At 38.6% G+C, this 144,179-nt stretch overlaps 1 protein-coding gene across 1 annotated transcript; it reads right to left on the bottom strand.

The window, feature by feature from the left end:
- Positions 1–66,924: 66,924 nt before the first annotated feature.
- On the bottom strand, positions 66,925–143,888 carry KLHL13 (kelch like family member 13). The gene is made up of 9 exons (XM_082770801.1): positions 143,816–143,888; positions 134,482–134,546; positions 126,791–126,849; positions 90,264–90,405; positions 87,348–87,480; positions 86,920–87,116; positions 81,287–82,082; positions 74,033–74,146; positions 66,925–72,734 (listed from the first exon to the last, which is right to left on the bottom strand). Exons 3-9 carry the CDS (start codon positions 126,808–126,810, stop codon positions 72,247–72,249), a joined length of 1,890 nt encoding a protein of 629 aa, XP_082626927.1. The 5' UTR covers positions 126,811–126,849; positions 134,482–134,546; positions 143,816–143,888; the 3' UTR covers positions 66,925–72,246.
- Positions 143,889–144,179: the final 291 nt, after the last annotated feature.

The raw sequence follows: 144,179 nt of genomic DNA, 5'->3' as shown, positions 1-144,179 counted from the left end.
ACTTTCATACAAAATACAACATATTTAGCCTACCACGTCCATCACAAATGGACCAAAACCTCTTCTAGCCTTTTTATTTATTTATTTATTTATTTATTTAAATCATGCAGCTATAAACACATCACCTGGTGTTGTACACATAGAACCTGCTTAAAGATCTTTCCACCACCAGTATTGCATCTTGCAGAAAGTGGAATATTGACAAAATATGTGACCTTTGAGGCAGGGTGTGGTGAATGGCTGGTCTGAATCTTCCTGCAGATTTTTGATTTATCTCTCTTATTCAGTGATGTGGTCCCTTTGCACGATTACCATCTTTCCACACTCACTAGCCTGAAAAAGCCCTACCAAGCTCAGATGAACAACCAAATAACATGTATTCACTGAATTAATCCACCAGGCATCACCACCTTGATAACAACTGAAGTTGTCCCCTGAAAACAGGGAATCAACAAAATCATTAACGGGATTTCATGTACTTCATTGTCATTTCTGAAGATGAAGCTGAGCTCCCTGTTTAGATGGGTAACCTTATGGGGTCACACATAACAGTTGTGTTATGTGTGACCTGTCTACAGTCACTGTCCCTTGATAACGTGACGATGTCATATTCATGATGTCAAAGATTATTTTGCTTTTTGTGATATCTTAAACTATTCCTAGCACAGAAAGGGAAGGGGAAAAAAAGAAAAAAGAAAAAAGCCTGTTTTGCACATCACTAGCTATTAGGCTATGTCTGGTTACATCACATCAGCTGACATAACATAAACCAACGCAAGCAGATCAGATGTGACACAAATGTCATGTTGCATCAGATTTTAAAAAAAATGTCAGCTTTTACACCATAGATAAAAAATGCCAAGAGAAGTTCAACAATTGTACCTGTTCAAGATAAAGCAATGCTATTTACCAACTGTAATTCATATTTTCATATTCCAATGGCACATTTCCAGTTTATGAAATTACCACTTTTACTCTCAGTTATGCTCTTATTCCTCACCAAAAGACACAGAAGTGGTGACCATTAACCTTGACAAAGCACCCATCTGCAGGGAATTCATCAACTGAAAAATGGATAAAACATTGTGCCTATCTCAAAAAAAAAAACCAAAAAAAAACAAAAAAAAAAAAAAACAACAAAACAAAACAAAAAAAAAAACAGCACTGAAATCGATAGCAACCTTTCTATTGATTCAAACAGGAAATGGATCAAGGTTTCCATGCCTCAGTAAATACTTCTACTGTACAACTAATTTCCAATTAGGAGGAAAAGCATGTTTTTAGTAGGCTAGTAAGGAAAAAAATAATAATAAGAAGAAGAAGAAGAAGAAGAAATTATGTAACAGAACAGACAGATTACAAAGGAAAGGTATCACTTACATAACGTATCAAGTGTTAATGCCATGGTTGTTTTTTCAATGTTTTCTTAATTTTCCAGTCACACAGAAGAGAGAGTGAGTAAGAGAGCAAGCCCAATATTTGCTCCAGTAGTAGGGACCTGGCGCATGTACATGCCCCTTCTAGGGGTCAGCGAAAACATTGCACCTGAATCAGAGGCCACTGGCCACCTGCTCACCCTGATTCTGGAGCAGAAAAAAGCTTTGGAACATTTGCAGCTCCCCTATCTGTGGTTTACTAAAGTAGTCATTTCAATGCCATATCATGTGTGAGCTGCAGAGGAGTCTGACGCTCCTTTGCAAGAATTCCCCTTGCCCACAGTCACAGCTTATATCAATTACTTTCAGCAACCTGAGGGTCTTTATTTTGGGTTGGGTTGGTAGCAGTCTGCCTTTATGATAGATTATTGCATGAGGCTGGAAACTCTTCGGTGACACTGATAACACAATTGGTTAATAACTTCTGTTACAAGCTCAAGCAAAGCCCAAACTGCAAAATTAAACAGTAAATGGCCAGAAGCATCACCTGCGTTACTTGGAGAGCACCTGCATATGAACCTACTGCCTGCACACAGCAGCAAGCAGCTGCAGCAGCAATAGGGGGATTGGGTGGGGGAGGCATGAGCTGACTGAGTGAATCTACTCTATGGTTTTCCCCTTCTCACATAATATGTATACAACAGGAAAAATTTCCCTTCCCTTGTTTGCATGTCTCAATATGAAAGAAAAGAGACAGACATTCCTGCAGGAGCAGGGATGCTGAGCAGTGAGATGAAAGTGCTTGTCAAGGATGACAGGAACTAAAAGGACACTCTCCAGGTTATGTGGTTCTCTGTAAACTTTCAGTAACCTCCTCCTTGACATTGTGTCTATCACATAATACTGCTTCAGGAGAGAAGTACTGTTTAACACCTGCGGCATACTAGATCTTGGTCCTCTGACATGCCACTTATTTTGCTATGAATCTTCCCTTTTGATTTGGCAAGTGCAAAGGCCCATTTCTGGCCTTTTTTTTTTTTTTTTTGGTGGTGGTGGTGGTTTGCTTTATTTATTTATTTATTTCCTAAAGGCTCTAATAGCTCCACTCCTCAACTCCTCAGCCCAGTTTTGGGGAAAGAGAGCACATGCAGGGAAGGGGTGGAGAAACAGTTGCAGTTTCAATAATGGTTGAAGCAACATTCAAGAAATATTTTCAGTATATTAAAAGAGGAACCAGTGCTTTTCCCCAGGCTCCCCACTGTAGCTGATGTGAAGAGAACATTCTGCAGAATACAGACTGCATTGCTGAGTGCAGTTTTGCCCTGTGAAAGTTTGTTTTCTATATGGAAATTTCTTTAAATGACAGGTTAACAAGTCAGACGTTTTCTCTGATGTGGAAATATTTCCTGCTTATCTTCTTCATCATTCAGATTGTTATTCATCATGTATGCTGGAGCAGCACCTGTGGATGGACCCAAGCAAAGGTATTAATTCAATGATGAATCAGGCAGTTTACTCGTAGACTAAGACTCAAATTGTAAAGCGATTCATCTTAGAACCTGTTTATAAGTGAAAAACAGACACCTTGAGGCTGCTAACCTTTTAGAAACACCACAGTGACAGATTCTGCCTGACAGGTTTGATATGAATTCTGCCTGCTGTATAAATATTGATGGTTTTAAAGCTTAGCATTGCAAACTTAATCTTAGCAGGTGTATTTGCAGATCTAGAGCCGTGCTGAGTGCAAGCCCCCTGTTCTGGCAGGGAAAAGATGCAGTGCAGTGCTCAAGGTGTTATTTAGAGTCATTAGTTCTTGAAAGGAAAAAGTTAATTGACAAGTGTTCACAAATGTTGTGTACTTGAACATCTCAGAGGAATAGCCCAATTACTATACTCTCAAACAAGCAGATCCAGGATCATTAAGAACCACTGACGTGTTGAAAAAGGCACTGGGAAGGCATGCAAGCAGAACAGGATTTTTGTGGTCATGTTGCTCTTGTTGTGAAGGGGAAAACAAGCCATCCAGGAACCCTCGCTGTACCTTCATATTACCTACAGATACCCTGGAGATCTCTTTGAGCAAGGCAAGAAGAAAGCAAAGAACTTCAGGATTTGAACTTGAGTGTTTATTTTTAGGTCTTCTGAACAGTTGTCTCATGAAGGTCTGCATCCATGGAGCCTCAGAGCCCATCTCCATCAGCCAGAAGCATAATTTATAGCTCATTTTCTTCAGCATCAAAGCTAACTGCATGAAAGACATACAATATTGAGAAAGATCCAATTTTGCTAACACTTTGAAGAGTTAAGGAAGCAAGACAGGAAAAGAATATTAAAAAAAAAAATGTACACCAGTTTTCTTTGTTTTCTGGCTTCTGGACAGTTCCCCTTTATTTACTCCACCCATATAGTTCACCTTTAGGTAACTTAGCTAATGAACATTTATTCATACTTTTAAAATACAGCATTTTTAAAACTAATTCTTTAAGTTAATGAGCTGCCTTGCAAATTTTCTGTTTTTACCAGAGCTACTTTGGGTCATGCCTGCCAAACCAAATTCTTTGACCCAGTTTCTAAGAATAAATTCCCTCCTGAAAGCTGAACACATCTGCACCAATCTATATAGTCCAGCTTGCTGCAACTGGGTTTTTATCACGGAAATGCACAGAGACTTCAGCATTGGTGAATTAAGCTACTGTATTTTTTCCAAGGCTATTCTAAAATTCTGAGGTCAGTACTTATATGGCTTAGTGACAAGGGAATTAACTGTACAAAGATCAGGAGATATTAAAATAAGAAAAAAAAATAGCTCACTGCGAAAAAATAGGAGCATGCAATAATGTATGAGGCACAGATTGCCATTACTTAAAGTAAAAGAGCTGTAATGCTTTTTTTTTTACTTTACAGTAGCAAATGGGTGCAAGGAAAAAAAAAAAAAAACACAAAAAAAACAACAATTAATGAACATTCTTTAAAAAAATATGATCAGGACACTATGATCAAACTTTTAAAAGATTTATTATACATAATGAGATAAGTAGGTATCATATATTAGCTACCAGATACCTGCAACCATGCAGATCAGCTCCCTTCCTTCTACTTTTTGTTTAGGCTGCAAATCCACATGTCACAGAGTGTATCTCACTGCAACCTCTTGCCCACACCATGAATCAATGGTAGTTTTGCTGCTGAGCTGCTGTACTTAAATCAAGCCCTATGCATATAAATAAACATAAAATCACATAGCAGCCCCATGCTGTAATCCTGATGGGACTCTGAGGCTGTCATAAGAAGAGTTGTAGCTTGGTCATAATTGCACACCAGCGTCTCCCATTTGCACTTCTGCCCAGCACAGTCTAGAGAAGGATGTTTGCTTCAGCTGATGTAGATTAGGCCTCTTTAATCTCTCCTGGAAATATTTTTACATGCTGTTTTTCAGTGGAGATCTTGACACAGGTGGAATATATGATCAGCCTTTCTACAAGGGCTTGATCTTGCAAACTCCTCATTCAGTGAGAGCCCAGGGTACCCACCATACTAAACCAAGGCCTGGCTCCACTAAAACACAGATAAAAGAAGCCCCTCAAGGAGGAGCTGGTTGTTACCATGCCCCTAAATCTCTGAGCTGGGGGGATACTACAGCAGTGCAGGCCTGGGCTGTCAGAGGAGCAGAAATCACCAGTTGCCCAGCTCAGAACTTGCTTTAAATGCAGTAACAAATATAATGCCCAGGTCTGGAAGGGTGCTGGAATGAGGAATATTTACAGGCTGAACTGGACCCCTGGGAGAAGACTAGCAGCAGCACCTTAAAGGAGCCCAGCACAGGCTCCCAAAAATTCCAGAAAAAAAAAAAATTAAATTATTATTAATAATTAAAACAATTAATTAAATTATTATTGTGCTCATCCTCGATTTTCAGAAGTGTTTGTTTTGTGTTTTCTAGGTGAAAGGATAGAAATCTGTTTAGTAAAACTGATCATAAGACTAGAAAGTTTGTAACTGCATCCTTGCTATTTGCTTCAGAGAGAGAACATATCTCTGAATTAGTGCAAAGAAATGACTTTTCTTCCATTTGATTCAGAAAATGGTATTTGTACATTTCAAAGAGAATATTTAGCTTTATTCAGATGGGCTAAAAATGATGCTGGAAGATCTTATTTGATATATCATTTAAAACAAATATAGCTACAAAAATCTTCCTTAATAAAAACAACAAAATAAGATGATTTTGAAAGAAAAACAGATGGAACTGTGATTATATAGAGCAGTGAAGATACATGTGCAATTTGAAAGAAAGAGAAAAACAAACTCATATATAGTTTTTCTTTTAAGTGAGAAAGAGGTTTTTGTCTCTAGCTGTAGAGCAGAGAGCTATTTCCAGTCCATCAAAGAGAGAAACTCAGCATAGACCTGGTCAGACATGCAATCAATTTCCATTATTATTATTATTATTATTATTATTATTATTATTATTATTATTATTATTATTATTATTATTATTATTTCTGAAAGCAACAAGCTTCTGTGAAGCTATGTTTATTCTTTTTTTTTTTTCCTTATTTTGTTTTATTTTTTTTCCTTTGGTAAATGTTTTTTTGCATTATTATGAGATTACCAGTAAAAATTATGCACATACTAACTTCTCAGTTTTCTATGTGTAACTGCAGAACTTCTTTGCCTTCCAAGACAAGATGCCAGTTGTGAAAACGATGCTGAATGCATGATGGCCACCTGCTCTGGTGAGCAGAAGACAGAGCTGAGAGAAAAGATGTGATAGAGGATCCTAAATAGCTGTACAAGCCAGTAGACAATCCTAAGGTCTTGCTCAGCTTGGATGAAGATTGCTGTCATTATGGCTTTACATAGCAAGACTTGGTTAGGGAGCTGGTAAACTTTCTTCCCTGTGTTGTCCGTGATCTTATCCAAATTTAGCTGATAACAACATTAGTGTTTCAGCAGCAGTCCTGAGGATTTACATTTCCTTCAACCAGAGCTGCTCATCATTTAGCCAATGAAGAGCTCTGCTGGCATATGGGACTGGCATGAAGATACAGCTGAAGGACTGCAGGCTTAGCAGAAGGTCCTGTCAAATTATATTTTACTTTGACCCAGAATCTATGGACATATTCTGACTACTGATATCTCCATGGCTGCTCCTGGCTCTTTTGGAAACAGCAGCATTTTTTTGCCACCCTGAGGCATCTCCCCTTGGGAAACAGCAAGGTGTTTCTGCATAACTGGGTCCATTAGCCAAACCACAGCTGCAGAGCACAGCTCAGTCAATCCATTGAATTTTTGTACCCTCCCTCAAAAATCTCTGGGAAGCCTCAGGGAGCTTAAACAATGTGAGAGCATCAAACACTGAACCTACTACCCTTTTGTTTCAAGTTCAACCACTTTGCTTTTAGTCTCAACACATGGGGGTGTGAAGCAGAGTGATGTAGTTTTGGTGAGGTTTGTGTTGCGAAATGGTGACTGAGGGAAAGGCACAGGAAAGAGTGCTGATGCTCCTCAGCAAAATCCATTTTCTTCTTCCTTCTTCTCAGGGGCCCAGAGCCATCCCAGGTCTGGGAGACTGTGTAAGAACAATTTGTTTGTACAGGGAATGGCAAGATGCAAGAGCACTGCTGGGGTAAACTGAAAGAGAGTGCCAAGAGAGGAGTATATTTCAGGCACCAACGTGATCTGGGTTGTGGTTTTGCTTCTCTACCTTGCTACCTAACTGTAACTGCATGTATCAGTGGAGAAGAAAACCATGGCAACAGAAACTTAGTTCATACTTTAATTTATTGCCATCGAGATATTTGCCAAGTGCCATCTCCCTGGGAAAAAATGTATTTTTCATCAGCACTACACAGAAATTAGCATCAGAAGAATTAATGCACTTAATAACTGTCATGAAACACTTAGAAAAGTGCCTGAGACATGAAGACAACTGTATTTATGAGTCCCTTCAACCTCTAGCAAACATCAGCTAACTGGATAAATGTCAATGCAAGTTTGAATCATGATTTAGTGTCATTTTAAATCTAAGTGAAGCAAGGGTTTTCTTTATTTAGCTAACACTGGAAGTGACATAATGAAAAAAGGACAAAAGCTCCTGTTTGTGCTGCAGATCTCTCAGCCTTAAACCTAGAAGGTGAGGGCATTTCCCAAATGGGTCAAGGCATAAAGGAATGTGACTATTTTGCATCCAGAAGAGAATGAGTGCCTAAAATAAAGAATAGAGATGGAACCATTTGTATCCCTTAGCCTTGGGACTCACCTCACCAACTTTCCTCCTCCATGGGATGTCTGTTGGCATTGCTGTGTGAGCACCTTCCATCCAGGAGAGCTCTGGAGGAGTGCATGCAGTGAGCCTCCTGCTATGTCTCAGGTGGCAAAGCAGCAAAATGGAAAATTTGTGGGTGTCTCTAGGAGATGCAGGACTGAGTGTTCCAAGCCCAATCTGACATTCTGTTCCTTGGCCCAACCACAAGGTTATCCTCCTGCCATCCCACAATCCCAACAGCACAACTTCTCCACATCAGTTTGGTACTTCCTCTCCCTCCATATCACAGTTTTCTAATTTGCCATGACAGAAAACAAGCAACAAGCTGCCCAGAGCATCTCCAGGCTTTACATTCTTATCTCAAGAGAGTCTGTGTTTGGTTTTGGCCCAGGGACAGAAAGAAGTAACATTTTTCCCAACACTAATGCTGAATCATAGGTAAATGTATATTTAATGCATTAAATACACAACAAACAAACTTCAAATACAATTAAGATCACTACGGGTAGCACTGTATTTTTAAAGGACAATCTCTGTTGTTTTTGTTGTTGTTATTTCATATACATATTTCAATAAAATATTTTATTATTTATATATAAATATACACATATGGTTATATATTTATATATATTATATATATTCTTATATATATATATTATACTGTGTTGTGAACAGAGAGCAACACCTACTGTAAGACTTGCAACGCAGAACTGAGTCCTGGGTTTACTTTCAGAGCCTACAGAGACTTTAAGAAATTTGGGATGTTATGAGCCTGTTTTCCCATCTCAAGCAACAGCTTGTTCAAAGATTTCTAGAGGATGGTGTTTTTAGATACCTCCTGATTTGGAACCAGACTTCCTCCTCCACATTATTAAACACCATTTCCTTACCATGAAGGCTGCATTGATGAAATTCATTCTGTATATTATTTTGCAAGCTTGTAACAAACTGACCACTTCATTCAACCTCATGGTTTTAGTAGGGAACACTACTTAGTACCACATTGAAAATGGCATATTTATTATGAGAAAAATAGCAACTGATTCATTGTTCAGCTGATGGGAGGAATTGTTTCTATCACTGCATGATTCATCTTGATTCATCCCACGCCTGGAATGATGGAGGAATAATTTAAAGTGGCCTGTACATATTGGTAAGCCCTAAACTAACAGTAGCCAAAGGGCAATATCACCACGGGCAGCTGAGGAAAGTCTCTGCTTTATATACATTGATGATGGACAAAAGCAAAATGTGGGGATACGTCAGCTTCATAGTAACAATACTGAAAAGATGAAAACACAGTTATTGAAACAGAGGATGTTCCCTCATTCAGAGTTTGTTGTGGAAAGCCAGCTCTCAAGGGAGAAGGTAGAAAAGAAGCAAGCTAGAGAAAAGGAATCAAATTTTTTATTGTAGCCAAAGCAAGATCTGTGCAGGGAAAGAGTGAAAAAAATAACCTGCTACATGTGCTGATGAGACGAATAGGACAGGGAGTCCTATTTGGACATTTGGATCTTATTTGGATCTGTCCTATTTAGGACAGATCATCCTAAAATAGTGAAAAGCCTGGTGCGTGCCTGCTTGCACATAAGGCAAGCAGAGAATAGGTAATAAAATGAGAAACAGGCAAGCCTAAAGTAAATACAGGGAAAAGGGAGAGATAGAAGAACTGTAACACAAAGCAGATACTCCAGGACCCAGTAACTCTGGAAACCATAAGATAGGGATGATGAGAACAGCAGCCAGGTAAACAATCCAAAAACCAGAAGGGCTCAGGTGCCCTGATAGTGTGGGGTAGCAGGGGTGACCTTATAGAAATCACAGATTATTTGCCACAGAGCACCATTTCTTTTGGGATCCTGTGATAACCCAAAGTGCTTCATGAGACACTAAGACATGGTCTATTGTTCCTATGGCACAGCTTTATTGTGTCCAGGAACAAGGAGCTCGATACCAGTGTTCCAGTGTGCTATGGTACCAAGCAGGACACATGCAGAGCTGCCCTGTGGAATGGACCAGATTATAGATTCACTAAGTGAATACTCTGAAACACTGTAATTGCTATATGGGATGCATTATTGCAATATGAGGGTTTTAATGGAGAGTTAAGAGCAGTGCTGACCTTTAAATACCCTACACATTCTAAGGCTGCACTAGATGATTTTACACCAAGTTTTTATTAGCATTATAAGTAAATGAGTTATTATCATTCATGAATTCTGTAACAGTCAATTTGTTTCTCTGCCCAGAGCCTTGAAGTGCCTATTTCACAATTTCTTAGAGATGTAACCATAGGAACTAAGTGGTTGCCAACATAAACCTTCATAATTAATGATGATAAGCTTTCACCCTATTGAGTGATACTGAAATGTATACAGAGCCGATGAAATGCACCTCAAGGGCCATGGGGCCCTAAAGGCAGCAGTACATTGACTTACTGTATGTAAAACTTGCACACTGCCTGAGTGACTGCATTGGCTCAGCTGTGCATTTTTGAAACTCCCACAAAGATGCATGCTGTGAAATGGAAGACCATGAAGGCAGATTTTCTGCCCTGGAAAGCAGAGATCCCTCTGAGCTGTAATGGAGAGCAAAGCAGTGCCCCTGCCCTGCAAGAGTGTTTTTTTTTGTTGTTAGTGATTTTTTTTTTTCCTCAATTTTTATTTTTCCTAATCAGCTAGTGCTGGAGGATAGACAGCTCCGCTGCAGATGATCATTCTCAAAGAGGTGTGTGGTTCCTAAACAATATCTTGTATTTTCCTAAGACCCTATATGGGGACACAGACATTCCATCCCTTCAAGATTCCCCGTACACTTTCTGGACAATTGCAGCTGCACACAGAGAGCAAGGGGCTCTCTGTTCCAGTGGGATCAGCCCCACAAAAGAAAGGAATACGGAGCTTGACATTTAAATGTTTTCTGAAGGCAAACAATTGACAGTGGACACAGTGACAGCTTCCTTTCATCTTTGAGGAGTGCTATTATAGAAAGATGTAGTGCATCAGGGGAGAGATGATATAGGCCATGTACACTCCTGTGAATAGATGAAAAGACACACCAATTTCTATCTAAGATGTCTTTATACAGCACCTGGTGTTAAGAAGGCCACATTTTGTTTCTGTGGTGCAATAATCCTAACAGTAAAGAAGCATGTTTGAATATTTAACTTCATTAAGTAAACTACACTGATCCTTTAAACAGGTTGTTGGTTATCTTGCACATCAAAAACACTCTGAATCCTCTATGCTTAAATGTATCCATCTTCAATTTGGTACAGATACACAGGCACTGCCAGATAACATTGTCACAGAAGATAATAGGCTCCTGCTGCTAAATAAACACTCAGAGGAAGATTCACATTTGAATTTTTATTCTGTTGGCTTTAATGAGATGCCATCAGCAGAAGTTTACCCCCATATTTAGATGTCATTAGGTGAAGCTCTTTACAATCATAACAACGGTAAAAATGTTCCCAAGAATTTTTAGAATAATTTTTACTGGAAATAAGCTTTTCTTGCAAACATGCATTTCTTTGCAGGCTTCATGCAATATTGCATTGGTAGATAAGGAATCACACACAGCAAGGATGGGACAGAGGAATCTCATGGAGTGACCTGGGACACTGTCAACTTGTGGGGCCAGGTGTCCCCCAGCAAGCAGGGGTGCAGCCTGTGCACACATGGTAGCAATGTCCTCTGTCCAAAGTGCTGTAGTCAGCGTATGGCTTAAAGCTATTGCAGTTACATTTGGCATGGGCATAGTGTACAGCTCTGGTCACCTAGCCACACAGACAGGAGATGTTCAGACCTGTTGAGAGTACCCATTTACAGTGCTTTGATCTTCTTCATGCCCAGGTACACAGACTCCCTCTTGAATCATTTGCAAAGTAGGAATTGTACATGTTCTTGCAACCTACCACTGTTCCTGGGGGTCCTTCTCCATAGCCTATCCTCCTTTCCTCATCATGTGGTATGGAGATTTTAATTAAACAGTAAGTGACCATCATAACCCAATGTTACATAAAACAATACTGCAAGACTCTGCTCTGAGCTGTCATAAACTATTTGTTCCTTGTCAATCAGCCCCCAAACTACACAGCATCAGCTAGCAAGAGATGAGCTGTGAGCCTGGCCACTGACACAGAAAGCAGCCCTTGCATCCTCTATTTCTCCCCAACAACATCTGCTCCCAAATGCAATGAAAGGCTAAAACCAACCAGGTTTACTGTTTCTCCTTTCTTTGTCTCCATGTGCTGCTGAATTCAAGTGTGTCCAACTCCACATCCCTGGGGCCTTGGTAACGCCTGGGGATTTTAGGATCTCCAAAACTAATTTTCTCCTTCATATTCCAGCAGGGATAACTTGGAGGAATAATGATTTGGCCATATATATATTTATATCCTATCACATTATACTCAAAACAACTGCCTCTGGGTACAAAAGAACACATTAAAATGTATGCAAACTAAGTTAGCAAATGTCAGCTAGAGGTCCTAAAAACAAACTGCGCTTCTCAGCCCCTAGGCTAGAAATCTAAATAAACAGATGTTCTTTGCACTGTACCCTGAAGGTTAAACTTAGCCTTTGTTAGACAAACAAGGGACACTGGTATTCTTTTCTATATACATGTATGATGTGCTTATGGCATATATAACTGTGGCTTAGACCATTTGACATATTTCAGCTTAAGGATCTTAACAGAGAAAGGGAAATTATAATACCTCTAGTAGAGGAGGAACAGACAGGCTGGGCACAATTAATCAATAAATCAACAAATCAGAAGCATCCACTGAGAGCTATCGTCTCCCTGTTTCTATAACTGCTTTCTATGCAGCTCAGGGTCCAAAACAGTTGGAGGAATGATCTTGAAGCCCATTTGGAGCAATGTTTTCCCTCTCTCACCCTGATCTTGGCAGGTTTTCAGATTCCTACAGATAAAAAACAATCTTTTCTAATGTTTGGTAGTTTTATACAATTCCTACCCAAGTAACAAATTTACTTACAAATAACTACATAGACTGAAGGTAGGAATTAAATAACATTTCCAAAGACTATTTTCCTTATTAGCTCAATATAAAGTTTACCTGGAAATATATCAAGCCAGGACTATAGTAGCTTGATGCAGCACCTGTATCTCTCCTGAGAAGAGGATCTTGGCTTGTGCCATGAGAATGGGGTTCCCAGAACTTCACATCAGCTCTGTGAACTGCAAACAGCAAGATGGTGACTCTGCAGGCTCTGAAACCTTCACACCTTTGAGGAAGGCAAAAAATCTGAACCACGCACTGAATTCCATCCAGAAAACATAATTTGAATATAGTTGTGTGCAGCCAATAGTCACATTTAAATAGTGGGTGTTCAGTTTCTGTTGTTGTGTTACATGTGCTTCTCCACACAAAATGGACCTGTTAAAGTAACAGATACAGAAAAAATGAAGAGGTCTAAGGGCCTGGTGGGGCCTGGTGATTCCCCCAGCTGATGGAGGAAAGTTTTACAGTCTAATGCTTACAAAGGAACTTAAAGAAAATTTCTGAAATGACCTGTAGAGAAAAATGCAACTCACCCATAAAAAAAAAACTTGAAGAGAAAGTTGGGGAGAATCCTAGCCACTGTGTTGTTTTTCTCTGGAAATTAGTAAAACTAAATATACCAAAAGACAATTTGCTACTCACAGGTTGGTCAGCAGGGTTTCTACTTTCTCTTGAGCTCTTTTTGGGCTTTGAAATATGAACTCAAGGCACATGTTCATCTTTTTTTTTTTTCCTTCCCCTCCTTCCTCCCCCTCCCCCCCCCCCCAGGTATTTGCATTTCTTCATATTTCTCTAAGCAGAGCTGCTTAACTCTTTTTATGTCCATGCTTCTGTTCTGTTCTAACTTATTCTGCATGTCTTTGAATTTTTTATCAAATGCAAACTTCTAACCCAAGTACACATATATTTTTCCAGTTCAGCAATAAATAACGTGAATATAAGCAGTCCATGTTCCAGCTGTAAAGTGCTGCTTGTGGTAGTGGCTGCCTCCCACATTTGATTGCTTTAATTTACCCATTTCATTTCTCTTCACATAACTAAGTGAATTCTTTTTCTCCCAGGGCCATGCTTGCTGACCTTGGAGATTATTTGATCATGTGGTTCTTTACAGAATGCTTCAAGTTCTGCTAAATTAGTTCCTAATTTTCTCAAGGTCTACTAAAAGACATTTTTTTACTAAGTATTTTGCAAATTGAGAAGTGGTGCTTTAACCTGTGTACCTGAATGCTCTTATGGTAAGATGTGAGAAGTCCCTGGAAGATAGAGGGATGGCTGAAAGGGGTGATCCAGCTTCTTCAGACGATTCATTCTGCTCCATGTCCAGGGACAACAGATCCATTTTACAAGGAAGAACAGAGGGATGTCATAGTTCCTTCCTTCAAGTGTCTTTTCTCCCATTCCTTTCAACCCCAAGGAAGTCAGGATTGAGGTGAAGGTAGCCTGTCCCTACCCCTAGGTCTCTCTGGGTGCTTTGGCACATTCTCCTATGAGCAAGGGGAAAAGGTAGACTTGAAGACTATATGGGCTTAGTTTTCAAAGAGAACCAGAATAAAATGTATACTCCACAACCACCCATCATGATGGACCCTATGGCCAGAGGCTGGCCAACACTACAAGGGGAAGGATTGAAGAGCAGGGAGAGCCATAAGGACAGTTATGTTCAATGCAGCTTTGCTAAGATGAGTTACACATCACTAACTAATCCAGAATGACTCTCAAGGTCCACTGTTATTCAGCAGAGGTCAATCAATAGGACTTTTTAATGTTTTGCTATGTTGTTTCAAGAATAATGGATTCAGGTACAGAGACAAGGCCTTGTAAACTGTCTGCAATGAGATACTTTGTATTTGGAAAGTAGAGAACTATGACTGTTGATCATCTAATTAAATTTCAGGCTAAGTTTGCTGTAATTTGATTTACTGATGTGTTCTGAGTGAATCACAAACATTTTGAAATAAGAGGCTAGTATGACAACTGTGCACAATGATACAGAAAATAAAGGACTTCTCTATGCCAATTGGAAATAAATCCACAGTTATTTAAATAAAGGCATGAATTATTTATGGAACTTCTGTAGCACAAAGATGCTGATGCAAACACTATCATAACAGAGAATATAAAAGCAAAACTAAATATGTGACTTAACTGCCAATAATTCTGTAATGTGTCTAAAGGAATAGTACTTTGTTTACTACATAGAGCTGTTTCCCCCACACGTACAGTGGACAAGGGTTTTCCTGTATTACATTCATGCAATCCACTAGACTACATTAATATCCTTGTACTAAATAATTTCTTCCTGGAGCTGAATCAATATTAGTGTTATTATACAGGGAATATATCTGTTGAAAACTTCCAGACAGCCTTGCCCTTTTCTACCATAAGATCCATTTGTAACAGTTTTAATGTCTTCCACCAACAGTACACATTTTGTAGGATTAAAAAAAAAAAAAAAAAAAAAAAAGTTGAAAACAATTCAAAAACACAACTTTCAAAGCCTTTCAAAGCCATTTTCTATAGGAACAAATTCATCTGTAGTGAGGGTAATTGCTCCTTTTAAAGCACTTTTTCCACTGTTCTGTTGGGAATTATGCTTAAGTAGGGACTGAACTCATCATTTCCTCATTTAAACGTCTGTAAACAGTGTAAGTGCAGGACATTAGGTCTTGATCAGAAATCTCTTCAAAAATGTTCATTGATATTTTGTGCAAATTAAACCAAGTTCCATTTTGTGTAAAACAGCATTTGAACTCTTTGCTCCTCACAAATGACCTGGAACGGTAGACATTTCTGCTAAATGGTGGTGTTTTGGCTGCCTTGAGCTAGAGTTTAGGGATCATGGTTCATGCAAGGTGTAGTTAAATAATGGTTAAAATCAGTAAATAGGCCTTGGTAGATTCAAAACAGAATCCATGGAAAGGGGCATGAACCACACTATGCTGTCTCAGAGTCCCACTACTAGGATTGTATTATATCAATTATAAGCTGCCCTGCAGCTATCATTAAAAGAAATAAAATGATAGCCTAGAGGTGTTGCACTTGATGCATTTGTAGCATTAAGTGATGGTCTCAGCCCATTTGTAACAGGGCATAATTTAAACAATATCCTTATAAAACACAACTTGATTCTGCTTTTAAGAGAAAGAACCAGTCCCTCCAGTCCTCACACAAAGGCAAAGCTTCACAGGAGCACATCAGATAAACATAATTTCCAGAGGAGCTCTTAATTGACTGCACTTGTGAAAGATGCATCAAAATGTCCCCAAATGACACATTGTTGCTTTTTCAATTTGCTGACAGTTTGCCTGCAGGTAAACCTCTAGCTTACTAATAGTTTTTCTTGGCCAACATAACCAATATAGATTTAGTATCTTTCTTTGCTAAATAAGAGGAACATTAACGATAGCTGCTGGCTAGAAAATTAACCAAGTGAACTCTTCAATTTCTCTGTCCTGTCTGTCTCTCTCATTAATTTTTTATGGAAATCAAAGACTAATTCTGTCTCTCTGCTTGTAATCACATTCAAAACATGCTCATGACTCAGTAATCTGCTTATGAGCATTGCCGTTCTCTGCAGTAACTCTGCAGACGTTCACATTTGGGGCGGTCTGAATGCTCACACAGCTTGCAGTTGCCAACATGATTTTTTTTTCCTTGCTGTTTTTGTCATTTTAGACTCTCCCTCCATTATGAAAGCTAACAGCATGAACAGGAAACCCATCAAGCCAAAGTTAGAAGTCATAAGAAGCTATTCACCATGCTGCAAAACTCTGGTAAGCAATTTCTGATGGCTTTATTCAAAAAGTGAAATTGCTGCTGGTGCCTTAACAAAACGGAGCCCAGTCTGAAAGGCCAGATGTGAAATCCCACACTCATTATCTCAATGCAAGGGAAGTCTGATCCAAATTTGATATTTTGGCTTGAGAAAATGCAAATAGCAGAGTTGCTCTGCATACAAAACATACCGTGAATGAGGTTTTATTTTAAAATTAAACCTGATGCCAACATGTTAACTTTCTGAGCTGTGTTCAGCATCATAATTACCTGCTTCGACCAGTAATAGGTTGCCATCATACAACAGAACTATCCAGTTTGTGGTAGCTCTGCCTGTTTTTATTATTCCTCATTCTGTCCAAACAAAGAGCCTCTGGGGAGAAACTGTGAGCAGATATCCATATGATCTTTTCACCAGCTACTAGAATAAAAAGTGAGCAAGGTGAATTCACATTTAACAGCAATAGAATGACTTGTGTGCTCCTCAGTAAGAAGAGAAAAAAGGCAATGAAAAACAAAGGACAAGGAACTGCTCTACGGGATCACAAGGCACACAGATGGGCTTACCATGCTTATCCTTTCAGATACATTTTCATGGCTCAACAACCCAGCTAATTTTACCTAAGAGAGAAATGGTGAAGCAAAGAGATAATAATTCTCTATAAAGCAAATACACTTTTAGTTATAGCCAGATTTTATATCACAAAAATATAAGAGAACAGCACAGAACTTCTTTTCTATTTTTGCATATAATCCATATAAATAATTTTCCACATTCAAATTATGCACCAAAATCAACTCTTGCAGACGAAATGCATTTATTTATTTATTTATCGTGAATCTGTAGAGAGCACAAAGACATTGCTAGCAGAGTTTGCAGTAAAAACAATTGGAATGTTTCTACTTAAACCTTTACTCTGTACACAATAAACATGCACATATGTATTGCACAGAGCTCTGGTAATGTATTCTAATATTTTCTCATGTTTCCTGCAATCACAGTTCCCAAAGCATAATATTTTGGAAGAAGCTAATTTGTTATATCATCTAAAGAAAACAAGGACAGCCTTCCTGCTCTGCTCACACAACACATAAAAGCAGAAAGGATTTCTCTATCCTAAAGAATGGTCTTGGAGTTGCTTAAAAATAAGCTTTGAGAAGCATGTGGAAATAAACACCACAAATATGAATGAGAGGGAATTCGAAATGAGACACTTATTAGATCCAGAAAGGAAAAAAAAAAAAAAAAGCAACATGTGCCTTCTCTTCAAAACTAGTTCTGTTTGATTTGACATGTTCATTTTTGTGTGTTTAGAGCTAGGCAGGGATTTGTTGGAAAGAGGTGGTCATGGGGACATGCAAGTGGGTCAGAATGACATGTTTCTGCAAGCTGAATCAAATAATTTTTTTAATAATTGCCTCATGGAGAATGTATAAGGACAAAAACACTCTGCTGCCAGCTAAGCAAAACTTCTCCTGAAAGTTCTTGTGCAGAATGTACTGTACTTTTGCTTATTTACCCCGTTTATTTGTTTTATTTTGCCAACTACAGTATTTCCATTTTAATCTAGAGCATCCTCATTTTAGGCTTTAAAACTGGGTCAACACACCCAGAAAATTCGCATCAAATTACAGTTCCTGAACATAGATAGGCAGAGTTGTCAAAATATTCTCATCACTGAGTAAATTTGTGCTTAGAGCAAAACCAACAGCCTGGAAAATACAAGTGCCCTGCAAGCTATCAATTAGCCCTTACATCAGGATAAACTTGTGTCAAAAGAAAATTACTTCCATTTTACATGAAGAAATTCAACTCTGCTCTGATTTACAGAAATGGACAGGAAAAACTATTTGCATGAAGAAAGGCTTTGCCATTTGGTGAGCTCCTACAGGGAAGCTCCTATACCCTCAGTGGGTACAATTTTGGGCTGAAGATCTGAGATTTCAAAGATTTTCCATTTCTCATCAAGATCAAACAAAAGTACTTTCAGATGTTTTCACAAAAAAACAAAGTCTCCACAGAGCAGCAATTTGGATGTTTGACCTTCCACTCAAACTCTTGGTGTAAGTCAAATCATAGAATCATAGAATCATAGAATCATAGAATATCCTGAGTTGGAAGGGACCCTTAAGGATCATCAAGTCCAACTCTTGACACCGCACAGGTCTACCCAAAAGTTCAGACCATGTGACTAAGTGCACAGTCCAATCTCTTCTTAAATTCAGACAGGCTCGGTGCAGTGACCACTTCCCTGGGGAGCCTGTTCCAGTGTGCAACCACCCTCTCTGTGAAGAACCCCCTCCTGATGTCAAGCCTAAATTTCCCCTGCCTCAGCTTAACCCCGTTCCCGTGGGTCCTGTCACTAGTGTTAATGGAGAAAAGGTCTCCTGCTTCTCGACACCCCCTTACGAGGAATGCAGCAGGGTGATAAAGCAGTTCTCCCAGACCATGTGCAATTGCCTGACCAAGGCTATTTGCAATTCAGGGGAAAAATACTGTCTTTTATAAAATGTGTATTTTACAAAGAAAGTGTGCCTCTGCAAATCCCCCAACATAATACTGCATAAGGTGCTAGCAACATCTTTAGATGAACCAAGAACAGTACCTCTTCCCAGTGTGTCTTTGAGGCAGCTGGGTGCAATGTCATGGTTGCAGGTTCAGGCTTTCTGAAAGTATAGAGGGGTTTCTGCTCATACTGCCTGTGCTGCACAGAAGCTTGCAGTTCCGGCAGGAAAATTTCATTTGCCATGTACTGTTAATCTTAGTAACCCTGCTTAAGCAACACGACCAGAGAGTCATTTTTTTGTAACTGTGAATGACATATAGGAGACCAAAGAGCAGCCCTAAGAGAAGCTTCAGTATTGGATGTAGTGTGAAATCTGGCCCTTTTGGGGTTGTTCAGCTGAGACCACCCAGAAAAAAATGTTCAAGACCTCCAGGTCCCAGTTGTACATTTGCTCTTCACCCCAAAGCCCACTGATTTCAGCATGGGCCACCTCTCCAGAGACCCTGCACTCTTTACCAGGGAGAAATTACAAACCAGAAAGGGCTCTGCAATACTAGTGCAAACTATAGATTAACTTCCTTCTCAGAAACCAATTCTCCTGAATGTCAGAGAAACCCACGTTTCCACAAGTACTCTGGACAGATCTTGTTTTCTCTGGTGGGTCTCTCCTTGTTTACAACATTCCAGATCTATGAGCCCTTTGATTCAGAATAACAAGATGAATAAAAAAATAGTGTGGTATAACATAATTGAAGTTGCATGAAGAATACAAAATTTTTTTCACTTGCAATGGCTCAAACTGGACTTTTGGTCTTTTTTGAGCTTCTCTTACTGCCTGTAATTAAAGAATTCATTTTATTTAGCTAACACATGTAGAGACATATGACTTAAAACTGTACCTGCAACACAGTTTTTCATTAACTTTAACAAAATTGACATCTGGTTTTGTTTTGTTTTGTTGTTGTTGTTCTCATAGGCACTGAAAATTTGGAACAGATCTAAGATAACAAAATATTTGAAGCACTTTTATCCCAATTTATGCTTACCAATCATGCTTCCCAACTCTGTATCAAACAGAACCAGATGGTAGTAAACAACTGAGTTTTTCCCCTCAGTAGGTTTTCTTACAGGTCTATATAGGTGGTACTGTTACAGCCCATGAATGCAATATTCAGTTGGTTGTTCAGATGCAAAGATCAAACCTTTGAAGTGAAGGGATAGGCAGAAAAGAATTAAAGATTATTTCATTACCTCCACTTATGAGAGGAGTGGTACTAGTTTCTGCAAGTTATGCTTAGGTGAAAAAAGCATCTCGATTATGATTCAGAACATGACACCACAAGCTAAAAGAATAAATTTCCAGGCAGAAATGTTAACTCCACAGAAGTCCAAAGAAAAATTCACAGAAACCTGGGTGAAACCAAAGCTTCCTCCCAAACCACATCTCTGCCTTCCTGCACTGACATTTTCCTGCTCTAGTCTCACTGTTCACTCCTCTTTTACATGACTTCCTCCTAACATAACCCTTCCTCCATTTACAGTGACAACATCTTATTCCAATATGGCTCTATCTGCTTCTCTTCATTTTCTTTTGTTTTTTCATCTCTGCCTTTGGGGCCTCCGGGGAAATAAATAAACAAATAAAATGGTAACCTTTACTGTGCAGAGTTTTCCCAGCCAAATGAGGCAAAAGAAATCAAAAAATACCACCCTTTTCCCAGCCAAGGACCTTTCAAGGGTTTCAGTCCTTTGAGGAGACTGAACTCACAGACCTGAAATTTGCTCAGATGTATTTTCCTACTCTGGCCCTAATTTAATGTTATTGACTCTTCATGGCTCCCAGGCCCCATTCCCGCTGTCCAGTCTCCAAATAACACTGCAACACATTTCTGGTGGAATGTCTTACAAGCTCTCCATCTTAGACTCCAGTGGGATTTAATGAACAGGAAAATAGGCATTTGAAGCATGGAATGGATCTCAGGCTACTGAATGTGATAAATGTAAATTGAATGCTCAAGACTAATTGGTTTTTTTTTTAAAAGTGTAATGGATAAACTAATTTTTACCAAGATACATTTTCAAATAAGACATATATTCCCCCTGCAGTTTCAGTACTGTCAATACAGTGCCACATCTATTGGTATGGCACACAGGATGTGTGGGTCAGAAGAGTTCAGTCTTAAATTTGTAGGAAAAATGAGGCTGTATGTATTTTCCAGTTCTCATCTGTGTTAAACTCTCCACCTTGAGGTATGCAACATTTACCAGCTTACACGTTTGACATTTCCCGCAGTCCTTGCTTTGACTGAATGCCCATTCTCCTTCTGCTTTGGACTATTTCAGAGCCTGTTAACAAGGAAAAATAGAACTGGCCAGGAAAATAAATTACTTTTTGAAAAAGATCACTGTAGTTCAGACATGTTTCTGAGTAACTGGGCTGAGGAAGGGGATAGGAATTGCAAACCACAGGCTCAGAAGTACCTAGACATAGTGACCATGCATTAGAAATTAGGCTTTATGTTTCTTCAAAGGCATCAATTTGTCTTGTGTTAATGGTTAATTCAAGTCACCTATTTAATGTTTAAAGGACCAGTATAACTTGTTTGCAAGAATACAACACTGATAAGCTATGGCAACATCACTGTACTCTCAGAAAAGCATATGCACCAAAGCTAGAAAACTGCTCACTAGGAATTCATTGGGAAGATTCAAAAACCTTCCTAACCCAGAGGCTGTACCCTGCCTTCAATTGCTACGCAACCCTTTCCATCAACATCAGTGAGAATTTCAGCTTTAAAATGCTCCTGAATCAGTCACTGCTAGAAATAATGAACCTTCTGCTGCTGATGCTGTGAAGACCAAGAGCAAGCCACAAAACTGAGCTCTGTGGTCACTGTGAAGAAGTAAATGCACTGGGGCTGAGGGCTGCCAAATACCCTCTGTTGATAGGTAAGGTGTTCAATACGGAGGTCTGTTTTTTAGAGAAATGTTGGCTGGGTAAGAGCAAACCTGACACTGGCATTATATCATAGTCTCCTTGTGGCTTTGTCAGAGCTTTGCAAAAGATAGGACCAGGACATGCTTACAAAATATCCCCTATTAAGAAGGGGCTTGCCCCATTCAAATGGATTGGGGCTTCTCAGCTCCACTGAAGAAAGCTTATGTGCTGCCTTCAAGTGTTTGAGGTTGTAGCTGCACATAGGCTTAATTAAAAAACAAAACTAATTTCTTAATTTTACACCGTTACCCCACAAAACAAGAATGCACTGTTCAAGAGAGTACTAATCTGATTTTAAGGAAACTTTCAGCAATTGCTCAAGTCACCCACCTGTCTCTTGTACTTGGCTCAGCAACAATAACAACAAAAATAGAGAGAAACTGCCTCTTGTTGAAGAAAAATTTGCAAGAAGGAAGAGATTAATGTGGAACAGCTGTGCTATGGAGTTTATGAATAATTTGCTGAAAATAAACCTTAATGGCAAATTAAGAACAGAGATTAGCTCTGCAGATCTGTGCTCTCAGTGGGTAACTAGGTTGCACAAAAGTGCACCACAGAACTCAGCATCAGGAGCAGCTCTGCTGGCAGCGTCTCCTCAGGAGCCAGGCAGCAGTGGCCAGTTAGCAGGCAGTGGGGGAGGTGGGGAGCTGCTTTGCAACTATCTGCTTGGCTCCAGTCAGGCTTTTGCTTTTGGAAAACCTGACTGTGATGAGTCCATTCAGGAAGGAATAAAAAGGAGAAAACAGCCAAATGCAACAGCTCAGATATTTCTCCTCTGCATTGTTTCCAACAGGTAATAAAATTTTGGGGCAGATGTTGAATGCTATCATGTCAGGAAAGCTGTGGACTCTGCCCAGTTCAGCTCTCTAAGATGGATATAGTTTCCCCCCTTGTATTCAGGATGGCATTAACCTGTTCAGAGCCCCAGACGAACCAATGGCAGGACTCTGAGGTCTCTTCAGTGACTTAGAGACCCACCCCAGGTGCCCCAGAGAGCTAACAGCTGGCTGGTAACATGCATCCCATGGGTCTATTTGAATGAATCTTCAGAGTTCACCAAGAACCCGAGATTGCAATTCCTAAATATTCAGCAGCACAAAGCCCCTGCTTTGCTTCCTTCTTCCTGCTCCTATCCCATGTGAGGCTGTTCACATGCCATGCTCTGCCCTGCACGTGGCATCTCTGCTACCTCCAGTGATCTCCATGCTTAGGACTGCACCTGGCTCTATTTGCAGAGCAAACCTCTTCCTGCTGGTGCCCACCACTTTGGGTTCAGCTCCATGGATGTAGAGCATGTCAGCTCCCCTCCTGCTAACAGGGCCAGAGCCCACAAGGGGTGCAACCCCAAAGAGCTCAGGGGTGCTCAGGTCCCCGGCCTAGGGGTTTCTCTGCTGTGTGCCTGATCAAGCAGGATCTGTGAATTAAAACCTTTGGCTCCATGATCAGTTTCTCCCATAATGGCTGGGTACCAACAGGGAGAGGGATGAAAATACCAAGCTATTCCCTCTCTGAAAGGATAAAGGCCAATAAAGAATGGATGTTGGCAGTCTGACATGAATTACCACATGGGCTGGCATTCCGAAATGTCCCAGATTTGCCAACATGCCTGACTGCTTTGTGGACATTGAATAACATGACCCTAAACACAACAGGAACCACTTGTGCCTGCAGAAATGATTGCAATTCATTTTGTGGTTCATTCAGCCAGCTCTGATCACTGCTTTTGCTTCAGTTGAGAAAAGACATTAATCTGCCTAATTTTTCTCTCTGTAATTCAAATCAGACAATCTCCATTTGCTAAATGTGATTGATAAATTAATTGCACAACATTAATTCCTGACACTAGTTCAGAACATGTAAAGTAGAAATAAGTCACTAAGAACCTCTATATCTGGAAAATAAATTATGGATGATTCAGGAAATGTTCAAGCTCAGTATCAGGATATTTTCAGTACCAGTGGAGGACTGAAAGTTCATTTAACCTAGTACAGTTCAATTCTTTCTCTTCTAACACCCTCAGCAATCGTAAGAGATCACTGGAGTTGGTTGCATGGCCAAACATGAAGGCCTATTTGGATGGACATACTGCATCTGGCAGAAGAAATTTCCCATTTGCTTCTTGTTTTTCTGAATTGCAATGTCACTCCAAAAAAGAACAAAAGTATCTCTTCAGTATCAAATATTCATAGCTTTTTATGTTTGCTTGCTTGTTAGAAGAGAGAATTTGAAAAATTACACAGTATATAACAGAAGAAATCATCACTGGCAAAAGGCAATGGTGAAAGGCTGCTAGCCTGGCTGCCAGCAAACCCAGGCTCACAAGGAAATGGCATTTGCTCCTTTACTAAACCACACAGACACATGGGACAGGTTGCACTGAGATGCACCCTTATTAACGGAAAATTGTTCCTCAAAGCCAATGAATCACTCATTATGAAACATGAAGCACATCCAGTTCTTTCCAAACCAGAGGACATTTACTAGCTGCTCAATAAGCTTTATTACGGTATCTCCTACGAGTTTTATGCATGCAATCAAAGCATCTACATTGAGTTCTGCAAATTTTAAGCACCTCCATAAAGCAATGAAATGACCTTCACACACACACACACACAAAAAGTTAATAAAGGCCAATAATAATCAAGTTTTACATCAGAGAGGCACAAATATTAACCATATGTAAATTGCACTGATAAATCTGAAAGGAGCAAGAAGCAGCCAATGCTTTGTATAATTACTGGATATACTGGGACCAGAAACAGCATCAAGAATTTGCTAGTCCTGCAAGATAAACCATGGGGTAGACACATACGAATGAGGAAATTAAAAGCAAATGTGTTCATAGGCCTCTGTAAAAATGAAAGGAGCAAAGCTGTAATTCAAATGCCACTTAATTTTTATGACTTTAACAGCCAAACAAATGCCCTTTCCCATGATTGGTTAAAACTCCTCTAATGGCATACAATTAGGAAAGGTATTTAATAAATTAATGCCACCCCCTGCTTGCCTCAGGCTGACTGGCACCTCTGTGCAGGTCCTTGCAAGCCATCCTGCTGGGACATGGAGCTCTGGTCGGTCAGGGTATGCAGAAAGAATTGTCAGGGCAAGGAGAGCAGAGCAGCCACAGAAGCTTTCTGCAGCACTGCCTCTGCCTTACTGCACATTCCTGGTGAACAGCTGCTCTTGCCCAGAGCCCACACTATTGATCACTGGTAAGAAGGCCCAGTAATGTGCCCCCCCTCCTTTTTTTTTTTTTTTTTTTTTTTTCCCCCCTCCAAGCAATCATATCAAGATGTACAGCTAATCCCACCGTTCTTCTACCAAAACAGGGTTTGACTGCATTCACTAGCTGTCTGCCACTACCTAGCAAAGGGCCTTTACTCTCTTGTTCTCATGCATTAAATACAGAGTGCATCAAACAACATTTCAGCTGGTTTTCTTTGCACTGCACTACAAGCTTTACAAACAGAATAAGTAGACTTACTTCTTTTGTAAATACTGATAAACTGGAAAAAAAATAATACTGTGATTGCATTATTATGCCTTTCTTTGCCTGTCTCCTTCCCCCTCCCCCCCCAGCAGATCTGTCAGCAGATCTATACAGTCCAATGTTGACAGCTTGCATGCAGGTTAGGGGGCTGTAGCAGCAACCCAGCAGCATCAAGCCTATAATTTAGATAACCCATTTCCCAGCCTGTCTCTGATTCTAGTCCTTGCTCCACTTCAGAGTCACAGACTGAAAATCAGTGCTTCCAGAGGCCACAACGCCTGCAAATGCAGTACACCCATGATTGATTTTCCTTAGGGGTATTCCATGCTGCTATTCTGGGCCTGTAATTACATCTCAAAAAAAAAGTTGTCTGTCAAGATGAAGTCTACTTTCCTGATGATGCTGATTTTCTCTTCCTTTCATATTGCAAAATAATACAAATAGGACGAGAGAGACTTTTTTCAGCTCTCTCTCTTTCTTTTTATTTTTCTTTTTTCTTTTTTTTTTTTTTTCTTTTTCCATCTAGGATGCATAATTTTAACCTCCAAACTAGGTCAGCTCAGAGAAGGAGCATTTAATTTAATCTGTTACACTGATTAACAAAGCTGTTGTATTGTTAAAGATTAAATGTGAAGTGTTTACAGAAATATTAGTCCTTTGGTATAAATAGTTGTTAGATGATGCTAAGAAAAAGCAGCCAGGATAGAGGAAGAATAAAGAAAAGAACCTGACAGAAGCCTGTCAGTCAGGAAGCTCTGACATTCTGGTCATTTCAGATCCTTGGGTCTGAGGATCTGAAATGATGTTATCCCATTCATTGGGAAATTCAGCACACTCACAGCACACATAATCCTGATGCACAACAAAGATAATAAGTCAAGGATAAGGAAAGCCTTATAGACTCCTAGATTAAATACATTAGGTCTTATATCTTCTGTTGATAACTTACAACTTTATAAAATTAATCATTAAACATATCATCAAGCCCTTTAATATAAATAAAATCGGAAACAAAACCCTCTTTTCCCTCCCTCTCTTCCTGATTGTCACAGCTGAAGATACAGACCTGAGTGTGAGTGGTTTAGGGGTGTTTCTGATCAAATCTTTATGTTGGCTGTGAAGCTGTAAGCCTCAAGTAAAAGACCACTGGCTGCAGACGTTTAAGCAGACCCACTCACTGCTGCAGCCTGCTGTAATTTTGCTTTGACATCACTTCCTCTTGGTTTGGCAGTCCTTGCTCTATGGGTTTTTGTCCTTTTTAATTAACCCTTTTGTTATCTTTGTTAAGAGTCTCAGGAGCAGAATCGGGCATTCCTCTGAAAAGCCTCATTTCTGTGCCAAAAGCTTGTAGCATCAGACTTCAGTATGTATACATCCATGCTACGTTCTCTGTGAGTGAGTTGCATACTTGCTGCCTTTTCTCACTTGCTCTTCTGGCTTTCCTCATTGCCTCAACATTTCCAAAATGCTGGAACAACTGTGCTGAGAAAAACCTGGAGCTCAGTCCACCTACCTGCAAAACACAAGCCTCCATCTATTTCAACAAGAGAAGGAGCTGACCTTTAAATTTTGTATTGCATTGGGCTTGGAATAACTCAGAACCCTTTTCATACAAACTTTAAATTATATATATCATATACAACAGTTCATAGAGTCTTTGTGTTAGTTCACTGCCTTCTTATTTCCCCCAGCTTCTCATAAATAATCTTCAACACATCTGTTCCTGTCTGGGGTACGGATGCACTTTCAGGCCTAGTGCTTATTTTTTAGCCATGTTTTACACCATGCAATCAAGGATTTTGCTGCCTTTGTAGATTTGTTCTGAAAAATCCTTGGCTCCTTTTAGGACTAAAATTAAGCCTCCTTCATTGTGCATTTAATTAACTTTTATTTGCTTGACATTTCATTTTTATTATTTTTAAGCAATCTGAGGTTCTTGGCATTAAAAGCACATGTAAACTAATCCAACTGAAAGAATATCTTCATAAAGACTTTTTTTTTTTTTTTTATCATGCCACTAGGAATATTTTTCTGGGAAAAGAAGACGGCTGCAACAATTCACCTTGATTACCTCAGTACCTCAGTAGAACAGACACCATGCAAGGCAATAACAGGATGAGAGAAAGTATCTGCTGAGAACTTGCAGATGCTAAATCAGGTAACTTGTGCTTCTGGTTTAGCTCCTACAGGTACCAGTAAGAGAGTGGAGCAACTGCAGAATACTTATTTCACTGGAAATAATACATTTATTTCTTAAGTGTTTCAAAAGTTGATTTTGGCCTGGCTCCCTAAAGGATTGAAGAGAAAGCAGTGTGTGAACTCCTCAGCCTGGTTACTTCTATGTTTCTCCTCCCTTCCTTCCCATTTTGGCACATATGAGGAATGATCTGGTGCTCCTGAGATGTGGCCTGAGTGGAAATCAGTGGCCACACAGGAGCATGAGCCCATCCCCACTGTTAGCACTGTAGAAAGGGAGCAGCTGTGTTTCCCCAAAAATCCTCCATGCCACCCAGAGCTCACTGGATAGGGAATCTCTTGCTACAACAACTCCTCCCCATGCTCCCACCAGCTCCTAGCCAGAGCACAACTGACCCAGCAGAAATACATGTAAAAAAAAAACAAACAAACAAAAAGAGTAATTAATCAACATATACAGCAATTCTTAGGTGAGCACAAAATGCCCTGCTTCCCACAGATAACTTGTTTTGATTATAACCAGCATATATATATATATATATATACACTTAATGCATCTGAGAAGTAGTGGGATAGTTTAGAAGAAATGTTGTGTATCACATAAAAATCAAATCAATTAATATTCCGTACATTAATCAAAACAACAGCTCAATGAAGTGCCCTATGAGAATCAAGAAACGTGACAGATCTTTTGCTTTACAGGTAATCTCAACCCACAGTGTTCCCCCTATCCATTTTAAAGAACTCATAATTCAGCAAAAAGGGGAAACCTGACACTTATTGAATGAGATATTTTTGTAATGGCATGGTTAGTGTATTGATTACATTACTCTTTTTAAATATTGTAACACAGTCTTTGGCTAATGGACTATTTAATTAAAGAAAAATAAACATTAGTTTTCAATTTATGGTAAGGAATGCCCTTATCAGGATGGGTTGCAGGATGTGATCCTCACTGTCTTTGCAGATTTATCACTTGTACCAGACACATAGGATATAAATAACATCAGCCTTAGACTGGTGGCACCCACTCAGTCTTCAGCACTTCATAAAGTTCTGCTGAAAAATCAGTGTTCTCTGAAAGCCTAGTCCTGAATAGCAGGCATCATTTTCTCAGCTGAAATTAAAAATGGTTGGGAGATGAGCAATGAGGTGCAGTTGTCATTATTTAGCCATATAGGCTACATAGTCTATTTGGATGATACTAAAACTGGCATGCTGTTTCCTGATAATAGAAAATAATGTTTAATAAACATTGGGTTTGCAAGCATCCATTTTATTCCTGACTTTTAAATTCATTTTTGCTTCCATTTCCTATAATCTGGTGGATTCAAAGTGACAAATTTAATTTGTAAATTCCACACCCTTACTGAAAATTGATATTCTAATCTGCATGGATGCAAGAAGGAATACAATAAAATTCATTGCTGTGGACACACTTGCCAAATAGGCTCTTTGAAGCCTCTGCTTCCCACACTCCCACTGAAACCAATCTAATAGGTTTGCCCAATCAATTTTTTGCCCAAAAAAATTGCCCAAAAAAATTGCCCAGCAATTTTTTTCTACACTAGCTTTAGACCTCACCAAATGCATAGCAGAGACCTCAGAGATCAGGGATGTCTCCTCCCCAACCCAGGGCATGTGGTGAAAAACAGAGCTGAGCTTTTCAGAGAAAAGAGAGGCTTCAAAGAGCATGTCTGGGTAAGAGAGAAAATTGAGGATAATAGGCCATAAAGGAACCATCCTGGTGACTAACAGGTACTTGAATGTAAGCAAGTATTTACAGATAGTTTACACCATGTGACAAGGCTGACACAGGGAAGGGATCTCAGGGGCCTAACGTAGCTCACGTATCCCCATGTGGACTGTAGGAAGGGGCGTGAGCCATTGCAGAGCTTCAGCCCTGCTTTTGCCATTGAGCCATTCCCATAAGTCAGCACCTCTGTGCCAGGGCTGGGCTGATCAATCTGGAAGATGGAGAAAGTGGAGAACTACATAAGGTCAAGCAAGGAGTCTTCACCTAACAGGCATAGGTGAGGTGGGGAGGAAAAATACAGCAGGAGCCTACATAGGTTTTGCTAAGACTTTTTGACCTTTGACTGTGCATCTGGAAACACAGGGAAATGCCTCACTGCCCAACCTGCTACACTCAAGGGACAAATAACCATAGCCTTAAACACCCTCTGCAGCGCTCCCTGGGAGGTGGTTTTCCCAAAGCAGTTTTGTGTATGGGTACCATGTGGGGACCAAGTGTCACCTGGGAAGCGAGAGAAGAGGAACGGGTCCCCGCAAAAGTGTTTTCTTTGTGTCCTTCAAGGAGCACAATTTTGCTCTGCTCTGGTCCCCAAAACCAGCAGGTTGTACAGATTGTTCGCTCCGAGGTTTTTTGCCAAACAGTGGGAGCAGAAACCTCCCCTGAGGCACCCCCAAGCTTCAGGCATGATATTTGATGGTGTCATGGTAACATTTTGAGGACTGCCACCTGCCCCTTGACTCACACTATGACATTTCTACTTCTGCACTTTGCGCAGTGGTTTTCTTCCAGCTGCTGGTAGCATGGCTCAGGTGTCTGCAAATAATCTGGGGCTCTGTGTCTGCAATTCAAATTATTCCTCTCCTTGTGCAGCACCTTGCAATTGTCAACATTGATTTTCAAAGCTTGCAGCACAGCGTTAACCAGGAACTGCTCTTTCTAAGGGATTTCTGCTGGCTGTTTTTCTTCTCCATCTATTTTTCTCCCCTCTAACAGAACCACTGGGAGAGAGTGCCTCAGCACAGAAACACTTTGTTTGGGTGCCAAATCCTCATTGCAGTGGGGTGTAGCCAGGAGGCTCACATCCCTCTGCCAGGAAAACTCTTTGCTTTTCAGTAGCTCTCAACCCCCAGTATCCCTCTGGCAGCTGAAGGCAGGAAGGAGCGACCTGATTCCTGTCCCAAAGCTTTCCCCTCACTCCTCTGCAGGCTGCAAATCCACAAGACTCTTACCAGCTCAGAGATTTTACTGTGATCCAGGTCTCTCCCCACAGAATCTGCATACAACTTGCCTCCAACTTGCCACCTTGGCTCTGAGTATAGTATTTAAAATCAAAAAGAAAGCCAGCGCATGGAGGGAGAATGAACAACCCAGGCAGTGCAGCCAGCCTGCCTATTCCTCAGCACCATACCACAGAGGATGAGGGTCCCTCCATCCTGCTAGCTTGCTGCACTCCTTCAGAGCAGATTATGTATCCAGAAACAGAAGAGACTTTTTATTTGCTACTTCTCTGGAGAGCTCTTGAGTTGCTCTCTGAGCAGCACTCATTAAAAAGCCATCCGTGGCAGCCATTCTATTTCATTTTAAGCAATCAGTAGTTGAGGCAATTTTAGAAAAGGGATGTAATTCTTGTAAGAGCAATTTCTGCCTGGACAAATGCTGCTGATGGGAGAGGCACAAAGAAAATTGGGAAAATAAACTGCCTGTGGGGAGGGGTGGGAAAAGCAGAGGCTGCACCTCTGCTGTGCCCCATGCCTTGCACTGTGCCCAAAATGGCAGCCATGCCTGAGGGGCCAGTGAGCAGCCCTGAGACATGAAGGAGACTTCTCATCCAGCAGATCCCAAAGAATGTCCCATGGGTCAGTCCCCTCTCAGGAAGACATGTCTTCATTTACCTTTATTTCCTCCCTTTCTTTCATCGTCACTTTTTTCCTGCTTTTCTTTCCCCAGCAAGGGAGAAAGGCCATCACAGAAGCATGGCAGCATTGCAGCAGAATGAAGGGTTTTATCCCTTGCACAAGTGTTGATATTCAGTCATGCTGATTGCATGAACATCCTGAGAAATGGCTGGCCTGCAGAGTCCCCAGGTTCCCTCCAAAACACTCCTCTCAGAAACAAGAATTGCACAGGGTAATACAGCAGCATTTCTGCTCCCTAGTAGCACTTTCCTAATTTGAGTTAAACCTGCCATTCCCTGTTTCCCGACTCTCTCATTCATTTACAATGTGCAGTTGGCTTAGAGTCCAGCAGAACAGCTTGCTTGTGGAGAAGGTCTGGATGTAGGAAATCAACAGGATTTTAGATGATAAAATTATTGGGGTGCTGGAAGGGAATATACATGTATATAGTTATAGTAATCCAGCTTACTCATTCTTTTATATCATTTTAAAAGAACACCCACAGAATGTTGAAAGATCAGGAGAAGTAGGGAAAAAATGAAAACTGCAGGAAGAGATGCATACAGGATTCATGAAACAAGACAGAACCATACCACAGGGCACTGAGGAGAGACGAAGAGAAACAGAGTAGCACAAAGCCCTGCAAGCTCTTCCACTAGCCTCCCACAACCCCATGAACGAGCAGCCACAACAGCCACCACCTGCAGAGCTGGAGTCAGTACTGCAGCTTCTGGAGAGATGTTAATCAAACTGCTGCAGTTATTTTCTAGCAGAAACAATGCAAAGACATCTTTAATCAGCACATCTACCTGGGAAGGAACAGGGCAGGAAAGAAAAATTGCCCCTGCTTAATAGACATTGACGCCAAACCTGGGCCTAACCCAAGTGAAGCCACAGGCTGAAGCAGCCCAAGGGACTGGGCAGAGCCCAAGTGCTGCTCTTTCCAGCTGAGCCCAGCACAGCTGCCCTGGCTCTGGGGGTTGCTGCATCTTTCATCTTGCTCTGCCCATGCACACTGCCTGGCTTCAGCTCAGCGCAGGCTGATAGCTGCTCCCCTTCACCTCTTGGGGTCAGCAGAAGTCCTGGGGAAGCCCTGAGGGCATGGCCCTGGGGTCTGGCCAGACCCTTCTTACACTTTCTGGAGTTTCACTGCACAAGTAACCTGACGCTATTTTTCTTTGTTTGGTGGTTTGCGAAGCTAATGGAGGCACCAGCCTCATGCAGACTGCAGTGACCACTAGGTTCTGGCCCCTGCTTTGGTGTATTGGCTGGTTGTGGAGATCTTACGCCTGTGACACCTGTGACACCTGTGTTTAGCAGATATACTCCTAAAACCACATTGGAGTTTGGACAGTGTTTCCTTTTCCAGGTGTCTGTGGAAGTGCTTCCACAGGAAGTCTGAGGGGCTTTGCCTCTACTTAATGCTCTCATTACTTTTATCGGTCAGTCCAGGAAAGATCTGGTGTTTGCTTCAGTCCTTCCCTTAACACTCTGTGGTCCAGGAGAATTGGCTTCTTACGCCAGGTTTGAACTAGGCTCTGCCAAGCTCTACTAGTGATGGAATTTTTTAAAAACATACCTCTTTCTGCCACATGTCTCTGCTGGCAAAATACATGGCAGAGATGTGTAGTGCCAGCATAAATTGCATTTGCCAGTTGGGCTTATTTTGCTCACAGAAACAGCTTTGAAGCTGCATTTGTGTTTTGCTAGAGCAGCCAAATTTCTCAGCACAGACAAAGCTGACTTTCCAGCTCATAGTTCTGCTCTGGCAGAGGAGCTGATCTGACTCTGCAGACCCTGGGGCAGCCTGGGAGGCTGTCCAGGTCCTGCCTCCAGCACAGCTCCTCTGCTCCCCAGCTTCCCTACTCCTGCCAAAGATAGGAACTGACTTCCAGTGGGTCCAGTTGAGAAATGTTTTTTTCACACTGTGTATTTCATCCTGCTGTTTGAATCAGCTAAAATCTGCCCTTTCATTCTTTCTCTTTTAAGAACAAAAATATTACACAGCAAATACAAACATGACTCTGTGTTAAGACGATCTAAAACACATTATCTTTTAACAGAAGGCTTCAAAGTAAAAAAGGATTTTAGTTATACCAGCAAGGAGATTTTTCATCAATGTTGAACAGTTCAGCTTCTCCTCTAGCCCTTGATTAATGAATATGAAATACCATTTACCTTATAACTACTCCAAAATATGTTAAGCATATAACCACACCTAAATACGCTGAACAGCTTTTTGATTCTCTCTTTCTTTTTGAGGATGCGTGAAGATTCAGCTGAATATAATTTGTGCCATCAGCAACTGGAGTTATTCCATAGTTGTCACTGTTAACATTACATTTCTCTTAACGATAATGAGGTGACACTGAATTATGGAAGTCTTTATACTGTTTTAATGCTGTGATCATTCAGGTGTTATGAGTCCGTAGGAATGTTAAGGTAGTTTAGCTATATATATATATATAACCCAGATTAAAAGGCAATATTATTTCCAAGGATTTTTTGACCAGGCAAATTTAATCAACAATTTAAGACACAAATAGCTCTCCTGCACCTCCCCTGCAAGTAGTCAGGGCTGTCTTCTGAGGCACTTGCTAAAACTTCTCAAATCAATCGCAGCTATCAGTGAGGGCATGAAGGACATCTGGAAGGGACGGGGACACAGGTGTAGTGAAGTCATTCTTTCAGAGAGTGGCTGATGTCACCTCTCTGACAAATTTAACCACTCTTTTAAGTGGTTTGTGGGGACAGGACAAGGGGCAATGGCCACAAAATGGAGCACAGGAAGTTCCCCACCAATATGAGAAAGAACTTCTTCGCAGTGAGGGTGATGAAGCACTGGAACGGGCTGCCCAGGGAGGTTGTGGAGTCTCCTTCTCTGGAGATATTCAAGGCCCATCTGGATGCCTACCTGGGCAACCTGCTCTAGGGAACCTGCTTTGGCAGGGGGGTTGGACCTGATGATCTTTCGAGGTCCCTTCCAACCCCTACAATTCTGTGAATCTATGAATTCTGTGAATCTGTGACAGATGTTCTCTGACAGCTGAGAGATGTAGACCTGTTCCAGGATTGAGTTAGACTGAACTAGTGGACAGGCAAGAGCATATGCGTCAACCTCCAGCAACAAGCACATCAAACACATTTGCACATGAATGGGGCCACTTTTAAACTTGATGCCAAGAAGGAATCTGAGCTGTCTTCTTATGTAGAGGGGGATGTAAATATTCATGATGAAGCATGACTGAAAAAAAGCTACTAAATATTTTAATCAACTCAGCCATCATGTGAAACAGAAGTAATTTTCCCCTCTTAGGGCCACATGGATGGGTGCACATGTGCTGCCTGATGTAGCAGAGATCATCTATTTAGGCTGCTTTAACTTAATAGCTAAAATTCAGCTCTTTGACTGCCTATGTTTAGGAAATAATTTGATATACATTTTTAAGGTCTTGAAATAGAAAGAAGCTAGTAATAGCTGTAAAGAGGGGGAAAAAATGCAGAGAAAAGCACAGCCTAGAATAATACAAAATTAGTTTAAGAGCATTCCCCCTTATCCTACCCATTTCTTTATCTCATTTTAAATCTCTCTTTGAAAATCCCAACAGTCCTTCCTAAGTCTTTATGTCATGTACAGGATGGTTTTGTTATTCCTTATCCAGATCATTAAAACAGGTGTTGAGCAGTGTAGTACCTAGGGCAGGAACTCAAGCTCCTGGCTGTCAACCTTTGCCATGAAGAAAACCAGCTATTTCACCTCAACTTTTGTTTGCAATTTCCTTCTGATTTCTTTCTGTGCCTCCTTCACCCTGTGGGCTCTTCATTTCTCCAAGCACTCCCTTGCAAGCAGAGCTAAACACCAACCTCTGCCATAGTCCTTGTCCAACAGCAAAGTGTGCACAAATTTTCATCATCTTGTTTTGCTAAGAATAGGAAAAAATAAAATGTGATGGGATATATTTGAGTTACATACAACCAGAGATCATGTATGTCTTACCATTATTAATAATTTAGATTTTCAGAATTATAATTTAAATTATAAGAGTCAATTTGACTGGTAAGTACTTCTGGGGTACTCTAGTCCAACCCCTCCTTAGGGCCAAACTCAGTGCTGGACTAGGTTTCTCTGAGTCGCACGCTCCTACAGAACATTTCAACTGAAAATCCTATTTTGGGCAGTATTTAGGCAACCATTTACAAATTTCAGATCTAGTAGATGTACTTCCAGTCCAAGCAGTTTTCCCACTTCACTACACTGTTCTTAGCTAGTTTTCATACAGACTGAATAACAGAGCAGGGAGAAATACATAACTTTAATCAACTGAGACAATTTTTGAAGAGAAAAGGGATATGAGAACTATGAGAATTACTTGAAATGTATCTTGCCAGAATTCCTTTGGAAAGAAGTCCAAAAGAAACTTAGGTACCATTGGGGGCCAGACTTAATACCCATCTCCATAAAGATAAGTGAACCTGAAGGTACAGGTAATTAATTTCCAGGCAAATGAGACATAACAGTAACAAATTTTGGCTCAATTTGTCTTCTGAAATCTGTCGGCACCTTGCCATTGGCTTCATTGGCAGCAGAACCTGGTTCACCATTCAACACAAAGCTCATTTTTGTTCCCCAAAATGGGCTGTGCCATGAGCTGGTGGCCTGGAACAGCCTCATGCACCTGGGCTCCAAAGCAGCACACCAGGCAGTCTCCCATAGGGACAGCGGATGGTTCCACATGTAAATGAACATCATAGATCACTGGCCCTTTGCCAGAGAAGCTCAGCATCATATGCAGTTCAGCCCCCTCCTTTCATGTGGTCTCCTTAGGGACTTAGAGAGCCTCATATGGGGGCCACAGGGCCCCTGCAATCCCCTGGCTGGGAGTACAATAGTTTTGGCACCTGCATTTCAAATACCAAAATGTGCTAGTACACAAACCAAAGCAAAACAGTGTCTGATTTCAGAAGTGAATTTAGACCTTTAGTCTTATTGCAGGTCTCTGGCCAAAATCCTGCCATCCTTCAGACTGAAAATGAGGTATGTCAAAATAAATAAATAAATAAATAAATAAATCACAAAATCACTTTTCCTGTATTTGTTTCCCATTTATTTTGTACTCTTCTTCTTTGCCAGTGTCTTGCCAATGTCTTTCCCTCTCAGGTTTTTTGGCAATCCCAGTTCCCTCTAACAGCAGCCAGACTGGCAGCCCACGAGGGAGGTGGAACTGAGCAAACTTTTCAGATAAATGTGGATCATTTTACTGAGATTTTGGGTTTGTTAGGATACAGAATTAATAAAGTTAATTAAATTAATTACATCACATTTCGGGCTGTTCCTAAAACTGGATGTTTCCCTGGCAACACACAGAACTTAGTCAATCTGATGAACAGCAGTGCGCAGATTTCCTCACTGTAGTATCAGCCCATGGAGCTGCAGGAAAATGGCTGGGAACAGCAAGTCCTCCAGCTGCTGTGAGCCACCAAGCACCTCCAGCCCAGCATGGAGCACAGCTCACTGCTGTGAACTAAGCATCTTTTGGGGACACAGACAAAGCTTCCTACATTGCCTGTGTCCGGCACAAATGACAATGCAAAATACCTGTAATGCCCAGCAATGCCATAAAATAAAGAAACTGCAGCAGCAAAGTGCAGCTTTAATTCTTTTCCATTTAGGGGAGAAAAAAAAAAAAAAAAAAGAAAAAAAAAAAAGAAAAAAAAAAAAGAGAGTAGTTTTACTCAGAGGACTTTGAAGTCACCAAGCTCCTTGGCTTTTAACAGAGCAATGCCTGTGAGAAACATAGACCTCAAAGCATTAAACTGTGCAAGTAGAAAACTCAAACATATCCTCTAGGTAATTTGCCTCAGTTCCCATAGTGCAGCTGAAAGGGGAACCAGTCTTCTGACCCAAGAAAACTTGCACAGATGACTTGACCTTGGTTAATGAGCCAAGGCTTCCCAAACCATACTGTCAGAAGCAGTGACAGTAAGTATTCAGAATCCGTGTTTGCAGGGAAGAACGCATGCAGTGCAACCAAATTAATTAGAAAACATAAAAACTGACATGATGTATAAGAAATGAACAAAAAGAAATCCAAAATCATCTCCTTTGCTTCTTCTTACTGAAAATGTTTTAGTGTATTGTTCTTCAATACAATTCATGTTATCAGCTGGTAGAACAATTATCTAAGTAAAAGATTTAACCATAATTGAAGACTAAACAATATTCTGAGAAAACACATAGTCTTGCTTGAACTGAATTTCAATTCCCCACATATTTGGTGCTTTATCTACAGATTTTCCAAATAACCAGTCTAGGAGGGTGCTAGGCAGCATTTCATAACCTCTCACACACAACTTACAATCCATCAAGTCAATACCAGAAGGACCAGCACATTCATTGCATGAGTTTCTTTGGCCTGTCCCAGTCCATGCAATTAGCTCATACCATATTTTGGATTCTCAGCTGAATGAAGTTTATTTCTCTTCCAGCATAAAATCCAGGGAAGCCTAAAACCATGTCTGTATGTGCACAACACATCAACTGCAACAAAGCACAGACCTATATGGCTATTTCTCTTAGAGGTACTGCAAAATTCCCACCAACACCTTTGCAACAGGTGTCTTTGTCTTTTTAAAAATAAGTTAATATCACAGAAAATAGGGAGGTAGAAGAGGGTGGATGGGGGGAAGGTGCTTTTAGTTTGCTTTTAGTTTCTCACTGCTCTAGTCTGCTAGTGATGGGCAATTAATTATATTAATCTCCCTACATTAAGTCTGTTTTGCCCATGACAGTAATTGGTGAGTGATCTTCCTGTCCTTAACTCAACCCTTGAGCACTTTTTCAACATATTTTCTCCCCCTCTTTCCTATGAGGTGGTGGAATGAGAGAGTGGTTGTGATGCAGTTTAGCTGCCCATCAGGGTGAAACCATCACAATAATAAACAGCATTCTAATGACTGATAGCACAAGAAGATAAGAGACAGTGTTCTCCTTGCCACACGCCAGCCTCTCCCAGTTAGGCAGCTGCAGCTGACCTTTCAGTGAACAACAGGCGACTGAACCCATCAACTTGTCCACAACAAATGATGAGTGCATTAAATTAAGAGTTTTACAGCAGTGAAATGTCAATATGCCAATGGTTCCTGATGGCTTTCTATATGACTAAGCAACACATTCATATCCAGAAAATGTCAGCATCTTGTGGCAAGAGCTGACAGATGTTCAAAGCATGTTTGGCTTAGTGACCTATGCAGCCACACATCACCATTGTCAGCATTGCTTGCTGCCATGCGTGGTTCAGCCTAGAAAGACCCCAATAAAGGACAGGGATAATACACAGAAATGCAACCTGGAGTTACTGCAGTATTGAGCTAACTTCAAAGCACTTTAGAAAATGCTCAGGTGTACATACCAATCCAAGGTTGTGCCATGGTGTATCAGCTGAGAACAGAGGAGATTAAACTGACAGTCTATATTTTGATTTATCACATAAAAATGACAGGGTTTTTATTCATTTGGCTTGATAAACAGCTCTTCTACTTGACTTTTTAATTAAATTGTGAAGACTATTTATTATATAACCATAAATTGTTTGTGTAACTAGTTGTGTTATTGAGGGATCTGAGAGCAAAGGCCAAATAAAATAAAAACTAATAAAAATGTATGTTTTTCTCCAAAAAAAAAATCAATAGTAATTTAAGCATGCTACAATTCTATTTGAGAAAGATTGATTATCTCACAGGAAGAATTTTTAAACATTTGGCTGGTTCCTTCCATTTTCCTAGAATTGCTTTCTTTTAGAAAACTGACAGCAAAATGTTAAGACATGTTGACTTTAAAATACTGGGCTTTGAAAATCACCTATGTTTGTGCATATCAGGTGAGTGATGGGGAATATATATTTTAATAAAACTGCCTGTAATCTTGATAAAAAAGTGAAACACAGCCTGACATAACGCTTATTCACATGCAGCAAAAAAAGTAATCTGCAATAACTATTTCCCCACATATTAATTCAATGCCACATAATAACAATCAATACACAATAGAAGAGAAACTATAGGTACAATTACAGATCTGATATTTTTACCACTTATACAAAAAGTCTGTTAACATACAGTGATGTTGACGAGCTTTATGCTAGTTGGATGACAGAAAACTGCAAGGAAAACTACAGCTGAAGGAAACTAATTATGGAAAATCCTGCAGAACATAACACTAAATACAGAACTGAGTATAATAATTTCCACACTTTTTTCTTCTACATTACAGATGTACAGATTTGTTTAGGTAGATTTCTATACCTATACTTGCATTATATCGTATCTTTCTCCTTCCTACAAGCATAATAGTACTAATTAAGCTTAAAAAGCTGTGCAAGCTGGGTTGGTGAGGCTTAAAAATGCTTTGGTTGACTGGACTTGGAAAGATGCCTTGCATTTAACATATTTTCCTGGTCTATGTCCACAGAGGTGAAGGTGACTTCCACTTCACAGGATTTCCAATGGATCTCCGGATAAGTGGCCTGAACTCCTCAAGAAGATCACATTCAGAGCATAGCTTCCTTTCATCCAAGTAACAGTTTTACCTTCCTTACATATGCTAAGTCATTTTTGGCCATGAACAAATCCCCACTGAGGGATTTTTCATCACATGATTTGCAGAATTTGCCCTTTACCACCTGCTACAGACATTTAAAAGGACATGTGTCAAGCCAGGAAGCAAGGAAGGCTTGTGTGCCTTGGTGAAAGTTCTGTGAAACATTTCATTTTCAGTGAATTAACATTTCTGGAGGAAGAAGTGCTGCATCAGAATATTGCCCTTTAGCTCCAACATGAAGGTACATAACAGTAGTTTGATTTGCAACAAATCCTTCAATAGAAAGAGCTGAGCTAGAATGGGCTGCTTGCCTGGAAGGTTGTATGAAAAATTTGTACAACCACCATCAAAGATGAAACGAAGCGTTAACTTCTGGATTATAACCAATCCCTCTGGAAATAATCACTTATTCAATCAACAAAATAAAACCAGTCACATTAACCTTGAAAGATCTACTAATAGCAACTCTTCAAGCTTCACATACACAAATGATGAGGTTTAGCACCAACAGTTCCTTGAATCTGTTTCCTCACTCTAGTTTTCACCATAAAACAGTAAAAAATATCCTCAGGCCTTTTTACTCTTTCGCTTACATAAAATGTAATAATTCAGGAACTAATTTTCTTCTCACATGACCATGTTTATTTCAGACCTTACTTCAGCAAAGTTGCACTAATGCATGTAAACACAGAGCGAAAGCACACAGGGAGGTGCTTTCTCCATACAGCACTATGGAATTTTTTAACACCTAATTCAAAGTGCCTGTGGGAGTTGGGTCCTGACCTAAGACCATTCCAAACTCAGGACATCTCCAGTCGGACAACTGGCACAAGTTTTGAACTCTCTCTAAAAACCACCATGAGCTGGAATTACCTGGGATATGGTCACTGAAATTCAGGTTCATGGAAGGGTTTCTGTGCTGTACTCCATTTCAAGCATGGTACCAGGGGACTTCAGAATTCCCCAGGGTGGTTTCCACAACTGCCACAAGGTTACATAAGGAAGCTGCCAGCAAAGATGTGGAAGAAAAGGAGGTGTCTCCTCTTGGCCAGAACTTGTTCAGTTGCAACTGTAAATACTGAAAAATATTGTGTCTGCTGTCTGGCAGTGCCCCTGGAGATGGGCAGCAACTGAGCAGAGAGCTGAACTTCAGCACTGAAGTCCTACAAAACCCAAAAGCTCAGTTCTTGGGTGCTCAATCCAGCTCTGACTGCAGAAAGCTTATTCTAATGAACTAAGGAGCAAACTTTACTGGAACTTATATTTATAAAAAATATAGCTAATATTTCTGCAATATTCATTCTGGGAGCTCTTGGAGGACAGCAACTTCAGAAGAAAACAAACTTGAAAAGAGAAAAGAGTTTGAGTCAATAACAAAGTGTCTTTATCATTCATACATTTAACAACTGCATCTTTCTGTGCAGTTTTTAAAAGAAATCACCTTCATTTGCTAGCTGTGCATTTGTGAAACACCTTTAGCCTTCAATTCTCTGGAAAAAATAATTAAATTTAATAGAATCCACCCACGTTCTAAAGCTGAGATGGAAAGTACTTATATTTAATAGAAACTACAGCTTCTAAATGATTATAGCATTTAATTTGCATTCTCTTTGCTATTTTAACTGGAGCTTTATTAGAACTGCATTGCTGGTTGCTGTGTTTATCTTTTACTGCCATTGTCATGATAAAAAAAAATATACATGGAAAGCAGATAAAAAACAGAGAAAATATAAAAAGACAGCGCACAAGCAGAGTATGCTGAATATTTGTGTTTTGGGAAAAAACATCTCAGATTTCTAAAAAGCTCAAATCCCCATTTGCTCTCCTTGTGAGCTTCCAGGAAGAGAAAAGAAAATATAAGATGTTGCTGGCTCATTTCCATACCAATTAAACAGAGAGAGGCAGACTGTCAATGGGTGAATGTGCAGCACTCCAGAAAACTGTGCCCATTGACACTGGTGGAAGAGCCTTCTCACAGCCTGCTTTTTTCTCTCTGTTCTCTCCCTCTGAGGTCCAGCCAGGCATTGTGAGTTGGACCAGAAGCTCAAGTTTTGCCAGTTCAAATCCCCAGCTGAAGATTACGCATTTGCACTCAGATGTGAATCTCTGTTAATAAAATGATCACAAACATCAAGAAACAAGGTTGTAACACTGGGCCTAGTGTGCCCAGAACATTTGGCAGAGATGAATAAGGGTTGGGTGGGAACAGAGGTATCCAATGGAGTCGGTGAGCTGGGACCAGGTGGGTACCCAGAGCCCCACAGCCCTCCTGAGCCCACAGCCCTCCTGCTCCAGCCCCAACAGTCCCAGCCATGGAGGAGGGACAAGGTAAAGAGTCAGAAGGTAAATGGCAGAGGGGGGAAAGTAAACACAAAAGCCAATTTGGTGGATAATCATACAGGATGATAATGATGCTATACAGTCTGATCTGTAGTCACAGTATCCATGTTGTCCTCTGCTACTGGCTCAATAACATTGCCCCAATATTTTACAGAGAAGTCATAATGCCCATGTAGCATGTTTCCATGGGGTCACAGTCTTGCCACACCACCCTGAGTTTCTGGTGGTGACTGACTGGTGGAGAAGGGACCAGGCTGAAGGATGCCTTGAGTTACCCATGTCCAAGAGGCAGCTGAGTAGATCTGCCAGCTCCCCTGCATGCTGCTCCTCCCTGTCTTGAGTGCAGGAGCACATCCATAGAACCAGACCTGTGCAATGCCTGAAGAGATGTTATGTGCTCAAGTGCATTGTCATGACTCTGTCTTGGCAGGAATTTCAAGACAAAAAGGTTACTGGATCATTTATGCAGAGACACATGAGCTTGCAACTATTAAACACAAACCTTGCAAAGTCCTTATTAGATGGGAAAATAGAGGTTCAAAGAGGAATTAGCCTATATTACCAATGATTTCTTCAGTGGTTTCTCTGTGCCCAAGCTAGAAGGTCTTCGGCCTTTCTTGAACCATATTCCATGTTATCTTGGGAGAAACATTGTAAAGGAAAAAGCCCATCAGTGCTTGCACTCTTTCTTGTGAAAGGCTGCTACCTCCTCCACCTCCCTTAGATCTGCAACACAGAGTGGATCTGCTGAGGAGTTTTGCAGAGGAAAAACTTCTTAAGATAATGATGCCAGACCATGGAGCACAGCAGGCGCACCCCCAGATTTCACTTCCTAACAAGAGAAAGAAAACTGCCTTCAGCATTTGAAATCTTCTTTTAAGCAGGTCAGATCACCTGATTAGAAGTAGTCTGGCTACTTGGAAGAAGATTTTGTAGGAATTCATAATGGCAGAAAAATAAAATTTATATACCCCATTACAATTTAATGAATTGGTTTGTTATTATCCAGCCTAATTCATCAACAGTTGTGCCAGGATGAAACAGTATATACATCAGCACACCAGATTGGCACATGTGGCCTTAGGGTTGCCCACACTGGTCCCAGTCAGCACCAGGAGCTGAGCTGGAACCCAAACCAGTCAGAACACAAATGCTGGGGAAAAGCAAAGGGGTTCAAATCCTCATCCGGGCTTCTTCCCAACATGAAAAGTTTGAACATCACAAGATGTTCCCAAGGGGTATGAATAGGTCATGTCAGGTCCTCCAGCCCATCTCTGACCTCTGGAAATGAACCAAATTGCTCTGCAGGCCACTAGCACAGATGGACAAGGCAAGCCATAGGTCACTATATGTGAAGATGATGTCTGGAAATGGTGTTACAATGCAAAAAAAAAAAAACAAACATGTCCTGTTGCACACTATTGCTTTAGAACCTCGCCAAGTCCTCAGATTGTGGCTGAATCTACCAGGCTCCAGCTGCACTTTGCTCCTTTCTAGCAGTGCTCAATAGTTTGTGTTCACTTCAAGGTGAGCTCTTCCTTCAATTTTAATTCAACTGTGTCGGCATGTTTTTGTGCTCACATTCAAGTGAAGCTAATTTTACATGGCAATATGCCAGTTCAGGAAACCAATACGCAAATTCATAATTATTCATGCATAATTCAGGAATTATTTGCATACAGTAAACAGGCCATCATCCTGATGAAGTGTCAAATGATATAAAGTGCTAATGAAAGAAAGGAGAATAGACAAGAAGATATCATGAGACCAAGGGAGAGAGAAAGTGGAAGTGTATACGTATCCTCTAATGAACTTTTGAAAGTCTCTCCAGGCTCTTGTGCCTGAAAAATGCACTCCCAAGACACCTTTAAGCCCAGCTCCAGGAGCCATCCCCTCTCCCACATTTGTGTTCAGGACAGCACAAATAGTCCCAGGGAGCAAAGATACAATTTCAGTCTGGCCTAGGGGTTATGTGGGTATAAATCATATCTTTCCAATCAAACCAGAAATTAGTTCTTCCAAGACCTAGTAATTCAAAAGACCCATCGTTGTCAGAGGTGAAGTGTTTCATTATTAAAGGGCTCTTTGGCTGTCTCAGGAGGGTGCCTACACTTTCCTGGAACCCTGTTATGTATTATGTATGGTGAAATTATTTTAATCATTTCACTGCAAGAGCAAACATTTCCCAGACTCATTCAAGTCTCTCTTTTGTTCTTATCCTGGGGTTTGTGAGACAGAGTCCCCAGATCTGGCAACTGTGAAAATACTCTATATTGCTAAGAGTGCTCGTTAACAACATGGTATTCACTGAGGAAGAAAGGCAGAAGTGGATTTACACTGAGATTCTGGCATTGAATTAATTCACATTGTTTTACAGTGAGAGTTATATTCAGTGGAGCGACCTGACTCTTACAGAAAACATGCTATTCACAAGGAAAAAACAATCAAGTTTGCAGCCAACAGTAAATTCTTCCTTTTTAAAATTTGCAGATTTAAAGTTTCAAAGTTTAATATTTCAGAAAATGTCTTTTAGCTTTCAGAATTCAGAATAAACCTCTTATTTTTAATGTGATTTTATGTAGATATGTAGATAAATATTTCTACCAAACTGTAGACCCAAGTTATTTCAATATTAATCTTAATAAAAGCCTCAGAGTAAAATGTTGATTTTTTTTTTTTGTGAGAAAAATGCTTTTCAAAGTCATTTTAAAATGTTTTATTTTGAAAACTTCTTCTTTTTAATCATAGTTATTAATGAACAATTTGTCAGAGCAAGGAACAGTGGAAAAACAAATTAGAAAGCACAGTTTCTGTGCTGACTTATAATGTATGACCCTGTTGCTTTATGTATATTATACTTTGCATAAAATTAAATAGACGTGGTAATGGATTACACCTGGTACTAACTCCTGCTAGACTGGATGAAGCCCAACAAAGCTATTTTAGGTGTGCAGGGCTCACAGGGCCTATTGGAGCTTATAGTTCTTTTTTGTGTGCATGCATTATTGGTTGGTTTATCACTGATTAAGGTTCATAAAAGACCTGACTTTGATGGCTGCTTCTATTGAAGTGGAAATCGGTGATATCTACCCAGCCTTGCGATAGATTTATTATACCTGCACTGCAGTGAAAACATACCTATTATTAACGTAGGGGCAGTTGACATCATCACTAAATACAGGTACCAAAACATTCATTATCTCTAAGCATTTTGATTATATTACAGTTTGCTCGCTTATACTCTCATATCAAGAGCAGCAAGGCTGCATTCAGAGGACAAAAGGAGAAACAGACTTTCATTGTGAGCTTTTTTGTTTGTTTGCTCACTTTCTAAGAACATAGGTTTTGTGGAAAGGCAATATTATTTACAATCAGCACTTCAATTTTGCTTGCTGTTGGTTTGCTGTTTTGTTTCCCCCCCCCCCCCCCCCTTTTTTTTTTTTTCTATGAATTGACTGCCAGGGGAAGCTGAGATTGGGAGATAAATACATGGGCTGCAGTAACTCTTGAGAAGAGCTGGTGATCTCTGTATCCTTCTGTTTCATGCTGTTGTATGCATGATAAAAATTATATTTTATGGGGAAGATGGGTTAGGAGAAAGCGTTCTAAGCACCATGCATGGCACAGAGAGAAAGAAGGAAACAAAGTCTGGAAAAGGCAGGAGCGCTTTGTGCCGTAAGAAAATATTTCAGCTTGTCAGAATGAAAGACAGGCATTTTCAAAGTGCATAATTTCCACGGAATTACATGGATGTGGGTGGCTTCAAGGTTACAGCTTCTGCTCTGCCACAGATAGGTTTCAAGGCCAGAACATAATTTTATCCTGTGATATAACTGTCTGTATTATTAAGTTGCTGTGGCATGTCTGAATGCCTGTTGCCCAAAGCCATTAGCACCTCTGTTTCCTTGTTTCTCTGAAGCTGTGGACAGCGGGAGAACAGGGCAATTTGGTATCACTCTGTGACTTTTCTCACCTTGGCCTTGTGAAGTGTGTGGGTGACATAGTCACAGTCACAAACATTGCTTTGAGCAGCAGTACAGAAATCAGCAGTGGCTTTTAAGACATGGTGAAGGAGAAAGAAGGAAAGCAGAAACTCCTGCAGCAGACATGAGCTAGGGAAGATGATGTTTTTTTTGGTCATCCCAAAGAAAATTCAGCTTTAACCACTTCAGGGAAGGAAGCAGAAGTTCAAGAAAGGACAGTATTTTGTACTTGTGAATTCACAAAGGTTGACTTCACCTACTCTCAAATGAGTTTGGAATCACCCTTGGAGAGGCATTGGTTTGAAATTTGATTTCAAGCAAATTCCCCCAAAATAAAGCAAAGAAAACACAAATTACGTGCCAACAAGACAGACCTCGAGCAGGTTGACAAGGATGAATGCTTTTTGATGTCTTTTCCTGATACATGCTTGTAGGGTTTGGAGAGGACTGCATGGTTGTGACTTCCAGGAATTGCTCCGTCAGGGCTCCCAGGATGATCTCTCTGTCTAGGGCAGGCAAATGTCTTCACATCCATGGTTCCTGCCTTAGGGCAAGAACTAGGCAAAATGACCTCCTGCAGTCCTTGTCAGTCCTGCTAATAAAAGATGTCTTATTATCTATGAACTCCCCCTAATTTCTCTGTTGGCATCTGTGATGAATTCCAAAGAGACATAAGGAACCCTTGTGAAAGAAATTTTGGGAATATTTTATGGTGTTCAGCAGGCTTTGCCTGATCCTCTGTAGTGTCTCATGAGATACATCATGCTATAGTTAACATGGTTTCTAACAATGCATTAATAAATACTACCAATTCCTTGAGAGATGCTGATCCTTCCAGCCCTCAGAATTAAAAACAAAACCAACAACAAACAAAAACAAACAAAACAAAACAAAACAAACAAACAAACAAAATTAAAACCAGCTTGATTCTGGGAGACTTTCTGGGCACCAGTGGAGAATCAACAAGGTGTTTGTCTTCGCACAGATTATGAATAGACCAACTGAAAATAATTAATATTCACTCACATCAAAATATCTGCTATTAGCTAGGAGAGCTGTGTGGAGCAATCAGAAAAGGAAAAGAAAAGAAAATGAAAAAAAGTACTCCTCCGTTTGTTACTTTACTCATAAATAACAGACAGAGAAATGTGCCAAAATGTTAATAAATATGTTTTTTCAACACAAAACCAAACCTACTTATCACAAGAGCCATGCAGGGCTGTGCAGCAAATGCTGACGGGTTGAATACACAGTTGCTGCCTGGGGCCACTGCAGAAAATTTCAGGTTTTGCTGTCACTGCTGTGTTCCAAGGACAGCTCAAAACAAGGTTAAATAGCAAGGTAAATACTGGGAAGGGGGGGAGGGGGATCCTGGTGAAACACATGGCAGGATTTTCGTACCTTGCAAGCCCTTTCTCTCCTGTTTGCTAGCTTACCCATAGTACTATTAAAACACCTTTCTAATGACAAGCTCAGAGTCGTATTTTCCCTGCCTACATAAGATCGCTGCCAATTCCACCACCAAAAATATTGACCACTGCTTGGATGGGGTCATGCCTAGAGCAGCCAGGAAACAGAGAGCTGCACATTGTAAAATACAAATTAAGTCTCCACTGACAGTGGTGAGTGCTAGCACCAAGACAACTTCTCCTCCCAGCATAAGGCTTTGTAAGAGGTCACAAGACTGAAAAGAAAAACACATGGGGAACATGACCTTTGGGCAAAGGAAGAGCCTAGGATTAAGCAGTTGCATCTGTTATGGCCTGAGGAGGTGCAGGAGGGTGCTGTGGCAGTGGCAATGCTGCTGAGGGCCACCTCTCACTTGTGCAGCATGGACAAGACAGATTAACTCATTTTTTTGCCCTAACTGAGCTGACACCAACCATCAGCCCTCTCAGGTTAGATACCCAGGGCCAGCACAAGCACTAAAACAGGTGGCAACCATAAACCATAAATTCCCTTCTGAAACTCTGCATTAAAGCAAAGATTACACCATCTTCACAACACAGCCTGTATTTATTTTGTCTTGTACCTTACCTTGTATTTAGCTTCATTAAAATCAGCTTATTCTACACCAGTGCAGAGCTGCGTATAAATTATGCTGCTGGTGATTATAAATTCATGTTGTTATTTTCAAAGTAGGAAACCTTCTCAAGGTGGGAGAATCTCTCCTATAATCCTTTTACTTTAATCAACCAAGCTTGTAAACTTATAAAGTAAACAATCAGAAAACTGGTATCAAATTTGTCTGACAAGGTTATCTTGCCCTCCTTTAATATTTTACTGGTTATGAAGTAGGATTTAAAATAAATGCCTTCAAGGTACCTTCAACCCTGGCAGATGGCATAAGTAGCAAAGCAAGAGCTGTAATTGAAAAATCAATAGCAAACTCATAATTTACTGCCTCCCACATCAGTGTTGTAAAGAAGGAGAGGGGTGTCTGTCTATGGATGCTGAGAGTGTCCTTTTTCTGGGCTGATAAAGCTGATGAACTCCAAATCCTGCCTGAGAGTTCTCTGGCTAAGATGGCCACATCCCCCTGCGGTGGTTTTAGAAATCTCCAGACTGCTCAGTTGTTTCCAGGACTGAAGCCAGGGGAAGATACACCACTTTGCCTGCTAACAAATCCCCAGTCAATTTTCTTTAATGACTGTGGAGCAGATTCATGGGAATTGGCAGGGGAAGAGCAATTAGGCTGGGACTGTGCCTTTCACATCCCCATGACAAGTGACCAGGCACAACCCTGAATTTCACCGACACCTGGCAAGAACATGCAGAAAACCTGTGCTCCAAGAAAAGCTCCATGTAGGTACGGATTAGGGCAGCTTTACTTACATGTTTGCATGGTATTTTTCCTGATTCCCAGTTTCACAGAGGACTGGCAGAAGGGCTGACTCATAATCCATGCATTTAGAAGGAGCTGTATTCATAAACCATAAAGATGAACCCTGCATTCTCCAGGCCTGCTTCCCAAAATATCAACATGGACAGCTAGGGAATGAGTAGTACATTGCCAAGGCTTTCAGCAAGGGCTGAGAATGACTGGCATGGCCTGAAAAAAAAATAAAATAAAATAAAAAATACCTGAAATATTGGCTGTGCTTTGGCTGCAATGCATTCAAATGTTCATGCATCTCTGCTTCTGTAACCAAGTCTTATATACTGGCAGGCCTCCAGCACATCACACAGCAGGCTGGAGTGGTAGGGAAGCAATCCCAGAAAAGAGATGCAGGCAAGTTACAGAGTGTCATGTGGTAAGTAACTGGGCAAGTGGTGCAAGGGAACAGGCAGCATTCAGGTGCGAGTAATTCTGGAAACATCCGCAGAGCAGGTAAATTCCAGGAAAGATCATTTTCCTTTACTGGCCCCTTCATTCTGCTCTTTATTGCACATTTCAGATGCAGTAAAAGAAAAAAAATAAAACTGGGGCAATAAAACAGCCACAAAGAAACAGCCAGGCATCTTCTGAAATACTCTGCAGGGCAGGACCCATACAGTTTTGGGAAGGAGCAGGATATTATTAATGAAGGAACAGAATTGATGAGCCAGTGCTGGACCAGCCCGAAGACATTCATCTGAATGAAAATCACACACTGTTTACCCTTTATCACTTTCCCTTTTTCAGGACACTTGCCCACAGGCCCCCACAGTGGGGATCACAGTGATGCCTGGGGAAGTGGAGCTGGATGACAGATCCTTTGAGTGCCAGCTGTACGACAGCCCCGGAACACTCCCGTGTGATTCAGGTGCCAGATGTGATGACAGGAGATGGTCCAGGACAGGGTCTGTGGCACCATGATGTTGCATAAGGAACCAAACCAAGAAAATTCCACCCCCATATCCCAGTCATGTCAGAGTAGCCCTAATTGTACTGCACCTCACTAGAGAAAATTTGGCCTCACATATTAAATACCCAGGAAAACTTTATTTTTTTCTCTTTCTTTTTAGAAACTATTAAAATATCAACAACTCAAATTGTGCAGGAATGCTACAGAGCCCAGCTAGGGAGTTAAGATGCTTGCCCCAAGCAGTACCTGAAGCAGAGCTGCAGGATGGGGGCATGTTGTAGCTTAGTGGGACAAAAAGTCTCAAAAAGGTTTCAGATGAGACTCTCACTTTCAGAAAGAGCTTCACTGTGCACTCAGTAACTACTTGCAGCAACCTAATTTATGTGAAAAAAATGATAATTTCTCTGCCTATGCACATGGGACTTTGCTGCATGTAAGGCATACCTGTGAGCAGATACACCTTCTGCACAGATCATACACACTGCAGAGCTACAAAAAGCTTTTGATTTTGGAAAATTAAAGTTCGGCTCCACTGTGCTAATGAGCTGTCATTACTTGAAGATGCCAGCATCAAAGTCATGTGAGAGAGATTCTGAAGCAGAGTAAAAGGATGAAGAGGTATTAGAAAGAAGCACAATCACCTTTCCTGCAGAAAGGCTCTCACCCAAAGATGCTGTGTTGTGTCCTGGAATGCATCTAAAATGAAAGAAGGTATCAGACAAGATAAAAACAAAGTGGCTGAGCTGGAGATGGAGCTGGTTTGGAGGCTCAGCTCTGCCTTAAGCACAGAAGATGCTCGCCAGCTCCAGGATGGCGTAGTGGCTGCAGACAGCTTGACTGAGCATTGGGATTTGATCAGGATGACCCTGCTGTCTGGAAAGTTTGATCCTCTTCTTCCTTTTAGCTGTACTTTCCCCTCATCTAGTCCACATAGGCTCCTGCTGCCAGATTTTCCGTTTCCAGCAGCACTTTCAACAGGCAAATATCTGTTGCCCAGACTTCCTTTTCCCTCCTATCATATATGCCAGGGGCTAGGGAAATAATGAGAAAATCCACCCACAACTAGCCAAAATGGAGCTAAAATCCCTGTTTAGAAGCATGGGCTCTGTACCATGTGCTCGGGTGGGATAGCTTCTGGCTCTTGCAGAGCAAAGCAGGCAAGGAAGGGAAGGCAGGAGAAGAGCCCTGGGGGCAGCAGGAGGGGTGGCAGAGTACGGAAGGGGCTGCACAGGGGTTGGGTACCTGCACTGGCAGTGGCCATGCAGAGGGCAGGTCACTCACTGGGGTTCTCTGGGAGAGCTCATCCACCTGGGTTATTCAATTCTACCTATTTTTGCAGCTAAAAGAGCTTAATAAATCCAATACAGGAGCAAGCAACATAATTAGTAAGCAAATTACACATCACAACATGATGAGGAGTGAATAGAGGAGAGGTAACTCATTGAAATGATCTATCTGCAAGTCTCCTGTTGGAGCAGGCTACATAAACAATTTCTGAGAAACTTATTACATCTGCATGAGTCAGAACTATTTTGAAAGCAGCAAAAAAGTAAAAGTTCAAAAAATTATAATTGGTAACAAATATTTGATCAACCCAGAACTAGTATCTTAACATAGTGACATAAACAATGCTGACTTCCTATTAATTGTGTAGAAAGACATTAAATAACATCTACTGCCATTTCTAATTTAGTCAGATAGTGTAAAATAATGCCAGGAAAAAAGAAAAAAAAAAATCTCAAAATACTGATTTCCAATAACCAAGTGTCGGTAACTAAGGACATGAAAGAATTTAATAATAATATTTAGTGCAGGCACATATTTTGCTACTGTTTGTCCAGCCAGCAACACCTAATCGAACTAAAATTATTCACTCTGTATATGCAATTAGAAGGCACAATCTCAGGGCCATGATATCGTCAGTCACTTAATGTCAAGCTTTTATATGAGACACAGTTGATGACACTCACTTGTGCATGACACGGAGGAAATGCCAAGTGCTGGAATTGCAGTTTTCATTTCCAGCAGATATTACTGTTTATGATAGCCCTGATCTTTTGTCATAAATTTACAGATCCTACTGCTGTGCACAGATATCACACACTAAATCCATCAGAAAACATTATCCAGTATAGCTCTTGGCAACACCGATTCCACTACATCAACCAGCCAAAACAGGGCTCTAAATGAGGAGAACAACTTGGATCATATGTTTTACTAATTATGCACAAGAAGAAGATGTAAACAAGCTCCATTAAGATTATTACGCATGAGTTCATGTTTCCACACAATTCACAAATTACCTATAACTGTGTTTCTCAGATAAATAATGTTTGAACAATAAAGCTGACATTTTATCCCAAAGAATATGACTTCATTGTGGCTTTCAGGAAAATTACCCTTAGATTTACAGTCTTATTAACCTATGACCCTGAAAAATGTCTGATGAGACTTGTTTATTATCCTAGTCTGGTGGCTGAAAACAGTCTTTATCCTTAATCCAGATGACTCAGTGCAGAAGCACAATGGATCTGGACTGAATCCATGACAAGGTGGTCTGAAAAAAGCAGCTTCAACCCCTGTGGATGCCCTTGTTTTGCCTAGGAGAAAAGCTGTGTCAGGAGGAGGAACAAATAGGATATATTTCTTTTTCTGATTGAAGTAAATCCTATACAAAAACATTTAGGTGTGTTCAAAAAGACAAACTTTTTAGAAAGCATTTATCCAGCAGTGTCCCCGGATCACACCAAGCCTGTGATCATCCTGCAGAGTGATGGATACTTGTGGAGTTGGGACAAAGACACAGGGCTCCTGCCACTAGCATCTCTATGTCTTAGACAAAAAGCTCCAAATGCATTAAACTATGGCCTCTTCTTCAGGCTCAGATCGCTCTGAGCATCTTGCTTTGCAATATTATCCCCTTTTTAGAGTCCTCCAACTCCAGCATTTCTGGCCTCACTCCTAACTTTTGTTTGTGTGAGGCTTTCTGTTGAAAATGTTGTGAAGTGGCTGCACTCATTTTATTTTAACAGTGCACAATCACATCAGGGCAGACTTGTGACTTTTTATTAATCATATTATAATTTTGATACTATTCTCTTCTGGTCTGTTAGGTAACAGGAACAACTATCTAACCACTGTACTCTGCAAATTGCTCTAATTTGTTCCTACCAAGCGCTGACCCACTGTCTAACACTGGGAAGGATAAATTTGACTTCAAGAGATTGCCTGTTTTCCTGTAGTATCTCCTGCCAGAGCTAGAAGAGAGAACCAACTTTCCTGGAATGAGAACAACAACACAGGACAGGTACGTGTTCTCAGGCACCACTGCAAACTGAACTACGCTTGCTTTGTGGGAGGACAGCAGCGCTCACTAGGCTTCTTCCCTCAGCTGGACTTGTACACGTGGAACAAGCATTAACTAACATTTCTTAGATTTGTAAGTCCCTAAATGACCTTCTGGTATCTCTTTGTAATAGTTTTGAAGCATTGCAAAGTTCACCAACCTTGTGTCATTTCTAAAATGATACTGAGAACCTTTTCTTAAATTGGTAGTGGAGTAAAGAGTGGCTTGAGTAGAGTGGCTTGTCCCAGCTGCTCTCTTCACACCTGAAGGGCTTTAAAAAGATGACCTGAGGATTTCTGGAGAAACCTCATCCATCTTCCTAAGCTGGTTATCATAAGACATACAGCTGCTGTAATACTGAGTGCCCAGTGGACAGGAGGGCAGATGGACAAGTCCATCAGGCAAGTGTTCAGGCATTTATCTTTCAAATTTAGGCTGCTCAGGGGCTCCTGCTCTACGTAAAACTGTGCCCAGACCCTGAACATAACATTTGCAAGTGGCATCCATGTTCTCCTTGACCATGACATAGCCTTTAACTACAGGTATTTTAGAATTATATTAATGTCTCTATACTATGTAAGGTGGATTAGAGTTCTGTTCCATTTAGTCTTGCTCATCTATCATTTATTTAACTTTGCACATTGTCATTCAAAGCAAGTATGTTAAAATCAAGGCTCCATTAAACCTATTCAATTATCTGTTGTTATGGGTAACTGTTATCACTGGCTGCAATAACTTTTAATAACTGAAATAGAACACTATGAAAATAAAAATACAATTGTTAACCTTGGAGTATCCCTAGGCCCCCATTTTAAAGCAGCTCAGGCATTAATTCTGCAGCTTATAAATAAATGATTATTAAAAAAAGACTAGGAAAAGTTGAAGAAACAGACAACTAAGCAATGTCTTCAATCATTGATTTTGCTTTCTTAAGCAGGTAGGTCTTTTTTTCCATGCAGCACACAGAATGGCTTTGATGTTTTATGTAATGCTGTCACTCACTGAAAGGCAACTTGGAGTTCAGCATAAAATTCAGACTGCAGTCTAACCTCACAGCTTCTGCATTCCTATTTATGAAATATTTTACACTTGAGTATTAATATTGCTTGAAAACTGTGTTCAGAAGAGACACAATTGTGGTGACTCACTCTTAATCACTTTGTAATTAGATGTGGTTTTAGTAACTTCAAAGTGAGGGGAAATATTCGTCTATTTCCTTATTATTCTTACTCGAAGTCATGCTTGTAAAAACTTCAAAGTGTTTTAAAAACAGTCTGATTTAATACACAATTAGCTGTGGAACTGGTACTTCCAAACAGAAGCCTAAAACAATAGCAACCTACTTGCAACCATGTGTCAAGAAACAAAATGAGGCAGAGATGACAGCGAGAATTAGTTGATACCAGCGATCACCTCCCAGTTTCCTGACTGGGAATGCTTGGGATCAGACAAACTGCATGGCCATGCTTCTTTAGGCTTATCATTTGTGCCAGGAGGTTAGAGAAGAAATCTTATGGATTTAAGCACAGGAAAAGGTCACAAGATAAGTGGCTAGACACAAGAACATTTTAAACAGGGAGGTGCAGAAGAGAAACAAGCTCTATAGGAAAATGCACTTAGCCCAACTCCCAGGGGGTCAAGGGGACCTGGTACAGCATCATACAAAGTAGCTAATTACAAAACAAACTTGCAAGACTGGCTCTGCAATTTCATGGTGCTTAGACACAATAGTTAGTTTTGCGTGGGGAGCCATGCTAAAGTAGGACTCCTAGTTAGCTTTCTTTTTCCTCATCCTGGTCCATGCTACCTCACCCAAATAGCCCAGACTGCTCTTCCACAGCTGGCAGTGGTTTCACAGCATAGCCAACACCATCTCAGCAGTTCTCTGGTGTAAGAATCAATGCAAACTTCTGTTAAAGCATATTCTTCTGCTGTTTCTCCTTCACAATGCAGAGAAAAAACAAACAAACAAACAAACAAAAACTTTAAGAGATGTACATACGAGATTAGATAAATTACAGGCAATATGAGCAAGGGATGCTTTTAGGTATTGACTAACCTTCTTGCTCAAAGTAATTATTGCAGGCTGCAGCAAAGAAGCTGCAGTCCCCTAAATACCTTCAATCATATCTCATTGGCCTCCAGCCAGATCAGCCTGTAAGAATCTTTTCAATCACACAATCCTATAAAAAACAATTTGGTTTCACAATGGTGATGAATCTGTCCTCTGACTAACCTTATTATTTGCTTGGTCAACATGAGAATACCTGATTAGACAGCTTCAGATTTATCCATATGTTTTCAGTATTTGTTAATCACTGTATTGCTTTATTGATGTACCCATATTGGACAATTATCTTCATCCAAAGAACACTTTTTAATTGTCAATACCTGGGAGGCTGGGCATTTGTGATAAATCTAATTAGGGGTACAGCATCTCTGTTGACCTATCTGAACATAATAAGCATCTGCTATACAACAGGTTAAAACAAGTGGAAAATGGAATAAAATGTTTTTTCATCTGTAAGAAAACTACCTTGTTGGACCCAGGAAATACACTTGTCCTCATCTGTCCAGAGTGCAGCAGTCAGTGAAATCTCCCTGTGGGATTCAGTACTCTGAGGTGAAGCAGTTGGGAATTAACAGCAGGAACTACCTCTGTGGGGCTTGCTAGCTGGCTGTGCTGGCAGGGGACTTCTCAGAGCACAGACATTACAACTGGGGACAATCCAGTTCATGTTGTCTGTTAAGGGTCCACCAGTCCAAGAAGCAGTTGTGATGTTCAAGAAACACGTCAGACTCACATTCAAGGTAGTAGTTGTCTTACAGAGCAAGACGTAAGATTAAACCTGTGTAGAACTGCACTGTACAATTAGGACTTGCTTTTTTATTTTTAAATGTCAAAATGGTCAGCCTGAAAGCCAGGGAAAAGGTGGTGATATCAGAGGGACTAATAGCACTAAAGAGCAGAGCATACTGCAAGGAGACATGGCTCACCTCTGCCCTGCATTAGGCTGGTAATTACTGTTCCATACGCCTGGGAAGGGAAGCAATAAAAAAAAATTCATCTCCTAAAGAATGGAGATCTGAAAAAATTGTAATCAACGATGCAATTTGCTTCTAATTCAGAAACTTTTGAGGTCTGCTGCTGTGAAATAGTTTATAATGAAGCAATTTCTACCACCATGCTGAAGAGGATAGACATTTGGGCCAGGAACAAATCAAAAGCCACTCCACCAATATCATCCCTCTTGAAGAGCCATCAGGATTGCTTCTGAAGTGCCTTCAAAGCACGTGACTTAGCATTTATTATCCACACTGATGCCATGCTAACCTGCCCAGCGCAGTTGGTGTATCACTGGCTTATCTCTGCTGCCTGTGCTGTGCTGAGCCTGGGGGCTCACATGGTATTTGAACTCCTCTGTGCAAGTAGATGTGCAGGACACGGAGCATGAGCTGCTCCCATTTGCCTCTGAGGAAAACTTCATGTCTAAATAATAAAGCAGTGGAGGAAAAATGTCATTTTATAACTCCAGCTGCTGCAGCTTGTGTCTGCAAGGGCTCTACTCCATAGCAAGTACCAGTAAAGACTCAGCTGGTGCAGAGCCAGCTGCAATGGTTGCAGGATTTTCTCAGCTCAGCCAGGACTAGTGAGGTGCAGGGGAGCATGAGTGGCAGGAGGGCTGGGTGCCAAGACAGGCACCCCAGGGCTTAGTCTGCCAGCCCTGGGAACCAGCACTGGGAAGTCTTGGCCAGGGCAGCTTCCAGACCATGGCACTGCAGTGAGGCAAGCTGAGCACTTACCCTAACGAGATACCAATTACATCAACAAACTGCATTAATTTTAATGTTCTCCCATTTATGCCAGAGTCATTATGCCTTCACACTCCATTTACCTGATGGTGTCTGCTGAGACAAACAGCAGCTTATTAAGAGCTGGGACATCTCTGCTCCCCAGTAAGCTGTGGGTCAAGGACCAAATCTCAGGTGCAAACATGCTGGGGCAACTGGTACCACCAGCTCCTCCACGAGCAGGCAGAGCCACCCAGCCCCTCTCACTGATGCACGCATCTGATAGAGGGGGCCTGCTAATCAGAAACTGCAGTTTACACAGAAAACAAAAAAAGAAACAAGAAAAACAAACAAAAACAAACAAACAAAAAAACACAGGTGACATTTTCCACTCTCACACTGAACTTTTAAACTGAAGACAGCATGATCTTCAAAGAAGGCCAAAAGAAAAAAATATTAGAAGGCAGCACATAAACAGAAATTAATAGAAGTATTTCCAAAGGATTCTTAAGCACAAAGAAGGTTTTATAAATATCTATGGAAAAAATTACTGTTATTTTGGACCAGCTGTAGAGTCAGCATTGAGCAACAGACTTTGCTGAGCATCCAGTCTTCTAGAAACACTTCCCAGTATTGAAAGCAAAACTCCCTGATTTCTCAGGGCACAGAATTTGTTAACTTTGTCTGAGGAAATCTACCTGCCCAGCTAATTACTTTGAACTTCAGAGCAGTCCCAAGGGAGAGGCTTGGGGCAGCAGCAGGGACACAGGTCTGCCCCCAAAGCAGGGAACAGCACTGAGCTAGGGATGTCTTGAAAGAAAACCCAGCAGAGAACACAGGGAACAGAACCCTGGGAGAAGCTGGAACAAGTTGTATGGCTGTGGCTGCTGACTAACAAACAGCAATTTACTATTCAACTTAGCATCAATGCTAAGTTGATGCTAAGTTGATGCACGAGGACCTGGCCACTCCACAAGCCAGCAGCAGCAGCTTCTCCCTTCAGAGCCTACAGCACCCAGATTCATGCAAATGGGGCTTTCTTTCTGGTAATTACCAGCAAAAACAGCAACCTCTCTGCATGCAGATATAATAATAATAATTTTAAATGGTGGAACTGTGATTGTGATTGGAACTGTGATTTCAACTAATGTGATTTGACCACACATTTAGGTTTTTCCCTTCCCCTGGATAAAGCCCTTATATTATAATTTATTTACTTGCATAAGTCCTTATTGTAATCAGGATTAACCTTGTGCCTTGCACAGCTGGGAACTGCACACACAGGGGATAGATGTGCAGCACAGGAGACCCATGACCAAAGGTCCCTATGGTTTTGTACAAGCAGGGAGGACTGGAAGAGTTACCAAAATGGCACTGGTGGTTGCTGGGAAGAAAGCAGCATCAGCGATGTCTGTTGCTGACACCAGAGAGGTGCCGGCAGCTGCGTCTTTGCCCAGGTTGTTGCAGCATCCTCTGGCTGAAGACAAGCGATGTTCCCCCAGGCAGGGCACGATGCACATCCATCATACAGAGCCGTCCTCCAGCATCTCCTCTGGGCTTGTCACCACCCATGCATTCTCCCATGTTTTCTGCCTGTACCATGATGACTAAGAACAACTGCACTGCTGAGGTGCATCACTGTGTCATCCAAATGCAAGTGTGAGTACAGGGATAAATGTGACTTTCAAAACCACTGCAGGTTTTGGGTGTAAAAACATTTTTTGATGATAGAGTAAATCATTATACAGAGAAAAATCTCCATACCTACTGATAAAGTTTTTTCATGACAATCTGCAGTATAACAGAGCAACAATCAATCTTAGTAATTCCAGTTAAATCAATGGAAATACCCAGGAAATAATTTAGTCCTAAGTGTTTGTTTTTTGAAAGTTAAGGTGAATGACAGCATGACTCTTCACTACTTTTGTTGGTTTTTAACAAGTCTACTGTCTGGACATGAATAATAATCCACCACATAGACTATTACCAGAGTATCAAAGCAATTTTGGTTCAACTCCAAATCTTCCTGAGACAAAAGGACTGCTTTCATTGACTCTGAAAGGTGTCAGGGCTCACCTCCTACTTCCTGAAGGCTGCATTGCCCCAGGCACAAGATACAGAGAATGAATATTGGAGGTCATCTACAGGCCTGACTGGACCAAAGCCGGCATCTGTTGGACTGATCTATCATTGCTCTGTAGAGTTGGGGCTGCATTAAGTAAATAAATACATAAATATTATAGAAGCTTTTTATTTTTATTTTTTAAAAGGAAGGTCCCTTCACGGATCTCTCCTGGCCACACAGGTGGAATCCTGCTTCCATTGACCAGAAGAAAAGGCTGTGAGATCAATGAGGTTGGATGGCATCTGAGTTTTACATGTGCCAAAATTAACTCAGTAAGCTGTCAATGCCACAGCAGAGCTTTTCAAGGCAGGCTATTTGTAAAGTTATTAAAAAAAAATGAATTGGGAAAGCGAGTAGATATTACGAACTCCAAATGAAAACTTTAAAGACAGTTCACTAACTAAAGAACACAAGGAAAACAAAACAAACAAACAAAAAGAATAAAGCTCGGAGGCCTTTAATACTGTATTTATCAGATAATCTAAATATAATAACTATATCCATCTGACTAAAATATTGTCTTTAACAGACTTAAGTTTCAACAATTCATTTACTATTTTTAGTGACTACATGAAATCAGTCAGCACCTTGATTTTTTTAAAAACTAAGACAAATATTAAATTATTATCTGTTTAAAGAATCCCAAATCACAGTGGGTGAACATAGAGAAGGAAAACAATAGTAGAGAAAGATGTAAAACCTAATTAAAGACCTTTGGCTGCTGCAGCATAGAAAACCAATTAAAGATCTCCTTTTGCCTAGAAAATCCCAGAAGAAAATCCTAAATCTTAATTTGCTTCTGTCCTTATCTCCTTTGTGACAAGTCTCTGAAGTCTCCCTGCCAAGGCAGGAAGATAAGAGGAGTGAGTAGAGGCGCACAGGGCTGCCTTCCCCCTCTGCAGGCGGAGACGGCTGGACTGCGATCTTTAATTATGGAGCATGATCGGATGCTCCATTAGAGAAAGGCCTTTTAAAACTAGAGCTCTGTTTAAAATTTGATAGGCAAGCCTCAATACCTTGCTGCTAAGTTCCAACCTAGAAAATCTGTGATTCTGTGATTCTGTGTAAGTATAGCCTTTGTGGCTGAAGAAGGATGACATTCAGCCCAGGCCATGCCTGGAACCCACCTCCTTGTGCCAGCAGTTTCAGCTGTTCCTGGCTTGAGGCACACTGGGTAAAACAACTGCAGCACAAGCAAGAAGTCAAACTGAAATTTTCAACTTAATACAGAAAACAGAAACATTATAAAAATCAGCACAATTCTATTCTGCTGTGAGGGGATACTGCCTTAGCACTTTGCCAGACACCTGATAGCATTTTGTTTTATTACTGCAGAGAATTGTCAAGAAGAAAGGGTAAGGACATTCAGAAGGAGCCTTGTTACTGGATCGTATTTAATTTAAGAATCTAGTCTAATTCCTTAGTAGTTTTTGTTGTTGTTGTTGTTAAATTAACATTTAATTCTTTGCTTGCTATTTGAATGAATTCATATCTGTGGCCAGCCAGAGAAGACAAAATTGGAAATTACAGTTCTGGGGGTGCTATGCTGCATGTAAGTAATGACTAATCTTTATTTCTTACATGGATTTTGACATTTATTAATTTTATTTAATATCACTTTTTGTTCTGTATGACAATCTCATTATGACATGGATTTTGACAGTCACAACCACAGCAAATGCAAAGACCCAAAGGAACCAGGGAGCTCCACTCCCAGATGTATACTGGGACCACAGCCTGTCCTCTGTACCCCTGTGACCGAGTACAGCTGCCACCCTCAAAGCACTGCTGACATGACTATCAGCTATCCCACATCATCAGCACCCTCTGAAACATGACCTGGGAGCTGGTGCTGTGCCAGACAGGGAGCATCCTGGGACAGAGGCAGTGCTCACCCGCAAACATGATGCTTAATTGGAGCAATACAAAAGTCCCTTCTCTCCCTGCACAACTTCACTTTCACTTTTTGCTCAGGGACCAGCTGTGACCCTGAGGTCTCACTCTTAGGTGTGGTTCTGGTGGTCATTTTGCTTCAGACGGGTGTGCTTGTCATTGCTTAGCATTTGTAAGCAGGCTGCAGGGATCATTTTCATGAACCAGGGTGATGAGACACCTGATCAGCATGCTTTCCCACACAAGTGAGTCTTGCTACTTCACTTGTTACAGGAAAAAGACAGCTTTTATTTGGGGACAGCAGTTTTAATCCTGCTAGAGGAGAAAAGCCATCAGGGCTTCATTTAGTGCAGTTTAGGGGAAGCTCTGAAGATCAGCTCTCAAGAGGTCAGGCAACTGAGAGGCAACTCCAATTGGGAATTAACCCATTTTGCAGTTAGTGCTAAACCTTGGGGTTTAATTATTTTAAATGAAGCATTTTAATTCCCATCAGTACTCTTTCTGAGACCTCGCAGCCTCAGAGCAGGTCCATTTCCACAAAGCAGCTTCACAACTTTCTCAAAAGTAGGTCAGATGCAGAGCTCAAGGGGCCCCATGCCATCAGACCTATCCAGCCACTCCAAGACCATCAGCCTCAAGGGCTCTTTTACACACAAAAAATAGGCTTCCATCCACCCCCACCCCCCTGTTGGTACAGCTAGAAGTAATTTTCTTTTATGCTAAGCCTTTATTCCTGCACAACAGACTGTCCTGAGAGAAGGATGGAGAGGGTCTTGTCTAGAGGTTTGTGTATTGTAAGGTCACAGCAGGCTTTTCCTTACATAAGTCACTAATAGCATGGCTAGACATACTAAATAACATAAAAGTCTAGAGTGGACAATTAAATACAATTTCAGTGATACTTATTCTACTTAGAAAGAGCACTGGTTTTACAATGTCTAACCTTTGCAAAATGTCTGTAAATTAATAGCAATATTTAATGTGACCGTGTCTTCTGTTGGTGGTCTTGTTAGTTTATCCTCTTGCTAAAAATACTCTTGGTTTGTCTTCAGGAATACAGTAATTCTCATTAGCAAATCATTGTTAGTCTTATCTAAGCACAGACTGATATATGGGGAAAATACATAAAAGAAACTAAATGATGGCTTTATGCCTTTCTGAGTGGTAAAAATTGTCAAAGTGATATGTTATTTTCTTTTGAAAATCCCCAACCCACTACATGAAAAAGCAATAATCTCATGCATGTATAAATTACACCATATACCTCATTGTGCTCAAAGCATATGTCGTACCCACAGCTGCATCCTTTCATTACTTGTGGCACCTCTTGGAGGTCCTTGACACAAGCCATACTGACCTGGCAGGGATACATGCCGGCTGGAAACAACACAAAGTGATCCAGTTCCACACCAGGCTCATTTTGGCTTAAGTTGCAGCTTTCTAATGTTTCTCCATTACAAGAACTTGGCCTCTGATCTACAGGCAGTTATTGGTTGGATTTCCCCAAAGCGAGTCTTTCACATCATCCCTGCAGAAATACTGCAGTCTGTGGGAAGCAGCATAAGCACTGCAAAGTCCTTTCACTTTAGTCCTAATTTGCAAAAGGATACATTTTACAGAAATTTTAAAGCATCAAGTGGAAATTCCTAAGACTATACTGAGTACCTCCTATGAAGTATGCTGGTCAGGGCACCCCACTGTTACGTAATGGCTGGGGCTTGACTGTTGCATAAATCAATACCCGCCTTTCCCCTGTCTCTCAAGGTCTGTCCACTCATATTTACCAGCAACAAAACCTATTTGTTTGTTCAGACGATGTATGGGCAAGCAAGAAAACAGCTAGTTACCATGAAAAATAACATCAGGAAGACAAAACCAATCACAGCCACAGGTTTATTTTTATTGTCATAACAGACTAGCCATCAGTGAAGAGATGTAATGATGCTTCTTGAAATGCATGGCGATGCTTTGGGGGTAAAAAACAAAAAAACCAACAACAACAAAACAAAACAACAACAGCAACAGAAAACAAAACAAAACAAACACACACACACACACACAAAAAAACAACAACAACAACAACAAAAAAACACATAACAACAACAAGAACAACAAGAAGGCCAGACTTTCAGATTTTATCTGGCACTATGCCTCTCTGGGGATCTGGTTAGACAGCAAAAAACACTTTGCATGCAAGAGCTTGTTTGCCTTCTCTGCTTCATTTAGTTTCTGCATTGAGGAAATGAAGTGACCACAGTAATTTTCACAGTTCCCAAAGGGCAGCCAGTTTGGAGACCACCCATTCAAATAGCACAGCTGAGCAAGAAGCAGCAAGCAACAACTGAAGCAGGCCAATGCTGCCAGGTGGATCAATGCTGAATCCGGCCCCTCTAACAGACATGGAGGCTGTGAGAGACGATGCTAAGCACACCAGCAGCAAGCCATACTGCAAATAGGATGCTCCCTTTGCTGGAGAAGAGATGAGCTACAGGAGTTGAAGCTATAGGGTACCAAGGCAACCTTGCAACATGGCAAGTACTGAGTGCTTCCACAGGTTTCACCCCTTTCTTTAAGCAGTAAAATTCTAGGAATCCATCAAATGGTATGAAGGATAAGCACTACTTTTACTGAAGTTGCTTTAAAATCATGGTAGTTTTCATAAAAACTCTCATTTTACCAGTAATTTTATCATATTGTTTTGGTTTAGAAAAAGAAAAGTTCCTTCACTGCTTAGCCACAAACAAAACTCATACTACCCTATGCCTGTAGTAGTGCAAGGAATATGCTCCAGATTTTTTTTTCTGAGCCTTATGTTACTTGAAACAGCTTTTCAAGAGATGTAGATCTTATTTATTATCCCCATAAAAAAACATCTCAAATTGTACCATACCATTCACTAGGGATGGAAGGAAAATGACCCTTGAATGAACATACAACATTGCATCTGTATTATTGTATTAACACCTTTTTCAACTGAGGGAAAGGAGTTTCCTTGTTACATCCTTTATGTTTATCAAATTACTGAGATACGAGCACTTGATTACAGGTGACATATTCTAACAAGCAACCAAAGTTACTTTTATTGAGCACGTAAACTGTAAAGCTTCTCCATGTGGTTAAAGAACATATTTGGCCTTACATTGTATGTGATTGCATTACTAGAGTCCTCCTATTATGCAGACCTGGTAAATGAAGCACAAAGGTGTCAGGCAGTTTGAAAGGTCTGAACAGCACAAACACTGCTGGTGAAATGGCTCATGTGCATGTACATTTTCTAAGAACAAGTTGTCGCGTTAAACTACTCTGCATTGTCTTGATGATGGAAAGCAAAGACGGGAGATTGCTTGGAAGTGGTAAAGCATTTCCTACAGGCAATGAGGAGGACCAGGACTGACATTGCCATACGTTTGCCTGGTGTGGTGAATATTTTTACAACCACATGCTGAAGTAAAAGCTATCATCTATGATGGAACAAGCACTAAAAGCAGAATTAAAAAAAAAAAACACACACATTTAGTTGCTATTTAGTCACTCAATTTTTCTATTTAGCCATTCAAGGTGGTTTGATTTTTTGTCATACCCCCTCCCTTTTTTTTAAACAATTATCCTACTCCACCTTGACAGCTTGTTTACAATTTGTTTCTACCCACAGACAGCTGACAGATGTGATGTGATTAGCAAGACAAGCCAGCCTGAATACAGAGCAGACAGCACAGCAGAAGACACACAACAGGACAGCAAGCTACTTTGCACGCTTCAACATACTTACGAGTGTCAAAGTATTCTTCTGAAACTAGAGATGTACATTAACTCCTACAACTCCACACAAGGTGAGGTTTCAGAATCACCTTGATTTAGGAGGAAACCCAGTTGCTTATGAATAATAGAGAAGTAGACAGCTTTTTGAAGCTCGACTCTTTCAGTCAGAAACACTTTCAGTTCAATTCCACTATTGCTAGCAGAGTTACTAAAATAATTACTGCAGTTCAGCTTGTGTACTGATGACCTTCTCCTTGATGCCACATCTGCAATGCCATGGTAACAGGAACACACTGAGTGATTTTGTCTATAAACCCTCTAACGGTGATCTCCGCATGCAATCACTGCACCTAAAGTTCACCCTACATTTTGGGGAACTGAGATTCAAATAATTTATATGAACTATCAAAGATTAATAAATAAAATCTTTCTTTATTCCTGTTGGATGAAGAGGTTTGCAGGGCTTCCCCCTCTTCATAGGGGGCATAGTATGAGCCATGCTCATCGCTGCTAAGAAAGCGCCACAGGCACAGCTGGCACTGTGGCATCCTACACTCCCAGTCCCTCCAGTGACCTCCAGTTTTTCAGGGCTGAGGCTGGAGTCTCACCTGAGGAAGAGGTGGCTGCACAATGGTCACTGACATTATGCAGCTGTTCCCACTGAGGAGAGCAGATCTGTCTTCAAGGCAGGTGCACAGGGCTGGGATTTAAGCCTTGCTGCCTCATTGCAGACAAGTGTGCATTGTTATTCCACCGCATATGACAAAAGCCACTGCTCTGGGAATAATGCAAAAATGTTTGATTTTTTACTTTCCCAGCTCTGTGTCACTGCAGGCCAAATGGAAACCTTGTGGGTTATTAAACAAGATAAATTTGACAGGATCGTAAATCATAAAATTGTCTCAAATTGCAGAGCTGCTGACAGCATATACTATAATCCAGTTGGCATCTGATGTTTCCTTCATTTCTGCTTGCCATAGGATGAAATATCCCTTCCTTAAAACTATCCACAGCAAAACCAAAAAGCAGCAATGCCACCCCCCCCGCCCCAAAAAAAAAAAAGATGAACCAAGACCTGAACCAAGATCTGATCTTTCATCTTTCATGAACCTTTGAATGTTCAACTAAATACAATGTTAGAGTAGTAATAGAAATGGTCTTTAAAAATTGGTTACAAAAAATGTATATACCCTTATTTTCTATATAACTTTAAAACATTATTCAAAATTGACTATAAAGAAAACTGGCTCACAGGGACTAGAGCTTCATCCATGTGATCACTGCAGAAAAGTGAGGCATTTGTTATACTTGAGCACTTGAGACATCACAAATATAGTTAAGTGTTAATAGTGTAGGACATCAACAGAAACAATGTCTCTTACAGGGACAGACAGGGATTTACTTGTCTTTAGCTACAGCAGCAATCTTTTCATTGCTAATATCCTGAATATGTCTAAAGGAGAGCAACTCTCCCTTTTCTTTCTAGAAAGATGGACTTTCAAATTCAGATGTTGACTTTTCTTTCTTAACTGCAATTAAGAAGCTGCTTTGATTTTCCTTCCAAGTTCAGTTTTCCTGTCCCTAATGCAGGTTCTTGTTTCTTTGAAGCTGGGAGGGTATCACTCTCAACAAGTCTTTGTGTGCAGAAAGGGAGCCTTACAGGCAGAGACTGAGTAAACCTCACAAGCTATTGCTCTACCCACTCATTAACAATTTATATACAGTATTTTTTTTAAAAAAAGAGCTACGTAGGCATTATTTGCAGACTTATCTGAAAGGCTAAAATGCTCAAAACTGAAAAGAAGTTAGAAAGCACAAGCTACAATAATATGCATTTAAATGTCTGATCCAGGGTAGATCTGTTCCCCACAGCAACTTTTTTTCAGATGTATTCTGTTGCTAAGAAACAGGAGAACTCATCTTTACCATATGTAATGATACAGCATGGGAACCTGCACCCATTAGCAGGAGTTGCATGACTTTGTAATGATATGGAAAGCTGTCAAAAGCTGGTGGTGAAAAATTGCAATGGTTATGAGAAATCTGGAATTGTAGACTGACAAGCACTACATAAGAAACATGGGAAGTGGAGTCAAGTGATCAGTGGTGTTTATTTTTGTGGATAAAATACCTAAGGAAAATTATTTCCACACTTCTAAGAGGTTACAAGCAATGAAATGAAAATAGAAAGCTTTTTACTTTTTTTTTTTTTTTAAGAGATGTTTAACAAGGGAAGAAAGACAAAGCTATTAATGTAACAAAGGCCAAGTATTTTGGAACAATAACTGAGAACACATTAACGTGGACTGGTTTTAAGTTTTTCCTTAACTCATTGACACTGTTCTGAGAGTTAGCATTTAAAGTCTGAAGTGTTCCTACAGTTTTTTGTTATCGTGTTGTGCAGACAGCTGAGTGTAAATAAGCTTGCTCTCCACTGAGGTCTGGAAAGAATGATGAAGTTCTGAACCTCCTGCCTAAAATTTTTATATGGGCATCAAAGAGAGAAAGGGCAGAAGCAATGGCCAAGAAAGTTCTTTGTTTTTGCCTGTAATCAACCAACAGTATGGAAGATGGGATAGGTTCTTTTACACTTACCGAGAAATCACAGATCCCAGCTAGTGCAGAATGCTGCAGTTAAGGGAGAACACCCACTGCCCACATAACGATATAGCCCAGTCAAGAGTGCAAGCAGGTATGAACAAGTGAGGTCTGGTTCATCTAAGCCAACTTAAAATTATTTAAAATAATTCCAGACAGCCTGAGAGAGTTCATTGTCCAAAATAAACTCCTGAACTATGCCAACTCAAAAAAAAAAAAAAAGCTTTTCTCTGCCTACAATTAGAGTTTTACTCCTCAAACTAGCTTTGTGTGTTTCTAGTCCCCAACATTTTAATCCGAGATTTTTTCACATTGCAAACTGAATACTTCAAAATGGAGAAGAAACAGAGCCCTGAATAGAAAACTTTTTAACGAGTATGTGGATAGTCTGATGGCATGTAGCTTGTAAGGAATGGAACCTCTCACTCCTGCTCCAAGTTCACAGAACTGTTACTCATTTAATGAATAAAGTGAAAAACAAACAGCAGCAATAAATACTCCCAAAAGATGAAGAAAAAACATTTAGGATCATAAATAATATACACAGGAAGAGGAAATCCCCATTTCATATTATCCCTTCTGGAATGTCAACCATGTAGGGGTCCTGCTTAGCACTACTCTCAGGTTATCTGGGCTTTCATCTACAAACTGCTTGGTCACTAAGCAACTCTGGAAAACTCCTGCCTATCCTACCATTATTGGAATTCCTGACAAAAACTTGCCATGTTGTTTTAATGGGTAAGACATATTGTGGAACAAATCCCATTGTGTTTCACCCTGAATAGGCAAATAGCGAGCCCACCAGAGTTGGACAGCAAATGATAGAGCCTACAGGCTGAGAAAAGTTCGGAGTTTAACACCAGAACCTATGAACCAACGCCAGTCAGTGAAGTCATCCCAGTCCCCTCGTTTGTTTTCAGGACTGTGATCACCAGCTGTCAAAGATCCTGCAACAGTAATGGGACCAAAGAACTTCATTATTAAGCAAAGTATACATAACTCTGCTTTTTAAGACTTCTCTGACCTTATCTGCGTGCAAAGGAATAAACATTCACATTTTGGCTTACCTAAAATGCACACATAAAAATCTGAAAACTTACATATACCATGCAAGTAACACCTACATAGAGCATGGAAATCACAAAGTGCTATGTAAGAAAGCCTTACTCTTCAGATCTCTGGGTATCTATTACTACACACAGGCTAAAATGCCACAAGGTGCACTCAATTAGAAAATGGGAGAGGTATTCTCCTTCAACAAGTATGCACCTTTTTACTAGGTTAAACCTGCTTATATAACTGATTCCCAAGTACATACAAGCTAAATTATGATTACATTTATTGAAAAATACTACATGCCAGCAGACTATTTCTTGTGATGTGGTCCTTACACCAAGGGAGAAAAGCTTCAGCTTTATCAATTCTGGTTAGGAGCAAGAGATGCCAGCTACAAAACAAAAATTAAAGAAAAATGGCAGTCAGCAGTCAGACACCAATGCAAAGATGCAGTAATTATCAGCTGAAAATTAAGTAGTAGTAACAGTTAGAATAGAGTGAACTTTGCAAAGAAACTGCTCTGTAAGATTTCCTTGGGTTTTCCATTTTCTCTTGCTGTCACTTGTCTTATTTCAATACATTACACGTGGGAAATGTTGTCTTGAATGTCTTGAGTTGTTCAAAGTACTGTGTTTCATTGCAAGAATATCAACCAGATCTTTTGATGAGCTGTGGATGGAAGAGAGCACTTCTGGCATTTGCTGCTAATTGGGAACCAAAAAAAAGTCCAAATGAATTCCAAGATTGTAATGAGATTGTAATGTGGATCTGACATAATGAAGACAGGGTAGACAGCTCCAGTGGTTCTCCCCGCCAGCACATTGAGGCAGTTTTATTCACATTCACATCAAATAGCTACTAATTGCTTTTTACCCAGATGCTTTTTTAATTTAGATACTGTAACTACAAAATAGGAGTATTCAAGATCCATGAGAAAAGAAGGGGCTGTTTATTATCTGGGCACTGCTGGCACTAGATGCTACAGTGGGCTTACTCTTCATAAAAACAGCTTTACTGAATTTGGAGACAACATATGCTACAGCTATATGCACACCTGCAGTTCCAGACTCAGAAACAAAGGGTTTGTTATGGTATGGTTAAGAAAGATGTAATAGGCAAAGTAATTTCATACTGCATTACAGAAGAAAACAGTTTGCAGTCTCTGGCAAATCTTTGATGTTTGCTTTTCACACCTGGTGAGTATGTTAACTAATGTCATTTTGAACCCTTTAATCCAGAGGGAGATATAAAAATATTCAAAGATTAAAGATTTTATTGAAGCACTACATTTAATCTATGCTGTGTCCAACACTGATGACAAAATGATGTGCAAAACAAAAATCCTCTGCTTTAAGTAGAATAGATAATGCATCACTAAAAAAAATAAAAATAAACCTCTACTTTGCGGCAATGTACCAGCTCCTGGGTTATTCTCAAGGTTCAGACAAAACTTTGATGTCCTGACCTCTAGCCACCTCTTAATGGAGAGAAACCACCCAAAGCCTCTCCATAATGGAGAATATCAGTGAAGATACACAATTCTAAGGAGTGCATCTCCTCATCCCCAGCATACAGACAGCATGCTGTACGTTATCCAAGAGGAATCGCAACTACTTCAATTACTTTACTGTTTAATAAAATAGAATAAGTTGGAATAAGTATTTTAGAGGATTTAAAGTCAAGCAGTCTCTAAAATCCTGTATCTGACTTGGAAAAAATTCATTAGCATGTAACACATACTTATATGACTTGCATACCTAAGTGACAGAGCAACATTTTCCTATCTAGCACTTTGCACATCTGAAGTATTCTTAAGGTGACAAGTCTGTTCATCTTGACTGGCTATTCTCCAGGAACATCCGTCCACTGATGTAACACTTCCACCTGCAACGGTCTTGCACAGCTACACAGAATTAAGATTTTTTTTTTCTGAAGAGAAGGAATTGCTTTCAATTTTAACCAAAGTAATTATTAAACCTAGCGCTTATGCATACATTTTGGTAGTGGTCATAACTGGTAAACTAGATAAAGAATAAATATCAGGATTTCCAAAACTGACACCATAACAATACTGCTGCTTGATTCATCAAGCAGGGACAAAATACAAACAGCATGCTCCCAATAAGTCTATTAAGCTTTATGTGGTTATTGGTAATAGGTAGCACAACAAAATAAGCTGATTTAAACAATTTTCCTCATATGATTCCGCTATAACCATGTTTGTTAGGAAAAACACTTGTAACATGATGGGAAGTTTAGGACAGTCACGATGGTATTAGCCTTACATAAGCACACAGAGCTACAGTTTGTCAGCAGTGCACTATATTTTGTAGCAGATAAAAGATTTCTGTAAAATTTGCACTGCTGCATACATAGGCAGTAGCTCTCCATGAAAAGAATTAAGACAGTTTTTTGTGTTTTGTTTTTCTCTAGTCCTTAACAATAAAATGGACACATCAGACCAAAATAGTTTCTTAAAAGTAGGTCAACATACCCATTCACGATCATTTCTGCAGTGGTTTCCTAGCAAATTAATCTACCCACACAGATATACGTAATGCGTATCCTGGATACAGTGAGGCAGAGAAAGAAAACCAAATACATTAATGAGGTAGCTTAGACTGAATAACTGCAGTTAAAAGTTTTATTGAACAAAAGAACGTAAAATGTGGTAGTCCAAGTTCACTGAGCAAAAGCAGCTCTCCTGCTGAAGCTGCACTTTGTGCTAAATAACCTTATTAACTGAGACTATACAGAGGACACATTATGCAAGTTATCTCAACAGCAAAGGAGAAAAAGATTAAATTTAAACTGATGGAAAATTTCGGTCAAATTCAGTGGCTTAAGTTAATGTTTCTAGCCCTTATCTAACTATATTCAGTACAGGTGTACAACAGAATATACAACTGCACTGAATTCCCATTTGATATAGTGTGTGCTCCCATGTTGGTGGAAGCCAATTCCTGAAAAGACATGAATTAAAAATACCCAAATATTTTAAATTTTGTGTTTGAAGCATCACTCAACTGACTCAGGAAAAACACTCATGTTATAAAAAACTCTCAGCCTCTACAAGGTCCAATTCCTGTATAGTACTAATATTTTAAAATTAATTATTTCTCCCCTCTGCCTAAGAAACTTCGTATGCTCTGAACAAACCCACGTCAGGTTGGTAAACAGATATGTCAAAAATACTCTGTGAAAAGAGGGAGGTAGCTCAGGCCCCTTGGCAACCTTCTGTTATAACTAACATTGATGTAGTCTACCTCCCTTTGTAATCTGCAGTTAAAAAATGAAAGAAAATGGATTTTAATTATGAAATTTAGTGAAAGAATGAGTTCAATACAAAGTCTTCAAATGTGACTCACTGGGCTTCCAAATTAAGTTGTAAGGTACCTCACACCCAATACACAACATTAATAACGTACCTAATTCATACATTTTACAGACAATATCTTCCCATTTGTTAAACATTTGGCTCGTGTGAGTACATGTTTTTTGTTAACCACTTGACAAACATTCTAGGCCAGACAAACAGCACAAATAATGTCAAAGTCTTTTTTTCCAGTAATTGTACCAAATGCTGTAGGCTAAGCCTAACAGAAACTACTGAAGAAAAATAATAGACTCCGTGATGCAGTGCAAAGGTGTTACTACAACATCGTAAGTCAAGGGATGTTTCTAAGGTGCTGAAAGAGGAGATTCTCTAGACGGTGACCCTGTATTGTCCTCTGGTGGGAAAACAGTAAGAGTGCAGGCTCGAATGCCACCAAGTGATTCTGGAAGGTCAAATACTTTATGCCACTCATCTTTTTCTGGATCATATTTCTGAACTATTTCCACCATACACCGGTTATTCCAAGAATATCCTCCAACAACATAGATTTTATTTTCAAAGACAGCAACCCCAACATCACTTTGCCCACGTAACATGGCAGCAATTGGTGTCCACTGGTCTAGAGTTGGTGAATAATATTCACAGCTTAGAACATCATCATAATCACTTGTTCCTCTAAAGTGATTTCCACCAATAACATAAAGCTTGTCTCCTACAGTACACATGCAATGCAGACCTCTGACGGTTGTCATCGGAGCTTTCTGAGTCCATTTGTCTGTGTCAGGGTCAAAACACATAAGTTCCTTTTGGAAAGTGTCATGTGTAATTCCACCTAAAGAAATAAGACACATTAGAATAGTCCTTACACTAGTAGCCAATAAACAGCAAAAGCATACACTCCAGTGAATGAATTGTCTTCCCTAGAAGTTCTTCACATTGCCTTAGATTAGTATCTGATACTTACTCCATTTCGAATTACATTTTTAATATACCTTGTTCTTTTAAATATGAAAAGAGAAAGGAGACGTGCTTCATTATACAACATATGTAACAGTGCTTAATTATATAAAATGCTACTGGCAGATTAAAAGAACAAAAAATTGTTACCCATGCTTCATTTTGCAAAACGTTGTCATTTGTTTTTTTTTTTTTTTTAAAAAAAAAAAAAACACACATTTGTTTGGTTTGCTGGTTATTTCATCATGAAAACAGGAATCCATTTCTTTCAATTTTTGATTCAATGTTACTACATTTTAAGTGGTCCTTACCACAGAGCTTTCTGAAGAAAAACTTAATGATAAAGAAACTAATGACAAAGAAACAACAAAGGATTGATCTTTACATTTACTTTCCTTAAAACTGCAGTAGAACATACACAGGGTTATATTCTCCTTTCACCTTCTCCACAATCACTGAAAGGACAACACCTGTGGATGACAGCAGATGCTAACCTAAAAGTAAGTATTTAGAACAATGAGCTGAAATCATAGGTGTGGGGTCTCATCTTTTCCATCACTGATAGAAAAATAAAGTTTGAATAGAGCTAGTAGAGATCACTGAGAGACTGAATCTTTAGAAAATGAGCAGATACCAGTCTTTCAGAAAACCTACTTCCCCAGCTTAGGTAAAAAACAGAATGAAGCTATAACCTGAGTGATGCTTAAGACTATGAATACTATAGTGAAAGGCTAATGAAAATAGTCATCATTTGTAAACTGTGGTTAACATTACAACTCATCCCTTTGTCTTATCTGCCTTCGCAAAGGCAGATGCCTTTCTTCAAAGGATTAAAATATCCAGTGCTTTCAAAAATGCATCAACAAGGATGTGTTTAATGGCTACTGCCACATTAGTGTATGTGCTGTTGCTATCAAAAATGTATTCTGACAGCTAAAGTGAATAACCGCTTTGCAATTAAAAGCTGTTATTCATTATATAATGCATAACCTAATAAATATATATTTTTCAGACTCCTCAGTATATATGGTATTTGACTGGCTCCATGTGAAGTTGTGTCACTACTTAAATCACAGCAAACATATCGTGACCAGAGACTAATTCTTATCGTCTCCCATGAAATAGAAAAAGTTAGGCAATTATTTGATAGAAATGGCATGATTAATTATTTACCTGAAATATACATTAAACCTCCATACACGGTTCCAGCATGACCATAGTGGGGTTCATTCATTTTTGCAACATAGCTCCATTCGTTCATTCTGGGATTATAGCATTCCACAGTGGCTGTTTAAAACAAATGAGAATATAGAAAAGTTGAATCTAGCACAAGAATTTGGCTTTCAGTATAGTAGTAGTGGCATTAATATATTCGTAAACAGAGGAAGTATCAATGGGAAACATTGTTTAGCTGAGAAAGTGTCAAAGGAATTACTGAATATTATGTATAGAAGCAGTACAGAAAAAGCCTCAAGCTTTGTCCCAGAGGAACAAAAAGGAATAAAAAAAATCTTGCTTTCTTGCCTTCCACTCATCTAATTCCCATTCTTACTTGACACGTAATCTGGCCAACTCCTGAACCCTACCAGAGGTACAGCCATGGGACACCAGAGAAAATGGTGATTAAGATGGATGCATTCAGCTTTTCTACCCCTTCTTTTTGTACAACTGACTCTGATGCCTGCTGTAGAGAGACACAGGGTAAACTTGAAACCTGTCTCAAAGAGACTCAATAGATCTGGCAGACAGAACTTTCCAGACCCATTTATTCAGTAACGTTCCACTCACACAGAAAATCAGGATTGATGTTCTTAACATTTCCACGTTGAAATGGTATTATGCCCTCAAAAGAGGGAAGCAACTGTTGACTAAAAATCTGTTGTCTTAGCAATGTTTTGTTAAGTATGTGTACAGCAACATACAGCACAACATATGCAGACCACTAATTCAAAGTTTACAACAGCCAGGCTTTAAAAAATACAAGATGAAACACCCGAAACACAACTGAAGCTGTGACAGGGGACAGTCAGGCTGGATATTTTCCTGGTCAGGAAAAGGTTCTTCACCAAGAGGGTGGTTGGATACTGAAATAGGCACCCCAGGGCAGTGGTCAGGGCACCAAGCCTGCCGGAGTTCAGGATGCATTTGGAAAATGCTCTGCTCTCAGACATGGGGTTTGTTTCTTGGGTGATCCTATTTGGAGCCAGGAGTTGTATTCCACGATGCTTGTGGGTCCTCACAGACTTGGGATTATTTTATGATTCTATGACTTCAGAAAGAAGAGGCACCTGTGTTGACACACAACTCTATTTGTGCAATATTCTTTGTGAATTGGAACATTAGAATGATCAAGAGATTTATCAAATCAGAAATTGTGAAGGGTAAAAATAATTGTGAAGTTAAAAAGAAACCCAGAATCCAGGCATCCTTGCAGAAGACATAGTTTCAAAGGAGGAATCTTCTCCTGGAAGTGGGATGGAAAAGATGCAAAGTTCCAGCAAAATGTCTACACAATAAGCACAGAAAAATACTGAATAATGGATCTGAGCAAGCTATAGAGACTGACGGCTTGAATAGTACTTTATGACCAGAGGGATAAGAGGTCCTGAAAAAATATAGTGACCTTATGATGCACAAAGCAACTACCAATAATTGCGTTATCTTAGACATATTAAATCTCATTTTAAATAATTAAGAATCAGATTCTAATGCATGTTATATAATGCTTAATCTCTGAAGAGAGATATTTATGGACTATGCATGCAAATGTAATCTGTCTGAAACTGGCATTTTACTTGCTCTAGAACAAGCTTTTATTCAATCAAGTGTAGAAAATTTGAGCCAGCTTTAAGGAATGGTGACTTACAGCCTAGGATTTCACATCAACAGATAAAAAAAAAACAGAATCTTGACATTTTAAAGGCAGAAATGAGTTACAATGGGTTCAGCATAATATAAGGTTTAAAAAAAGATGTTGCACAAGAAAACTGCTAAATTGTTACAGCACACTAGATTTTTTCACCTTGCCCCCCCCCCAAAAAACAGGAGCCGAAATATAAATTTATACGATGGGGAAAAAAAAAAAAAAAAAAAGATTTAAAGCAACTGGAGTAAAATGTCTCTATACACTACTGCTGACATGATAAAATTGATTTAAAAGACCTCCCCAGAATGGGGAAGTTCCCATGTTTCCTCTAAGAGATCACTGAGCACTTTTCCTAAAATCTAGCCCTTTTATTATTGCAATGTCCTAACTCAGACATTTGAAATGAGTCTCAGGCTGCATTTTGCATTACACATACAGATAAAAGTCTGCACAAGGAAAGGTAAGAAAAAGCATTCAAGCTTTCTTCTACAAACAGAAGTTAAAACATAAAAATCAAGCCTGACTTTAAAATCCCAAATCTCTCCTAAAATGCTTGGAATTTTTCCCATTTGACATCCTTCAGAATTTTTATATCCATCCCCGATATACATGTATACTGTCATAATGCCAGTGAATGCAGAAGACAGAACCTTGACCAATTAAGATACGTATACACTGAAATATGATTCCGCAAATTACACATGCATTTCGATCTGAGTTGTGTTTCTGAGATCTGGGATCCTGGCACCACATGCAGTATTTGTGCAATCCTCAAATGTATCTATGTTCTTTCTTGTGTAAATGTATTCACCCATTCCAGTATTATTTCCTAAAATTGAGAGGTCCTTTTTACTCTGCTCTATTTAGCAATCAGAAAAACAAAGATGTGCAGAAATTTCAAGAACAGAGAAAAACAGATCTGACGTGCAAGTAATTATAGCTGTCCCAGTTCTACCCTGACAGCAGACCCTTCCAACCTGCTGTTAGCTGCCATGGCACACCAAAATCGTTCGGTTTGCTTTCACAAAAACAAAAGCACCCTCTTTCCCACGCTACTTACATTCTGTACTGAGGTGAGGAACTTCGATTTCAAATACAGTATAAAGACAGGAAGAGCAGAGTATGTACAAAAATAACAAAGCCATCAATAACCACAAAACTGCAATGTAACATGACATTCAACACTAGACGACTGCTGATCTTGCTCTGCACTATGGACTCCGTTTGAGAGAATCCTTAGCCAAAATATCACTTTAGCAAGAGAAGGTAATACATGAAGAATTTGGTATATACTACTTTACTGACATCACTGTATCATCATGTTGTAAAGACATCAGTTGTTTGAGAAAAAATGCAACTGTGTCCCAAGATCCCTCATTTCTGCTGACGCTTCAAAAATTCTCTTGAACATCACCAATACAGATAAAGAACTGCTTGACACTATTTCAGATAAACCATCCAAACTCAAATCTTGTGTCTAGTGTGCTCTAAAATAAAGCTAATTACTTCTGAGCTGAAAAAACCCTACTGTTCTTTTTGGGTTATGTACATAGTTGTTTCCCTGCTAGGTCATTCCATTTCTCTCCTTTAACAAGATCTCCCAGTACACTGGAAGAAGAAAATATTTAAAATTCCAGTTATTACTTAAAGGTGCCCATTATTTTAACAGACATCAGAACGTTTTGTATATCATGCTTAGACTGAGTACAGTTGACAAAGCACTCAAAAGAACTATTTTATCGAACCCAACTGTATATTTTATATAGGATGAGAGATTAATCCATTTCTCAAAAGCATGAATTATTCCAATCAGTTTTTACCTATGTTTTAACAGGGGAACTTCTGTTTGTTACCAATAATAAAGGAAAGACAGGCCACATTTTAATAGAATTAAGCAATCTCAAAAGGACACAAAGCTTTGGCAGTCCCAAGGGATGCTCAGCCTGCACTCACTTTATAGTGCCATCTGTGGTGTTATTTGAGGAATATATAGATATTTCCCATTTCTCTGTCAGTAGCTTGTATTGTGTCTTGAGGTTTATTACAGCAGTACTTAGCAACTGTGTGTGATGTCCAGAAACTTAGGATCTTCATTTTATTATATTTTCTACAACACAACATGCTTCTAAAGAACTCAAAGCTTACTTGGTTAAATTAAGCAAAGCCCCAAGTAATTTTGCCCCTAGCATAGTGAGGAGTCACTTCAGCTTATATAAAGGGGTCCTTTAGCTCACACTTCGATATTTACAGTACTACACAGGCAATAGAGAGCCCAACAGGGTAGTAATGTAAATTTTTCTTCTTACCCAACATCTAAAATATGAATGAGTAGTTGCTTTTTTTTTTTTCTTTTAAACATAATCAAAGAATTGCTTGATTTGAGAGTTAAACATCATCAGCATAGAGGCCTTGGGCCGTGATCTACTGGGTGGCATCCCCGCCCATAGCAGGGGATTTGGAACCAGAAGATCTTTAAAGTTTTCTAACTCAAGCCATTTTTATGATTCTATGACAGAGGCCACCTGATAACTAAATGCCTCTCCAGTTGTTGGACCAGGAGTCAAGAGAGCACATAGCTGTTCTTCCCTAAGCTATGAGTCATCTGCTTTTACTGCAGCCGTGAAGGTGGTACCAATGACAGCCCAACATACTCTAAAGTGCTTAGGAAAATCCCACATAGAAAATCTCAAGTAAGGAGTAAAATGAAGTATAACAAGTAAAACAACAGCAGAGCCTGAAACATCAGTACCTAACTGCGTAAGTTTCCTAATAAATAATGAAAGGCATGGCTTCTGCCAGCATCAGGCACCATAACTAAGCTCCTTGAGAAATAATAAAAATTTACTTTTTTAAGATGGGAAAACAGTATCTTGTGCTCTGCGCAACTAGAAATTGTCTATGACACTGCTTCTTGAATATCTCTGTGAACCACATGTGTTTTTGCCTTTGTCTCCTTTTCCAATAAGTCTTTTTATGCACACCTGGTTTCTCCAAGCTAGTCTTGGAGTGATGTTCTCTCTGCCTTCTAGTAATACCTTTGGCAGGTGCCTGCTGTGACGTTTAAAAAAAAAAGAACAAACCAGAATTACGCTAAAACATCCTAGGACTGGTACATACTTTGAAGTCTGAATTATAATTCCAGAATTCAGTATATTTCAGATACATTTCCCATACTTTGTTGCAGGTACCACATACTGTCAGTTTACTCGTCCTTACCAATGAACTGAATTTTTCTTGAAGTGTCATGCATTGTTAAACAGTAGCAGTTTATTACTGTGAAAGCACATACTGAGTTTACAAAGCGATATTTATAGTTCTCAGAAGATTAAACATTTTAAAACTGTTTTGGAAATACTTGATAAAGAACCTCAAAAAATATTTTTTATTCCAGTACTTCTTCCAGGAGGAAAAAAATAAAAATCATTTTATTAACTTTAATCCTTTGACCCTTTTCCGTAAGAGCTGATCTTATGTGAAGCTGAATTCAGGTTTTTGTAATTTTTCCCTCTCTTACAACAGATTGAAATTAGTTTGAACTCAAGGGCAAGTTCTTTAATACCTGTCCAACACACCTGACCTTCTCTGGTATGAAAAGCTTGGAGTTTTCCTCATCTAAATAAAGTGGGAAGTTAAAGCTGGATTTCATCTTTCAGCTGTCAAGGTTTATGAAAGAAACATGAAAATGAAAAGTGACTTGCCTCACAATTAAGAAGAAAAGAAACAAGACCCAAATCAAAGCATGAGACAGCTATAACAGTTAACATTCATCGAGTGCTCTTCCCATAGAGTGATCCAATGAGGTTTTCCAGGCCTGTGTGGAAATCGCTGCAGCATTTTAATGATATCTTTACAGAAGAATCTTAGGTGATAAATTTTGTATTTTAATTAAAGTTGCAGAATGATATTGCTTGATCTAATAAAAACACTGCACTTAAAGCCTGTTTTATATGCAGGTTGCACTGGCTTGGTAACAACTTACCAACTTTTTCACTGGCATTCTTACAACCCTATTCTACTTAATTGGTACAATATTGGTACAATACAGAAGGTTAATCTGATTATCTGCTATTAATTCACATCAGTAGAAAATAGCTCAACAAAGGTCAGGTTTTCTGACACTCAAGATAACAATACATACATATTAGTTTCAACTTTTTAGAATTATTTTCAGGTATACAAAGTGACGTGCAAGAAAACCTATGAAAATCTCTGTATTTACATCAGAAATTGGCTAAAGAAAACGAATTTTTGCAAAACTGTTTCCAATGTTTTCTGAAACCAGAAACACTTTTGAGGTCTAATTTCATCAGAGAGATCAGATTTTAAACTGTGAACAAAACTAGCCCAGCTCTGTCTAGTACTAGCAGAATACAGCATATTTCTTAAGAAATTTTGCAATACGATCATTAAAGTGTTTATCTGAAAAGCAGATATGCATTAATTAAAAAATTAAGCTGTTGCCGCACAAATTAGGTTTATTATTGTTTCAAGTAAACGTTTCTCAGTATTCTGTATCACTGTATTTGTAAAAAGCAAATCTTTGCAACAAGAGAAACCACCACAAAGAAGTGATGAGACACAGCTGAGTATTGGGATGAAAGCAGCAAAGAAAATAATGAAATGTTACATCTGTACTAGATATTTTAGCATGCTAAAATGCTACACACAATCACATTTCAATTTCAAAGCACTTAGGCAAATTTACAGTTGATTTGGGTGCAAACACTATCAACTTTGGAAAACATGGACCAACATGGACCATCCTCTTTCTTAAATTAAAAGATACCATGTCTCTCTTCTTTGTTTCCAACCACCTTTATTTCTCTGATTGTGTGGGGGTAGCAGTGGAGGCAGAGGTGAATAAAATGAATAATCATTTGGCAAGGAGAGGAGGGGGGGAAAAAAAAAGAGGCATCAAGTCATTTATATTAATGGTACATTACCTTGTAAGATCATAGGCAAAATAGAGTATTTTTAGTAGTTAAAAATTACAGAATGTCAGAACATCTAAATCTCATTAGCTCACCTTTAAAAAAAAAAAAAGTAACTAAAATTTAAAACTGAATGTTCCAGAAAGTTTGGATCTTACAAAATGCAAACTTCCTGTAATAGTCTTTCATTTAAAAGGCTCTCTCCTACGAGAGGAAAGAGCAGTTTTGGTTTCCCAGCTTAATTATATATTTGTTACATCATGACTATATATATATATATATATATATATATATACACACACACACATACATGTACACAGTTACACATGCAGACACACTGATGACAAAGTTGAAGAGACTGGATATTTTGCATTGGTATGTATTTTGCATAAGATATGTATTATTTGCATAAGATATGTATTTTATTTATTTTTTTTTTTTGTGGAAGCCCTTCTAAAATGAGTTGCTAATGGTATCCAGACAAATTTCTCTAAGCATTTTTGGGATTTCCAGAAAGAAGCTGAATGGCAACAAATTCAATTTGTTTTCTCTCCACCCATTCAAAGGGCAGCACAGCATTTCAAGGCCTAAAAAGAAAGGCAAGAAGTCATACTTAAGACAAATGCTTACCTAGCTCGCCCGCTGCGTTTCGACCACCAACTGCATACAAATGTCCTTTGAGGGCACTTAGGTGGAAGAAGGTACGCTTCTCATTTAAAGATGCGACTTGCATCCACTTGTTATAGCGAGGATCAAATCTGAAGACCGTGTCAACTGCTGTCTTTCCTTTTGTGTCGTAATTGCTCTGTCCACCAACTACATAAAGAAAGTTTCCAATCACAGCAATGCCATGCTGGTACCTTGGTGCATCCATGGGAGCTAGTGATTTCCATTCGTGGGCCTTTTCATCATACATCCGTAATTCTTTGCTCACAACCAGTTGCTGCCTCAGCACTCCCCCCAACGTTACCAAGTGAGTACTGTCTGATCGAATGGCAGTTCTTTCTGACTGCATAACTGGTTGCATGTATGGCATCATTTGGTAATTGCTGGCTTCCAAAAGCAAGTTTACACAGGTGTTGTCAGTTCTCATGAAGTCCACTGTTTGAACATAGTTAATAAGATCCTGGGGTGTCATCAAGGGAAATCTGATGTTCTTCATTAGCTTTGCAGCATACTCCATCCGAGGCTCCTCATACCGCAGCCAGCGACAAGCCGCCTTGAAGAGTTCAAGTTCAGTGCAGTGCTTAAGGCTATTACTTGAAAGCACAAAGGCAAGACGTTCAAAGGGGAGTTTCACAAATTCACCAGTACTTAATAATGCAGGAAAGTTCTTCAGGATGAAATTATTAACATATTTATCCACTTCTGTGAGATTGTATGTGTTGGCAATTCGCCCAACCTCAACACAGTTCTCCAATGAAACCTGTTAAGTAAATGGAAAGAGGGATCAAAACACTTTCTTAATTTGGTTTCTAAATGATAATGTAGAATTTAATGAATACTATAGAATCAGCAACATTTTCAACACTTGAAATGCTCAAGGTGGTTTATATATGAGCAAATAAATATTCAATGTGATGTATATATTCATGACCACAAGGGGAGAGCCAAGGTATTCCTTATTTTGAACAAAGAAATGAGACAAGTAACAAGCAGATGGCATATATTATGTCAGATACATTATACAATGATGATACATAGCAAATATAAAGCACTCTGACTTTGAAATATTCTGCAAATGTCTTCGTAAGAAACATTGAAAATACAGTTAAAGGAATGGCGATTAGCTCAAAGTTACGTAGAATGATGAAAAAGTAGGGCTTTCCATTAGACATTTCCAACATTATTAAAGCTTTTATTATTATAACCTGTTTTCCAAAGGAAGGTAGGACCTGGTTATCTTTGTAGGTCCCTTCTAACCTGGGCTGTTCTATGATTCTATAATGCTGTCAAAGAGAATGACACAGCTACCTCTCCAATTCTACCTATTTTGGACAACTTATTCCTTAGAAATGAATAAAATTGCATTTATGCATCTTTGGTAAATTAAGATGGTACTCTTACAGAATATGTTCAAAATTACATACATAGCATAGTCAAAAATAACAAAGCTAGCAATTTAAGATAATGAACATATTAGGATTTCCCTTAAAAATACACAGCACGAGATAATCTTTATTAACGTGGATCATACCAATTCAATACTTGAATGACCGTATGTTGGTAACCATACCTTTTACGGTGCTGCTGCATCTACCCTTATAACATTTTAGACTCCTTACATTTCTAGGGCCACTCAGCATTCAAGGCCAGGGGAGAAAAACAGACGGGAGGGACGGGACATAACTTAAGTGGGACTTCAGTGAACCCAGTCACTTCACTTCTGCAGGCTCTATGGTACATATGCACAGCAAGTCAATTTTCAGACTCATGTTGAGAATTGCAGCTTTTTTGCATTCAATATTCTGGCCCAAGCTTCACTTGCACATGCTTTAAAGTCTCCTTACAGATTGAGCCAACAGCATGTCAGTCCTACTCAATGCTGGCAATTTCCACAACTTTTTTTTGTGATTCTACTATTTTTAATGCCAAAAAAAAAAATTTAAGCTGCCACATCTTTGAATTACTTTCATGTGTGCATGTATATGTATATATAAATACACACATGTAAGAGTGAGAACTATGACCTGACTGCAGCCTAAGAATACAGAAACATTCAGTTTTCTGGCCATGACAGAGTACTGTATAACTTCAGTCTGATCACATTGCCCTTTAATAATGGGCAATTCCAAAAGTTAGTAAGTATAGGAATAGCAGATTTTTTTTATTCACTAGAAACTGATCTCATTTTTCTAGAATTAAGATCTGCAGTCAACAAAACCTTCATTCACAAGTCTTGAATCACCTTCTTAAAAATCAAAGGATCTGGATCTGATTCTTTATCTTGTCTATAAGAAACGCAGACTGACAGGATCTTTATTATAAAATATCTACACCACACATACACAGAAATTATTTTTATATTAGAAAACAGACCACATTGTTTACACTAAAATATACTCATATCATCTAGCAATGCTTATAAAACATTCTCTGATGCTCAAGAAACATTTTGATCCCTCTTCCACCTGTTTTTAAGAGACGGTATCACACTTATTTCTGTGTATTTCCTTTTAGGCTTTGTAACTTATATTAAGTGAATATTAGAAGTAACAGTACTGTAAATTAAGGAAGTGAAACTGTACATTCTTCTGAAATTTCTATCAAGCTGAATAATAAAGGAATGAAAAGATAAAGGAATGAAAAATCACCTGTTAGCAAACAGATGACATATTATAATGCAACTTTTAACAGGGGCAAAAGAAGTTATGGCATTTAAAAACTTACTTTTGAATACATCTACTGGTATCCAATTATAGAGATGCAGCATTTTCTCCATGTCAAGATAAGTAGAAATGTATTATTGCATATAGAAAAGGCATGCTTGAAATCAAAAGATCAAGCAAAAAAGGTACAGATTACATACCATCGGTACTTGGATTCTGGTTGCAATGAACTATTTACATATATTGTGGAATGCATGCCAATTATCAGGTGCCCAGCACAAAAGGCTATTCTAAGCTTCTCCCAGTGCTTGCATCCAGTTGATGTATTAGCATAATTAAGTTATACTGTACAACTATCCAATCGAATATATTCCTAGAATGTCTGCACTTGAGTAATGTGTCAAATTTCTCATCGTTAGTGACAGATGACCATCACATTGACAGTTTCCAGTGCCCTCCAACTTCTCATAGAATTTCCCTATAACGCTTTAATTAACCTAATGGAATTGCATTGTACTCTGATTATTTTATTATTATTACTATCATTACAATCACATGTACTACCCATTAGGCTCACAAAATCATGCCCTTTTTGGCTTACTAACAAGTCTACCACTCGCCTCAAAACAGGATACCATATTAAATATTTTCTTAAAGTTTACTTCCCTCACCAGAAGTGCTATTATCAATATCACTGTGGTCTAAGACAATGCATCATGCTAAATTATGTTGCCAAAAAAAGTTGTCAAAAATATACACTAGAGATTCTGAAGTCCTGAACCAAAAAAAAACAACCCTTCAACAGAAGGGAATGCTATAGTCCCTTCCACTTAAACATTCAAAATTAGACAGGGTTAAGTTACTAGAATGGTATTTAAACTATTTTTGTTACAGCAAATTAACAAATTATTCTCCAATACATTTGAGTTACGTTATGGTACTTATGAGAGGTGTGGAAACTGTTCTGTAAGGAAGTCAGTCAATCAGGAGTTCATCAACAAACAGAAGGAACTGCTACTTCTGGAAATCCTACTGAAGTGAATGGGAGGAATGGAAATATCAGACAAATATATAACTTTATACAAGAAATCCAGTAGCTAGTGAAGATATTCATGCAAAACAGCTAAAAGCCATCGGGACAAACACCTAAGCAACATCCTAAGAAGTTACAAATTTTAGATAAGACTTATTTAACTTGAGCGTTGACTACTGTGCAGAGCAGCTGCTCATTCACATTACTCATTGCGATTACTTATTACAAAGCAGAAGTAAAAATTCCAGAAAATAAGAAGCTTTTCAAAATGCTGAACACAACTATATTACTACAGCCAGAAAAAAAAAAATGCAAGAGTACTTCCCCCTTAAAAAGCAGTTGAACTAATTCTTTGAAATTGTGAAACAATCACTTCAAGCTCTGTTAAAAACTTAGTTGACTATAGAACACTACAAAACTGGATACAGAGCAAAATCACAGTGAATACAAACACCCTGGAGAATAACTCATGTGATATTGCACAGAACATCAATATTCAGGCATCTAACTTTTTGTTTCAATGACTGTCAGACTATGGAGCATTTAGCATGGCATTTCAAAGAGTTTAAGATTAAACAAACTTACATTCCCCTGAAATAACTATTTGTTTTGTGAGCTTCCATATACCGAAGTCCAGAAATAAGAGTAGGCATTTGACCAGTTCAGAAAACTGAGTTGATCAAACTCCTACTTTAGAAAATGTGGATTTCTATAGCAGCTGGGAGCACCAGCCCCAGAGTTAGATCCCACTCTACCACAAAACTGAAACCATTTTGCTCCGATTCTCAATTAACCAAGACAGACTTCCAAATACTGAGACCTCAATATTTGAGGATTCTCTAGTTTAATACTCTATTAATACTCTATTTTAATACAGAGAAAACTGCAGAAGTGTTCTAACATTCAACTTGAATGAAGCTTCTCTAAAGCACAGACTCACAACAAAAGAAGACATGAGTACTCAAAGAGAAAGGGAAGGAAGAGGAAAAAAAAAGGTTATCAAAGCATTTCCCACAGACAGGGCTCACGACCTGAGATTTTAATCTCAATAATAAAAATTAGCAGTGCAACACTAAACTGTAAATAGACTGCTTTGCAAGTACAGTATACTAGTTTGCAGGGCGAACTTTTTATTTGTTCTAACTGCGTACAATCATACGTGCTACAAGCTCCATAAATATTCTTCTTTTAAACAAAGAGTAATAGTGACTGAGGAATGCTACTCTGGGGGCTGTTCTCCACATATAAAAGTGCTTCATTTAGTCACTGTGAAAAGACATTTCCCAGTAAGCATTCAAAGCCATACTTTGTTCTAGCAAAATATGGAAATCAACATTCTCATAGCTACCGTTCTAATATAACAATGTTTCTGTATCATCTTTTTTTTTTAAGTATACTATGTCCTCTAAAGAAATTACTAAAAGGGCTGACACCAAGTTCAGTGGTTTACAACGATGATGATGTGAAGATCTCTGTGATAGTCACAATTATGAGCACTCTACAAAACACAGTGGTTGACTGTTAATACATTTCTTGGAAACAGCAGACAGATCTACCATTTTTTTCCACTTAAACTCTGTAAGTCCCATTCTTATGGCAGGATATAGAATGTGAGGGCATGAGCTAAGATACTGAGTAATGAATCAGATCTATAATCACTATGCCATTACTGCAACACACTTGAGGATTAGAAGAATTTTAATGTGGTATAATATTGATATCAAACTTATACTAAACATAATGGTCAGAAGAAAAAATTTCAAAATTAAAATTCTGTGAATCCAAAATACAAACAATGTCAAGACAGACTTAATTTTGACTTCTGTATAGTTTATGTTTTTGTGATTAGAACAATGACAAGTCTTTATTATTGTAAATGTGGAACAAGAATTAAGTCTTACCCCAGAGATAAGAAACACTTTACAGAAGTCCAAAACAGGTAAAATCTGCAAAAAGCTAGCAGCTTCCAGAGTGTCTTGAAGATTGTCCATGTTAAGGGAAAGTTTTGCGGTATAAATGAAATCAATGATCTTCTTTAGGCCTATTTTGTTCACACCATGAAGCTTAATGCACATTAAGTCCTGTTCTTTCATTCCTCCTGAGAAAGACGCATAGGTAAGTTTATATAATCATTTTGATTGGATTGAAATAATTTCATAAATTTGTACAAAACTAAAAAACAATTTTAAAGTTTAATTCACATTTAACAGTAGGTAGACTCTTATAGCTCACAATCTTGGACTTATTCTCCCACATCTCTGAACATGTGTTTGCGTGGCCACATGACAATTTAGAGATAGCTATATGCATTACTAACAAAAAACACCACCTGTGAACATAGCCTTGAAGTAATCACTTGCAGAAGCCATCATTGCTCTGTGAACAGGAAACACTTCATCACCATCTCCTGGAACAAGCGTCACATCACAAAGCAAACCTTCCACTCGCAGTTGGTCAAAACCCTGCAGGGAAAGCATAATGCAAAGCATCCATTTGATTTGAGAGCAGTGTAGAAATCTGTTTCACCTTCCTCATCTATATACTTATTTACTTACATAAGTACTGTAGCTCGAAGAAGTCAAAAGGCATTAGTTGTCTCTTACAATCATAACTAATATATTCAATGATAGTTATCCATTGGAAAACTTAAGCAGAACAATTATTTTCTATAAATGAAAAAGGAATACGAAGTACCCTGTGCCTTAGAAAGTAGCTTTACTCAACAAATAAATGTATTATCAGGAAGGAGTTTGTTTTGAAAGCCTGAACTCCAGCAACTGTTTAAAGATAGGCACTGCTGTTTTTTTTTTTTTTGTCTTACCCGTTCTGGACACAAATGCATTCTAGATACATTTCTGTTCCATGCTAGTCAATGATACCCAAATTAAGAATTTGCAAAATACTGGGGCATGAAAGGAAAAATGCCACCTGGTTCAATGGCTATCAAATTTATTACCAAAGCCTATGCGGCAATATTATAAAATAAGCTGATCTTCTCTGAATTATTCATGATGTCTAACTTAAATTTAAAAAAAAAGAAGCAATCTGAAGCCACAACTCAAATAAGATTTACCTCAAAATGTATTGACTGGGTACACTGGAAAATGCGTGGAATACTTGCTTTCTTTGTGCACTACAGAACAGAAGCTCAAACAAAATTTCCTTTGACCATGCATGTCATCTGACATTTTTTCAGTACTAACAGAAACAAATATTGCCTTTATAGATTTAACATGTGCAAAAGTCATGGCATCAGCTCCCGTAATTTTAAATTTAACATATATAGCCTTTAAGATGTTTTAAAATTACAAAGGTATGTAAAAACATTAATATTTGTATGACAAAAAAGAACAGTGCAAATGAGGAAATGAGTGATTAGCTCCAATAGATACCAGAAGCTAAACACAGCATGTGATATTTATCGCCAACCTTTCATACCAGTGAAAGAACATAACTCATGACAGAATTCCGCTGAACTGCCACAGATCTTAAGTAAATAGGCTGTAATTATTATACCAAACTTGCATGACAAAGAACTTCTACAAAACCTAAAGGGACATGGAGAACATTTACAATTTAACTTGTTCCAAAATTTACAGACATGGGGGACGTATGCACAGATGTCCAAGCTTCAGAAACTAAACCAAAACAATCACTAGCTTCTCTGAATAAAACAAAACCAAAACAAAAACTCACAACTCATTACTGTCCCAAAAGTTAGGCAATCTGTTTAAATTGGCAGCAAATTGAAAATTAAAAGAGTGTTCTCCAAGGAATTATGCCATACAGAAAAATCTGCACTCCTGAGAAGACTGCACTGGAAAGTAGCAAGAATTATGTAAGCTGTAGGCTCAACTCTGTATGCTGTGTAAAAGTACCAGCAAAAATGAATAGATAAAGAGACTTTACATTTAAACTCTTAAAGCTTCCAAGTGGGCAACGTTTTTATTCATTAGAAAGATATTCTACCATTGAGATGGTCTCCTCTGTTCCTAGACAGATTGTGACTACACAGACTCAAAAGTAGACTATGTCTAGGGAACCACGTTTTTTAAAATTGCAGCTTAAGATAATCATACATACACACACAATCTTCCAACCAGAATGTTCCTTCATATAGAAGTTAGCCTGGTTTCAATAACATACACACATTTCAGACAACCAGAACCATAAATCAACAGAATATCCAATGTTAGGAAAAAAGTTTCATAGAATTTGGTTAATACCATTTTGTATATATGAATATATTTTTGTTCGATTTCAGAGCAAAACCAATTACATGAAGCTGGTTTTCTTCCCTTTTGTAAGATCAATAGCACCTTCACCACGTTTGATTTTTAACTTTTTTTTTTTTTGTTAATATAGAACTTCTGAAGATTTTCTGAAGATTTAACTTGATTGAATAGACCAGTAAAACTGTTAGATTTATTGGCAGAAAGTATTTTGTCCCTTGAGAGAAAGAGATATTCATTTGTGACTAATACAAATTAATAAATTCACAGGCTATCTGCCACATAACACCAAATCTCCAATATATACGAACTGCAAGAACATGAAATGCATTCATTTAATAGCAGTTAATATCTCGTTTGCCTAGCTCAATGTCAGTCTGCTTAACAAGCCTGTTTGTGGCATATACCTATAAAGACTAAGAAAACAGAGTAGAATGCAATTCAGCAGAGAAAAGAAGTTTCCCAGCAGTAACTTGTGTGCAGGCTCCTTTTCTGCTATGCAGAAGTTGCAGGTGCCAGCCTTCCCAAGTGCATTCCCAGGACACTGTTAGACACAGCACAAGGCATCACACCAAACCTGGCAGGGCTTTGTCATCTTAAGGTCATGAAAAAGGAAGAACTCTCCTCGTTGCATCTTTAAGGCTGCTTTCACACAGAAGATAGCACAAGTGTTTGTCTTACCATTATATGATTATATTCATATACTGATTATATTCAGCTGAGTTTCTTTGATACCACTGTTACCTGATAGTTTAAGCCGTATTACCTCTTAGAAGCAAAAGGACTCCCCTTCTTACCCCCCAAAAGCTATTGCTAAAATGTGAATCTTTAACTGTTAGGAAAAGAAGTTACAGGCCATGTTTGCTTGTGGGCATTGCCAGCACAGCACACAAACATTTTTGAGACTCAGGAATGACAAGTATGGTAATTTTTTTCTTTTTAAGTACAGGCATTCTTTACTGTATCCAAAATTCTCAGTACATATCAATATTGACACAAAAGTATTCAATTACCTGTAATACTACAGAACTGTGAGTATTGCTGGTGAAAAATCTTGTGGTCCCTGTCTTCGAAGACTGTAGATGGGCAGACACGCCCATATCGCTGCTACCAAGAGACACTTTCATATGAGGATCCTCCTCTTCCACCAGAGATCTAAGAAGATGAGAACAAAGAAACTTTACGACCAAGCCCATTTCCATTAAGTGCTCTTGTATAATAAAACCACAGTCTTCTGGGGATGAAGAGTGACAGCATAGAGGCTATAGGTCAAGAAAACTAGTAGGCAACAGAATCAACCCTTCTTGGTCCCATTCAACTAATCTAAGAAGGTAAAGTGTTACACTGTCTAAACCGTGCAAATTCACAAACTTAATTTGCAGCTAATAAATCCAGGCCCCTCCCCCCAGATTAAGATACTTTCACATTATTTTATCGCTAAGTATGCTTCTAGTATTTCAGGATACTTGGAGGGGTCTCATCAAGTTCTCAAAATCAACTATTGCATTAGATCACCAAGGAACGCTAGAAGATTGAAACATTAAATGCAATTTTAAAGTTCAGTGATTTCATTGTTATGGCTTGCATTATCTTGCTCACACAGGATATAATAGCAAATATAACTAGTAGAGTCTCAAACAGTAACTTTAAGCTACTTTTAGAAATAAAATTAGAATAATTCTTTTAGGACATGATATCCAAAATTGTTGCTACTGCCAGCAACCACTTCATAATTTTAAGATTTGTTAGTGTGAAGTCAGTACATGTGTTTTTGATTCCAAGCAATTACTGTCTAAATCCAGGTAGAAAGGGCTAATTTTAGGAATAACTGTTAAAGAATTATAGCACTATTATTATCCTACCACTTTAATCTTGAGATGTAAATTAGATTTACATGAAGAGATATGCATATGAGATTCTAACTACCTTAGCCTGCAATTATTATAAAATGTAAATAAATTTCATCTCCAGAAATATTACTAGTTCCTGTAATTTCTGTGATCTAATGTACTACCTATTAGCATGAATACCGGTATAATGCATATATCCACAAAATTAATTAGCAAACATAAGCCACTAATCCATAGATAATGATATTAGTTATTAATCTCAAAATATAACCATGGCAATTTGAAATAAATGCTGCAAATATCAGATACAGACTTTTCCAAATTTTAAACATGCAGGTAAAAACATCAGCCTCCAAGCCAGTTTCAGAAATTAATTTAAGTAACAAGAACACAACTTATTTTTTCTTTTTCACTATTTTGACTGAGATCACTATAAGGATAACATGGGAACGCACAGTTGAAAAATAGTTTTTTCTTCAAAAACTGCTTGATTTCTTTTTCAGAAAAGATTTTTTTCCCCCTCCTTTTAGTACATTACCTATATAGAGCAGTTTCTGAAACTTCTGAATTATTCTGATTGCACTGATGTGCTTTGTTCAAACCCACGGTTACATAAGGTCAGCTATGAAAACATTCAAAACAAATTCACCATTCAACAGTGCACATTGGTTTCAAACAGTGAGATTTTATGCACACAGACATAACAAATTGTAGGAACAAGGGTACATCTAAATAGCTTTGACTTCTAATGTAGCAATCCAACACTCAGACATCTGAGAAAATTAATCAATGTGGATATACTGCAGCGTGCAAGAATTTAGTCATTTTTGAAACTGAACTCTCTCATAAAACAAATCATGATTTTTATACTACAAGGTAGATTTCAACCCTGTGTGCTTTTCAAATTCTTTGCTGTACAATAAACGCATACAACAATGTAATGTCGCAGCAAAGCAGTTGCTATCTGATGACCTACAATATTTTTGTTCACTTTGTTCTATGCTTTTTTTCCTTTCTTTTTTTTAGTTTGAATACAATCACATCAAGGAAAGAGTCTAACAATTTCCAAGGACATCTTGTCTTTAAATTTTACATATCTTTCAAAGAGAAGAAATATACGATAATGTTGGGAGACTTATGAGTGTGGGTGGAAAGGAACTGCAGATTCAACTTCCAGAAAGACCTTCCAGAAGTGTCAGATTAGATAGCTACTACATGAAGGGGCTTTTTAAAGATTTCTTCTAAACTCAGAAGAAAACAGAAGATGTACACATCAGTTAAGATCATTAGGGAAAAAACACATGTAAAATACTTGCTTGCCTGTTTCGAACAGGCTTTTTCTTCTGACACAGGCTTCTTCCAACAACTAAGAATACTTGATAAGGTTTGCAAACAAGGCAAAGACCTTGGCCATGATTCATTTATCCAACAAGGCAGTAACAATGGAAGCATTTTGCTGGATAGGCCACTACAGAGCATCAACATTTCTGTTGATGTTACATGGCTCCCTTCCAGCAGGTTCAACAACCTAGAAGTAACACAGCACCGCTATCTGTGCATGTACCTCCTCACCCAGAATGTGCCAACACTAGGCTGCTAATACAAGTTGCGGCGAAGTACTGGGAAAAAAAAAGAAAAAATCAGCATGCACCTGAAGTTCTAGGAGGAAGACGCTAATAAATCCTAGAAAGAGCATGCAGTGTGCAACTTCTACACACTGCCGAATAAAATGTGGCCTATTTGACAGTTCTGTAGTAGTGGATCTGGCACTAACATCTTGAAGCGTTTGCTAATTTTTAGTACAAGATTTATTTTACATGTGTCGGTGAAGGTAAATTACATTGAATTTTCGCACCTTTAACCTAAGAGGAAATCCGTAGCATGTGAAGCCTTGTTCCTAGTACACACCCAATAGAAAGGATACAATATATTTTAAAATAATTGCAATACTTAAAACTATATATTCCACATGACAGAGGTGTGGCTGTAAGCAGTTATTTCCCCTGCTTGATTTTCAGAACTTAACGGGTCTAATATCTATATCCTTCAATAAGCGCAGCAGCTCACAACTCAATGCTATTCTGCATAAGAGATTTTCACAATTTCCCTTCTATAATTGCTATTCTATAGGTACAAGAATTTGCGCACGCTAATTGGACATTAAAAAACCGAACTCCTACACTATAAAAATCAAACAATATAAACATTACAGTTCTATTCTCAAATATTAGTGTGGCTGCAATCGACTCTATGTGAATACATATAATACATATAAAGACAACCAGATTGTATTATTCTTACAATGGCTTTTGCTCTATGCTAAATAATGATAAGGCCTACATCATGTTTGATCACCTACTCCTTGCATCACCTGACAAAGTGTCCAACTGAATAGAAGAACATGCTGTCATAAAGATTTACTGTTTTATAAAGATTTACTGTTTTACTGAAATTAACTATCTACTCTAGCTGTATGCTGCTCAACATTTTTTTGATTTTGGCTTTTTTCCTCTGTGCAAGGTTACTAAAACTACAGAATAAATCTATTAATAATTTTTTTTTTTTAAAAACTTTCTCTCAATCCTATCCAAATAAAAACAAGGGGTGTTGTTGTTTTGTTTTTGCTGTGTTGTTTTTTTTGTGTTTGTTGTAGTTGTTGTTTGGTTGTTCTCTCCCCCCCCCCATTTTTTTTTTTTTTTTTTTTTTTTAATGTTTACGTACACACCATTTTTATCTACAGTTTCTCTAACAGTTTAGGAATGCCCAGAGCTCCCCAGAAAGTGACATTTGGAAGCTTGCTTTGGTAAAAGTTACAATTTAAATCAGCAATTATTCTGGCAACAATGCACTTATCCCCTGAATCCTAGTCTTGTGACATTCACTGAGAGAAAGAGCACTCCTAGAGTGACCAGAAATTATGTGTTTGTTATTGGCATTGTACCAGTTTTAACATTTATCTTGACATAAGAACAGAAATCCATTTTTGTAAGACCAAGTAAAAATGCAACAGCTCTTGAATACAATTTTGATACCAATGCACAAAGAAACAAAGACAAGTACCATATCATATCAGATTTATTTAAAGTTGCCTTGCAACAAAATTTCAAATTATTCAGAACACAACTTCTATTTTGTGGCCTGTAAAGTGGACCTTCACAAATAACTCCACCATTCATACCCAGAACAAATGGATAACATGTTTTATATCTAACTGAATTCCCAAAAAAGCCTGGTAAGTACATCTGCCACATTTGGATGCTGTTACCAAAGGTATTCTTTATATTCGTTAACATAGGTTTCCTATGCGCTATAATTAATTAGATAATAATGAATGTAAATGTATTGATTGGTACTTTATTGTAAGTACAGTATATCATGATAAAGCATACTACCAAATGATAAAGCTAATTCACTTTCTAATTAATTCTATTGTTCTGATCAATAGAAGTCATTAAAGAAGTGCAGCAGTAGTGTTTTTAATCAGGGTTAAAAAAAAAAAAAGTTGGAGGACACAGCTATGACTGCAATATATATTGATAATTCACAAGTGGCTCTAAATGTGGATATTAACACCACTTTCAAAGTATACAATTGCTCTGGATGGGCTTTTCCATTTTAAGTAATAAGACCAAGGCAACACTGCAATTTAAAATAGAATGAATATTAACATTGCAGTAGCAAAGCAGAGGAGCTTCCTGACTTTCTGCAACCTCTCAAAAGTACTCTGCAGTTCAGGGAAAGCCACAGGAGGTTAATTAGTTGCTATCACAGAATAAGCTGTCATTCAGAAGTTTCCTTCTAACCTCATGCTTATTCTTTGAGGTACAGAATATTTTTTTCCTAGCTAGTGTAACCAAGTGTGCTTTCTCATGACTCAAAGTTAATCCCCCAAGTAATTCCAATGATACTTTTGTAGCAATGAAACTTTTGTAGCAATGAAATATGCATAATAGTGTGCATTATATGGATATTGATTATATATCCTAATTTCATAGCTCCTGTCAGTACGAAGGAAGATAGCTTTGCTTTTTATCATATAAAAAAAAGTAACAAGTTTTGTTTGTCTAGATAATTGTCCACTAGATTATGTTTCATTTATTCTCTCTGAAGGTGTTATTTTTAAGTTTGTTCATCTACTAAAACACATCTCAACACCCTCCTTGACAGTTTGTGCAATTAGCAATTATTTTAGAACTAGAAAGAGGACTAAGACAAATGCTGGGCTATGAGAAGAGTACAGCAACAGTTCAAGAGTCTTACCAAACAAGAATCTGCACTGCCTTTTTTATAGTGCAGAGAAAAAGCATACTGCAGTATCACAGCTAATCACCATATCAGTGGGGAAAGTTCAAAATGGAAAAACCCAGTAGTGCTCTTTCATGTTTATCTCATTTGAAAGATACACATTCGGTGGCTTTTAAATACTAGTGAGACGGGTATATAATTCATAAAATCTTGTTACAGCATATGACAAAACAGCGGGGCAACAACAAAAAGTTAACTTATATTAACAAAAATAAGCCTGTAAGGTGAAAATCGTATTAATGGCTCTTTATGAGTTTTTGTTTGTTTGTTTCACTGATAGCACCTGCACATTGAGAAGTGGCCTGAATACGGTGCATAGACCGAATAGGTTAGTATTTCAGGAGAATACTAAATACGCAATTCAAAAATAGACTAATCAAAATATTTACATAGATCTGTTACAGCTCCCAATTCTCTATATAATCTCTCATAATTGTTTGCAGTGAATCACTGCAAACTGTGTGAACTGACCTCTAAAGAAGAAACAGAAGTATGTATACAGCAGAAGAGCCAGCAACCTAGTGACCAGGACAGGACATGAGAGCCTGCAGCCAGACCCAGAATTTGAACTTCACTCACTCACCCCTTAACTGAAGGCTTGCTGACAGACGCAGCTTTCTGCATCTCTAGCGTAATCACAATTTGTACCTTCCTTCAAAATATGCTTCAAGTACTGGAAATTTCCAGCAAATACTGACAAATATTTCTGAACAGGCTTGAGTTACAGGATGATTCAGAGGCTACAGGCAAATTGCTTTCTAAAGCACTTCACAAATATTAACCTGTTAAAACAGTTCATAATCATCCAAGTGACTTACAAGAAGCAGAAATCTGTGGAAGTTATGACAAGTTTTACTTTTGACTTCAATATTCCCATAGAGTTGCCACTTGTTATAGTGCTTAGAAACAGGAATAAAATAAAACTATTGTTTTGTGAAATTTTCTTAAGAAGAAATCAAACTCATTCTGATGTGACAGAAACAAGGCGGGCAACTATGAACATTATTGGGATTTTTTTCACTTACATCTGCAAATCACCAATTTGTTTGGAACAGGCAAAGTATAGCGCACAGTCTTTGAAAACAAAATATGAAGATAAGCCTACAGCTACAGGTATCTTATAGTGCAAATTCACAGTCTTGACATAACTTAGTAAAAGTTTACCAAACCAGTATTGGCCAGGGTGCTTTCTTAATACGGTGAAACTCAGTAGCTTGTTTTTGAAAGGATTATAACCTCATTTTCTCTGACAAATTACAATCCAATGAACCATGACTTCAAGCAATGCGGTCACTGGTAAATGGCATCTTCAAAAATCACACTTGGCATGTGCCAGTACTCTGGTATTTATCAGCAAACAGAATTCCATTTCAATTTTATATTAAGACATTCCTATCACAATATAGATCTTTACTATTCAATTGTCTACCACAAATATGGCATATTACGGGCTATCCTATCCTGCCTGCATCTGTGCATGTATTTTGCTAATGAACCTATGAGAATCTCAACGAAATACAATGAAACTTTCATTTATTATTAGACTTATAGTAATTACTTACTTCGTGTGCATAGTCTGCCAAAAAACAGTTTAAGTATTGCCTATCTTACTATCTTTCCATCATGAACAGATGTTCCAGCTTCCTAAGTAATGAATTTAGGAATTCCCCAGCAAATTACTTGGCCACCTAGTAACTCAATAAGCATAACTGATATGGCAGCATTAAAAAAAAAGTTCATCATGTTTCTATTAAGAAATTCAAATAACATAACATAGGTGAACAAATTACACAATCACGGTATTTCACATTTCTTCTGTTCTATATCTTCTACTAACACAATTTCAGGAAATCCTTTATATCAGCAAATACATTACGTTTTTGCACTTGTCCCCTCCTAAAATAACACCACATTTTTACTGTTTTTTGTTTTGTTTTGTTTTTTAACAGGAGTTCCTAACTTCATCCCTTCATGGTATCAGTAACCAGTTTTATCATTTGTTAATGGTTTCTTATTACAAAAACAATCACAACATTTTGTATTAGAAACACAAGCTTACATTTAGCAATACATGCACAACTTCAGCCAGAACAGAAAACAAAGACAAATGGTATTTTTGGTTTGGTCATTCTTTTTCCTGACTGGTTGACAGACCAAAAAGTGTTCACCTCTGTTGCTGTTTTGGGGGCACGTAACGACTGTCATAGGGCAATTGGTGTCATATTCTGTATCTTGTGCTGCTGCTAAACATCTGAAACTTGGACGAACACAGGAACAGCACTGGAAGGGGCGCTATCTAAATGATCTGTCATACATAAAAGCATTATGAGCAGGAATCATTTTATTATTATTATTTTATTTTTAACTGACTGTAAGTCCCATGCTATCAGCTTCCAATGTCATTGTTTAAAAGCCATATTTTTAATAGATTAACTAGAGGCTGGTAATACAACACTTTGGCCTTACCAGGTTACTGCAATTTCTTAGAATTCCATTTTAATGCTGTTCATCTGAAAGGGGCCACCAAAATCAGAAGTTTGCAAGCCTTTACCTCAAATGAATTAACACTGCATTGTCACTACTGCGGTTGCCATTTTCAAAATAGTTAAGTCAGCTAGTTCAGAGTAGTACTCACCTGGGGTGTTTATATTTGAATATCTCAGTTTTTACACTTGACCTGGTTTATAGATTAGAAGGGCAGTAACAGCAGAAGATGAAAACATTTGTTTGGTACCACAACATTGAACTCTAGACCTCCACTCCAGAAGAAAAGTTATTGAAATAAAGCTTACTGTTAAATTAAAAAAACTGATGTTCCAGTTTGTCATTTGTCCATATTTCCTTTAAACTAAGGCTGTTCTTTAAGCATTACAAAATGAGGACAGAAAGCCAGTCTTTATGTAGCAAGTTGTACATTACTTTCACATTGCTCTAGCCATGAGCAGCAGCAGCAGAAAAGGTATAAGGTTTTCCACAGGGCAGTAAGCAAAGGTAGGTGAGTTGCCAAGTTCAATTTCTGTTTGGACACAGTTACGGCATAAGATAATCATTGCAGTGATCAGCCTCTGATCTTGACCCAGCTTCATATCAAGAAAAAATGGATTAAACCTGCAATGATCATTGCTCCTTGTTGCTGCAGCCCTCTTCTACACATTAACACTGCACAAAGAACAAAAGCTGTGGGGGTAACTGCCTGAGAAAACAAGCTGCAACAGGAACTGTAGGAAATGCATATGCAGAAGAAGTCAAGCCTACGACAAGGGGAACAGTTAATCAGTCCTACAAAAAGAGAAAGACAAGTAAAGCGTTACATTTTTAGAAAAAGGAAATTCTGACTAGGAGATGTGCACTATCTACTATTTATAGTACCATTTCAGCATTTTCACCACAGCTTTAAACCGTGTCTAAGGCAGAAATTAAGTACTGAAGCAAAGCAGTCTGCACAGCTTTGCAAGTACAATCACCATAGGTATCTAAGCTAATAGGGGAACTATAACACATGCAAACCAACTGGAATGGATCAGACAACCTCATTGTCATCAGTCAGGCTCAAGGGAACCTATTTGAGCTATTCTAGAAATAAAGTTTTGGAGAGTGGTACATAAAGTAAAGCCATTCCCAACTTTTTTTTCTTTTTTTTTTTTTCTTAAGAAAAAAAAGCCAGTACCATTTGAACTTCAACACTTGATTATCACCTTTGGCAAAAGAGTTTCTGCCCAAGCATACAAGCCAATAACAAAAACAGAAGTAAATGAAATTCTGGAAACACTCAGGTGATTAAAGCAGCAATTACTGTTCCCAAATGCCAATGAACCTTGGTGGAAAGCGGGACACAGAACTAAGGATATTCCTAACACCACTTGAATGTTTTTATATTACTTGATATAAGCACACTTTGTGACCAAAGCCAGCAGAAAAGGACTGAGCAACATCAACTGTTTAGGTATGACTTCCCAAGACACGTACATGGAAAATATTCTCCTTAAACTTCTTTCTTAAACAACTAAACTATCAGAAGTCTCAAGCTGTTTGCTGCATAATTACAGCCCACTAGTTAAATCAAATATGTTTTCCACAGAAACAAAGCAATATTTGGCTCAGTCATTGCTATAAAGCTTTTGTTCCTAACTGTATTTAGTCTCTCTGGGAGCCTCAGTATCACATCCACATTTATCTGTTTGACAAAGGGTTTACATTCATTTAGCCATTTATAGCTTAAATTTGCAGACTCAGATTGTTTAATGATGCTAAATTAGAAATGGTTCTCTAATGACATTTTGCCAAAGTGGGTGTTAGTGTATTGCTTCCTACCATTAAAAACAAAAAGAAAAGCATATGCACATGCTTTATAGCTTTTCTGAAGAAGCAGAACTAATTTATTTCCTTGAAGTCTGAAACTGTAGAATACAAGTCACTCAGAGGCTTCACATTTTAGGCTTTACTGACTCTGCACATCCTATCCTCTGACCTTCATGTTGGTCTTAGATGTTCAAAAAGCAGGTCCTAATTTTATTTAGACAGCCTAACACTTCCTGTGCACTACAAAACACAAAAACATTTTGCATGCACTAGGAGCTTACAGTTCTACCTAATGGCTTTAAGTTTAGTTTTCATATATACACAAAAATCATTAAATTAGCAGAACAGTTCCTCAGAATGAAAACAAAATTAATGGGCTAAAATCCATATATGCTTATGGTGGTACCCATACTCTCAAGACTTGGTGATACAGTATATATTCCACTGTATCCCTGCAACAACTCCTCTCCCTGCTTGATCTTTCTGTCCCAAAACAGTAACATGTAACACTGTAAAAGCCAGCAAATATAAAGTGATTGCACAACAAGGGTTTTCTACAATAAGTTATGGCAAAAAAATGGCCAACTGGCAGATGTGGCATTCTGGTAGAATAGGCTGAGCAATACACTCAACATATTTCAATAAAAGTAATTTAGTATGTCACAGCATAAAGTCAATATTGCAACACTATGCTGTGTGAGGACAAGGTGATTCTGAGAACCTATAAGCCATAGGTAGAATCACCTATGAAGGTCTGTCTAGAAAAATCAGTAGCACTGGGAAAGTTCATGACAAGTTTCTTTTGTTTTGGCAGTTTATTACCACAATGAAATTTCACATTTCAAACTTAGAATAACCTATTGAAATACCTATTATTAAAAAAGGAAAAAAAATAAGACAAGCAGGCATAAATGAGATGTTTGTGTACAAAATGTCTTCAATTTACAAAACAAGCCATTTCAATTTCCTACCTGTCCTATTCAGCTGCTGGCATGCATTGACAAATTATTTAAAAAAAAAAAACAAAAAAAAAACGTGGTGACTATACATTGACTTTCAACATGTTGAAATTTGAAATATCCAGGAAGTAACTGTTTAGAACAGAAAACTTGCCAAAGACAGGTAAGTTTTTGTATTGGTGTGAATGGTCTGTCTAATGCTCAAGAGCCCAACAAATGCATTTACTAAAAATGAGCAATGAAGACAGTAGACACACGGGGTGGTCGTATAAAAGAAAACTGCCCAATACAGATGGTCTATGATGAATTATGTATACACACCTTTCCCTGCTTATAATCGTATAGCATAAATTCAAAGAGCTCATTGTAGAGCAAATTAGACTTGAAAGACTTGAAAAAACACAGAAGCATTAACCTACATAAGCAGCTAAAACCAACACTGATTACTCCAGAGTACTACGAATTTATTCTACTTTTCTGCACAGTAACTGATTTCTATTACTGCACAGCATCTCCGATTGGACATATTACAAAACAGATCACTCAAGATAGATATATTGTGTTGCAAACCCTTTGATAGCTATGTATTTGGAACAATGCATTTATTTGTCCCACAACTAGTCACTTATGAAAATAAATTCAAAAGATAATTTCCATTTTAAAATATCAAAACATCATTAAATGTAAAAGGATAGCAGTCATTAAGTTTACAGACATGATACTACGCTTGTATTTTTTCATTGTACTTATTTTTAAACACTTTTTTACTGAAAACATGTTCACATGAAATAGGATTAGAGGCTCTCCTCATCATTGTTTCTACTACTGATATTTTTTTTTTACTGTTTTGTACTGTTGAAATATTACTATTGATTTATTTGTAGATGTGTGCCACAATAGTTTAATCTCCAGACTTTCCACAAACATTTCTTCCATTCATGTCAATGCAAGATATGTGCAGCTTTGAAAAACAATAATAAACGATATTGCTACTGTGAATAAAAAAGAATTCTCCATTAAATTCCTTATATATAAGTTGATATTAGTTGATGGCATTGTGAACAATCAATAATTAGTGTGTGTTTTCTATTACACCTTGAAACTGCTCTGCTGTACATAACCAAATTGAGCTGCTGCTCACTCTCGAAGTAGAGCTTCAATTATTAACTTGTACTTACATCAATCTGTGCGGGCTGTTTGTTTTTAAAATGAGGTTATCAATGAATACTTGCAATTCTAAGAAATCACACATTTCCAATTTGTAATTATTCACTTCATCCTCCACTCCAATTCACTTGCTGAAACTGCTCACCTGCACCCACTAACAAAGTCACCTAGGTCTGTCCCCATGTAGTCAACACAACCTCATATATGAATATAATGACACCAGTGGAGCTTGCACTTGCCGTACGAGCTTTTGCACTAATTTCAGCAAAAGGAATTTATGTTCTAAAAACCCCATGAAAGAGAATGTAAAATGGCTTGATGAAAGCACACATCTGCACATTCATAACTTGTGCACTAAGTCAGACTGCATTATACCTATACATATTGGTCACTCCAATTAAAATATCTCTTTATCTATGAAATGTCATCAGATCTCTTGATTGACTTGAGGGAAAGCTCGAGCTATTTTGGACCAGCACCACCAGAAGTCAGAGGAAGTCTGCATTTCTCTGCAGAGGGACACTTCATGCTCCATATAATGTGAGGGCTTTCTGGAAGTGTCCCTGAAACTGCAGCTGTACCTGTAACTGTGGGAAACAGTATCACCAGCCTAGAGGCAGTGATTCATTGCTTCTCCTTTCCATTGCCAAGAAAGCAGTACCAGACCCAGCGAAAATGACAGACTTCCCAGTAACAGCCATGTACTTGCCTACAAATCCATTAGCTCAACTTCATCGTGTCCCTTATTTTATATACTACCTGGATACAAGTTTCCTGCAGCAGAGGACTCTCTCACGTAAGCTCTTTATACTCATTCTGCACCTTTGGAACCACCGCAAACTTTTAAAGCAGAAACAGCAGTTAAACTGATTCAACTGCACAGCTCACCGGCCAATTAACCATTTTACAGTGGTACTTTGTACATAGATGCCTGCTTCATCCCAGCAGCCAACCATGCTCATAACCACAAGTCTTGGCATTCCAGTAAAGGGAAACTAAGGCAGAGTTCAGGTATCAAGTACACAAACCAAATAAAACACTAATAAAATCTGTGTGACCTTACCTTCAGTTTAAGATAAGTTACTTATAAATCATAAGTAGGATGAATCTTTTAACATTACGGTCACCTTAAGGAAAAATTGGAATTTCATTGCAAGTCCAAAAAAACATACCTTTAAGATCTTCCTACTCTATGTTACAAATTGGACGACAACCCTAAGAGATTAAGGCATCAAGTATTACAGGGATTAAGACTTTAATTATACATTTGTATACTCTATATCCAAATTATCAAGTATAAAAGTGCTCATTTGTAAATTCAGTAGTTCTATTTGTTTTACATCAATAGGTGTTCCATTTTACGTGTCACTCTTAAGTCTTTTGCTTGATACATAAGCCTTTTGCCAGCAAGCAGAATATTAATTGTGAAAGACAACTTACAAATGCAAATGTGAAAAATGTATCAGGTAAAGCATTTAGCAAATTTAGCATAATCTCCACAAAGAAGATTAAATATTCTATCATGTATTCTACTGGTCAACCTAAATTACAAGGCTGTTTTTATCAGTTGATATATAGTCATTATGAAATAGATGCCATTTTATAATGTTTCTCATTTTTTGTTAAAGAGTGTGAGAATAATTTTGTTAGATTTAAGAGTCCTGCTAACATCAGGACTGTATGCCACTGAATACGTGTCTCCATAAACATTGGGACACACTGAATCATTATAAGATGATGATTAAGGCTGCTAATCACATATTTCTCATGCTCCAGATAAGCTCAGCATCATATAGTTAAGCATGATCACTAAACCTGCTCACATACTTTCAACACATTGAGATAATCGGCTATATGATCCCTATCATAAAAGCTGAAGCATACGGAGCTAGATTAACAATTTAAAGGTGACAAACAAAAGAAATTTTCAGCAGCACATTAGGCTATTTCTGATTTTGCTTGCATTTAGCAAATACTGTAGTTTAAAAAACAAAAACATAGACAACACTAAAGATATTATTTCCACAAAATATGTTCAAAAGCCTCACCACTCTTGTAATATGACTAAATGCAAAGTATTAAAAAAAAAAAAACTCATAGTAAGTAACAATTTACTGGAAATAGCTTATTTTCTGATAGCCTTAAGCATATTTGATGATGCATCCAATGAGAGAAAAAGCTTAAGCTCTTCCTTGAAAATTAATCTTAAAACAGGAGCATACACGGCACAGGTTCTATACAATCAGGTTTGCTCCTTAAACCTTAGACTTTCTGAGAACAATAGTGACCAGGCATAGATTGTGCTTCTTGTATTGCTTTGGCTCCACTGTTTATCAATACAATTCTCAGCATCAACCAAAAAAAGACATTTAAAGAACCTGAAAATACCTATTTTTATTGCTTGTTTTATATAGCATGTTCAACAACAGTTGAAGCAAAAGCCTACCTGCAAAAAAAATAATAATAAACTTTAAAAGGACTAATACTGTAGCTATTAAGCTGGAATACTATTGGAAAGTAACAGCAATAATTTTTCAGATACAGAAGTCATGTACACAATCACTTGTGCATTTAAAAGCAACTCTCTCTCATTTTGAAAGAGCTGCTTCTTTAAAGGCAGAAGCAATTTAGTACCCTATGTTTAGTTTTATTTCACAGAAGGAAAAAAGCCACCTGTATATGCTAACACAGAACTCCAGCAACAGAAGGTGAACAAAAGCTCCACCACCATTTGGCAAGACAAAGGCATACTGTTTTCATGTGTATTAAAATACTCACTTATGTAAAACTACATTACATGGACAAACTGAGTAACTACGTAAGTATTCAGATAAGAATGATTTATATGCATCTTTTAAGCTTTCAATTTAACTCTTAAAAATCACAAAGACATTCGATTTATATTAATGCTAAGACTTTCAAGGATAAATCAAGACAAAAGCAAGATGATTTCTTTTATATAAGAACCAACACAAACAAAAGTGCACTACAATAGAGCAGGTGATTCCACATTCAATTTCCAAGTGTAATAATCAAGAGGAGGAAATGTTAGCATATATACTACAAATAAAGCCTGCCTCAAACTTCCCAATTCAAGATCAGCTCTACAAATTAACATCAACATGAACTTTTCAAATGAACATTTACAATATTATGAATATGGCTTAATCTGCACAATTTCTCTACATTTCAACAAAGAGGGAAAGACTCGACACAACATCCATCATGAAACATCCAGGATAAAATCTAAGGGTCTACATATAAAACGAGGTAAGATTCTGGGTGCCAATGTCATTTAATATATAACAGGGTATTTTGCCACAGGGTAGTCTCACGAAAGAAATCCCACCTTATTATCCTCATTTCTCTCACTTACATGTATGCTGGAGAAAGTGGCGATGACCTGGATGTTTTAAGCACAGGAACTGGGAATTTCCAGATAGCAGGAGAGCTCGTTTTCCATTTCAATGGCATGTTGTCACCACGGTACTACAATAACAGTAAACAGCGTTTCCATAACAGACTACCAACTAGGACTTCCATTCCACACACTACTGACACAGCAGTGGCTGCTGCTAAGAACAAGGAAATGATTCTGCCAATGCCCTTAAACCGATGCTTCCAATCTGTAAAACAGGGCTGCAAGGCATCTCCTTTTAAATCCTGCTGTCCCCTAAAGCAATATGATGATTCTATCGTTCTAACTCAACAATAGTGCCACCTCGTTAGGGAAGCGCTGACTGCAGTATATGTTTAAAAAAAAAAAGACTGCACTGTGCACACCAGCACAATGCAGCTTTATTTAATAAAAGCAGCTAATTTTTAAAGAACTATTTCTGATGCTATTGTTCTACCTTAACAGGGACACTGCAGCACTGTACTATATTCTCTTCCTATTAGCCTCGTTTCTGACCAATGAAAGCAGAAAAATGGGTTTCATATAAAAATGAAACAACATACCTACTCAGAATACACTTGTCATCCTCTGAACATTCTTCTTTTGAGCTGCAACAATACAAATGGGATATAAATCTCAGCATAGCCTTAGGCCACGGCTAATAGAGATCAGTGACTAAATTCAGCAGCCTGTTTTCCTCCTGTGCAAGCTCTGACCAAACAATACAAGAATGCCATTATGGAAAAAGCCCATTGCAAAAATCAGTCCTTCTAATCCATAGCTAGGAAGACAAAATAAAGCATAAATCGCTGCAGGTTTCTGCATGCTCTTCTAATAGCTTCTTGTTCAGGATGCTCTCATTTTCCTATTCTCATTTCCAAGGAGGATGAGCAAAATCTCATGCATTTTACAACATGCTATGGGAACACAAACATCACTCTGTCTTCTGCAGTAGAGAAGCAAAGAGTAGCATGCTGTTAATAGCAGTCCTTGTAGGGACGCTATCAACAATCTAATCCCCCACACCCCCCCCACCCCAGCAGCTCACAAATTGCCTGAAGAACTGACGAAGCAGACGGTCACGCAGGTGTCCATCAGGGACCACTCTGCAACTCTGCGCTCAGTTTGGTGACCTCCCAGGGCTAATGACAGAGGGGAGTTTTAGAAGGCAAGAGATTAAAAATGGAATGGAGGATTTAATAGCACATTGTGCATAAACGGATCAGGTTTCTAGGAAAAATATGAAAGCTTCAACTATATTAACTCCCTCGTATTAAAAAAAAAAATCACATTGCCACTGTAGACAGAATCAATACCGTTCAAGATATTTATTCTGAAATCTGTAGAATAAGTCTTTGTATATCATGACATTTTTTCTGTTCATCAGGACAGCTTAATCCTATAACAAAAAAGCCAACACCCTGTTACACTACTTGGCAATAAAGAATGGAACAAAGAGCAGGGGTTTTATATTTATTTTAAAGCATTTTAAGAATGTTTAGTAACACAGTGATAGATTTTTCATAAGTAAACCCTACATTAAGTTTATTTTGGGGATGAAATCACTGTGCAATAATTGCTGCTTCTGATCATTATTATTGAAGATGTTTCCCCAAAATAGTTTTGTGCATTTAAAGCTGTTACCATAACCACAGGCAACGAACTAAAATAATCCAGGAAGATCATAACCCAGGACTAATTCAAAACTAGGTCTCCCAGGTCTTTACAGAAGTTCTTAATTACATATTAACAGCATTAATACTAGCAAAAATTTCAGTGAAACCGTTACTCAAAGAATGATGAACAGACATTTGCTGTATAGGACAAGTATATATATGCTATAAATATTAAGTAACGTTAGCCCTGCAAAGAGCAAGTATACATTTTTATCATTCAGGAATCTACTTTTGGTAGAATTTATGTATTTACATGCCAACAGCCATGCTTGTCTGCATGCATTATAAATAATGTGTGCAGTCTCATACACATACGTAATACCAGACTACTAGATCATGCTTTCTTTGCATTGAAGGTCTAAAAATTAATTGGAAAGACGTTAAATAGCAGGTCTTACAACCACACGAAAAAATCTCAATTTTGAATTCATAAAATTTTGCTTTTGCATTTACCACCACACATAAACTATCTTATACCTAATCATTATAACAATTAAAATATTATAATTATAAATAATTATAACTGTCTTATAACGAAGGAAATGCTGTTACTCCCCTTCTTCATACTGAGTGGACAGCCAGTACCACCAACTACTAAACATTTTTAAAAGTCTGCAAATGCCTGCTCTACCAAGTCCAAGGATTTGATTGCATATTTTAATTATATATTAGTAATGTTGCTGTTATAAGAAAATGCCAAGGACAATCAATACATCACCTTTGCAAAAGTAACTCTTCAAATACCATCTGTACCTGTCATTTATCAAGTAAAACACCAACTTAAGCAATATAGTCATTCCCACACATTGACTGGCATTTAAATCAGCCAATGGACATCCAGAAAGCAGCTACTTCTCCATTCTGACACCAACAAGATTTGGGATACAAGGCAATGTTAGTGCTCAAATACCTACTCTCTTTTGTGTACTTCTGTTCCTGTTAAGTTTTCCATTTAGTTTACAAGCAATTTAACTAAAACCTCTAAATGAAAACCAGTAACAGTAAACTGAACATTTCTAAAACTGTATGAACCCAAGTACCACCCAACTTAATCATCTCCTACCATTCAGCATGCTACTTATCAAACAGTCAATGTAAAAAAAAAATTCAGATTTAAAAGTACCTATCAGTGCTAGGTACTCTAAAAATAGGCAAATGCTTTTCACTTACAAAGGAACCACAGGAGAAATGAGTCACCTATCCGCAAATAAGTAGAAAATACAAACAAACCACCTTCTTCCTGATGGTCACAAAACAGGTAGACATTCCCTGGGAAAAGATTACCTGAATAGGAAGTAACTGACAAAATATCAAGTACTTCTGCAAAAAACTCCTCCATAAAGTAACTAAACAGGTGGCATAAAAAGAACAAAAACCAAAGGCAAGATCCCAAGCTGACAGTTCACAGACCTGAGCTGTTAAGAAGGCCAGAAACTATTGACTGAGGCTGTATAGCAATGCAGCTCTGAACCCACAAAAAGAACGTACATACACAGTGCTCAACAGAGCAAGACATTCCTTATCCCTTATCCTACACCCTCTGCCCTAAATCCTTCATTATTGAACAAGAAGCACGATTTGTCCCCAGATGAGAGGAGCAGACTGGGAGCACCATATCCATAACCGTATGAACAAGCCACACACAGAAGCACTCGCAAGTATGCTAATCACAGGTTAACAGCATCTTCTGCAAAGCTTTCCCAGACCTTCAAGGTAGGAATGTAGTTAAAAATGTTTCCCTGGTGATTCTCTTCCTTTTTCTTGCAATATCCTCCTCTTTCCTTTGTGCAACTTTAACACGAGGCTCCTATCACATTGTTTCACGCATACACCTTTGCTGCCTTTTACAAAGAAGCACTTCATTACAAAATACAATTTCTCCTCTTACAGCACAGCAATGCTTACGTTTCTGGGGCATGTGCATTTCTAATAAAACTTTGAATCACCTCTAAATTTCCCATAAGACTTCCCTTTGTGTTTTTTCAGAGAAGAAAATGTCACAGACAGAAAGATACATCTGAACACAGCAGCAACGTAAGAATACACTAGTCAGAAAATATTTATTCTTAGCCTTGGAACGCCACCTGAATATGAGAACTAAGCAGGGTCAGTTAGCTTCTAGACATGCCACTGGATTTTCATCACTTTCAAGATTAACTTATTTTTCAGTCTTTAAACTGTAAAAAGAAGAGCCAAAAATCAGTCAAGTGATTTGCTGTGGTTAAGAGATTTGCTGTTCTGCTCTAACAAGCTGCTGACATCCCTGCTTTTATTCATCTACTGAGCATCTGATGAACTTAAAGCACTAGGTGAAAATAGGGTTATCCTATATGGAAACTTTTTCAGTCTGGGAAACCCTTTCTAGTGGGACCTGAAAAATCTTCAACTCTTTCAGAACCCTGGACTCATTTTAGCCTTACATGAAGTAAGGCGTTCAAAATTACAGTGACTGGGTGATTTAGAGCTCCCATTTTCATTTAGAAATGTAGACAAAGGTCTAAATACTGAATTTTACCATAAATATGTTTTCTAACTTTAGACTTTCTACTAATAGTGTTTAAGAAAAGATGCCAGACTCAATGGCAGGCAAAAATAGTTCCTCTTCTCTTCAGGATCTCAAAAAAAAAAAATTTATACCAACACTTGAATCATCTTCCCTATTCAGCTCTTCCCCTTCACATCTATACTTGACATGCCTTTACCTTTGCCTTTATTTCAACCTATTAAGCTGTAACTGTTCCAATTACTCGAAGACAACAACTAAAAGATGGAGTTGACAGTACTGCCCAGTATATGTGAGTCAGTTAATTATTACTGTCACCACACATCATAGAAAACATAGGTAATAAAACTTACATGAAGGTAAAGGAAATCTCTACTTAAAAAGCTGAGTGAAACCAGCACAGTTGTGCCTGCAGTCTCCTCATAGCCATACTATGTCATTCTCCAAATACTAAAGTACAAGAAAAAAAAGGCAGCGTGCATCTGAAAATACTTTTCTTGAAACTACAGCTTTTCTAGAATCCTCAGAGATCTATCCTAATTAAAAACTATTTCACTGTAATTTTTTTAAGACAGTAAGAAATAACCTCTAAAATAGCTGAAGATAGCCCTGAGAGCTACACATGTACTTCAACTCACTATCCACTATGTTATATCAAAGACATTTGGATTTGTTTTGTGTTTTTTTGTTTTGTTTTGTTTGGTAGTGGTTTTTTGTTTTTGTTTTTGTTTTCCCCTACAGGTAAGGGGGAAAAAATCTCAGATAACAGCTATAAATTACAGTATCATTCAGAAGCAAATGCACTGTAGAAATCAAGATGTGCACAGCTTCATAAATGGAACAGTTATTTTGATGGTATTTTGTAAGCATTTAATTTCGTTTTCTAATATTTTATTCTTGAGCTGAATGCTCAAGAATAATCATAAATTCTAAAGCACTTAATAAAAAGAGTGTGAAACTATCTTTGCAGCCAACCCCTCCTTCTGTCAAAATGCTACAAGCAATACAGCCTCCTGTCTGCTATAGCAATGTATGATGAGCTATTTCTAACACAGAATAAAAACCTAAATCTTAAACATTAAGTTAAGCAGTTACAATTTTACTTAGGGCACATATCACATGTTTAACAAAAAATACTTCAGTTTGCCAGCTATCCACTCAGTATTTTTTCCTACATGAGGAAAATACTGCAGTAACATTATGACAAATTTCAGATAAAATTATATGCATAAATACACATATACATACTGTGTGTGCATGTGTGTGTATATATATATATGGCGTGTATATATTCTTTCAGTTTCAAGTATACTCTATGTATGCAGTCACAGAAATATATGAATACATTCCAAAGTGTGCATTTCTGGCCATGAAACTAATTTGTATTTTACTCCACTTAAGGACATCCTGCATTTTCTTGTGTATATTTTCAAAAAGTGTTTTGCTCTAAAACTGAGACAAAATTTCTATCAGGAAGTCACTTCCAAGAGTCTAGATGCAATGTTAACTTGATGTCAAGCTACAGCTAATACTGCAAGAACAGTCTCAGCTTTGTTTCCACAACCTACCTCTTACATAAAAAGCATTAGGAAAAATACATTCTTAAAACACTTAGTAGTAAGTAAAACCAAACTGAGTTAATGAAGGTTTGTAACTTTTGATTTAAGCCCATGTACTCTGTTGACAACATAATGCTAAGAAGAAAGAGTTCTGAATTAACACCAATTTATACAGAGAATTGTGCTCGTCTTCCCCAGGTGATTATATTTAATCACCACAGAAATGTGAAGGCAAAGTCACAGCCAGACTGACCCTACTGAAAACAATTAGTCCAAAGTAACAGATATTTTTATTAGGTCAATCTATTAAATACAAAGCACTTACTTCTAAACAAATTCTGCACAGCTGTTATGGTTTGTTGACTGCAAAAATTATTTTTAAGTATGCCTAAACACATTTACACATTGTACTGTACAATGCAAATATATTAAACAGTTGTGCAATTAAAAGGAAGGTAGGAAAGAGGACCTGTCAGTAATAACTTAGGTACGTCCTGCACCACAGACAGCAAGCTGAAAATAACATTAGTAATGTGTCTATTAAGAATATTTTAAAAATACTTCTAAGTGTGTATGCTTTATTCTTTCTTCACATGGAAAACAGTCTTTTAGCATTCCCTAAGCCTTACTGTCCTTAACCAGAGAAGTGTTTTTCTGGTCCTGCACACATACGCAAAATCAAAAGGGCAGGCATGGGGAGGCAAGAATAAAGCACATTGAGTCATCATAGAAACACATAATAGGAACAATTTCTTTAGAAGACAAAAAGATTAACTTTTGCTGAGCGCAGGAAATCTCACTGTGTTGTCACTACTGGTGGATCCAGTCTGCTAACCCACAATCCCCCCCCAACTTCCAACGTGGGCATCTGAATTCCTTTTTTGAAGGCCAAAGTCCCTCAGGGAAGAGTGAGGCAGCAAAATAATTAAAAGGTTTAGAGAAACAAGCTGATGCTTCCAGTCCAGGTCATTAGAAATCACTGCGTGCAACCTGGGGGCCAACAAACAGTGGGAACATTTGTTCTAGGACAAGACTTAAAGCTACTATACCATATCAGTTATTTTAATGCTACTTGCTATCCTACTTTAAATATTACTTCTTTTGTGACTCTCTGAAGAGATTCAGTCAATTTAATTATATGCTTAAGAGTAGGTGATGGCAAAAGTTTGATACAAATTTTAATGAAATAGCAACCTGAATTTAAAAGTTCATGTACTTTTGTACAAAGACAAGCTGAAAGGCTTACAAATCAAAGAGTTCAGTTTCAAATTTCACATTAACATTAGTATTTCCCCACTCAGTATGAAAAGAAAATTGTACTGTTTCTCCAAGCTAGAAAAGGAACTTCAATTCTATCTAAATGCACTGAGGAACAAGTGGAACTAGTACAGAAGCTGGAACAGCTGAATATGCTCGATGAGTCAAAGCAGTATTACACTAAAACCCCATGACTGAAAATCTCTCCTCTCCAACTCCCCCGCCCCTGCTTTTTTTTTTTTCCTGTAAAATGTAGGTGATCAGGAATCAACCCCTCCCATTTGTCAAAGGTAGGTGTAGTTCAAAGACTCCTTCCCAACAGACAAGGTGGGGGTTCCTCCCTAGTTTATTTGTTCAGGATCCTCCCTTCCTCAGCAAGTTATGTTACTGATAATCGCTACACTATCTTTTTCTGAAAAGGAAAATAAAACTGAGAAACCTTGTTTCTACATGTTTTGATGCTCTTCTGTTCAGGAGTAGCACAATCTCAGTGGTTATAAAAACACACAAGACTTAAAATGTATAACTTGGCATACAAAGATTTTTCCAAGATAGAAGAATGATCACAAAAATCACTGTGTCATGGTAAATTTGCATGTCTGAAATACTCTGATATTATAAATTTATCATCAAATGTCAAAATTCCTGCTTCATAATTATAGAAAAAGTACAAACTGCTATTTTCCTTAGCATCTAAGAATATAAATGTAAAGAGATACTTTTCCTAGGCAAAGTTTCAAAAGATTCGTGTTATTTCATTCAAGTTTGTTATAGTAGGAAAACGTACACACTATGATGGCATTTCCAGAAGCAGATCTAAAATTACAGTTTTAGGATATTCACTTAGCAGACCAGAACAATTTTGAAGTTATAATATCAATGTTTTATGAGAACATAACTATCTAGATAATTTAGGATCAAGATAGGGCATACTGCATAAAAAAAGTGTACACAGCAAAACCTATCTAAGCACCAGCTGTTTTTACAGAGATTCATGGAATGCTAACCTTATTTGGATTTTTAAAGACTATGAAGTAATCAAACCAGTAGTTTAAAGTCTCCTGATTATAAATCTTTATTTCATAACATATTCAGGAGTGTTTTGTATCACAGAAGACTTCCACAATGAACTTCAGATGTGCAACAACATCTAATCCCTAATAAAATTAAAGCTCAGTGCTTCCAGAAACTGCATGGAGGAGAGTGTAAGGATGCAGCCCAGATGACAGCTAGTAACAGCAACCCTGTGCACCTCTTCCCTTCTGCCTGCTGTTATGGAAGCTGTCAGGGGAAAAAAAGCTAACAATTCTGTAAAGAACACTAGACTTCTATGCCAAAATCACATCTCTTATTTGTGCTGCTCTAGAGAATCACAGCATGCTCAGGAGAGATCACGTTAGAGAAAAAATCAATATATAGGCACAGTATATATAGGTCCTTGAGGTGAAATGGCATTGCACAGCCATGATGCACAAAAAGATAGTACAAAAGTCAGCTGTTGCTAAATGACAAATATTTGCATTTCAGCACCTTCTGCAGCTGCAGTCATCTGCATTCTCACAGCTGAAATTCTTTTGATGTATACATACACAACACCAAACAACTGCAATAACTTTGAGCTAAGAGTAGCCTTTCTCTGAAATACAAACTCGAAGCAGTTGTAATTCAGGTGTTTGTCTGCCAGAGGGAGCTGGAGCAAAGAAAAAACACCTCGAATGTCAATACTTCAAAAGTTTTGTGTTAGGTTGGTACTACACCAGTTCATTTAACTATTCAGATGAACCAGGTTCTGCTGTGAACACACCGCCACTTGTGTTTGGCACAGAGCAGTCACTGCCTCATCCCAGACAGGGCACCCATGTACCTGCACCACCAAAACCTTGCCAATTATATCCAATACACTCATTCTGTCAACAGGTTCGCCTAGATCTTTGAATGGAAACAATACCTTACTTTAAGATATATTTCACTAGTTTTGATCTACACCACAGCTGCTCCAGAGATGGGCTTCTCTTACTAGTAGTGAGAGCATCATCTATCTAATGCCTTCATTTAGTAATGCACAGTAACGCCGTGCAAAGATGAAGTTTCAAGTTTGAAAGAACAAAATACGTACTAAGCTGAAAACAGACTTCCATTCAAATATTTACTGGTCTTTTTTAAACATACACTTTCCATTTACTGCTTCTAAAACCTAACATTGGTATACATATAAATCTGCACATAGTTAAGAGTTGATATTGCATAAAGCTGTAAGTTACCTCATTGCTGATTTATTCTTGCATAACATTAGTTAACCTGAAAAGCTTGAAACAGGCAGGAATTGATCTTTTCTTGCAAATTGGTGAAGATGCTTAAATAATTTGTTCATAAGAAAGCAGGATTCTACAGAACAGCTTAGGAAAAAAATCACTATATATAATGGACAACTCTTTTCCATCCTATACTTTAGTTTAACTATTTTAACTACTTTAACTTCAAAAACATTAGCTATAAAAGCCAGCACAAATCCCACCACAGTTTTCACGTTTTAAGAAAGAACAAAATGCGTATAGTTTTAAAGTTCCCCTAAACTTTAAGTGCTAAAGTGATCCAACCCTCCTTAGCTCAAAATTTAACAAACAGCTTTAAAATGAGCTTAGTAGCATCCTATATACTGTGTATTTCTCACAATTAAAACAGCTTTAGGAAAATCAGTTATGCCACCTTCTGGCATTCTTAAGAACTGCTCTATAAGACAAATACTCATTTTTTTATAATCTTTTTTTATTTTTATTTATTTATTTTTAATAAATTCCCATCTCTTGAATAGGAAAAAAAAAAAAAAAGAATACTCAGAAAATTTACTTCAGGTAAGATGCAGAATGTGACTTTTTTAAAGCTTTGATTTATTCATACATCACCATTAGCTTGGACCAGCTTGTGCCTTGCCTCAGAATCCCTCACCTGTACCACCTTCCTTTCTAGTCATTCACCCACAATACCTCGTTTGAGGTACAAGCTATTCTGCTCTTTGTCCCCATCTCAATAGATACAGCAAAGGTACTGGAAAAGGCAGAATGAAAAGGACAAGCAAACACATGAAGAGGTTTCTGTTCAAGATACACCATGTAGACTGGACTTAACAGCATGGAAGACAGATGAGAAGATACAGTAACAGTATGAAGTGTCAAAAACATGACAAAGGTGAACACAGTAATTATTCACCAACTCTGTAGCACAAAATAGGAAGCTCATATGAAACTAGCAGATGTCTGGTGAAAAAAAAAAAAAAAAAAAAAAACAGAGGAAACGCTTCTTCACACAACACATGCTTCAGCTACCAAGCTCTCAGCTTTTCAGTAACCATTTCTTCTCACTATGCAAAGATTCAAAGAGAAGCAACTGTGAAAAGTAATAGAAAAAAACAGAACTATAGAACATTTACTTCTGATCTGGAAGGTCCCTGAGCATAAATTATGTAATTATCATTTTGACCATACAAAGCAAGATATACACAGCATGAGAAGCAGGAAACATTACTTTAATCACAAACACCACTGGAAGTCAGGCTGCAACAACAGTTTACCCGAAGGATCTTGCAAGAACCACAGAAATAATACACTAAGACTGCAGAATAAATCCTCAAAAGAATCAACATGGATAACTGTGGCCAGGCATAATGTGACTGCAGCCCCCTGAACAAAGTATTGCTGCATATATGCTGAAGTATTATCTACAAAATGCAGTGCTATGATCCCACATGAAGTGCTAAAATATTTTTCAAAAAGCAAGCACTGATAGCAGTCATGCCTGAATTATTCCTCCCTGCCCATGTGTTTACAGACATTTGTAACTAATACTAACTAGATGCATTTTTCTAGTTTAGCAAAGCACTTTTTCACTCACTTGTAATTCTAAATTTCAAACCTCACATTGAAAGCAGTGGTGGTGCCTAATAATTCAAAGGCAATTTCAAATGAACTCAGTACTTTTATGACTTAAAATCCCTGAAAGACGAAGCTTTTAAGGCCTTTGAATAGCATATACTAGAAGCATGAAAAGAAGGCAAGATTAATTCTGGAGACACCTGGGAAATCTCTGCTGAGCCAGCCATGCACTACTACAAATCCAAAAGCACAGGATATAGCAGTCCAATTAGGAAGGAAGGAAGGAAGACAGGGCAATAAGTCAGATTTTATTCAATAGGGTTAGTACTGAGCTTGAAGTAAAACGCATCTAGTAGCTCAAGATAAGATGAACATTTGCTATAAAAGTCTTTGTAAACAGCAAATTAGAAACTGCCCATTAAATAATAAGCCTATATGGGGAAACCAAGAGTTACAGCAATTACTGGACACCACACATTTTACACAAACACCATTACCGAACAGTATCTTTTCTTCAGTGCTTCACATCAAATTTCTGCAAATGTGTGTTCTGGCTCATACCCTGAATCAAGCAACAACATGCATAAACATACCTTTTTCTGTTTGATTCCTTAACTGAAGCAGAAACATAAGCAGACTACCAACATTTTGCTGCAGAAAAATCATCTCCTGGGAAAAAAGATACACCATCCAAAGGGCACGTATTCCATTTGGAAAAAGTAAAATTAGGTACAATTATTGAGCCCTGCCTTTCAGCTGTCAAACATATAATAAAATCTTTGTAATAGCAAATTCCAATAATATGATTCAGTTCATTCACCCTCCTTCTCCCTGCCTTTGCCCCCAGGTTCTGCACTATAAGTTGTCTTATAACCCAATACTTTTAACTGTCCAGAGAACAAGGCCATTCCTATTCTCAAACAGCACTCCTCATTAATCCAAAACCATGTGTTTTGGATTAATTTGTAGAGGTGGCTAGACTAACTTCAGATAAAACCAGTATGCATCATACAAGTACTCCATGTTGGCCAGTATCTTTGCCACACCCCACTAAAGAGCAGCAATGAAAAGGTTATTCACTTCTACAATGACAGACTGGTGATGTCCTGGCAGATCCCGTGAGCAAAATCCAAGTAAGACTTCTATATATTTTACTACATGGGCCCAGCTTTAATTATCTAAAATCAGAAGTGAACATAATTGTATTGTCTGTCTAATCACCGGGGAAACTGAGCAAGAAGGAAGAAAACATCACTGAGAAAGCTAAGAGGAACCCAGACAACAGCCAACAATGCTGTGGAGAAAACAGCTTTACAAACTCCTCTGCTTTTAGTTCTTATGTTCTGCTTTACTCCCACATTGCTTTGACTCACTCAAATCATGTCAATTTACATTTAAGCAACTGCAAACACAGCTTCGCTATCCTTGTCCAGATGGGGTATTGAGGAACTTGCTGACTTGTTGATACACGACCTCCATACTCTGAGACAACATGAGTAGACTGAGAGCATCTGAAGATTTAACACAACTATTTCATATGAAGTTTCTTTACAGATCCTTGGCTGATACACTTCCACCTACCTGGTTGTCAGGTATGACTCAATTAGTCTGAGCAAGTAAAGCAAAACACAGAAATGAAATTAAATCTGGAATTTGGAAAAGGACAGCTACATGCTGAAAACATTTGGAATGCAAAACGATGGAAAACTTGGGAAGACAAAGACTTGCAAGATACTAGAAGTATCATGAAGTGTCATTTCTGTAGTGTCATGTAAGTCAGGTATAAAAATATGTACAATATTGTAATGAGGCAGAACTGTAGTGGCTATAGCTGAAAGTTTTCTGTGACAGATGTACTTCTGCACTTCAACAGTGCAACAGTTTCAGCTGTTAAGACTTGTTACCTGCTGAAATTATACTGATATCTGGACTTCAGATTTCACTGTGTCTATTTATGGAACTGGTAGTCACCAAGCTATAGAAGAATACTGTCTGAGAAACTGAGTTGTTTCCCTCAACAGCCTTCATTAATTCTGCAGTATGCTTTTCAAATGTAGTTGTTCCTTTATTATGGACTGTATTTCAAAATGGAAGACATTAAAGGAAGCTTGCTGGAATTTCTTCCAGGAAAAGATAAGCATCTCAAATCCTTACCTTAAAACTTTCTTTCTAAATAAGAACAAGCATGAAAAGAATAAATTGCAAGTGTAATGAAAAAAGACAGAATGGCTCAAGTCAGTATATTTTAAGACAGAAATCTCTTTTCAGTCATATCAGAAATGTTTTTAGCATACTCTGACAGTTTTCACAAATAAGTTTTTCCCTACTTATTGTAAAACCGGCCTTTAAAAATCTAAAAGGTGATGCAATGGCAGCTGGATCAACTAAATCGGAAAAATCCATGGAAGTCGTGAATTAGAGAAATGTTGAAAGTAAGACTTTTTTTTCCCTATATTGTTTAAAAATTATGTAGTCCATTATTAGACGAACAAATTAAGTCCTAAGTCCTTTTGCTTCTAAAGTCACTTGATACCTAGTTCTTCCAGACTTCCTCAATTTTTCAGGTAAGGAAAAAGTTCTCAGGCTGCCACTCTGAGAAAAACAATGTTGACGTCTCTCCAGGAACTTAGCCACTTGCCACATACCTGTCATGAAGCACTGCTGACACCTCGCCTCTGAGCACAGAATGATCCATGCCGCTGAGGTTAGTAACTGCCCTGTTGACCAAAGGAGATAAAATGCTACATGTAATCTTAGATGAGAGCAGACATCCTAAAGTGTGCCTCATATGGTAGAAGAAACAAAGTTTGCAGCCAATACTGCCCAAGTTCTGTGGAGTCCATCTATTTTTTTGATGAGAAAATGAGCCTTTTTCTTTGAAGAAAAATAAATTACAGAAAACCACAAAGCAGACGAGACGTTCTGAAATTTATTGAGGCACAACAGCATCTGTGTGCAGTCCCCCACAATACTCTTTCAAAAGAGTATTTTTGAAGAAATGTAAAGACCATCAAAACCAACAACAGAAAAAAAAAAAAACAACTTAGTTGCTTCAGATTCTTCAGTTAAAGTTTAAAGGACAAAAGCCGTAACAACATAAAAAGGTCCATAGACCTAGCACATACAGATTATTTCTGTGTGAATACACTGCTCAACTATGATGCCTGCATTTCTACTACTCCCTTAACTACCACAAACTTCAGTTAGTCCTCTTCTGCTTGCAAAGACAGGATGTAACCCAGGCTGCTAATTTCTGATTGAAGTGTCTTCTATTCACTGGTACCTTATGAACACAAGGAGAACATTTAGCAGCTAATATAGCATTCAGTTTTAATGCAAGGACCAAAGCTTCACTGCACCAAAATCTTGCTGCTCCTTAGCTTTTAAAGTATGAACAGAAACATTATCAGACTTGGGCCTAATTTTGAGTCTCAAGAATGGAAGGCTCAGGGGATCTAATCCCAGACTTCCTTAAAGATATTTAAGGGAGAAAGAGGAACTTAGAACAACTTAGGATGCACAGTGACAGCACAACAGGCAATGTGCACAAGATAAAAAAAAATTCTTCACACTAAGAGCAAATAAACTTTGGAATAGGTTTACTAGAGAAACTGCATACTCCCTCACTGAAAATATTTGAGACTTGGCTCCATGGGGCCCTGGATAACTATCTGAGTCCCTGCTTTCTGGAGAAAGTTGGACCAGATGATCTCCTGAGGTTCTTTCCAAGGTAGACTTCTCAGTAATCCTATAATCTCTAATTTGAAGCACAGAGTAAATGAAATGACAGAATGGAATTGTTCACTTATTTGCTGATCTTTGTCCAACTGGGGGGGGGGGGGGGGGTGGTCTCGATGTGACCTAATCACAGGCTTCCAATATCTAAAATGCAGTCATAAAAAGGATGGATGTACTCCCTTCACAAGCATGCTTTTATTTTTCCTCCTTTATTTCAATACAATATTTCTTGAAAAGATGTTAAGGACTGAATAAATTACTTCCCAATGAAAATCAACATTGCCACTTTTGCCACCACAAAGCATTCCAGAAAAGGAAAATATTCTGTATAAAAATCACTGAATTTTATTAGTAGTTCTCTTTGCCAAAAAAAGCATCAAGAATGAAAATGAAATTCAAAGTTGAACTCAATCCTCAGACACTAATATTATAAATCCATGAGTGAATGTGACAATACTTATTAAAATAATCTTTCTTCTCTACTTATATATCACTTTTAGTCTTTGGATAGTCTACATTAATCCTTTTCATCTTGCCTGAAGTACTAGGCAAGGAACTGAAGGTATAAGAAACATGAAGGGTCCTGTTTCTCTAAAGAACTTATGCATACTACCAAAAGCCTCAAATGCAGTTACTGCTGTAAATGACATTAATTTACACTACCAAATCAGAATAAACTGAACAAGCCATCTTCTATTAGTGCATGCTCTCTGTATAAAGAATTGCTGTCAAATATATACTATTTTTTTCAGAAGTATTTGTACAATACTTTCAACATTCTCCCTCATTACTTACACAGGTAAAATTCATCTTTCACAAAGATATTTCTCATTTCAGGCAAACTCCAGTTTTCTTAAGCCTTTGAAACTACTGAAATGTCTTCCTGCCTTGTCCCTTCAGCCATGTTATTATAGTGCATCCATCCGATACACCTACCTCTCTCACCACATTAAGCATGAAAAGCTGCTTTTTAATGCCCTTAAGGGCTAAGCCTTGCTGTATTCGCAACATTTGTTCCCCTTAATTCAATCAACCTTTGGCAAACTGTGCAACGAGCACCTCTGTTTTCTTTCACGTGACTCCTTATACACAAAGGTGCCTTAAAATAAAGCAGCGATAATTCCTCCAAAATAGGCACAACAGTAATGCATAATAGCACTGAACATTGGTCAGAGTGATGATATATTGCAACTATTTGACTCACTTGATTTTCGACAGATCTCCACCTGCATGTGATCTTATTTTGTACTTGAGTTATATGAACTTTCCATGAAAGATGTTCTGATTTACATTCATATACTAGTAATGCTGGTCAGATGAATAAGCAAACAATTATTACCTAAAGACTGTTTCTGCAAATTAATTATTGAACTGTACTTTCCATAGCATCTTCAAAAAATTAAATAAAAGCACAGAATCATTAAATTCAAATGAGTAAAAGATCTGTATTTGTCACAGAGGGAGTCATTCACCTGGCTAAGTTTTAAAAATGAGAAATATGCTTCAAGAAAAGTTTGTTTCTTCAGTCTTTTTAAATATGACAGTAGGTAAACTGACTGCCAAGCACTCTGGTGGCACAGTGACAGCACTGACCCAAGCTTTTCTGAGGCTGTTCTGATCCAGCTACGTATTCCCAGCTGCAACACCTGTTGATTCACGGATGCTGATGAGCAAGCACTAAGAGGGTACAAGATACACCTTCAGAAAACATTCCCCATGGATTTCCCTTTAATTGCAATGATGCTACAACAGTGTTTGTCACTACATTTTATTTTTATTTTTTTTTTTTTTAAAGATCAATGTATTCTTTCCAAAGCTATTAAATTTTGTCTCCTTGAGGCAAAAGCAAAAGATTATTAAAAAAAATAAAAATGTGTGAAACTGTCTAAGGCCTACAACATAAGGAAGCTTCTGTTATTGAAAAAATAACCCATTTCACGTCACACCTGGTAGTTCATTAGAATTCAGACATTATCATATTCTGGATCAATTCAGACTTCCTGAAATACCATTTACAAACAGCAGTTTCAGGTAAGCTACATATAATAAGAAGGAAGTGAGACTGTTTAATAGGACAGGATCCACTACACTGAACTCCATATTACAAAGTCATATTTAAAATCAGTGTGAGTAATTCTTGTTTTTATGTAAACCATTCTACTGTAAAACCTGCTTGTATAACAGACAAGCATTATTAAAGCCATGTAAACATTTAGCTTGTAAAAAAAAAAAAAAAAAAAACACACTCCAACATGCAGGATGCAAGCAAAATGGAAACATTACCAGCATGCATATTATAAAGTTTGAAAATCTTAAAATGTGTCCCAAAATTGTCCAGAAGGATGTCTGCACACAAGCAATTTCACTGCATAGCTACAGCAACCTTTAACATGACACTGTAAAGACAGCAAAATAAGCCTCTAGAGCTGTTACATGGGAAAAGAACAACCTTTATACAGTCTTAATGCTATCAAACCTATAATCACAAAACCATTCAGCAACTTCAATCCCTGCATAACATTTGCAGGAGCACAATCATGCTTCTGTACTCCTGAGCTAAAACAGGATTATTTCATTGCCTAAGCAGACCGGCATCTGTGCCCTAACGGATCTTGGCGCTGAAGTCAATTCATGTCTGGCAGTTACAGGCTTCATAATTTGAAGTCCAAGAGCAACAAGTCTGACAACAGCAAAGTCATCATTAAATTTCAAGACAAACACGGAGTGGCATTTTACAGAAAGATCTATGCAACTAATATTTAAAAACAGACCTGTCAGCTTATACATTCAAGTGACTTGTAGGACAATAGCTGGACTTCCAAAAAATAAAAAGGCTCAGAGCACACACTTTTACCCAAACTCCAGTTCACTAGAATCATAGAACCAATTGTGTCAGCCACATATCATCAGACATCCCCCTTCTCTTCATACATTCATTTCAGGTAAACTCTAGAAATAATCAGCTACTCTTTCCACACTCATGACTCTGAAGACACTTCCACAGACTTAAGCCCCTGCATTTAAACTAACGCCTCAGGCCTGTCTCCTACAGCAGTGCTGCTGATGGCCTCATCAAGAGAAAAGACCAAGAGCTCTTCCCCAATATTTCACATCCAGTAGCCACCACAGGAATGTCTCTCCAGACTGTAGTGGAAGTCTAGAGATACTGTGTCTTTCAACATCTACCATTTCAGGCTGTATTTCAGGTTTTGGAAAGGAAGCTGTGAAGAACCAAGCTGGTGACCGCCTAGTCCATATTCACCTAACAAGCCCCAAAGCAGGCAGAAGGGCTTCTTCATGCCCTCTTCCCTCCCATTCTTCAATGTCCTTATTTTACTGCCAAAATCAGCTTTTACCTGAAGATTACCAAGGGTGAAAAAAGCCACCTAGTAACACAGCATCATGTCATTCATGTAAATGGGGGCAGGAGCCTGAAACTCTCCTGTTTCTAGAAGTGGCTACGTATAACATCAGATCAGGGCACTGTGCAAGGACAGTCTCAACTCACTGCACTGAAACTGAAGTAGCAGAAAGCAGTATTTTTGCAAGTGAGTTGTATGTCAAAGTATTGCTTTAAATAAGGTATTATTTTGAATTGTAAGTTAGCTGAACTATTGCTTCATGCCTGAATGTGCATAATGAACCAAATTCTATATCACATTTATAGCAACATGACTCAAAATATTATCAAGCTGCCCCCAAAATACTAAATTGATTTAAAAGCACTATTAAAATGTTTTAGTCCCTACAGAGTTACCATATTTTAAGTGTTCTGTAGTGGACTTGTATCTCACCTTTCTCCAGTACAAGTCACCTATGATCATGACTTGAGCATATTAAAGCTCATTCATCAACATCTACACTTAATAAATCCATGTTGGTGAAGATTCCCACAACAAGAGTTTGATTAGATGAGCGCTGCATTTAAAAAAAAAAAAAAAAAAAAAGCACAGAGAAGTAACCCAGCAAATATTATACAAGTAGAAGAAAAACCTGTATTATGACCAGTAAGACAACAGAACTAACAACTCTCTCTCACTAGCAGCGAAAAAAATAATCACGGTAACAAACCATCTGCTGACTGTCAGTTATTTTGAGAGCATAAAGGTTTGCGTGGTTACTAAGATCAGGGAAGGCCAATGGAACATACTAGTCCATTCACTAGGAAACTGAATAGCTTAGATACAGCATGTCCCTTCAGCACCCAGCTTGTCACATACACCCCTAATCTACTGATTACCAAGGGCACAGCTCAAGTACCTATTACTATTGTACAAATTAGACTTACTCTGACATGGACAGATGTCAAATAGAACAAGGCACCCTCATTCAGCCTGTCAGGCTCAAGGAGTAAAATCAGCGTAGGAAAGGAGTAGACATCTCTGTATTTTGCTCAAAGACACTTTCTACAATTTCAATATTATCCAATATACTTATGAATTAGTATTTTTGAAGTTCATGAATGTAGAAGTCAATACCACTAAATGAAAAATCTTATTGTACATTCTCGATCGTCAAAGACATTTTAACTCAAGTTGCAGTATGCATTTTAAGCCCTTTAAAGCTTGCTGCTTGAGCATTCAAAGGTAAAACATTTTTTCACTGTTAACCAAAAATCCTGCACACTGAAAACTGCAGAGTAATATTCACAACAACAATAAAAAGTAAATAACAATTTGCATTATACATCCCACAAACTTTGTACAAGTAAGTATCAATCACAGAAAGAGATACTGCTGCACAGAGGTTAAAGCCAAGGTTATGATCATGCAGAACTGGAAAAAGAACCCAGTTCCTGCACCTCCACCCTGCAACAAGGATTAAACTCTATTCAATTCACAAGCTATCCCATTACATCTTACCAAATTCACCCTTGCAACAATCCCATAAGAATTAAAGAAACTAGCCAGTTATTTATTACCTGTTATTGAAGCTACTAATGCTGACACAGAGGAGTCTTAATGTAGGCAAATCCAGAAACACTATTCACGGTGGGTGTCATTGGCTGTAAGCCTTATCCGCTCTCTTAAATATCAGAGCACAACCTGACCCAACCATATGCTGAAGACAGTGAAAAGCTGACTGCTATGCAGCTAAAAGGTCCTTAACTGCAACCATCTGTACAAATTAAATGCTAGCCCCACAAGATAACTGCCGTGTATTTTTCCACAGATCCTTTTCTGAAAAATACGACACTGAAATAGTCAATATCTGTTCAAAAAATAAATTTGGTATTCCATCAGTAACTACAGCATCGCTAAGAAAACATTAATTTAAGGTATGAAGACTGATATTTGGAACACTTACACCACAGCTATATTTCTTGTTAGAAGTGTGAGCAATTCAGTTCCAATTTTACTAACATGATAATAATTAAAATAACTCATAATGAATTACTATTATTAAAAACATAATAAATTTCTCAACTGCAGATTTTCAAAGCTCTATACAGTGCTATCCAGTTGGAGAACAAATAAAACTGTACCTGTGTAAAACACTTCAATTAAACTTATTCAGGCCTGTACAGACCTGACAGCCACAAGATTTCTACCTCCCTCATTCACCTTTAAACATGCTAGAAAGGTGAACTTATTTTTTAAAAGGGTAAAGACTTATAGTTATGGAAAATCTCTTTTGTCCTAAGGAAGAAACCTAGAAAGTTGAATGTAGAGAGCATGTACCAAATTGAGTCTTTAGTTGCATCCCTTCTTTCTCATTATCAACAGCAGGAGTATCTGTTGTTAGGTTTGGAAAATTTAAACATAGGCAATCTTAAGAACAGTATCATCCACTGAATGATCACACAAGCCTAATGAAGCAACAGACTGCTGAGCAATTGCTACCTGATTTACCAGATCAGAGGTTGGACTGCCAAATCATCACCGAGGCAGAACTGAACAGTTCAAAGAGCAGCAGTAAGAAGCTCTGCCCATGATATCTGCCCAAGGGACTCTGCTTGAGCCCTGACCAGAATGCAAAAACAATGAGAACATGCGCCATGGCTGATGAATCAGGTAATCCACTACACTGACTACCTGCAAAAGGCATCACAGTAACAGTTTTATTAAAGTATTTATTACTGTTAAAAGTAATTTTATCAAATAATATTCCATATTATCACTACTCATAGCCAACAGTGGCAACATCTTTATGTACTTTGGCCAAAAGAGTGGTCTAAAGGTCACAAAAATTCAATCAGCACTGTCTCTCTTTTATAAGCCAGGTGGATCAGCAGAAGGATTTCTCCTGCTGCTTCATGAAGAATGCAGCACCTTGCCAGGACATTGTTAAGCAAGAAATACTCCAGCATCCTTCCTGAACTGGCAAGTGCAGAAGTGCTGGAAGAAGTCAAGGTGAAGATGACTAGAAGCCATGGTTATCCTGAAGCAAAATTTCCTCTTGACTCAAAACATGACAGAATACTACCCACTATTTGCATAAGATGAATCTCACATCCCAAAATGAGGAAATAAAGCACCAATTCCCACACACACACACTTATTTTTTTGTTAGTTACTAAACTACAAAATCACAAAACTGTATCTATGAAAATCCAAATTAGACAAAGACAATAGTATTAATAGCCCCTCTGTAAGCATTATAGAACTTAAGTACCTAGTTAACCCTACTTGAAGGTTACCCACAGACCAAACATCACAAGTTCTTACTGGTGTCTAGAATGCATTCAGTGGTCAACAGTAAAGGTCTTTGGTAGACTTTCTGTAGAAAAGTTGGGCATTGTGGTTAATCATTTATGAAACTATTCATATTCTACTGCTCAGTCCTCCAGCTCTTTGTTTCAACATTCATCTTTGATCCATGAAGGGATCTGTATTCACAGTTTTTCAGAAACAAAAGAAAAATTTAATCAAATGTCAGTTATTCTATATAAGGGGGGGCGGGGGTGAAATTATTCCTACATTATTAATCTGGACTTCTTAGGAAACACACAGTTACTCACAAAGAGTCTCTCCACATCATCTCTGATAAGCGGAAATATCTTCTCTGTTCTTCATGCACCTGTAGTCAAACAGAAAAGAATTGATGCAGAGTCACAGACAGGCATCCATAAATAGCATTGTGTCACTCAGATCCTACAGATTTTCACAAAACAAATCAATATTTGTTCTTAACATTCAAAATATGACTTTTTTCCCATTTTACTAACTTTCTACAGTAGAATTGCAGAGAGAAAGGAACATAAAAGAAAGAAAATTGCTTCTTGTTTGCACGTATAACACTGCTTTTCACATTAGAAACAAGGATGAATTATGAAAACTAATCAAGTGAACTGAGAGAGCACATGACCTAGATTTTTCAAATAATCTCTTGGTTTAACCCAGTTGTTCCTGAGCCTGCCTATCCTATGAACAATTTACTAAGATGGAAGCTGTGACTCATTAAAGCCACCTTTTATTTTAAGAGAAACAGCTCAAATTATTTATGTGCAAAACAATCACATTAATTTGCACAGAGCAGGCCAAAATTTTAATGAGTTCCATTTTTAAGATCTAATATAGCTGATCAAAAAGTGACAGTCTTGTTAGATTTTTTTTTTTTTTAACGTCTCAAGGGTATGGTATCTTACATCTATTAATCAGAATGAAAGACTACAGCCTATCTTCCAGTTTGAAACCACGCTTCTACTTGAAGATAGAGTGGCAAAGCTGTAATATTTACATTTCCTGACATTGTTTAGAAGCAAGCACTGGAAAACGTAACTATGCAACACTCCTGAGAAAAGCCACATTTTTATTTTTGTTTTTCTGAGTATTTTGCATTGTTAGGTATAAGTGAACATGAAGAAAAGTAGTAGCAGAGGGAATTATGGATTTCTTTAGATTTACTATTCCTTCACGGCCCCAAGCAGAACTTCCTGTGCTGGAATTAATATTTTTAATACAGATGTCAATGAGTATTGTTATATACAGTCCCAAAATTGTAAACCTGATTTGAAACAGATCAGTTTACTTATCATGAAAAACAAACTTCTGCAAATCATCCTCTCCCACACAAGTGTTCTGTGCCATTATAAATAACATTTTGACTTCAGGGAGAAAAATCACATGCAATGCTAACTTCGGATTTAGTCAAAAAATTGATTTTCTTAAAGCAGACTAGATATTTAGTGGAAGGAATCCACACATAGCATTTGTAGGCATAAACCTACATTGTGTGCAAACCTCCAGTGTGTGCTTTGCAACACTTTAAATGTACTATAACAGCATCAAAGTGAATTATTTAATGGTATCTAACTCACTGCTCCCTCCCACTGATGCTATAGCAGCTGGTAGAATAATGTGGTTCTTAACCTCTGCTGTTACTGCACTTTAGGACATCCACTTCTTTCAAATAAACCCCAGGCTTTTCTCCTAGTTAAATAAAAAGCCATCGGTGTGACATCAAAAATGAAATTCCCTTATATATATGCACATTAACTCCCCACACCTAGAAATTTCATTGGAGCAAGATTTTAAACAGCTTGTATGTTATCCACTCAAAGAATGCTGAGCCAGTTACATTGTAGGGTGAAAGCTGATTTTTTATTTTTGAATTTGCGGCCTTTTTTAAAACCACTGCTGAAATGAAAAAAACACTATATCCCTTCATCTGTGTCTGTCTTGCAATAGAAAACGTTACATGTATTGTCTTCCTGTACACAGGAAAAAACTAAAGATTTTAAAAGAGAATAATACAGGATGGCTAAGTTGACACACACAAGTTCTCAAACTGAGAACTGAAATTTTACTCTATTCAAGTAAAAACTCAGAAAGTGTAGAAACAATATTTGCCATATCTCGTTACCACAGAAACTCAAGTAGTTCAAAATACGTTTTTTTTTTTTTTTTTTTAAGATTTTATTTAGCTTTCAACTTTAATGACAGAGCTATCACCATTCACATCCTCACCTTTGATTTTCCATGCCCAACACGAGAGAAATTCACATCTCTGCTTACAACCTTACAGCTACTCACTATGTCCACAGAAAGGAAAAATGTGATCACCAGCTCCCCTCCTCCCCCTCCCAACAGAAGCTGGGCACTGAATTTCTCCTTGCCATGCAAGTTCATCAGTTCTCTTTGGTTTGTGTTGTTTGCCATTGCTGCTGCTCATTTTGATGCTGCTTTATAATTTTTAAATAAGTGTTCCTTCCGGAGCCAAGCAAGAACTATGAATTTTGCTGTAATTCTTCCAGATATGCAACAGCAAGTGCATATATTTATGAATAACGATTTATTTCCTACATAACCCACTACATTTCTTTTAATGACCTTCAGTATGAATTTAGGAATACAATCTAAAATTAGTGTGGTTAAGACCCATGTAAAATTGATTAGCATTTCACAGACAAGTTAAACTACTTCTAATACTGATTGCATAATATAAATAAAAAGACTCCATATGCTGGTCATATGCCAGTGCACAGAACTCATATGGCACCCTGTGAAGTTTATTTTTTTATGTATATATCTCATTATCTGTTAGAAGGCTTTAAAATTTTCAAGTTCCATAGATGATAGGGTTGTAGGTTACTAATCAAAAGAACTGATTAGTGATTCAACAGCAAATTAGTGAGACAAGACACATCAAAGAGTGCAAAACAAAGGGCACAGTCTAAGAAGCCATTGAATGAACAAACCCATGCATTCCTAGTGGATAAATGCATGAGGATGTACAGCATGGAGTGTCAATACAGTCCTCATGTCAGAGGACAGACTTTATCAAACTTGTCATTTTTATAGAAGGTAAGGTGTTTGCAAACGATGCTCAGAAATTATAAATCAAGAAGATGCTGTGATTTAGCCTGAGATAGCGTAATTGCAGGCCATACAAGCTTCCTCTAGCACAGTATAGAATGAAGATTAAACCCATAATGAAACAGAACTGCTGAAAAACACAAGACAAATGTGGAGCAAGTGGCTAAACTCTAGCCTGGGAACATTAATTAAGAGTGCAGTTCCATGTTACACTTAGTCTGACCTAACTAGTAGTCACCTAACTTGTGCCCAATTTAACAAGCCAACTAGCTGCACAATTCAACAGAAAACCACTCTCCATTACAAATAACGGTTTCCTATGAGATAAGCAAGATAATCCCACTCACCTGGTGCCAGTTGCACCTTCTCAGGCATGCTGAGCAGTTGTATAAGGAGCAGATGAAGAAAGCAGTATTGTCCCTTTTGGCAGCAGCTGACTCAATTTGACATTGAACTATACCCTTACACATAGAATGGTTTTAATCTCTGTATAAGAGATGATATGTAAGAGACTCTCATTCTAAATATAGAGAGATCTATGTCTATAAAGGTATTTTATCTTACAGTAAGACGTAGAATAGTTTCATGGAGGAAGTTTTCATGATAATTTTTTTTTTTTTTTTTTTTTTTTTAAACAACAGGTACCATAGCTCCATTACCTGGAAGTGGCATTATCATTATAAAACACCCCCTGATAATCAATAATTAACAAGGAGAATCATCACTATTTTCCATCTACAAACTGGAATTATACACAAATATTTTCAAAGAAAAAAATAAGTCTATACACAAAAGAAACCGCTGTTCTTACCCTACAGAACATACAACAGAAGTTACCGATTTGTTGCAGTCAATCAAGGTACTGCATTTTGAAAAACCATGTGTCAGAAAGGAAGCAATTAGTTGTCAACTGATGAAATACAACACTAGGTAACAGAACAGGTATTATACTAACAGAAATTTACTAATTGCACTCAGTGAAAAAGTTTTACCCACCAAAAGTGATGCTATCATGCTCGTTAACTTCAATTACATAATGTCCTTTGTCAGCATACTTTAAAAATGTTTTACAAAATTATTATTCAACATATTTCAACACCATATAACAAAAATCAAGCTTCAGCATGCTTACACAAGCTTAGAAGTCTTCAGTGCTATTTATATAAAAAAAAGCAAGCTTTATTAGCATAGCTGTTCATGCATGTAACAAGAAAAAATAGTTCTCTGAAGAATACAGAATCATTAATACACTGCTTATAAATTGCATTCAAGTAAAACATCTGCAGTTTAAAACAGCACCAAAGAGGCAGCAGGCTGCCTATAAGTACTATGGCATATTAGAAGCTATATCAGGAGCACATCAGGAGCTTCAGCAATTAGAGTAATCCAACACCAGGGAATCAACTTCTCTCCTGTTAGGTTGAGCTGTAAGAAGGCAGCTCTGCACGCAGCAATCCCCAACCAGGACCAAAGGAAAAGGGGACAGGGAAGAGGCTGCAGGTGACACACAGCAGTGACAAGGAATTGTGCCAGCACAAGGAGGGGGCAAGGAGACAGCTGGCACCAGTGTCCAAAAACACACGAAAGCACTGGTGAAAACATGCCAGCTCCATGCCAGAGCTGACAGGTTAATAACCCCTGGGCTCACATGGACTTTGTCAATTCAGCAGCAGCACTGCTCGCTCTCTCCTGCCCGTGGCCCAAACACCTTCACCCAGAGCAGCAGCTCCAAGCATCATTTGGCATTACACACAGTGCCTGGATGCTGAGGCAATGACACCTGCCTAAAAGGCTGTTCTCCTCCTACTGCTGTCACTACAGGCACAACTGGGAGCAGGTCCCTATTGCTGGTAATGTCCACATCCATGTTTGTGGATGTCCAGACTACACAAAAAGCATCTTCCATGTCACCCCTCTAGTAGAGGGGGTGCAGGCTACTGCCCCCATGATTACAATCATTGTTAAAAACCTACCTCTAGTTCTCTCTCAAAAGGCCTGAAAGCGTGGAGTTAGTGCCTCTTAGCCTACCAGGACTGCTTCCATTTGTCAGGAGCTCTATTCTGCAGAGCATATGCCACAGACTCACAGTTACCAATTAAATACTGTTCTGGAAGGGTAAATCAAAAGGCTCGTTTTACAATAGACTGAAACCAAGCGATTATAACAGGAGTTCAAATTCTGGGAAGCTTCCTAGTAAAATAATGCACACTTCAGTGGTCTGCAGTCTTCCAGTCCTCAAAAAAAATGGCTTTCAAGTAGCCAGTATAAATTAGCTGACAGTAAAAACAAAAAAGCTCAGAACATTAAAACTTGCTTTCCCCTTTTCTGCTGGAAAACATTTCAGTACTCCTCTGTTACATTCTACACAAGAGTATCAGAGCCACCTGCTTCACTGAGAAATTAAGTCCTTGGTATTTCCTTAAGCTAGCACTCAAGTACCCATGTGATGAGCCACCTTGGAATCACTCTCCACTAAACTGAGCCTTCCCACCTGTTGTTACTTTATTCAGCCACATCCTTTACCTGCAGGCTTCATCTAAACCACATCCTTGAAAAAATTATCTACATATGCAAATAAAGGCCTGGGAAAAAACACTTTTGGCCATGTTAGTCAGCATGATTTCAAACACCAATCACCATCAGGAAGCTTATTAATTCTGGAGTGCTGTTAATGGGTAAAGCTGGAAGCTAAGAGAACACCAGGCTGCAGATCAACTTAAAGACATTGCTTTTCCTTTGCTTTTAACAGCTGTCTTAAGAGCACCTCAAAAAGACAACACAGCCATTGAACTGATACAATTCAGGAAACACTAGGTCATAAGGCTATCTAGAACACAATATAGCACACCCATCACTCACTGGCTTATCATAAACCAAACAAATGACATGAGAATTGAATAAGATGCACTTCACATAACAGTAGTTTAGCTTAGCAGCAGAGTTATTTCTCTAACATTACAGAATTAATGTCAGAAATGAGGTTTGGTTTTCAAAGGTACTTGTCTTTGAAACAGACTTTAAGAATCTCCCAAACACAAGGACCTTGAACACTAGTACAACAGCCAAGATTTTGACACCAATAAACACCTCAAAAGAAGAGCCAGAGAACACAGCCAAGACTATTTGAGATATCCTAGCTAAGAGAATCATTTCCATCCTTAAAATTCCTCTTAACTATAAGCAGGGTTATTCTGATATAACATAAATTTGTTCATAACTCCACAGGTAACAATGAGGTTCTGATCACAGAAAATGTCAGTGAACGTCGTGCACATATTTACCTTTTAAATAGTGAGGCTTGCTAAGTAGAAGAGTTAAAAGTAAGTGAATGTTTTATCTCAGAGCAGCATAACTTTAACTCAGTCTGTGACTACAAAAACTAAAGCTTTCGCCACATTCTAGTAAGCTTTCAAACCTATCTTCTATTTCATAAATCTAAAAATGCATACATATATCCTTTTCAGCTAAGCTGAAAAAACTTATGAAAAAAGCTGACGGCCATCAGTTTTAATAATACCTCCTTGTTTTGCACACACAGCTTCGCACATACACTAAACAGCTTCCTCCGTCATTATCAATTGTTCTGATAAATGACCTAATGCTACATAATTTGATCCATGATTATAATTTAACAATTACAGCATTCTTATTGAGGGAGATTTCCGAGATTTAAGGTATTAACATTGCATAACGCTGCAAATATATTCACCAGCTTTTGAAAGCCTTATGTAAAAACTGCTCTCGTGAAAGGATTAAACATGGCATGGTCAGAGAGTTCTACAAATGAAAACATATTTTGCTTTGAACATTTGGATGTTAAGCATTTAAACTGCTATGAAGAGTTTAGATACAAGAGCTGTTCATTTCCAATTGATTATATCTATTCAATTCATTATATTCAACAATACAAAAGCCTTCTAATTCCTGTCCCAGTAAAGGCTGACACATAGTGTCAACAGCACCAAGCTCAGTTGAAATTTACACTTCACAAGCATGCTACTCACCCACACAGTCTCTCATAAATCATCTATTTTGTGCCAGGGAAAACTCAGCAGAATAATTTTTCAATGCATCAGTTTAAGGATGCCTATTACAACATCTGGAAAAGACTACTTAAAGAATACAGATACATAAATATTCACCTACATAACCTTCAAACTAGAAAGTTTCAGACTACCAACACTACAAAAATATCTGAATATTTTCATCAACACTCAAGATTATCTCTAAAGTTGCTTACTTTCTTGGACACATAAGCTATTTAATCAACATCTAACAAACGCTTCATATAAGGAAAATGCCACACAAAAATCAGATATGAAAGGTCAGACCAAAGACCTATTTAAACAAGCTTCCTGTCCAGCAGTGGACAACTCACGAGCAGCAAAAGTAACAACATGACTGCATTCTAACAGCTTTCATCAGCCAGTGGTTTAGGGCCTTTAACACAAACCACATCCAGAAAATAGTTTTTAAGCACTCCACAATTCACTATTTTCTTCCACTAATTTGTCTAGTCACATTTCAAGCTGCTGTGTGTCCAAGATATCATGCCACAATGGAGTCTCAAGATAATTATATACTAGATTAAAATGGAGTCTCACAACACAGTTAATTATTACAGGAAAGCATCCTTCAGCTACCAACTCTAACTTCATGGTGCTCCTGCTGGCTGCAGAGACTTTCCTAGCACTGTTTCCCAAAGTCCTCCCCTAACAAGCCATACCTCTGATTTACTGTGCTACCTCTTCACTACATGAAAAGCTGGGAGCACACCCACCCTAATGTAACTAGACAATGCATTGTATAGTTTAATTGAACAGGAACAGTTTCACTGGGGGTTAGCCACTTAAATAAGATTAGTTGCATACACAAAGCATCTCAATTTTCTTACTGTTCATGGCAGGATCCCAGGGCTACGTTTCGCCATTCCCAAGTAGTCCAGGTTAATTTTGACATCTAGAACAAGGTTCAGGAAGAGAAAAAAGAATGTCACACACCTTTGCACACTATTATTCATTGTAGATGTTATTTGAAAGAACTGCAGGGTACTTCATCTCCCACAGAGTTAACTATTGGTTTATACAGCTCTTTGAGCTCTATCTCCACTGTGAGTGGAAAATTGGATAACCCCACTTCTTGCCTGCGGGGAAAGTTCATAAAACTCACTACTGTCATGTCCTGCTCTTCTTCCATGTATACAGAGTATTTCATACACAATTCTGCAAGACCACAGCTGCAAATAAAAATTAATTTCAATAGTAGTGTTGAAGAAAAAGGTGTCAGAGACAGTTTTTGCTTCTAAATTGGTCAGTTTTTCTGTGCATCTCAGAAGAACCACCATTTTACATAAATCATTAAATGCACATAAGCCCCAGAAGACCTAGGAGAAGTAATACCTTGCAACACATCACTAAACCAGGCATGCTTTTTATACATACAACTCATGGTTGCTATTACAGCAGGAAACTATCTGTCCGGGCTTTCAAAAAAAAAGTATAGGTTACAACAGAGCTGTAACAGTACAAAGTTACAGCAAGAAGTTTCACAGCCATTTGAAAGTCATTTTTCTGCATGGAATGACCAACTGGAGAACAGAAGCTGAGAGGAGATGCTGCTTTTTTTTTGTAATGCGGAAGAGATCGTGTACTCAATTGAAAAACAGCCAGTCACCCCAAAATGCAAAGAACAGTTGGCAGTATTGTCATTTGCAATGGCAGCAATTTTATTTTTCTGTTCATTCTAATGCAGAGTGAGGAAACACTGGTAACATTGCTGCCTGCTTTTGCTTTCTCTGATTCTTCTCTTTGAAGACCAAAATAATTAAAGCATTACATTTGGCATCTCATATTCTCATATTCAGCTAGAATCAATAAGTTGAGTCACACCTACAATGCAATGAAAGCATAAAAACATTTTTTCAATTACAAGTCCTTCTCAACCTGAAGCAAAGCTACTCATCTAGTTAAAACAATACTAACAACAAAATCACATAGAAAGCTACTCATTAAACAGCAGTAACAGAAAAGAAACAAAACAGTTAAGACTGAATGTCCTGTACTAAAACAAAAGAGTTACCTGAAGATTAGATAAACCACTGCAGTCTTGTTTCATGACACTTGCTTCCTTTTGGTATCCCTCCTTAAACGCATTAGTTTGCTTTTCACAGATACACATTTATGCATGGCAGCCATCAGAAAGACCCATGTTCCAGAACTGAAGGAATATTAATGTGCCAGGGATGACAGACACAATTCATCACAAAGCACTACCCAGTTTGTTTTGGTGAAGGAAAGCAGAAAGATAAGAAATTAGAAAGTCGTTTCTGCTGGCAAGAAGCCCCCTAAGAACAGGGCATAAGAACCAGGCTTCCCACCATCCTGTCTGAGCATTTCACATAAACCTGCATCTATGCAAAGTGGTGTCAGGCTACTCCAGTGACACATACACGCATTACAGTGGAGGTCTTTATGAAGGGCCCTCAGTAAAGAAAAACTAGAACAACGTCAGACTTGTTAGACACATCTGGGATGGCACTGAAACAATAAAGTCAATACAAAGACAGCATTTTTCCTCCAGCCCACTCATTTTTTCCTCCTCCTATTTCTTTTTCCACCATTATTTATTCTTGACTCCATGTGCAGGAGCATAGTGTTGCCATGCAACCTCTTCTTTTGCAGTCTCATTTTCTGGGCCAACTCCCTCCTACCATTAATTGTACTAATGAATAAACAACCTAAACTACTAAAGGCAGCTGATTATGACCATAGTATGGACTCTTTTGTGTGCACATGGGGAAGACAGGACATGGCTGCACAGCAACCCTGCACCATGTCCCACAGCACCCACGAGCCTGGCAGCACAGTAAGAGGCATGCTAGCACTATAGCCTGTTTAAGTTTGTACACCACACCAGCAGACCATTATAGCCTAACCAGATGCTCCCTACAAGGACTCCGAAGGGGTTTATAGGATTATTTGCAGTGGAAAAGCCACATTTATGCCTGCTGAGCATCCTTTTAGCTTGTGAACCTCTGCCCTGGATTTGGATCTCCTCCTTGATACAGCTGTGCCCTAGAAGAGCTCATCACCCGCAGCTGCTGGTCACTGCTGTCTGCCAGAAGGCTACCAGCTGAGCTTCTCTTAAGTACTTTCTAACCTATTTACTTAGGATCAAGAGATAAAAGACTGATTATTTGGGCTGTTCAAACCACCCCAGTTTATTTTGGCTGTCATTCTGCAGAAGAGCTCACAACTGTCTCAACTACCAGAGGTAAGGTTAATAGCCCCCTAAATGAAACATGTAACTCTTCTAAACCTGGAAATGTCTAAACCCAGAGAAGGTATCTCTACCCACATCCCAAAAGAAACTAGGTCTCTTGGCTCACTTATCATCATCCAAAGAATTCATTTTAAAAGAAGGGCAAGTCTTGCTTATACATTTGCTCAGCCCTTTCCAGGGAAACAATTTCACCTAGCTCCCAGAGAAGCTAACTTGCAGAGCTCCACATGCAGGGACAGACACGTGAGCTGCATATTAACACTGCACGTAAGCTTCTGTCCCTGAAAGAAGATGAGATGCTGCTAAGGCCCATCAAGTCGAGTTCAGCCTACAAGTTTTAAAGCACAAAAATGACACCACAATATTCTAAAGTTAGACTGCATGCTTAGCAAGATATTGCCTACAATGCTAACTGCTTTGTTATTCCCCTGTGTCCACCCCACCCACAAACCTCACAAAAATAACAGGTGAAAGAAAGACATAAGTAAGCATAATAAGATTTAGGAACAGAAACTGCCTTTTTGTTCTGCATATGTGAAGCACAGAATTCAAGGTCCTGAACCATCACTGTGGCTCTTAATCAGTAACATTTTTACAATAAAAAAAATTAGAGGATAGTAATACCCTAAGTTAGATGTACTCATAAAAAAAAAAAAAGTTTTTCATTACTGATCAAAATATTTGTAGAAAAAGGCAAGTATTAAAGCCTTTAAATTTAGCATCAACCAAAAATAGCAAGCTTCCTAGAAGTCCATACAATTAAACACATAGGTCAACAAGAAAATTTTATTAATAAAAAAGCAAGGAATTATGATGAAAAAAAACTTCAGGGCCACTGTCTTCTTGTAAAAAGGAGACACTAGGGAAGTTTTATCACAGTTAGTTTAGAGACTCACTGCAAACTCCTCCATGTGTTCAGCCCTACATTAAGAAAAGTTAATCCATTCCTGACAAAATAAATTAGTGTACTTGCAAAGATTTGAGGCAGAGTTTCCCACAGAAAGCGATATCACCAACATCAGTAAGATCACTGGTTGAATTGATGACACTTTTCCACCACCTCCAAGATATCAGCTATCACAATTATGTCATTACTGCTCTCCTTTAAATAATAAAACTCCTAGTTTGGACATGAAAGACAAAATTTTCAGAGACAAGGGAAAATACAGTACCAAGCACCACCTGAATTACGTAACACCCAATACTAACCCTTCTGTCATTAGAGGTGCCAGTGCTTTATACTGCCCATAACTAATTAAAAAGAGTAAGTGAACACTTCACTTTACCTTTACTTCTCCATGACAAGTGTGACTAGCCACAAGAGATTGGTCTGATTTGCATAGCCACTGAGAAAGCAAATGTAAGACTACTTGAGCAGTCTAGTAAATCGAATTCAATATTGCTTAGTTGTCTAGATTTAGCCTTCAGTTCTTTTGTGGCTGAAGTATTTAATCCAAAATTCATTGTTTGAAGGCATAAACTTGTAAGTCTTAGTTTATACAAAATCTCTCTCATGGGGCACATGCCTTGATAGAAATATTTCAGTTCCATTTAGTGCCATATAAAAACAAGTTCAGAATATTGGACACAAAAGTCCAGCTTGAAATTCTAGATTTAACATCATTTTAGATTTTTCATGGCTGGTTAATTACAAGTTCAACAGCAAAGAGAGCAAAACTGGTTAAATGTTGTTCTTGTTAAAAGCTTTCAATATAAACAGGTAATAGCACTAGTAGTAAGCAACAGCAATAGGACTATGTATCTATTTTGTAACTTCTAGTTGCTACCACATAAAAAGTTATTAACAAGTAACGAGCTGAAAGATGACTGGGGTGGAGACAAGGGGGAAATAAACTATTAATATGTCTTCTACAACTCTGGCACCCACGGTAGATAATCAACTTCTAAAAAAAACACAGAATATGTGCCAAAGCGCGTAGGATTCTAGCACCACTCGTGGCTTTCTTTAAATAACGGATGTGCTACTCACTTCCTCTCTTCTATTCAAAATCTGTGGGCAGCCATAAACTTGCCCAGAACCATGCCTGTTTCGTAATAGTGAAGGTATTTGAAAGCCAGGTGCTGAGAAGCCAGAGTTGACAAGGCATACGAGCAACGCATCTCCTCCTCACGAGCAGGACGCAGGCCAGCGCTCTGATTCCTCACAGACAACAGCTTTCCCTCTCCCGTCTTCCAGTGAATTCATGCTCTCATGTCAACTCAGGCCTCCAGTAAAATATTTACACGGATCATTCAGCTCCTATGCAAGTAGAAAGCTAGCTAGCTAGCTTCAGAAGAGCAGCTCGAGGAACACCTCTTCAAAGGCACCTGCAGATGTGACCACTTGGAGGTGTGAGCACTGCCTCGGTCCCGCCAGGCTGCCTGCTGCTGCATCCCTCCAGCCCCAGCACGCGCTGGGAGCAGTCCTGCCTCCCTTCCACTCACCTCCAGCCACATCATTCCTGCTCTACTTGTGGGAGCGATATCAAGGTGTAGCCACAGGGTGAATTAAGCTGATAAAAAACTTACTGAGTTAGCTTCCCATGAGATAAGCAGCATGAAAGTAATCATCCCACAAACACGCAAGCGTTAGCTCTGCAAGGAGGTGCAGCAACAGTTTGCAGCATAGGCCAGGGGCGGGATCACACAAAGTAGCGTCTGGTAAGGTACCTGCAGCACCAAACTGTCTCCGAAGTATCTAGCACCAGATTTAGCTCTTGAGCATGTATCTTCTGGTAATTTTTCAATCCTTAACACATTCATGAATAAGTCTTAAAATTTTAAATTAACAAAAGAAGTGAAAATGTGGCATTTGTGTCTTACAGAATTATGTACGCATATAGAATACATTACTACATAAAACAAATAGAGCTTCAACTTTAGAGAGCTAGATTTTGTGCCGATACAGTAAAAACCTGCGGGATATTTCAGATAATTTTTAACATACGGCTGGATATTTTAAATTAGTATTACTAGATAAGGTCACTTCTTCAAAAGAATCAAGGTTTCCATGATGCTAATGAAATGCACATGAAACTCACTCAACTTGGAAACAGAACAGACCACTTACACGAAGATCCTAGAGAATAATCAGGAAAATTGAACTGGATTGAAATGCATGTGAGACTGATACTCTTTAATATGGAAATGGAAAAGTTATTAACTATCCACAAACTTTAAGCAACTACTAGATGGGGCTAAATCTGAGAATTTCTTCGACATCAAAACTTCTGCTTACTATCTATTTTCATTTCTACTTTCACCTGTACATAAGCATTCTCACACTGTAAATATTTCCTATTAAAACAACCAAGCAAAAAAGCTTTAGAAATGGGCAATGAAGTAATTGGCACTGCCAACAAATCTCACATTTTTCACATCTATAGAATACATCAGCAAGCAGCTGCATCAATCACAAAGAAAAACTTACAACAAAAGCCCCAAGAAATCATATGACCAGCATCATTTGTATTTACAACAAATCACTGTTTCCACAAAACGAAACAAAAAGAATTATTTCCTGCAGCAAGTTTAAAGCAAAAACATTAACTAACACCAAAAATCCATAGCTACTGCATTCTCCAGGAAAAATTAATACATCGTATTCACTTAAAAATAGCTTCTCAAAATAGGCATCAAGTTCTTTATAGTACACTGGCTATGGGAAAATTTTCAAGTTTTTTTTTTGGATTAATCTTTGGAAACACATAAGCCAATTAAAGGAGTTGTATGCAAATTTTGTCCCAGTTTGCAAGCTCTTCTTGGGTTCACACAGATCCCTTCCTACCTCACAATCCAGAAGGTATCTTCAAGAATCCACTTCTGAAACATTCCTGTCACCAATATCAAGTCACACATTAAAAATCCCTGTATCTCACATCTCAAGGCACCCACAGCTTAGTTCACTTGTCATTCCCTTCTGACACAGGATACAGGCAATCTTCATTATGCAGCATAAGCGTGCTTTCACCCTGAAACAGCTACTACTGTGTAGAACCCTTGGAGACAAAACACAAATATGCTTTATGTAAATAATTCAGATGAAAACAACAAGTCTACAAAGCAGCTCTTATCCTGAGTATCCATTGAAAGGATGCCTTTTTCTTCCAGAGACTATTATCTAACCTTTCTTTATTACCCCCTAGTTTTTCGAAGACCCTTTGCTTAAAGATGGCAAATATACTATTCATAATTTCTTACATACTAACTTTCTGAAGATTTCCATGCAGTGCTAATCTCCCAATTTTAAGAATTCTACTACATCACAAACAGTTGAAAGAAAACCACATATGTTTTCATGCGGTATTCTGACAGCGGAATACAGCTGTGAGAATCTTTAAAAAGTTCAGAGCAGACAACCTTGAAAGAGAAGCAGAACATATGTTGCCCCATCCATTTAAGCTCTTACCTACCTCCCACTCACACTGACACCCATAAACACCATGCCAGATTTGTGATAAAGACATCTATCCATGTGAACCTAGCCTGGGGCCATCTAAGTCAACTTTCACAAGCTATTAAGAGTCGTTAGAAAAATTTTCTACTATTGATACAGTGCAACGGTCAAACACTGAAACCCTTCTCTCTGAGGCAGCTAGCATTTAACAAATAGTTCCATTTGTTGAATCTTGCCACGCTACAGTTTCTCAGAAAGTTTTGCCAGCACAGATATATCAAGTAAAAGACTAACAACAACAAAAAAGTAAATGTATTTAGCATCACAGCTACTTCAGCACTATAACAATGAAAAAGAACATTTTTGACAACTTCGTTTATAGTGTTCGTGGAGGTGATATAGTAACACTAGTAGAAACTTCTAGGAGAACACACTGCAAATTCAGGTGGAGTCTCTACCAACATGTTTCTTTGTAGTGTAAACTAGTTACCCCTTTCTAATAGCTGGACCACAGTAAGAACATACAGCCCCTGAAAACAGAGGTTATGCCTTTATATCCAGGCATCCTGGGCTTGATCTCCACTGTCGAAGAACTATATACAAGTATATTGACATACACTGAAAGTGAGACAGTTTGGTATAGGTTTTTTGTTTCTTTTTAAAGGACTGCCAGCATTTTTATCAGCTTGATGCAAAATAGAAGGAAAAAAGATATTTAAGGTTACTACAACTCAGAGGAAAGAAGCAAGGTTTTACTGTGTGCCCAATCCCACCATGCATCTAGCCAGTTCACACACCAGTAAAAGAGCCCTCTCTGCAGCAGCTACATTTCACTTCCCCTCTGAGTCCCCTTACAGCTTAAAGAAGGATTCATCATCAGTCTCTTATGCACTGCCTTCTATAGCGGTATCAGCTGAACATCCTCCCTCCCTGCTTCGCCCCACTCAGCCCTGTGTTAAGTAAGCCTCACAGGCTGTTTGAGATAAGCCCAGTGCTCATCATCTCCCCAAGGCCACGCCGTCCCATCATTTGCAGGACCGCAAACTGAATCAGAGAGTTTTGTTTGTTACAAGCCTTGTTTTCTAGCCAGATAAGTTTGCTGATCTGCTTCATGTCTGGGAATCACCAAAAGCTGTACTGGTGTGACCACAAGCAGCAAAATTCCTCAAGACACCATTACTGCTACAGACCAGGTACAGCTGAACCATGACCTCAGATGACTTGGAGCTTAGTGAACCTTTTGCAGAACTGCAGAAGAAACACAAAAATAATAAAAAAAATATTGGCTTGGGCAAAGTCACTCTAATTCATTTTTGACACCTGGTGTTGAGCCAATGCTCACAAGAAACAGTCTTGCTTCTTTGAAGCAGAGCAGCATGCTAATTTGTGCTGGCAGCGCACTGCAATTTTCTGAACTTCAGAAGTGAAGGAAAATGTTTAGAAGCACAATTTTGAAAATCACAGAATCAAAGAGATCATAAGAAGTGCATTCCAGATATCATTTAGCCCTAGTTACCATCCAAACTTTTCACTATCACCACTCTGCAGTGCATTAAGTGGGACTGCAGAACAGGCTTTACCGTGAAATCAGAGAAGTGGGGAGAGCGCCCTGAAGGTTCTTCATTAGCATTATCTCTGTGTGTAGCTCACTGGGGAAAGAATAAGGAAGACTCCTCCGTGGCATCCTATTCAAATTCATGAGCCATATTTAAATGGGTGAGGGAGATATTGCTGATGAGCACTTCACAGCAAGTCCAAGTCACCATCAGTTTCATTAACGCTCAGAACAGTCAAGCTCGAGAGACCCTCGCCATACAAAAACTGATGCACACCTAGCGTCTCCTGAATTACACAAAGAGCCCAAGGCTCTCAAATTAATATCGCTCTTTTCTCATGAGGATAGAAAGTCCTGAACAGGACCTAATAAAAGCAGTTCTCGGCCTAAATTTTACGCGAGTAGGGTGAAGAGAAGACCAGCAAGTTGATTACAACCTACAGTTAGCTACATCCCCATCCCCAATGCCTGCACCTTAGAAACAACCCCTAACACTCCTTCATCCACCCAGAGCTCAGCAGCCCTATTCAGAGCCCACAGCACCCCCGATGAGCTGAAGAACCCCGGGGGGGGGAAGCAACGACCCCCGGGGCCGCAGAAGAGCGCCGGGAAAGGCGAATCGAAGACGCTTTGAGCCCTCGGAGGTGCACGGAGCGCCCGAGCCCCGTCCCGGCGCTAAGGGCAGCTCCAGCGGGGGCAGCCCCGCTCTGCCCCCTCCGCGCACCCCCCAACCCCAGCCCTCCCCCCCCGGTACCTCACAGGGGCTCCCGATGGCCGAAGGGGCTCCCCCCTTTCCCTCCTGAGCACCCCAGCAGCCCCCCCCCCAGGGCACACGAGCGACCCCCGCCGCAAACCGAGCGCCCTCCCCGCAACCCGCGGCTGCGAGCGGCGCTCCCCTCCCCGCGTCCTCGCAGCGCAGCGGGCAAAGCCCTCCCCACCGCCACCTCGAGCCCCGCGGGACAAGCGGGGAGCGCCCCCCACGTTCCCCTCCCTCACCTGCGAGCCGCGGCCGCCCACCCGGCCCCGGCCGCGGGCCCCGCTCCGCAGCGCTCCCAAAGTCCCGAGCGCGGCCCGGGAGCGCGGCCCCGCTCCCCGCGCCCGCCCGCCGCCGCCTGGCCCCGCCTCCCGGCACCGCACGTCACGGCCCGCGCCAACACGGCGGGACACGGCGCAGGCGCCTACGGCAGCGGTGCCGGGAGGGGGGGGAAGGAGAGGCAGGAGGAGCTGGGAGGGGAGGGGAGGGGCGGTGGAGGGGGCGGGGTCATGGAGGCTGTGTGGTGACAGGAGGTGGCAGCAGGGGTAGGGGGCTCGGTGGTGGTCCCACACGGCTGTGTGTTCTCCTGGAGCGTGCCCGTGTGAA

Source organism: Aythya marila (genome assembly GCF_965140915.1).
Source record: "Aythya marila genome assembly, chromosome: 13".
Classification (NCBI taxonomy): domain Eukaryota; kingdom Metazoa; phylum Chordata; class Aves; order Anseriformes; family Anatidae; genus Aythya; species Aythya marila.
Note: the sequence above shows the minus strand (reverse complement) of the source record. Positions and strands in the feature narration are given on the sequence as shown.

Excerpts from the sequence above, each read along its gene's own strand:
- KLHL13 (XM_082770801.1), bottom strand. The coding sequence starts at position 126,810 with ATGATGTGGAGAGACTCTTT. Across the intron at positions 87,481-90,263 it reads ACAGTTCTGTAGTATTACAG|GGTTTTGACCAACTGCGAGT; the intron begins GTAATTGAATAC and ends CTTTCCCTGCAG. Across the intron at positions 74,147-81,286 it reads AAACGCAGCGGGCGAGCTAG|CCACTGTGGAATGCTATAAT; the intron begins GTAAGCATTTGT and ends TGTTTTAAACAG.